At 35.4% G+C, this 144,179-nt stretch overlaps 11 protein-coding genes and 5 pseudogenes across 11 annotated transcripts; 12 read left to right on the forward strand and 4 right to left on the reverse strand.

The window, feature by feature from the left end:
• Positions 1-14,577: 14,577 nt before the first annotated feature.
• On the forward strand, positions 14,578-15,510 carry LOC130870074 (olfactory receptor 1086). Its single transcript, XM_057762645.1, has one exon. The coding sequence runs from the start codon at positions 14,578-14,580 to the stop codon at positions 15,508-15,510; it is 933 nt and encodes a 310-aa protein (XP_057618628.1).
• Positions 15,511-22,474: 6,964 nt separating this feature from the next.
• LOC130869671 (olfactory receptor 8K3-like) lies at positions 22,475-23,410 on the forward strand. The gene has a single exon (XM_057762028.1). The coding sequence runs from the start codon at positions 22,475-22,477 to the stop codon at positions 23,408-23,410; it is 936 nt and encodes a 311-aa protein (XP_057618011.1).
• Positions 23,411-29,333: 5,923 nt separating this feature from the next.
• LOC130869667 (olfactory receptor 8K3-like) lies at positions 29,334-30,275 on the forward strand. Its single transcript, XM_057762022.1, has one exon. The coding sequence runs from the start codon at positions 29,334-29,336 to the stop codon at positions 30,273-30,275; it is 942 nt and encodes a 313-aa protein (XP_057618005.1).
• A 5,007-nt stretch (positions 30,276-35,282) lies between these two features.
• On the forward strand, positions 35,283-36,224 carry LOC130869643 (olfactory receptor 8K3-like). The gene has a single exon (XM_057761948.1). The coding sequence runs from the start codon at positions 35,283-35,285 to the stop codon at positions 36,222-36,224; it is 942 nt and encodes a 313-aa protein (XP_057617931.1).
• Positions 36,225-45,538: 9,314 nt separating this feature from the next.
• LOC130869495 (olfactory receptor 8K3-like) lies at positions 45,539-46,480 on the forward strand. The gene has a single exon (XM_057761705.1). The coding sequence runs from the start codon at positions 45,539-45,541 to the stop codon at positions 46,478-46,480; it is 942 nt and encodes a 313-aa protein (XP_057617688.1).
• An 8,953-nt stretch (positions 46,481-55,433) lies between these two features.
• LOC130869655 (olfactory receptor 8K3-like) lies at positions 55,434-56,378 on the forward strand. The gene has a single exon (XM_057761981.1). The coding sequence runs from the start codon at positions 55,434-55,436 to the stop codon at positions 56,376-56,378; it is 945 nt and encodes a 314-aa protein (XP_057617964.1).
• Positions 56,379-60,374: 3,996 nt separating this feature from the next.
• Positions 60,375-62,763, forward strand: LOC130869681 (olfactory receptor 8K3-like; annotated as a pseudogene).
• Positions 62,764-70,855: 8,092 nt separating this feature from the next.
• Positions 70,856-76,860, forward strand: LOC130863016 (olfactory receptor 8K3-like). Its single transcript, XM_057752889.1, has 3 exons — positions 70,856-71,763; positions 72,642-72,666; positions 76,852-76,860. The coding sequence occupies exons 1-3, from the start codon at positions 70,856-70,858 to the stop codon at positions 76,858-76,860; spliced, it is 942 nt and encodes a 313-aa protein (XP_057608872.1).
• A 3,441-nt stretch (positions 76,861-80,301) lies between these two features.
• Positions 80,302-81,249, forward strand: LOC130870127 (olfactory receptor 8J3-like). Its single transcript, XM_057762713.1, has one exon. The coding sequence runs from the start codon at positions 80,302-80,304 to the stop codon at positions 81,247-81,249; it is 948 nt and encodes a 315-aa protein (XP_057618696.1).
• Positions 81,250-88,832: 7,583 nt separating this feature from the next.
• LOC130863022 (olfactory receptor 8J3-like) lies at positions 88,833-89,950 on the forward strand (annotated as a pseudogene).
• Positions 89,951-100,368: 10,418 nt separating this feature from the next.
• Positions 100,369-101,298, forward strand: LOC130863030 (olfactory receptor 8K3-like). The gene has a single exon (XM_057752912.1). The coding sequence runs from the start codon at positions 100,369-100,371 to the stop codon at positions 101,296-101,298; it is 930 nt and encodes a 309-aa protein (XP_057608895.1).
• Positions 101,299-107,989: 6,691 nt separating this feature from the next.
• Positions 107,990-108,938, forward strand: LOC130869795 (olfactory receptor 8K3-like; annotated as a pseudogene).
• An 8,470-nt stretch (positions 108,939-117,408) lies between these two features.
• LOC130870280 (olfactory receptor 8J3-like) lies at positions 117,409-118,358 on the reverse strand (annotated as a pseudogene).
• Positions 118,359-129,157: 10,799 nt separating this feature from the next.
• LOC130869755 (olfactory receptor 8K1-like) lies at positions 129,158-130,111 on the reverse strand. The gene is given in 1 exon segment (XM_057762169.1): positions 129,158-130,111. A coding segment is annotated over 1 exon segment (951 nt). The 5' UTR covers positions 130,109-130,111.
• A 1,887-nt stretch (positions 130,112-131,998) lies between these two features.
• On the reverse strand, positions 131,999-132,958 carry LOC130869460 (olfactory receptor 8K3-like). The gene has a single exon (XM_057761654.1). The coding sequence runs from the start codon at positions 132,956-132,958 to the stop codon at positions 131,999-132,001; it is 960 nt and encodes a 319-aa protein (XP_057617637.1).
• A 6,259-nt stretch (positions 132,959-139,217) lies between these two features.
• On the reverse strand, positions 139,218-140,158 carry LOC130869895 (olfactory receptor 8K5-like; annotated as a pseudogene).
• Positions 140,159-144,179: the final 4,021 nt, after the last annotated feature.

Below are 144,179 nucleotides of genomic sequence, written 5' to 3' on the forward strand. Positions count from 1 at the left end.
CAGTTGTTTCTGTGAGTATCCCCATTATGATAATGATCCTTGCTCATATTATCCCTCTGTTAGTAGAATTGTAAATTTCCCCAGCTGCTGTGGGACAATGGTCTTGTACCCTGTAAAGATTTGTCAGTTTTATTGGTTTAATAAAACACTGATGGGCCAGTAGCCAGACAGGAAATATTGGCAGGACAGTGAGAACAGGAGAATTCTGGGAAGAGGAAAGACTCAGTCTGTAGTCGTCACCCAGACACAGAGGAAACAAGATGAGGATGCCTCTCTGATAAAAGTTACCAAACCATATGGTTAACACAGACAATGGTGGTATGTGCCTTTAATCTTAGCACTCCAGAGGGAGAGGCAGGCAGAGCCAGGCCCATCTCTATGAGCTCAAACCTAGCCAGGTCTACAGAATAAGTATCAGGACAATCAAGCTTAGGCAGTGAAAGACATAAATTTAGTAAAGATTCTGAAAGACTCTAAATTCATTTCTGAGGCCCCTCATCACTAAAGACATTTTTTGAAGCCTCATCATTTGGAAATGGGACAGTCACCCACACACAAATGCTGGACTGCTCATCCTCCTGTGTCCTTGTAAATAATCTTCAAACATAACTCCATTCTGGGAATTGAGGCAAAGACAATCCACAGGTGTTGACTTAGTTCCTGATGTATTGATTCAGTCACTAGAACAAGGTCGAGATGGCCCACAGATGCTCCACCTTACTTCACCAAGCTATTCTCCCGCCCTGGCACAGACGAATCACTACTAGTAACCCTTTAAATAAGCCAATCCAATTAGTTGGAAAACAACCCTCGAGATCCCCCCCCCTTATTTCTGTGGCTTTTTGCTTTAGAAGACAGCTATTGGATGTCCTTCATATCCTGAACCTGAAGGGCCCTGTCATGACAGAATAAAATTCCTCTTGCTTTTTCATCAATAGTGGTAGTGTGAGTGGTATCTGGAGTAACTCCTCCCTGATGTTTGGACTTTGAGTCCAACAACTTAATTAATCAGGGAGACCATGTTCTAGTCCCAGCAAGCAGCAGAACTTGGCAGCATTGGCTGTTGTGCGAGGTCCTTCCGCTCCTACAGCCAATAGCCTCTGAGATACCAACCCATTGGGGCATGGTCTCTCTCCCTTTAAAAAATCGAACACTTTCCTCCTCGTTTTCTCTTCCTTCCTGCTCCGCTTCCGGTGACTAGACTCCCTTCCTGATTGCACAGAGGGCTGTTGTCTGTGACGGTGATCTGTAAGTTTTTTCCCTTTTAAATAAATAACCATTTTATTAATCATAATTCCATACTGGTGTTTGTGACTTACGCCTTCGCCTTCATCTGGCGCCAATGTTTGGTTTTAGGACCCCTCCTTCCCCTGCTCGGCTGCCTGCCGCCAGTTCAGCCGCGGACTGTGCCTTGCGGCCTGTGCCTTGTGCGTGGAGCCAGCAGTTTAATATAAATTATCACACAGTGGCTTTTCTTTCTGCAGTTCTTTTTTTTTTTTTTTTTTTTTTTTCGAGACAGGGTTTCTCTGTGGTTTTGGAGCCTGTCCTGGAACTAGCTCTTGTAGAACAGGCTGGTCTCGAACTTACAGAGATCCGCCTGCCTCTGCCTCCCGAGTGCTGGGATTAAAGGCGTGCGCCACCACCACCCAGCATTGCTGCAGTTCTTTATATTTTCCCTTTAGACACCTCAGATTGACTTCAAGTCCCCACGCAGCCAATCATTTGCCTTCCCACGTGGATTTAAACTCCACAGACCCACGTATTCTCTGCCTGCGTGGTTTGCTCTTTTCCGAGTCGTTTTTAAATCTCCTTTGCAAGCGCGACGCTTGAGTGGCGGGAAACAGAGAACGTGGTTGCCAGTTGCCGAAAGCTGCAACCCCTTGGGGCAACTCTGTCACATGGAGGCATACACAGCTTCCGGGTTACTCTTCTCTACCCCTGGATTCTGGGTTTATGGTTCCGTGTACGGAATTGATTTAATTACATTTACTTTGTTGAGCAACTTGCATTTCCCAGTTTTTTTTTTTTTTACTTATTTATTTATTTTTATTCTTTTTTAATTAAAATTTCCACCTCCTCCCCATTTCCCATTTCCCTCCCCTTCTCCCAAATATTGCCCTCCCCCCACTTCCCTCCCCCTATCCCCACTCCTCTTCTCCTCCCCCCACTCCATTCCCCCTCCCTCTCGATACTGAAGAGCAGTCCAAATTCCCTGCCCTGCAGGAAGACCAAGGTCCTTCTATCTACGTCCAGAAAGGTGAGCGTCCAAACAGGCTAAGCTCCCACAAAGCCAGTTCATGTATTAGGATCGAAACCTAGTGCCATTGTCCTTGGCTTCTCATCAGTCTTCATTGACCGCCATGCTCAGAGAGTCCGGAATCAACCCATGCTTATTCAGTCCCAGACCAGCTGGCCTTGGTGGGCTCTCAATAAATCAGTTCCACTGTCACAGTGGGTGGGTGCATCCCTCGTGGTCCTGATTTTTTGCTCATGTTCTCCCTCCTTCTGCTCCTCATTTGGACCTTAAGAGCTCAGACCGTTGCTCCAAATTGAGACTCTGTCTCTACCTCGATCCATCGCCAGATGAAGGTTCTAAGGTGATACGCAAGATATTCATCAGTATAGGATAGGGTCATTTCAGGTTCCCTCTCCTTAGTTGCCCAAGGTACCAGCTGGGGACATATTCCTGGACACCTGCGAACCCCTCAAGAGTCAAGTCTCTTGCCAACCCTAAGATGGCTCCCTTAGATAGGATATATACTTCGCTGCTCCCGTATCCATCCTTCCTATATCCCAACCATCCCAATCCTCCGAGCTCTTCCCATCCTCCCCTTCTCATATTTCTCATCCCATTTCCCCTTTGCCCCATGCCACCTCACCCGCAAGTTCCCAGTTTTTGCCCTGGAATCTTGTCTACTTCCCCCTCTCCATGTGGATGACTATATGATTTTCTTTGGGTTCACTTTCTTATTTAGCTTCTATAGGATCACACATTATATGCTTAATGTCTTTTATTTTATGGCTAGAAACCGATTATGAGTGAGTACAGCCCATGTTCCTCTTTTTGAGTCTGGGATACCTCACTCAGGATAGTGTTTTCTATTTCCATCCACTTGCATGCAAAATTCGAGAAGTCATTGTTTTTTACTGCTGAGTAGTACTCTAATATGTATATATTCATTTCCCAGTTTTTAACAAATACTCTGCGGACACTAAAACAGGACCCCATTTTCGCCGCAACTTGGTAACAGTGCCACCTGCTGGATAATAGGTAATATGGCAGTTTTCGTTTCCAACACGAATTTTACTGTTTTGGTTTATATCATGCAAGGTTTATATGACTATAGGGATAACTTAATTTACTGGTTACTAGGTTTCAGTATTCTTTTGCATTTTCTATCATTTAGGAAGAATATGGCACTCCTAAGAACCATAATTTTTTACTAGAAACTCATGCAGGTCTGGAGATTCAAGATTCAAAAGCTTTGGAATCACAGGTTCAGAATGGGGACCAAAAAATTGATACCTCAGTGAAATCACTAGAAACACATGCAGGTCAGGAGATTCAGGATTTAAGAGAGACAATAATAAAAAGACTTGAAATGACTGAAGAAATTATTGGAGCTGGTGAACAGAGTAAGAAGGCACAAGGACAGGATACAATGCCACCACCAGCTATTAGAACTGGCTTACCCAGGGTTTTAGCGACATTCCCTATACTTAATTCTGACAAAGCATCAATTTCTAAAGGCTCAAAGGGAGTCAAAGAAGTTAGATGGACGCCAATAGCAATGAATTATCTGAAAGAAATTAAGCAAGCTATTGTTAATTTTGGCTTGCACTCTGCATATGTAAAGGAAATGATAAGGACTTGGGCTTCTAATGCTAGAGCTGACCCCTATGATTTCCATCAGTCAGTGTCTGCAGTTTTAGATAATGGACCTTCCTTGATGTTTAGAATTTATTTCAGAGAAGAATCCAAACATATGGAACAGCAAGGGAGAGCAAAAGTTGTGGAGGTTTCCCAAGATCAAATTCTTGGTGCAGGAGAATATGCTGATCCACAGGTCCAAGCTCTTTATGATGATGAAGTACTGTGTCTATGTCACCAAGCAGTTTTAAATGCTTGGAATAGGCTACAAGATCCAACAAAACGTGTTGCATCATATACCAGAATTAGGCAGGGACAGAGAGAACCCTTTATAGACTTTTTGCAAAGATTAATTAAGGCTCTGGACATAGGGGTAACAGACCCAGAATCTAGACAAATACTTCTTGAATCTCTAGCTTTTGAGAATGCAAACATATAATGCAAAAAGATAATTGGTCCTTTAAAGTTTAGATCAGCACCTATGGATGAATGGATTCAGCATACAATGAATGTTGAGACGTTTAGCTATAATGATGAATCTTAGGTAGGAGAAGCGATTTCCAAAGCAATGAGGAGACATCAAACTGCCAGGTGTTTTAATTGTGGTAAATTAGGACATCTGAAAAGGGATTGCAGGCAAAGAATTTCTAGGAATAAAATCTCTTCTGGGAATGAAAAAATAGGAGACCTTGGCCTTCAGGTATATGTAGGAGATTTGGTAAAGGCCCGCATTGGTCCAGCGAATCCAAGTCAACAACAGACAGACAGGGCAACCTGATACCATTGGGACTCCTTTAGGGGCCTCTCGCAGGCCCCCAAGCCAACAGTGGCCCAGTCATTCCCAGTCACATTGGAGAACGTGCCTCACCAAGAAAATTAAAAGCTCCAATTTCTGCTGTAAAAAGTAATACTGGTCTAAATCATGAATTACGCATGGAGGTGAGTCAAAAAAACCCAGTAGGACAGAGTAAACGTATATTTTGGCAAACTTCTATTAACGATCAAAGACCAAAGCTAAGAGTCTGAATAAATGGCACTTTTATTGAAGGCTTATTAGACACAGGTGCGGATGTAAGTATCATTACTCCAGAATCTTGGCATCCGAATTGGCCTCTTCAAGAGGTAGATGTTAAGTTCCTGGGAATTGGAACCCTATCTCGTGTAAAACGAAGCACAAGATGGGTCGAATGCATAGGGCCCGAAGGGCAAATAGGAAGACTAAGGCCATATACAGCCAATATTGCAATAAATTTATGGGGTCGTGACCTGCTACAGCAATGGAATACCCAGATTAACATTCCTGTAGTTCCAGGAACTCATAATTCTGGGAAAGATATGATGAGGTATTATGGGAAAAGGTCACCAGCCATTCAGACTGTACAAGAACATACAGCAAATACCAAACTTTTAGAGGTACTAACAGCCCTACCTTTAAAATGGCTAACTGAGAAGCCAATATGAATCAAGCAGTGGCCTCTAGCTGAAGATAAATTACAGGCATTGGAACAGCTGGTGCAAGAGCAACTAGATGCTCACCATATTGAAGAATCAACCAGCCCTTGGAATTCTCCTGAGTTTGTTGTAAAAAAAGAAATCTGGTAAATGGAGAATGGTGAAAGATTTAAGAGCTGTCAACAAGGTAATTCAACCTATGGGCCCACTACAATCTGGAATTCCTTTGCCTTCTCTATTACCAAAAGGATGGCTTCTTATAGTTATTGATTTGAAAGATTGTTTTTTCACTATACCGTTAGAAGAAAAGGATAGAGAAAAATTTGCCTTCACAGTGCCTACTTCTAATAATTCTCAGCCTAATAGGAGATATCAATGGAATATCTTCCCACAGGGTATGCTCAATAGTCCTACATTGTGCCAATATTTTGTATACTAGCCATTGGAAATAATTTGTAAACAATTCCCCAAGTCCATAATTTATCATTACATGGATGACATCTTGTTATCTGATTCAAATAAAGATACTTTAGAAAGGATGTTTGAAGAAGTAAAGAAAGTCTTGCCTAGGTGGGGATTATAAATTGCCCCGGAAAAGATTCAAAGAGGAAATTCTATTAATTACCTAGGTTACAGAATAGGGTTAGAGAAAATTAAAATGCTAAAGGCACAAATTAGGAGAGACCAGTTAAAGACTCTTAATGACTTCCAAAGATTGTTAGGAGACATTTCCAGTCTACGACCAGCTCTTGGGATAACACCTGATCTAATAGTTCATTTAAACAAAACCTTAGATGGTGATAAAGATTTGAATAGTTCATGAAAACTACAGCTGAAGCAGAAAAGGAACTGAAAATGATTGAGAAAAAATTACAGAAGGCACATGTGGATAGGGTAAACCCAAATCTTAGCTACATCCTAGTCATATTGCCTTCCAGAATTTCTCCTACAGGGATTCTAATGCAGAGGGAAGATATTATTTTAGAGTGGATATTTATACCTAATAAACCAAGTAAAAAATTAAAAACTTATGTGGAAAAAGTCTCTGAATTAATTATAAAAGGTAAGCTGAGACTACATCAACTAGCAGGTATAGACCCAGCAGAAATTATAGTGCCTTTTACTACTGAAGAAATAAAAAAGTTATGGGAAGACAATAAACCATGGAAAAGAGCTTGTGCTAATTTTTTTGGAGAAATTAATAGCAACTATCCCAGAAGTGGTAGACTTAACCTCATAAAGAGAGCTTCTTGGATACTTCCTAGAATTGTAGGTGATGCTCCAATAACTGGAGCCTGTATGTTCTATACTGATGCAAATAAATCAGGGAAAGCAGGTTATAAGTCAGATGAATTGAGTAAGGTGGAACAAAGGCCTTATAATTCTGTCCAGAAGGCAGAATTATTTGCCATTCTTAAGTGCTAAGGAATTTTAAAGAACCTCTTAATATAGCTACAGATTCACAATATGCAGAAAGAGTTATCTTGCATATTGAAACTGCTGAATTTATACCAGATGACACAGAGTGGACTTCATTGTTTATCCAGGTACAAGAGATAATCAGGAACAGGCTTTGTCAGATGTACATAACACATATCCAGTCCCATACAGGTCTGCCTCATCCTCTAGCACAAGGCAACACTGAGATTGATCAATTATTGATTGGAAGCACGTTTCAGTCCTCAGAATTTTATAAAAAGCATCATGTCAATAGTAAAGGCCTAAAGAAAGAATTTTCCATTACATGGCAACAAGCTAAGGACATTGTAAAGAGATGTCCTAGTTGTTCTTTCTATAATCAAACACCGTTGCCTGCAGGGAGTAACCCAAAGGGTACTAAATGAACTGAAATCTGGCAGATGGATATGTTCCATTTTATGGAATTTGGTAAATTAAAATATGTACACCACACCATAGACACGTATTCAGGTTTCCAATTGGCTACTGCCCTGAGCTCAGAAAAGGCTGATTCAGTAATCACACATCTATTGGAAGTTATGGCCATCATGGGTATACATGCACAAATAAAGACAGACAATGGTCCAGCATATGTATCTAAGAAAATGAAATGCTTTTTTTTATTATTATAATATAAAACATATTACAGGTATACCAAATAATCCTACAGGTCAGGCAGTAATAGAAAGATCAAATCGTACTATAAAGGACATGCTGAACAAACAGAAAGGGACCGAAAATACCCCCAGAAATAGATTACATAATGTTTTATTAACCTTAAATTTTCTTAATGCTAATGAGAAAGGAATGACAGCCCAGAAAGACATTGGATAATGGAAAAGTCTGCTGAACTAAATCAACCGATTTATTTCAAAGATGTTCTGACCTCTCAATTGAAGCCAGGAGATGTGCTACGTTGGGGAAGGGGTTTTGCTCTTGTTTCCACAGGAGAAGAAAAATTGTGGATACCATCAAAATTAGTAAAGGTTCGATTTGAAGAGGAGAAACCTCTTGGAAAGGAGAAATGACAACTCATCCACAATGATGATATTCATACAGGTGGTAAGAAAAACATATAGAATGGGGGCAGGGTTCTGTTCTTATCTCCACAGGAAAACACTCATCTTGTAAAATTCAAGGGATCCTGGATGTTTGGATACTGACAGATGGAAAAATACCTTCCCAATAGGAACTATCAAGAAAACTGAATAAGTTGTGTAAGTAAAATATACTAAACCATATTTCTAAATTTATAGAGCTGGTTTTGAAGTTGGACTCTGGCTCAGTCCCTCTCCAATTCCAAGCCTGTTGGTAAGATAAAAACCCAGAGTTTCTGGAGTTTCTGTCTCATGTCAAGAGCCATGATAGGGGACAGAAAGAAATATGAGTTTAGAAAACATCTTTGCTTTTCTTCATATCTATCATACTTTTCATTGAATATATGTATCATGCCTTTCATTGAATATATATATATATATATATATATATGTGTGTGTGTGTATATATGTCTATATGATAAATGTTTAAGTTTTTCACAATGAACAATGAGTTTTTCATCAAGTGACATTTAAAGTTTCCAGGAAGAAGATGGGGCCCCATAACAACGACTCCACCTGGTTGATATGACGTCATGATACTGATAGCGCTACTACAAGACCTGTTTTGGGTACCAGCTGCACAAGACGATCCCAACTAGGTTAGCTGAAATGGTTTTCATCTTATACAACATTCTGGCCAGACCTGCACAAAATACTCAGAGACTATTTGCAATTTTAAAAGACATTGATCTTGAAATTTAACCATCATTTTACTTTCACAGGATCCCCCAGAAAGAACGTTGCCCCCATGACAGCTGGAAGTAACTCTAGAGGACGACGTCCCCTCTCCCAGTAAAGTTTGCCCTTGGGTTTAGGGACATCATTTAGGGGTTGATTATAATTGGTATACGGTTGAGGGTTGGGGAAGGAATTTTATAAGGTCAGGGATCATTTGAAAAAAAAAAGAGGGATAATAGATTGGTACTTGTTGGTACTTGTGAGTTATTGTTTTGAGACAAAGGTATTGGTATTGATTCTTATATATTGATACAAAGTGAAATTATATTGACTATTGTATGCATGCATGTTTCTACCTCTGTTTAAAAACATTTTTTATGTATTGACATACATTGTATTGATATATATATATTGTATATATTTACCATATTGCAGTGTACATTTCTACCTCTGATCAAGATACTTACATATTGCTTGTGTATTGATATATATTTACCATACTGCAATGTATATTTGTACATTGTTTATATTTGGAGGTCATTGTCCTCATTTGTTTCACAGTTGTTTATTGTCTTGGTCTTTAAGTTAGATAGGTATTGAGAATTATATAGATCAATAGTATTCTCAGTTTGTCATTTATAATTAGACTAATCAGGTTCTTTGGATACATAGAGGTTATACTCAGTATAGATAGATAATCTTCAAACTCTACAAAGAGCTTTAGAAAATGGCCTTGAATCTAACTCAGAGTTTTGTGGTAGTGAGACACAATTGCTCCTGGCAACACCGCTCTATTCCCGAGAGAATGTTGAGCACCAAAGACACTCCACCTGGAGCATTTCTTTTTCAATGAACTGGCCTTTGGGCAAAGAAATGCCCATACCTCAACCACTGACAGAAATACAGAGTATCTGTGAATGGAAAAAAAGGACTGTCATATCCTGCCAAGACAGGGTAAGATAGTTTTGACAAATTTCTTGCCTTTGAAAATGGTATGTCAGTTATGTAGGCCTTAGCCAAAGTTGGTTGCTTCAACGCTGCAAACATGACCTTGGGTGATTGCCCAGGTAGCTAGTTGTCTCTGTGATTTGTTACATGTTTGGGAAGTTGTTTGATTGCACTTCCTAATTACTCAGGTAACATTATTTCCCTTCTCAGATCTTCGATGGGGTTGAAGACTACATAAATGTAGTTACTTTCGACTCATGACTTAGCCAAGCTATTTATTATATAAGACCTAAGCTAGTTAGAATAGGATATTTGTACTTATTGTATATAATTTCATAGTAGGTTTAGAACTCTCTTACTTAAACAAAAGGGGTAGGTGTTGCGGGAGTTCCTTCCGCTCCTTCAGCTAATAGCCGCTGAAATACCAGCCCATTGGGGCGTGGTCTCTTTCCCTTTAAAAAAGCGGCTACTTCCTTCCTCACTCTCTTTACTTCCTGCTCCGGTTCCGGCAACTAGACTTCTTCCTAATTGTGCAGAGGGCTGTTGTCTGGGACGGTGATCTGTAATTTTATTCCCCTTTAAATAAATACCACCCTATTAATCACAATTTCAAACTGGTGTGGGATTGTTTATGACTTGCGTCTTCAACTGTACAACAGACAGCAGGAACAAGCATACAAAACTTCAACACAGAGCAGTGGAGGCTTGGAACAGTGAGAGGCTACGAAATTTCATTGGTGAAGGTGCAGTCATAGTGACAGTGCAAGTCCTAGAGCTGATGGGCTCATGCAGAGAAATTGAAGCTTAGTACTATGAAGAGAGCCTGATGAGAAGCTGTTGGAGAAAGTCAAGACATGTTGCAACAGAAGATCCCATTGTGTTGGACAAGCCAGTACCATAATATGACCACCAAAAGAGCAATAGTAGCTGAGTCAAACTAGCAGTTACCCAGATAAGCTGTGTGTACTTCAGAGGGCAGAGCTATAGAGGTGACTCAAACCATCTGGAAGATTTCAGAAGATCATGAGTAGATCCCCAATATTGACCATTTGGAATGTTGTGGATAACGAAGATGTTAGAGATGCCAGAATCACAGAATACCTGCCGAGGAGAGATGCTAACAAGGAGTGGAACCAGGCAAAGAGAAAGAGCTGTGTTGCAGTCTGCACAGGTGAATGGAGTTGGAGATGTGGAGAGCATTTGTTATCAGGCATGAAGATGCAGAGTTTGAAGTTTGTCCAGCTGTTTCCCTGTCCTTTTTGGTTCTACATATCCTTGCTTGGTTCCCTTTCCTGAATTTTGGAATGGTTATGTTTCCCCTCTACCTTTATTTATTGTAAGTGTGTGATCTGCTTTTTTACTTTGATTCTTACAGGTAATTACAGTAAGAAATTGTCATGTGTCTCAGAAAAGATTTGGATTTCCAACTTTGAATCATTGTTGAGACTGTGATAGACTATGGGGACTTTTGAAGTTTGACAAAATGTGTTTTGCATTATGATATTGTTACAAGTTTATGGGCTCCAGGGAGTATCATGTGGTAGTTGGAATGTAATTGACCCCCATAATTCCATAACCCCCAAGTCTCAAAGGTAGAGGCACAATTAGGTAGTGTGGCTTTGCTTGAATGGGTAAGACAGTATGGTCTTTTTCGAAAAAGGATGTCACTGTGGTGGCAGGATTTGAGGATTCAAATACTGATGATATTGCCCAATGTGTCAGTTGATTATCTGTTGTCTGCAAGGTGTAGTAGTCTGAGTTTCAGGACCACCTCTGCCTGCATGCCACCTTACTCCCCGCCATGATGAAATGAACCTTTGAACTGTAAGCCAGCAAACACATAAATGCTTCCTTTGTAAAAGTTGCTGTGGTCATGATGTCTCTTCACAGAAATAGTAAACACAAGCTGAGACAATGACTTAAAAATCCTAGAAGCAATGGGATGTTAAAAGCCAGCCCCAGGTGTACCATATCTCCTTATGAATTATTGACAGGAAGACTCCACAGGACCACAAAGCAATACAGACTCTTGCCATTCCTGCATGCTGCCCAGTACAACTAGATTCTATTGTTGAAGTCATCACACACCTTAATTGTATAAATAAACCTAAACCATTGGCAGTTTCCTCCATGATGTCCAGCTTTTATAGTGCCATTGTGTGCTATGCAGATTGTCTTTGAGAAAGGGCTTCTAATCATGTGTCTTATGATCTATGATAACAGCATGCCGGGAAATATGTGGCTACTTGTAATATTGTGATAGCACTGATATGGAAGTAGCACAGGACTCTCTGACTGGATTTGGGCCACATTGCACAGGAAGTAAGGCAATGCCTCATACCATAAACTGGCTCAAATCCCATGCTCAGGAAAATCATAGGCCTTGGGGCCTATGTGTGAATAATTCTATTCTTTAGCTAAATTGACAAAAAGTTCAATTACTTTGCAAGTATGCATATTAATAACCAGGATATAAGACATAGGATAGGACAATGGAGATAAGAATATGTGAGAAGGGGAATATGATTAGCAGGCGATGTGAAAACCATGGAGATATTAGAGATGAAAATGATCAAAGTATGTGATGTGCATGTATTAAAATATCAGAATACAGTCTCCTATCTTGTACAATACAAATTACACTTTTAGGAAAGAAAGGAAAATGTCAGCAGATATATGATTATTTTAAAAGGTTATATTATTTGATCATTATTTTTTAATTGAATTTAGTTCATTAACTTGTTATTTTCAACCAGGATACAATTGGAGCCTATTCCCCCAGGGTTGTCTCCTCTGGGCTTCATCACAGATGAATAAGCACATAAAAACTGTTTAACTTATCAATATCCACAGCAAACTCAAACCTTCATTTTCTGTTCTTTGGGTAAGAAGAAATTTCATTCTACTTGAAGAATTATTGAGTCTAGAACCTAACATTTCAAATATAACTATGTCATTCTACAATAAGTGATTTCATATGAAAAACCAAACATTAGATAACTGAAGCTTGTACTCATTTCATGTTCTCTTAAGAATAATTTTCTAACAGGTCTGTCTATGAATTAAAATCAAGCTTCCTGGACCAGTGAGAGTAATGAGAAAATACTGAAATTAAATTGACTTAGAGTTTTCACTATCAGTATCTTGATACATAAGTTACACTAAAGAAAAAAGAATCATTAATCTCTTAATAGATAATATAAAAATACTGATGTTTTAATATTAAAACTCTTCATTTTATATGATTGAGAAAACAAAGAAATTTTAAAAATTGCACCTTCTTTTGCAATCCAGTAAACAACTGAACGAATTACTTTTTATAATTTAGGATGTCCAGATTTAGTTATTTGAAAATAATCAAACATATAGGTTTTACTTAAATTCCTTGGGGTTTTTAATTGAGTTTTACAGTGAAGTAGCATGACAGAAGGTAATGTTTTCATCACAAACGTTAGAGCACATACATGGTGAAGAAGACTTGATAGTGAGTCATGGTTCTGGTAATAACAAAATACAAAACTTAGCATAAGGTAAGTCATGAGATGTGCACAGATGCTGGGTTTTCCAGCAGATGTTCAATGAAAGCAAACTGTAATCCTTGCCCTTTTTCAAGAGTGTTATTTAAGTACTGAGCTTTGGATATATAAATTTCTGCATTGCATAAAAATGTGTACAAGTTACATTTACATTATTTAAGATAAGGACATAGTTCAGCAAACTAATATAAAGACACGTAATTAGTTTGGCCATTAACTTGAAATGTGTTTTAGTTCTATCTTCTGCAAACTGGCATCTTTTCATTGTGCATCTAGGACAAAAGCATAACTCATGAGAAATGAAGTTCCAATTTCTCATTTACTACAAAAATAAATAAGTATATTATTTTTGAAAGATTATTAATCATCAGATTCTTTACAGGATATGGAGGAGTGGACAGGGTACACATATAAGTAACTAAAGCTACTGGAAATTGAAGTAGGGTAATTACAATGAGAGCAATGCCATATTGGAATATAAAGTGAGATGGAATTTTACCTCTACTCTGCAAAAACCATAATTCTTACATATAATTTGATAACAATTAAAAATGTTCAAAAATATTTTATAGAATATAGCACATGCATAACACATTAGAGAATCATTATATATACCAATGTATTCTATAATTTGTGTTTTTAAAAATTTTCTTTTTAAATATTTTTCTCATAAAACATTCTACCATGTTATTAATGAGTATTAATATTCATTGGTCACTTTTATACCAAATTTAGCAAATTATTCTGTAGGATTTCTTACATAGGAGTGGATCTGATGATGAATCGAGATGGGGGCAGGGACTAGGAGGAGTGGAAACTGAGGTCTGGATTTAATATATGAGAAAATAATATTTTTTAAAATAAGGAATATTAAAAATAAGTCACTGGATAAATATGCACTGCCATGGGAAATGTTCTTGCATCCTATAAAGATTTGTTATTTGTATTGGTTTAGTAAAATGCTGATTGTCCAGTAGCCAGGTAGAAAGTGTAGGCAGGGTAACTAGACTAGGAGAATTCTGAGAACAGGAAAGGTTTCATCTGTGCTCACTAGCCAGATGTAGAGAAAGTAAGATGAGACTACGCCATTGAGGAAAAACACCAAGCAACATGGGTAAACAGATAAGAATTATGGGTTAATTTAAGTTGTAAGAGCTAGTTAATAGTAACCCTGACCTAATAGGCCAACCAGTTTATAAGTAATATAAAGCTCAATGTGTCTTGTTGTGACTGAATGGCTTCAGGACCAGGCAGGAGAGAAACTCTATCTACAATACACACCATCCATGTCATTCTACAATTTTAGTATATTGAAATTTAAATCACCACCATGTTCTTATCCTCTTCTGTAGTTCTTAAATTAACATGATATGTGTGCCTAGGTGTATGTTCCCATGCATCTTTCAGTCTGAAAGTGTTTCTGCATAAATGCACATGTAAAACTCACCTAGCTTATAGCCAAACTACACTAGACTCTATACAGTGATGTAAATTAAGATGTGCTGATTATTTTCAATTCCTTCTATGAGATTTCAACATGAAGAACATCACGGAAGTCACTGAATTTGTACTGAAGGGTTTCACAGACAATGTTGACCTGGAGATCCTTTGCTTCTTCCTCTTTCTAGCAATTTACCTCTTCACACTCATGGGAAATTTAGGACTGATTGCTCTTGTCATTGGAGATTCCCACCTACACAACCCCATGTACTATTTTCTGAGTGTGTTGTCCTCAGTAGATGCCTGCTACTCCTCGGTTATCACTCCACAAATGGTAGTTGACTTTATGTCGGAGAAGAAAGTTATTTCATTCATTGGCTGTGCTGCCCAGATGTTTCTGGCAGTTACTTTTGGTACAACAGAATGCTTTCTTTTGGCAGCAATGGCTTATGACCGCTATGTGGCCATCCACAACCCACTTTTGTATGTAGTGATCATGTCACCCAGAGTCTATGTGCCACTCATCATTGCCTCCTATGCTGGTGGAATTTTACACGCTGTTATCCACACTGCTGCCACTTTCAGATTGTCTTTTTGTGGATCCAATGAAATCAGTCATGTTTTCTGTGACATTCCTCCTCTCCTGGCAATTTCTTGTTCTGATACCCACATAAGCCAGCTTCTCCTCTTCTACTGTGCTGGGTCTATTGAGGTTGTTACTATCCTCATTGTCCTGATCTCCTATGGTTTCATTCTGTTTGCTATTCTGAGGACTCGCTCTGCAGAAGGTAAAAGAAAAGTCTTCTCTACGTGTGGCTCTCATCTAACAGGAGTGTTCATTTTTCATGGTACTGTTCTTTTCATGTATGTGAGACCGAGTTCCACGTATGCCTTGGAGCATGACATGATAGTGTCAATATTTTACAGCATTGTAATTCCCATGCTAAATCCTCTCATTTACAGTTTGAGGAACAAAGATGTAAAAGAGGCAATGAAAAAAGTGTTTAGTAAAAGACAAATTTGTGGATAAATCATATTTCCAATAAACATTATATAAAGATTATATAAGTCTTATTCTATAAGTAAATATGAAGATTTACATTTAAAATGTTCCTTTTTATTCATTAATATATTCCAATCGTCAGAAAACATGGAAATAAAGGCATTGGTTAATGCATCTCTCATATGCTTTTCAAAACAGAAAGACTATACCATTCATTTCCTTTCTAATGTTCAGAATCATATATGTTTATATGTATATTATGCATAATGTTGATACTAGGTAAAATGCTTAGTGTAAAAATAAATATATATGTGTGCTTATATTTATTCATATATGCATATTTATACATTTTAACATAATTTAGATGGTTTCATGTATTTATAAATAATATTTTAAATTCTCTCACATTTATAATTTTAAACCATTTTATTTTTCTATCATAATGGCTAAATAAAATTTTATTGTCCTTGTTCAGTTTACTTTTTGGCAGTAAGATTGTTTAGATCTTTAGAATGTACCTTTCTGACATTACTAGGAAACACAATCTTGCACAAACTTCTTGATCCTCTGGTGTTACACAATTTTTGCTCCCTCTTCTACAATGTTCCATGAGACTTATGTGCAGCACCAGAATTCTGCAACTCAATTGATTATAGTTGTCTGTAATGGTCTTCTGTTGCAAAGATCCATTTTCTGGATGAATAGTAAGGACTACCCTGGAAACACAGATATGTACTGGGTATGTGGTGTTGGGATATACGTATATGCGTATCCAGAAATATTAAAGAGGAGGCCATGAATTAGAAAGAGAGCGAGGAGTATGTTGGTATGTGGGAATGTTTGATACAGGGCAAGGAGGTGAGAAAGGAGGAAATGTCAGGTCACTGGGATAATTTCAGGAAGAGTGATAAGAATGATACTAACCAAACCGCAGTCCTTTGTGAGAGCAGCAATTCCACCTAACCTTTGATTAATCTCTCCATCTCTAATAAGTTTTATTTCTCTTAATGTAAAATTCCATGCAAATTTAGTATCATTTTTATATATGTAAGAAAGTGTTCTGCTTTCTAACTCAGTATAATTTGAACAAAGATTTCCACTGTTCTATAGTCAATCTTTTCATTTTCCCAAGTCTCCTCTCTCTCCCTCCTAGCAATTTATCTACTATGTGGTGCTGAATACTGAGTCTCTGAAAGCCAAGCCAAGTTGGATCACCCTACAGAGGGGCCACTGCATCCATATCTATTACAAACATCTGTTCTTACTCAATTTGGGCTTTATTTTAACTAGGATTATTACCCTTCCTCTACCAGAGCTCCTGAGTCACCAGTGCTTCCACTCTTCCCTCACTGGGCATTTTGCCCTTCCCCTGTCTTTGTCTTCAGCTGACTAATATTCCTGCATCACACTCAGACCCAGTACCCAACATACTTACCACAAAGTTGGGTGCCCCAAGTTGCAACATATCAATTTGTCATTCCATACCAAAAAATCAACCCTTAAAACAAACGTACACATGGCACAAATGACATGGTGACCATTGCTGCTTGACACATTTACAGCATTTTGACAATGCAGACCATACTTTCCCAGAAGTTTCCAACTTTCATTTTTAATGATTCTCACTAGTAATGTCTTTCTCTTTTGTAAATTTGTACAGGCTTTAATAAAGAATGAAAATGGCAGCCTGTTTAAATAAAATAACTCCTTGGCAAGAAATCCCAGCCACTGAGAAACAAGCCATCCCATTGTGCAGTACTAATTACACCAAGAATGGGAAAGTTATTGGTTTAGTAGACACATCTGATCCTGAAGATGAAATGACTATGGTTCAGATCCAGTTCCTAGGCTATATATAGCTCAGTTGGTAAACATGGAGAAATTAGAATTGTATGATATAATGAGAAGAGAGTAATGATATGGGATATCTTTCTGTATATGTGTTGCTTTTATTGGTTAATTAATAAAGCTGTTTTGACCAAAGACTTAGAAGAGTAAAGTAAGGTGGAAAATCTGAACAGAGATATATAGGGAGAGTAGGCAGAGTCAGAGAGACACCTTGAAGCTGCCAAAGGAGAAGGATGTTGGATCATTACAAACAAGACACAGCCTTGTGGTGATACACAGATCTAGAGATTAATGATAATGGGCTAATTAAGATATAAGAGCTAGTTAGAAATATGTCTGAGTCATCAGACAAACAGAGTTTTAATTAACATAGTTTCTGTGTGATTATTTGAGTCTGGGAAATAAATGAGCAGTCTCTCTTTACAAAGTAAGATATCAGGATCTCGCCTTTCAGGAGTTTTACAAGGGGAACAGGCCCACACAGTAATATCAAAAAAACTGTAATACTGTTTCTGGTCCCCCGGAGAAGTCCTTTAGCCAAGATCAGGCATTTGGATAAGGGCCATCATTTCCTCAGGGCTAAGAAAAGTTTCTGCTTACTAAAGCAGTCATTCTCTTTATCTCTGGAAAAAAAAAAAACTTGTGGCCTTTCTATTAAGGTACAGTTGATACCTATTGTCAAGGTCAATGTTAGATTCCTCAACACCTGATCTCAGTCCACATGCCAGCTTAAATACCCCTTTTCTTCCATTCAGTGCTATACGCAATAAAAGGTATAGCTTTTTTCAACAAATGCTGCTGGCATCTTCATCCACCCTCAGGTCGTGTCCATCTCCTCCTCTCTGTGTTGACTCCACATTACCAGCTGCCCAAGCAGGTCTTCAGCATACAAGTAACATTATGCAGCAACTGATGAAAACCGAGGCAGAGACCCACACCAGAGAATTGGATTGAGCTCCCAAAGTTCAGTGGAAGAGTGGGAGGAGTTAGAATATGAGCAAAGAGTTCAAGTCCATGATGGGGACACCCACTGAAATAATCTTCCTGAGCTAAGGGAAGTTTACCAACACTAGCCGGACTGGAAAGGCAGAATCATAGGACATAACCAGTCCCTCCGAATGTGGGTGACAGACTGAGGGGCCACTGACAGTGGCACCAGGATTTATCCCTACTGTTTGTACTGGATATTTGGGAACCCATGTTCTTTGGATGGATTTCTTGCTCAGCCTAGATATAGTAGGGAGGACCTGGGGCCTTCCCAAAAGCAATGTGCTGTACCCTCTCTGAAGAGTGGATGGGGTGGGGTGGGAGGTATATGGAGAAAATGGAAGGAGTGGAGGAAGTAGGAACTTGGATTGTTATATACAACGAGAAGAGATAGTTTGTTTTCTTTTAAAAAATAACAAAACAATCTTTTCTCATTTTACATACCTATTTCTTTTCCCACTTCCTCCCCTCCTTCCACTTTACTCACCCTCCCCCCACCTGCCCCTCATCCAACCCTCGGAGAGAATAGAGTCCCATGGGGAGCCAACAAAATCTGACACATCAGCCGGGCGGTGGTGACGCACGCCTTTAATCCCAGCACTTGGGAGGCAGAGGCAGGCAGATCTCTGTGAGTTCGAGGCCAGCCTGGTCTAGAAGAGCTAGTTCCAGGACAGGAACCAAAAAAACTACGGAGAAACCCTGTCTCGAAAAATCAAAAAAAAAAAAAAAATCTGACACATCTTTCTGAGGCAAGACCAAGGCCCTCCCCCTCTATATCTAGACTGAGCAAGGTATCCCAGCAAAAAGAATAGACTCCAAAGAGCCAGGTCAAGCACTAGGGATAAATCCTGGTACCATTGCCAGTGGCTCCACTGACTGCCCAAGTCATGTAACTGTCACCCACTTCCAGCAATCCTAGCTTGGTGCTAAGCAGATTGCCCTGCTGTCAGTTTGGAGACAGTGAGCTCCCTCTAGCTCCGGTCAGCTGTTTCCATGTGTATCCCCATCATGGTCTTGATCCCTTTACCTCTTGTACTTTTATTAACCACATCTCATTTCCCTAGCCTCATTTTTTACAAAGGTTATATTAATAACCAATTACACAGGTCTATGTATGTCAAATGTATTGGTACCTGTGTAGTATTATCCTGTTGCTGGTTCATGTAATTTGAATGAATAAATAAAATTTATGCCCTGGCAATGCTGAAGCATGCATGGGCAGCTTATATATGATAGTTCTGTTGAACGTGTCCATACTGGGTTTTATGGTCTAAGCCATTGAGGATGACTGACCAGGGCACCATCTTTTACAATTTCATGGTACCCTTGCATTTACTGCACATAGTACATGTTATGTGTTCACCCACTTAAAAAAGTTATTTGTTTCCACTTTCAGCAATTTAGAATCCTGCTACAGGAAAGTTCAGAGTGGGCTAATATCTCTTTGAGAGTATAACATTCATATTTTAATTTCCAATCCAGAAGCAATTTCACCAATTTCTCTACACAATACAAAATTCAAAGTTAGATATACATTTTTCCTGATAATTAGTGAACAACCTCCTATTATGTTAGTAGGCATGCCAATGCTTTAGGGATAGTCAACAATAGCTTACAACTCCACAGGGATTATTTTTGAAATCAAAACATAATACATAAATAATCCTAGAAAATACAATGCTAAGAAGTACATAGGAGAAAAAAAAGAAAATGTTTTATTACAGGTAAGAAAGATAGACGACTATGCAAGCTGCTCCTTGCTATCAAAATGCATAGGAATCATGACATTCTGATCTCATTTTGTCCTCCACTACAAGAGAATATTTTTGGTTTATTTTTCCATAACTCTTTTACTATCATGGCTGAATGACAATAGCAATAGGCACTCTCCTTTCCTCATAAACTCTCCATGGGTTAGAGATTACATGTTCATATGTATATTTGCAACGCCAAATTTATTAGAAAAATTTACTTAGGAAATATTTTATGTACATTAAACTGTATAATTAACACATTCTAAAATAAGGGGGGAGATGAAATATGAGTAAAGGAAGCCCACAATTTTTTGTTCAGAAATGGAAATATAAAAATATTAATGAATAATTTCATATGCTTCCAAATGTTTAGGGTATCAAGCTTCTTTGTGACGTTGCCATTTATTTTGCTATTATGTGAGTGAAATTCATTTTTTTAATTGTTAAGATAAAAATTAATTGTTAAATTAATTAAATTGTTAATTAAATTTGTTGTTAAGGCAAAAGAGTTTGACAAAATAATCAATACATCTTATTGATTGTGTGTGAACATGTGTGTGTGAATTGACATTAATGACCTCCTTTTTATGGTTATATTAAAATTGCCATTTAATATTTGATATCTGAAGGAAATATTCCATAGTAAGTATTAAATATAACAAATATTTATTAATGGTATTGCACAATATCAAAACAAAGTGCTTTCATATTTAAACTGAAAAATCTTGTCAGGAAATACCTGCTTGTGATTACAATTACTGAATATAAAACCTAATGCATTAAGCTTATGTATTTTAAATTCGTGACTAGAAATATGTCATACTGAAACATCAGCTGGATAATCACTTACCAAATTGAAGTGTAGTTTACATGTAGCAAGCTTTGTATCTACATTAAATGTATATGTATATATATATAAAATTATATTGCTCATTTAGTCATTAAATTGCCTTGTTTAGTTATAGTGAAGTTATGTCAGTAGAATGAGCTAGAAATTGAAAGAATCTGCATGCAATATCACCTTTTGGACCCAATATTTATTTAACTCTCATGCCATTATTTAAAATACATATAATCTGGCAAAGGAAACTTATTTCATGTAAGTACTGTGATGGTTAAATAATAAAAATTGTAGCACTGTACAAATAGAGAGAAGGAAGTCTATGATTTCTGGATCACTTTGTCCTGTACAGGAAGACCCTGTACCAAAAACTTCAAGGTCTAGTGCTGCTATTCAATAGCAAAACTCATGATATCATGTGTAAAATCCAGAATGCTGTTCACAACCCCCCTCTCTGTCTTTCTCTTTTTTCTTAAAATCTCTTTTTTAAATACCTGGAGACATCAAACCATTCAAGTATCTTTCATCTTTAAACAGCACTGCTATGAATATTGATTTAAATGATAATACAAAGTTTTAGATTACTATTTGTCAAATATAGCTTTTGTGAATATGAAGTAACATATTAGTTATCATACAAGCTGTAAAATATGCTTGCATATTTATTTATTTAGGGATAGACAATTTCCCTAGTGGTCAGTTATAATTATTTTATCTAATCATCTGACAATATTAATCAAGATTTTTATTGACACTTTAAACTGCACCACCTATAGGCATAAGGACTTTAAAGAGCTTAATTTTCATTGTATTTTTTCTTCTTTTGATACAAAGTCTCCTATATTTCAGGGTAGTTTTAAACTTGTTTTATAGCTGAAGATGTCCTCGATCTTCTGAATTTTCTCTGTTGCCACAGCCATAATAACAGAATTACAGGAGTGTACTACACATTTTAGGAAATGTTATGACACTATTTTAGGTATTGATGAATGTTACTGAGTAATATATCACCCTAAACTTCCTATTTAAAGTGTTGAATTATGAAGCTATAGGGATGACTCAGCAGGTAAAAGCACTTACTGTCCTAAAAGAAGGCAGTATATCTATATCTTTAGTTCTCTCTTGTGTTTTTATATCATATGTCCATCAGTAATTTATCTCTATTATTTATTTGTATTAGGATTTACCAAATAAGGGAAAAGTTATTTATATAACCATTGTTTGAAGCTGGAGGTTTTGTAGAGTGGGTCATATCCAAGCTTACCTGTCTTATCAAATCATTGTCTATAGCAGTTCTTCTCCATATTGAGACAAATTATCTCTCAATTATGTTTTGTGTCAGTGAAATCACCTTACATAAGATTCATAGCCTACTGTTCTCATATATAAGTTTGCATCTTTAGGCATATAAGATGTACTTATTTTGAAATAGTCATTATTACGAAATTTCATTATATCTTATGCATAACAATATTGTATAAGTGATCATCTTATTATGAAATTAAAAATATATTGAATATTTAATTGTTCCTATCCAGAATAGATTCAGTACTATGACTGCATGGGGAAACAGAACTTCACAGTCATGACTGATTTCATTCTGATGGGCATCACTGACTGCCCCGAACTACAGGTTCCACTATTTGGACTCTTCCTCATCATCTATCTGATCTCACTGCTGGGCAATTTGGGCATGATCCTTCTCACTATGGTGGATTCCAGACTGAAAACACCGATGTACTTCTTTCTCAAACACTTGGCTATCACAGATCTAGGATACTCTACAGCTGTGGGACCTAAAATGTTAGAAAATTTTGTTGTGACCCAAAACACAATATCATATTATCTTTGTGCTGCACAGCTTGCTTGCTTTCTTCTGTTCATTACTTGTGAACTGTTTATCTTGTCTGCCATGTCCTATGACCGCTTTGTGGCTATCTGTAACCCACTGCTCTACCCTGCCATCATGTCACAGAGGACATGTTGGGTCCTGGTGGCAATCCCATATCTGTATGGTTTATTTCTGTCTCTTATTATTACTTTAAAGATATTCACTTCATCATTCTGTGGTTACAATGTAATCAATCACTTTTTCTGTGACTGTATTCCTTTGATACCTTTGCTCTGTTCCAACACTCATGACCTTGAGCTGATGATTCTAATCTTTGCTACTTTTGATTTGATTTCTTCACTTCTAGTTGTTCTTGTGTCTTACCTGCTAATCCTTATAGCCATTCTCAGAATGAACTCTGCTGAGGGAAGGCACAAGGCTTTTGCAACTTGTGGATCACACCTGACTGTGGTCATCATTTTCTATGGGACTTTGATATCTATGTATTTGCAGCCAAATTATAGTCACTCATTAGATACCGACAAGTCGGCATCCATTTTTTATACAATGATTATTCCCATGTTGAATCCCTTGATCTACAGTTTGAGGAACAAAGATGTAAAAGATGCTGGACAGAGGATATGGAGGAAGATGTGCAAGATTTGACCTTAAAGGTTGCCTATGAAATAAACCATATAATTTCGCATTAGAATTGGGTCTGTTGTGTTCTTTCAGATTATTTAAAGAGCAAATATAGGCCGGGCGATGGTGGCGCATGCCTTTAATCCCAGCACTCGGGAGGCAGAGGCAGGCGGATCTCTGTGAGTTCGAGACCAGCCTGGTCTACAGAGCTAGTTCCAGGACAGGCTTCAAAGCCACAGAGAAACCCTGTCTCGAAAAACCAAAAAACCAAAAAAAAAAAGAAAGAGCAAATATAGGCTTGAATTTACCAGCAGATCATTCTCCTGTGACAGACTTTCAAGGTGGAAGTGGACAACATCTTATTGATGTAGTTAGAACATACTTTATGAGTCAAAAATTGGCCAACATCTGCAGAAAATTAATTCAAATGCTGCTGCCAATAAGAACACAGGATACCTCAGACACAGTTGTCTTAGACTGATAACTACAAATATAGAGCAAAGAAAATCATACTTCTAGGAACCAAAACTGTCCTTCAAGGCCCCACACCCAGAGCACTTATTCGTGGACTAATAAAACTATCATTTTATTTCCATCTTCATCAGGGTATCAGAGAAGCCTACAATTGGTCTGACTTCCATTAGTTTCAGGGTTAGAATGAAAGAGGTGAAAATTTCTGGGACACTAGTATGTATACAAAAGACAGTCTGCTGATCAGGGGATGCTGATATATTATATTGATGGCTGACTTGGCTTGATCTAGAGTCAATGAGAAAAAATAGCTATGCATGGATGTCTGTGAGCTGGATTCTTTGTTGGAGTTGTTTGTTTTATTAAGTTACCTTAGGCAGGAAGACCATATTAAATATGGAGACACTATTTATGAACTTTTCATAGACTCAATAAAACTGAGAATGGGAGCTGTGCACTGCCATTAATCACCATCTGCCACTGTTACCAGGACTCTCAATCTCCTGTTGCCATGAGTGTATTCCCTGCAACTGAAACTGAGCTCAAGCAAACTATTTCTCTCTAATTTGCATTTGTCAAGATACCTTTCCAAGAAACCGGAAAAGTACAGAAAATAAAGGACATTTTAGCTTTCATTTAGAGAGAGACAAAGAAATCCAATTAAAATGTCCTGGATGTGGGAAAAGGGAACACTTCTTCATTGCTAGTGAGAATGCAAGCTGGTACAGCCCCTTTGGATGTCAGTGTGGCGATTTCTCAGAAAATTATGAAAACAACCTTCCTCAAGACCCAGTAATACTACTTTTGTGTATATATCCAAAGGATACTCAATTGTGCCACAAGGACATGTGCTCAACTATGTTCATAGCAGCATTATTTGTCATCGCCAGAACCTGGAAACAACCTAAATGTCCCTCGACTGAATAATGGATAAGGAAAATGTGGTACATTTAAACAATGGAGTACTACACAGCAGAAAAAAAATAACGACATCTTGAATTTTGTAGGAAAGTGAATGGAGCTAGAAAACATAATTTTGAGTGAGGTAACCCAGACACAGAAAAATAAGTGGTTTTTAAACATAAAGCAAAGAAAACCAACCTACAAACCACAATCCCAGAGAACTTAGACAATAATGAGAAACCTAAGAGAGACATACATAGATCTAATCTACATGGGAAGGAGAAAAAGACAAGATCTCCTGAGTAAATTGGGAGCATGGGGACCTTGGGAGAAGGTTGAAAGGGAGGGGAGAGGTAGGGAGAGGAGAAGAGAAAAATGTACAGCTCAATAAAAATCAATAAAAAAGTTTTAAAAAAGAAAGGAAAGCTGCAAAAAATGTGATTCATGGCAACATCCCAAATGGGCATCTGTACTTGATAGCATCACCCACGTGGTTCTAGATTTACAGGCATGAAGGCTACACCAAAAACGGGTTATGAAATATTCCTCTGAAGCTGGGGAAAGAAACTCAGGTTGGGTAATATGTTCCAGAAAAGTCTCTGCATTAAGGAACTAAGAGAACAAAATTTGTGTGGCCAATGTTTGAAGCTATGAAAATAAAACAAGAGTTGTTTTGGAATCCAAGGTACTTGAGGTACAGAGCTATGAAACATAGAACAAGAACTGTCCACAGAAAGCATTACTATCCTCAGACGGAGAAACTTGTACATTCATTTATCTGTTAGGTTCCTGATCATATCTTAATTCAACTTTCTACTAGTCAAATTTCAGTTTTCCTTATTATTTTTCATAGTCTCATTTAAGTTCCAAATTCCAAAATCCACTTTCTCATCTGCAAGACATCTTTTAAGTATAATAGCATTGCTTCACATTTGAGTTTAACTTATCCTCAATGTGTGTGTGAACTCACATCTTCAGGCTTCTCTGGCAAGTGGATTTATACAATAAGAGATCTTCCCCATCCAATTTCAACAATTTAAAAAGAAAAGATATAAATTATTACGATGGTTAGTATAATAAGCAAATCTAAAGTCAACTGCAAGTTCTCTATGTGAGTTGGTGCACAACCTCTAGGCAATTCATTAGTTATTCAAATGCTTTAGGGATAGTCATCAAATTGCTTGCCACCCCATGGGGAGAATATTGAAAATCACGTAGAAATCTATAAATTGTCCTACAAAGTACAGTTTTAAGAAATGCAAGGGAGAGTAAAGGTGGAATGTTTGATGAGATACTCTGTGATGCTATTATCTGCAGGAGTGTTCACATGTGCTCTGGATTTTACATCTAATATAAGAGTTCCGTTCTGGTTAATTTTTGATATACGATCCCACTGTACCATAATGCCTGAGGGTCATAGATTCTTCATTTATTCGTGTTTATTTTCCAGCACTTAGAGATTAATATTTAAACTGTGCATTAGTACTTAAAAAGCATATTTTGTAGAAGTATAATTTTATCAACAGATTTCAAAAGGTAGTAGAAACTAAAGTTGAGTAAATCGAAATTAATATGTTAGAGAGAAAAAAATGAAACAATTTTTACCTTCTTCCAAATATTTAGGCATATGAATGACTCAGAATCTTCTTGTTCTGTTAATGAGAAGCTAAAAGAAATTCGCTATCATTTTCTTATGAGGCAAAGAAATGTTCTGCTTTGCCAGCAGATACTGAAATCTTTTTTGTTTTTGGATTCTAGGGTCACTTTTAAGCACCACTTTTGCGCTGATGACCAAACTGACTGTACTGTGGAACCTGAGTGATTTTATAAAGTACAATAATAAGTACAATAATAAGTAATAGTCACTCTGTAATGCTAAAAAAATTTGAAAGTGCAGCACGTTCCTAAGCATTGAATTAAAAAAACTTGTTGAGAAGAGATATTTTTTTTATTTGCCATATAAGAACATTTATGTTTTCAATACTTCGTGACTACATCTCACACATCAAAAAATCCATGATTTTAAAATGTTTCTAAATATCATGTTTTAAAGATATCTAATTCTGTAATATGATCTAGTTTGTCATAATTAACAATAGAAAGCTGTTTGTGTGAGGCAGAGAATAAGTATTAGGCCATCATACAGATAATATTTCAGATGAGGTAAGTGTGTTTTCCTATGATGATATTCATATATATTTTATTATATAATATACTAATATACACTATGCACATTAATATATTATATATCAAACTTGTATTATCTTATTTATTTGCATATAGAGCACACATAAATGATAATCACAACACCTTTTACTATCATTTATGTTTTTTTTCATTTCTTAACTTTTTTTGACAATTGCTCTTCACAATCAGTATTCTAGATAAATATCCAAAACTAAAATCATTTATCTGTAGTTGTGATATGCTGCTTTATTTCCAGGTTGCTAAAATCATTGTGCTATTTGTACTTGGTTGTATGCTTGCTTGTTTGCAAATTATGCTGTAACGTCTTCAGTGAAAATTCTTGTGGTAAAGTACACAGATAAACACATATCAGTACATAATTTATATAGTTAATTCAATCACTGTAATATTGTACTCATTAATACCAATTTTACATACTGTATAAATTAATTAATTTTCTTATAAAATGTTTCAACCTATGCAGTTTCTCACATGTATTATTATTTTGTTCAAAGAAATTTGTATAAGACATAATTGCATAAAACCAATTCAAATGAACTCTTTCCTCAGTTTTCTCAAATTTCCACACATTTTCCAGGTTTCTCAAGAGTAGATTAAATAAAATTTGTGATATTCAAATATATATATTTGAAATATATATATATATTTCAGTTGCAATGTAAATATCCACAATAGATCTGCAATAGTGCTACTAAATTTATACAAATATAAGTAACATCAAAATGGAATTAAAATTATGACTATTATAAGAAAAACTGCAAAAAAAAACAGAATTTTACTTCTCTAATTTTAGTAAGACAATGAGAATCAGTGGGGAGAGCTCTGGAAAAATTTGAATGTTTGTATATTAACATTTTATCACAGTACCAGAATATATGTCCTACAGAAGAATGTACATGTAAATAAACTGCTTACTTTCAAATTTATCTGTGACTAAAGAGTAAAAGCTAGACAATTCTAAAGGAAGAAACAAGAAGTTAGCCGGGGCCACAGGTGAGGTTTTATTTCAAAATAGTCCTAAGAAGCTTGTGATATTCACTAGTAGAATTCTTGCTTAGCATGATGAAAGTCCCAGGTATGATTTCCATAACATGCAAGCACAAAGATTTCTATATCTAAATACAGTGAAAAAGCAGAATTCCTTCATCTTTCGTCATCTTTCCAGCATGTTAAAGACTTCATTACTTTCAGCGTAGGCATAGAGCTGTATTCATATAGAGCTTGTGAAGGTATCTGCTCTATACATCCCACGTTCTTTGAAGGTGTCGTATACATAACAAGTTCTTGTTAAGGTGTCTGTTGTCTATGTCACACGTTCTTGTGAAGGTATCTGTTGTGTACAACACACGTTCTTGTGAAGGTATCTGTTGTGTACACCACACATTGCATGCTATCATGTACACTGTATCTACATAAATAGAGCTTATTTTCATTTATTCATAAAACCATTTCAATTGTTTTCTGTTTTCATATTTTAAGTTTTCAAATATATTTAAAATTTACAAATGTTTTAAAAGGCATAAAATTTATAGCTTATAATTACAAGAAGTGTTCCTTGAAATTATGATTTATATACTCATTCCTGGAATTTGACATTAAGAAATCAGAGTCTAAAATTGTAGTGTACTGGATGTATTAATTGTCAATGTTTAATGATTGTGTAGAAGTATGAAAAATGTTCTTACAGTAATAATTCACTATCATCTGTCTAAACCCCAAGAGTCTCATGCTTATTTTAAATTAGTTTTTGTTATTCTATCAGCCACATCTGCATTTCCATCATATTATCTCTCTATTATACTAATCTATCATCTATTTTTATCTATCATCTCCTTCTTTCATTTTGTCCCTCTTTCCTTTTTCTCCTTTTCCTTCATTCTTTTCTTCCTCTTTTCCCTTATTTATCCCTTACTTCCTTCTGATTTCCTTCCTTCCTTCCTTCCTTTCCCCTTTCCTTCCTTCCTCACATTTTCTTTCTTTCATTGAATTCTTAATTTAAAAACAATGTATATTGCTTGTGACTGTGAGTTGCACAGTCTGGCGTGTTTAAGTTTAGGCAGTTTTTAAACAATTTATGGCCAATAGTATTTCAACTCTAAACTTATATAAATGAGATATTTGAGACGCTGTATGAGTTTTAATTAGAAAAACTGCCGTATGAGAGAAACAAAGCACTATTTGTCACGTGTACTTTGCTGCATGTAAATAGGATATGATTTCATTTAAAAGTGTTCTATATTAAATTTTCAATAACTCACATTTAGAAGATATTTACTTAGTAAATGGCTCTAAGGTGACAATGTCTCAAGTGTTTTTTTTTCTAAAAATGTTTTTTTATCCAGAATAGAATATGAAATACACCTGCATGGAGAAAGGAAATCTCACAGTACTGACTGAATTCATTCTTAAAGGCATCACTGACCGCCCTGAGCTGCAGACCCCGCTCTTTGTGTTGCTCCTAGTTATTTATCTGATCTGTGCAGTAGGCAATTTGGGCATCATCATCCTCACCAAGGTGGACTCCAGGCTGCAAACACCCATGTACTTTTTTCTGAGACACCTGGCTGTCACTGATCTTGGATATTCTACAGCTGTGGGACCCAAAATGTTAGCGAGTTTTGTTGCAGAACATAGTTCAGTCTCCTATTATCTTTGTGCTACACAGCTAGCCTGCTTTCTTCTTTTTATTACTTGTGAACTCTTTATTCTGTCTGCCATGTCTTATGATCGCTATGTGGCTATATGTAATCCTCTGCTCTATACGACTATCATGTCCCAAACAAGATGTTGGATACTAGTGGCAATGCCGTATCTCTACAGTGTGTTTGTATCTCTACTAGTCACCCTAAGGATATTCACATTATCCTTTTGTAGCTACAATATCATCAATCATTTTTTCTGTGATTGTATTCCCTTGATATCACTGCTCTGTTCAAAAACACTTGAGGTTGAATTCATCGTTAGGTTCTTTGCAACTTTTGATTTGATTTCCTCTCTTCTGGTTGTCCTTGTGTCTTACCTGTTCATCATCATAGCCATTCTCAGGATGAAATCTCCAGAGGGCAGGCGCAAGGCTTTTTCAACCTGTGGGTCCCACCTAACGGTGGTCACTGTCTTTTACGGGACTTTGATATTTATGTATGTGCAACCCAAGTCCAGTCAATCATTTGAGACTGATAAAGTGTCTTCCATATTTTACACTCTTGTTATCCCAATGTTGAATCCCTTGATATATAGCTTGAGGAATAAAGATGTAAAAGATGGCATAGGAAGAACCTGGGAAAAGATAGTCAACATCTTTTCCTAAAAGTTGAATACAATATTAGCCGTAAAAGTCTGCTTTGAATGTAAACCTACTTTGCTCTCTTCATAGCAAACACGAATAGGCTCAAGATATATTTCATCTACTTGAATACTGGTACAAATCCATAAAAAAAAATATTTGCTTTACCTCAAGGGAAAGTAATAATTGCAATAGTAGAACTTAAGTACAGTCTGTAGACAATAATACTGGGTTGAGGATCACTTGATCAAAAATATGTGTTAGTGAGTCCTAATTGCTTAGGAAAGCCAAAGAGGCCATGGATTGTGTGGCTTTTTATCCTTACAGTGAAATTTGCAATGTCCATTGTAAGCTCCTATTTAGGTTTCTGCTTTGTGGAAAGGCAGACTTTCTGTTTTAGGCTATACTTCATTTATATGGGTATCTTAAAATCAAATTTGATTGTGACTCAGAATTACTACTTGCAGCTCATGTTGAGAGTTATTCATGAGAATATGTTCAAGTACTCCTTCTCCAAGGTAAATTGAAATGTGTTTCCTTTTCCCTCAAGTGTTCTGTCTTTCATATATGAAACTGCTCACTCTATATTTGCTCACTCAGCAACTAGGAGATAATGCAAGTTGTTGAATAACTACTCATTGTGTATCTGTACACAAGGAACTCTATTGGTTGCTAGGTCTATATAATGTATCACTTTCTGCCTTAGGATGGATTTTGATTTGGTACCAGTTTAAACTAGATTCTTACTGACTATTCAGCACTATTGTTACTTGATCTCTGTAAATTCAAGTGATTCTTATTTAAAACTCATTGTCTTTCTGTCATTCAGTTTTTTTTATAAGACGTCTCTCAGCAAGTGTGTGTGGCTCATTTTAATGCTGATATGTTCTGTTTCATTCATAAATTGCATTATGTTTTTGTACTGGGTTTTGCATTATTTTTTATTCAGTAATTAAATCTGGACAAGACTAACAGAAATACTCTTTTGTTTTAACAATGCTATGTTTAAAGAACATATGGAAGATTAAATATTCATATATAACAAAAAAAATAGTGAATTAGCTTCCGTAGATAACTTTAATTTTTGGTTTTTAAAGAGTATAGATTGTATAACTTTATAAAATAATAAAATACATACAATAAAAATAGCCCCCAATTCTACCTCTTTAATAAGTACTGATTTACAAACTATGACAGTGGGAGCTATATTGAAAATTGTTTCCACAAACCCTCCTCAGAAAATAGAATGTCTCCATTCATGTAAATGAAAGTAGGGTACCGTGTTTTACTAACAACAAAAAAAATGAACTCAGAATTGTATAAAACTCACACAGAAAAAGCTGCTCAATCTAGGAAATGCCAAGAGTAACTTGTACTGGAGAACAATCAAAGAAGCATGGAGACATTTCAGCATCAAATATTAAGCACAAATATGTGAATGAGATAAATCAAACTAAAATGCTCATAATAGCTAAAAGAAAAAAATTCAGATTGTAATGTAAATCCAAGGCAGAGTTTCTCAAACTCCCTAATGCTGTGGCCTTCTGATACATTTCCTCATGTGTGGTGACCCTAACCATAATACTATTTCTGTTACCATTTCATAACCATAATTTTTCTGCTGTTATAAATCATAATGTAAGTATCTGTGTTTTCTGATGGTCTTGAGCAACTCCTATAAAAGCATCATTTGACCCAAAGAGGTTGCAACCCACATTTTGAGAACTGTTGATCTAAAATGTGGGGTGTGTTGGGAACAATGAGACCCCAGTTCCTGAATTTCTTGTAATCCCCTGATCTGAGTGCCTACAGCTGCTCTGAGCACAAGACCTTCAGGAGTTCCTGATGGCAGGAGAGTGGTTTCTGGTGGATTTGGTTGGGGCGTGGCAATCTCTATATAATCTGCCCCTGAACACAATAAAGGGGGCATTCTTGGGGAATTCAAGGATGACCCGTGTCTGTGTGTGTCTGTGTATTTTAACCTCCAGCCCCTTGCCCGAAGCTCGGGAACTGGGTGCCAGCGCACAGAGCACAGACACGGGGGCGCGGTGCGCAGCAGGATGAAGTATTTGAGAGCTATAAAATTTAGAAAGAGGTATAGTCTGTGAAAGAACTCTAAAAGGCCGTGTTTCAAAACAAGTCATTTAAATAATGAACAGTAAATCTAAATGGAAATTACCTTAAATAAAACAAACTGAAAAAAGATATATTTTAAAATATACAATAGCATTCAAAATAGAAATCATAATATTTGCACTACCAATATTTATTTATTTCAATTAATTTATATGTGTATGTGTGAGTGCGTGTGCACAAACATACAAGACTTTATGTGCATTATGTGTATATCAGTGTGACCATGAATGCGGATAATCCTAGAACTGAAGTCACAGGCTGTTTTGAGCCACTATTGATTTTGGGGGATTGAACTCAGGACTTCTATAAGAGCAGTCTTGAACTTTCAACTGCTCAGCTACCTCTCCTTGTTCCACACCTCCTCATATTTAGAATGACCATTATTCAAATGCATATCAGTAATTTCCTATAATAGTAAGGCAACTAATGAATGTATAAATAATGAGGGACCTTTACAAAATGGTTGGACTTTAATAATATCTCTTGTTATTAAAGTTTAAATTTCAGCCTTCTATTGACTATGGCTTATATGGATCCTATGTAGCCATCTACAATTTTCTGTAATTTAGCATTATGCTCAGATTCATCTACATTATCACATATTACAGAATATAATTTTTAAGGTGGATGATATTCCAGTGACTGCATCACATTTTATATACCAATTCATTTATTAATGGATATTTAAATTGTTTTATTTCATAACTTGTTAAAATTAAGCTAAAATTAATTATATGTTATGAATAGTTCTTTGAGCTTATAATGCAAATAATTTTGGATAAAACCAGACATATGTTGATTGGTCTTAAAATTTAGTTATTAAAAGTGTAACACAAATGTTTCATGACAATTAATGGACAGTCTCCAGACATTTCATTAAGCATTCTGACATTGTGGACTAATCAAGGAATTTCTTGTCACATCCATGGGGAGAGTCTAGAGTTTGAATAAATATTCAAAAGCTACCACACAACACTCTGCATTAACTTATGCATGGGAGAAACGTTGAGGTACTTTCATCATAGGTAAGGGATGCAAGATGGTTTATGATATCAGTAACTACACACAAGAACACAATGTGCTCTAACTTTGTTATCAAATGTTGCTGTCCACTTTTATTTCATTTGTGTCTTTTCTCCTACTCCCTGGTGGCTGAACAAGAAGATGCTCCCATCACTTTAAGTTATTGGAAAACTTGATAAGCAACCTAAAGTATAAAAATTTTACCTGTTCTTAGAAAATATTTAATTTTCTATATCTGTGATATACATTCTGATACATGCAAATGAGAAAAGAGATTGTTTAATATTAAATCATATGAATATTTCCAAGGCAGAAATTCTGTCATTTTAATGTGCTTTTAAAGAGCTAAGCTTTGTGATTACAATGTTTTCTATAATCAGCTCAAAAATATCTTAACACTTAAACTATGTAGGTAATTGCACTGATGAGTTGATGCATGATACATTTATGTTAAACAAGTGTTCTACATTATATAGACATAAGAAAACAATTATTTGTATTAAGAGAATTTTAAATAATCACTTAGTGTCACTGATAAAATATTGTTCATTTTATACAGTCATCTGTCTATACATTTCTAGGACTGTAGCTTTAAAAGTTAAATTTGATTAATTAGAAAATAATTTTTAAAGTATATTGTAGTCCATTAAATCTAAAATTACTAGGGTGAAGAATATGGGCATTCCTTTAACATACAGGATTACTGGTTCATGCAAGTGATGTATTTTTATTTTTAATATATTATTATTACTAGATGATAAAACAAAATAAAAGAACAAAATAAGATTTAAAGACTTTCTCATTGCAATTTTGGAAGATACTTCTATAATATTGTAAAAGTATATCCTTGCTGTATTTATATAGCAAAGGCTTTCACCTGCAATAGTGTGGACTTTCTCTATACCAACATACTTTTGTGCAAAAGACAATGTGGGTACATACATATTTGTAGGAAATACCTCTTTCAGATACAGTGACTAACTATAAAGAAATATTACATCTTCAGTTGTATCACCTGCTATAAACTATAGGCAACTATACTATAAAAAGTTATTTATGTGTTTCATAAATATAAATGTAAATATAAATATTTATAAAATACAGACTGTGTATTAGTGCTGGAACCTATCTTGAATATGCTATAACAGCAGTCTGTGTTTTTACTTATAATACATTGCTACAGGCAGATGTGTGCAATTTTTTTACCTATCATAGAAAATATAATGTAGAAAAAATATCATAGAAAAATATCTGTATTATTGATGTTATTGAGTTAATTATTGTTACTAAATGAAATGGAAGCATATGAAAAAACAGTGCAATGAAAACCATTAGATATATATTTAATAATTGAAGTCTTAATAATATTACATCATAATTTTATTTACCTGTATCTTCATAGCTTCATTTATTTTCTGTATATGTGTGCACATTTGTATATTGCTTGGGTAAGCTATCATCATCTATCATTTATTAAGAACATAACTATAGAAGTTTGTAAAATTAGATATGGATTATTGGTATAGATATTATTTGGAGATGATTAAGAACTACATATGGTGTTTACCAGACTAAACATCTGCAAAACCTTAGAGGACAGTTACCATTCTTACTGACATTGGAATTATCCAACAATATATTGAAGTAGTATTTTTCATTAAAATCACAATGAATGAGAAATACAAATTATTTTTTTCTGTCTCTTTATCTATAAATTCCTACGAGCAAATGTGTTTATTTCAAATAGTGACTTAGAAATGTTAGATGTTTCTTACTTTCAATCTTAAACACTAAATATTTTTCAGGTAATCAATACTGAAAGACATTTAATATTCTATTGCTTCTATTATAGCAATTTTTATGATAAGAAGAATGGAGAAACACAACCTCTCAGTGGTGACTGAATTCATCCTAATGGGCATCACAGACAACCCTGGGCTCCAGGCCCCATTGTTTGGTTTATTCCTTATTATCTATCTGATCTCAGTGATTGGCAACTTGGGGATCATCATCCTCACCAATATAGATGCCAAACTGCAGACACCAATGTACTTCTTCCTTAAACATTTGGCTTTTACTGATTTTGTCTATTCAACAACTGTGGGACCAAAAATGTTGGTAAACTTCATTGTAGATCAAAATGCAATCTCCTATTATCTTTGTGCTACACAGCTAGCTTTTTTCCTTCTGTTTATTGGCAGTGAGCTTTTTATTTTGTCCGCAATGTCATATGACCGGTATGTGGCCATATGTAAGCCTCTGCTCTACACTGTCATCATGTCTCATAAAGTATGTTGGGTCCTAGTCACAATTACCTATCTTTACTGTACATTTATGTCTCTTGTTGTCACCATAAATATCTTCTCCTTATCTTTCTGTGGCTACAATGTCATTAATCATTTCTTTTGTGACTGTATCCCCTTGATATCTTTGCTTTGCTCAAATACCCATGAAGTTGAACTGATAGTCATGATCTTTGCAGCTTTTGATTTGATTTCTTCCCTTATGGTTGTTCTTATGTCCTACCTGCTTATTCTCATTGCCATTCTCAGGATGAACTCTGCTGAGGGCAGACGGAAAGCTTTTTCCACCTGTGGGTCCCACCTGACAGTGGTGACAGTGTTCTATGGGACATTGATATTTATGTATGTACAACCTGAATCTAGTCATTCCATTGATAGTGACAAAATATCATCCATATTTTATACTCTTATCATCCCTTTATTGAATCCCCTGATCTATAGTCTGAGGAACAAAGATGTTAAAGATGCCCTCCAAAGAACATGGCAAAAATTATTTAGCACATTTTCTTAAAATTTACATGTAAAATTAATCCTTCAAACCAGATTTGAATATGGGTCCATTCTGTTTTCCTACATAATGTACAAGAAACAAGAGTGTGCTCAACGTGTACTTAACTACCTCAATTCTGGTGATAATCAAATTCTCATATGTAATACTTGCATTAGCAGAAAATGACTTCCTTCAGGGCATTTTGTATTTCAAATCTAACAGCCAAGTCTATTGCAAAATACAAGCAAACTTGGTGTGTATAGAACTGAAGTTTTATATCTAAAGAGACATATGATGCATGAGAGAGATAAAGTACACTGTGTACAAAAGAGGATTTTAAACATTCTTGTGGAATTCCCTATTTAAATAAACATTCTGACATTTGAAAGTATTTGCATGTAGTTATGTTTTTTTAATTAAGATTTTTTAATTTATCTTTGTTTTGTGTATTTGACAGTTTCATACATTTATATAATTCACTTTAATTATTGTCACTTCCATTCTTGATTCCCTCATCACCCTCCTTCTCTACCTGAAACCCTTCCTTTCAAACATCCCCCCTTCTACTTTCTTCTTTATCATGTGTTATTCATTGAGTTTAATAAGAATTGCTTGCTCAAGGTTGGGTGAGAGATTGTTTAGTAGAATTTGGGTAAGCTATTTATAGCTGCACCACCCAAGAAAATGACAGTCAATTTCTTTTCTTTAGGAAATAATGAAGTCTCAGAGTCTCTCACAATATACACTGGAATGTTGGCGAGCCTAGTCTTGTGCATTTTAATACAGACAACCATAGTTCATGTCATATTCAAAGGACATGATTTACTCACCCCAACTCTTGATTTCTTTCTACTCCCTCCTCTGTAATAATATATATATATATATATATATATATATATATATATATATATATATATAGAGAGAGAGAGAGAGAGAGAGCTGTCTCATTCAAGGGCAAGCACACTATCACCCCTTATTATCAGGTTTTTTTTAATCAGTATGTTTTCCTGAATTAAGTGCATCCATCTAGTAAGAAACATAATTTTATTAGGTATAAAGAGGATATTTATTGCATACGTATTTTATCAGCTAACTAAAATCATGATATTCTAAGGCTTAATTGTAAAAAATACTGAAGGATAAAAATTGAGTAGAATTTCATATTGAAAGGCTTATTTTAGTAATCTGAAATTTACAACTTTTTGCTAGCTCATCAGTTCAAGTTAATTTTAATGTTTCTATTTTATATAAAATATTACAATAAATAGTTGACATGAGACTTCATTGTTAAAAATAATTTGATTAAAAAGAATTGTATGTGTTCTAAAATTATCTTCAACATAATTTAAAAAGAGAAAACAAAAAAAAAATAGGGTTATCTAGAATGTTTGTAAACAGTCTGAGGTTTAAGATTGTACCAATCAAAGTACTGTGTTGCAATTTATCTTTTACACAAAAGCTAAGAAATGTGAAAATATCATTACCAAATAGCCTCAGATGAAATCATTTAGTGGAATTAATTTATTACCTTATACAAACACCAGATGCTTCTGAGTTAATTCTAATGAATGTTCATGAAACTGGAAGAACTGTTCTCTAAAAGTCCTTCCAGACACCTAAGAATAAGCTTATCTGTTTTATTTTTTGTAGAACTATTGCCTTAAATAAAATCAAGTCATTGTATGTGTACAATTCAAGAGTGTCTTCAGTACTGTATGTGTAAGTGTGTATGAGACAGATTAAATGAACTGAACTGCCTTTACGTGGACTTTGATATGATTTGAAATATTCCAATACAACAATAACAGAAAAAAATTTCCCCACATATAATGGGGAACATTTTATAGTAATATTTTACAAAATAAATTGTATGTACTTAATAACCAATAAGTTTAAAATATAGAAAACTGGACATTATCAATTTTGGTGAGTATCTTGAGTATTGGCATAGACTGAATAAGAAAAGAATAAAATAAGCCCCAAAGATTTACAGCATTCTGTGTAATTTGTGTCCATTTACTTGTCACTATATTTACTTAAATGCTACATAGAGGTTAAACTGTTTGATACCTTCTCTTGTCATATACCAACATTTTCACTTAGGACAGTGCATGCAAGATTATAAAATTATAGAAATGCCTTCAACAGATGCAATAGAACCACTTAAGTTTTGTTTCTGTTTTTATCAAGCTGGTTTGAAATTATAAAAATAACATAGGACTAATATCAGTTTTCCTGGGAAAGATGAAAGAATGATGAAGAAAGGAAGGTAAAGGAAAAGTAAGAAAAGATAAACCTTTTTCTTGTCTATAATTTTGCAATTAAAAGGCAAGGAAAAAATTTTCAGTGTTACTATCTCTACCAAATATTGTAATATATTGTTATAATATTTGTCAAGATTTTGTTAGATATTGCTAAGAAATAAAGGATATTCTTTTCATTACCATGGAACTGGATAACTCAAGGTGAGGCAGGTTTCATTTCCTTAATCAATAATGTAGAAATTAATCAAGCCATGTATTTATTTACAAAGTTATAAAATAGTAGTTAGAAGAGGGCCTGGAACAAAAAAAAAAATAGCTAATAGGAAACACATGAGAACTGGATGGATGGTTCAGCTGATAGGAGCATTGAATTCTCTTGTAAAGGCTCACATCACCTACATCACAGCTACAACTGTCCTCAATTCCAGCTTGAGGAGATCAGAAGCACTTCATGAGCATAGGGCAAGCATGTGGTCCACATACATACATGCAGACAAGCGCTGACACATAAAATAAAAATATACATATGTAAGATATTTTTTAAAAAAATAGAAATGGAACGCATAATTTTAAAATTCTATCATTTTTCTCTTATTGTACTCCAGCACATACTTAATTACATCAGCTTCATATAATTATATTATAAGTGGTTTGCCTGAGCACAGTGTATATATAACGAATTTTGCAAATCATTTGTTTAAAGGTCTTATTAGCACATATAAAAGCTAATGTGCTTTGCATAGTTTTTTGGAAATAAAAGAAACAATAAGTGTACTCTCTGGGGACTTGTCTGGTGAGTTTCTCTAAACCTCTTCATACAAACCTTCTGCCCAGATTTGAAAGTCTTGGTCCTACCCTGACTGATCCAGCCTAGTCTTGACTCTCCTACCTGTATGTCATATCCTCTAGCCCAATAAATAATCCTATTCCATATCCAAACTTTCAACCCAGCCAGTTCTACCCCATCCCTGCACAATTTAACCAGGAAATATATCTAATATATAAACCCAGACATTTTTTTCTGCGTAACTCCATGTAAGCCAAGACATTTTGAACTGTTAGACCCAATCCTATCACAATTCTCACTTTTGCCCCAAATTGTTTTGTTCATATCATGCTTGAAACCAACAAAGAATTCTACAATCCCAAATCTCATCACAAAATATACCAACAATATGAAATTTCAAAACGTAATATTTGCCAGAAGCAAAAATTATAAGCTGGATAAAAGAAAGAACTTTCAATATTGATGCAAGGAACACGGATATTCACATGCTAAAGAGTGAAAACAAACTCAGACATGTCACCTTAAATATAACCTAATCCAAAACAGATTAAAGAAACTTTAAACATAAAATAATGAAACCGCTACAAGAAAAAAATATACTTTATCATATGCTAGGTAGGTATAAGGAAGTACTTTTTCAATAGTACTCCATTTGTCCTAGAATTAAGGCAAAGAATTGACAAGTGGAGCTTTATAAAACAACCAGAGGAAGATAAAACTCACAGAAGTAGAAAGAATATTTGCTAGCCTTTATACCTGACAGAGTATCAATATCTAAAATATATAAAAAAACACAAAAGAATAATATACAAATCAATTAAGTGACTCATTAAAATATGGGTCTTATATAGTTGGGCTCTGGTGCTACACGCCTTCAATCCCAACATTCAGGAGGCAGAAGGAGGCAGATCTCTGTGAGCTTGAGAACAGTCTGGTCTAAAAGAACTAGGTCCAGAACAGGCTCCAAAGCTACAGAGAAACTCTGTCTTGAAAAAAAAAATGGATCTTGGACCTGAATAAAAAGCATTTGCCAAAGAAGAAAAAATATAGCTAAAAATTATTTCAGAAACAACAACAACAAAAAACCCAATGTTCATCATCCCTAGCAATTAGGTAAATGCAAATCAAAACACTTCAACCAAGTCAGAATAGCAAAGATCAAAAAACAAAAATCAACAGGAATATTGAAGGAGATGTGAAAAGGGGCTAATCCTCATTAACTTTTGACAGGAATCCTAACTGGACCTAATACTTTAGAAATCAGTGTGGAGAACTCTCAAAAAGATAAAAGTAAATCTACCAGCTATAACACTCCTTGGTGTACACACAAGAACTTGATGTACTCCACAGATATTTGCTATCCTTGTTCATTGCTTCTCTGCTCAAAGTATCTAGGAAACAGAAGCAACCTAAATGAACTTAAACTGATGGATGAATAATGATAATGTGGTACATATGCACAATAGTACACTATTCAGTTGTAAAGATAAATGAAATCATCAACACTATCTGTTAATGGATGGATACTAGAAAGGATCACATTGAATGGGATAACCCATATCCAAAGGGATAAATATCACACATTCTCTCTATTATTGAAGGCATATTGCCCCACTTTTTCAGATTTGAGCAGATATACTGAATAGGTAGCTGGGAAAGAAATAGAGAGTGGAATAGGAAGGTATAAGTTGGAAATGAAAAAAAAAATGGGAGGCTTTAGGGTGGAGATTAGTACATACAAGATGGAGAAGAGGGAGTGAAATAAGAGCAAGGATGCCATCTGGATTTATATTATCAACTCTGGTTTGAAAGCAAATGGCACCAAAGGGATTAGCACTATTAGGAGCTATGGCTTTGTTAGAATGGTATTGTCTTATTAGAAGACTCGCTGAACATAGCGGACAATGAGGGCTGCTGAGAAATCAAAAACTATGGCACTGGGTTTTGATCCTACTGCACGTACTGGCTTTGTGGGAGCCTAGACTGTTTGGATGCTCACCTTACTAGACCTAGAAGGAGGTGGGAGGTCCTTGGACTTCCCACAATCAGGGAACCCTGACTGCTCTTTGGGCTGCTGAGGTAGGGGGAGTTGATTGGGGGAGGGGGAGGGAAATGGGAGGCAGTGGCGGGGAGTAGGCAGAAAAATATAATAAATAAATAAATTAATTAATTAAAAAAAAGAAGTGTGTCACTGTGGAGGCAAGCCTTGAGGTCTCTTATATGCTCCATACCACCAGCATCTTGGATCACTTACTGTTGTCTGACCAATATAGAATTCTCCAGTACCATGATTGCCTGCATACCACTATATTCCCAGGCATCACGATAATGGACTAAACATCTGAAACTACTACTGCTACCACAACTTAATTTCTTTCCTTCATAAAAGTTGCCATGATCATGTTGCTTCATTTGAGTGATAGAAGCCCTAACTAAGACAGAAGTTTATACCATGGACTGGGTTATTGCTGGGATAAACCTGACCATGCTTTTGTTTGAAGGATATGGACCTAGGGACTGTGGATTAGAAAAGCATTTGATGCTTTAAGTGATGAATAATGGGCCATCCTAGCAGTTATATGGAAGAAAGTGATGCTAACTCCAATTTGAACTGTGGTTACCTGGCTCAAGAACTTTTAGAGGAGAAGAACTTTAGTATGTTGCCTAGAAAGGTGATGTTTTGTTGTAGAGTGTGCTTGCTTTTTTGCTATTGTCTGAAAAGTTTGCCTGAGATTAAAGTGAAGAGTTTTGGATTATTTCCTTTGGCAGAAGAAATCTCAAAACACTATATTATAGACTCTTTTTTATGGTTACTAGTGTTAACTCTAATGAAGACTTATAATGAAAAGGAACATGCTGAGCAAGGAAAATTATTTGAGGAGAAAATGAGCTCCAAAAAGAGAAAAGGAGCTAAATCTTGTATTCAATGAGATAAACAAAATTTTATTTGTTCAAACTGAATCTTTATAATTGTTTATGGTTTCCACAGATTTTCTTTTCCAATGTAAACAAAAGCAAAACCCATTCCCCAATGTACCACATGTCTTGGTTTCCATTATGAGGTAAATGCATCTTTAAAGTATACCTGATGATTTAGTTCCATAGTTTTTCTATTACTTAATGCCTCTTGGTGGTTGTTCTTTTATTATTAGCATTTAGAAAATTTTCTGGGGTATTTATTACCCCTTTTGTTTATTTAACATATCCTTTCGAGTTTGATTTGAACTTTCTATAGCTTCCTGCCAAGTAGGGTTGTGTGGCATACCTGTAACATGCTTCATATTATAATAAGAAAAAAACTATTTTATTTTTTAGAGACAAATGTTGCAGCATTCTTCAACTTGATTTGTACAGGTACATCCAAGATGGCCATAACTTCTAGCAAATGTGTGATTCCCAAATCAGACACTTCTGCCCTCAAAGCAGTTACCCATTGAAACTTGAATAGGTATCGATGGTGTGTTGTACATATTTTAATTTTCCAAATTCTACAAGATGGAACACAACCATTCTGTCAGACTTTATTGCTCTGAGTACCGTTTGGATTAATTCCTGTGAGCAGTGGAGTTTGGTTTTATAAAGAACTAGCAGGACAGTTCCTTGTAATATTTTTTGATTGTTGCCATGTAATGGTAAGTCTTTTATTAAAACTTTTTCATAAAATTCTGAGACCTCCTGCACATTTCTAATCAATAGTTGATCAATTTATGTATTACTTTGTAATAGAGGACCTGGAAGACAATATGAGATTGGAAGTGTGCTATAATCCTCTTCATTGATTTCTTCTTGCAACTTAATTAATAATGAAGTCAATCCTGTGTTGTATGGCATAAATTTGGTGGATTTAATATGTAAAACATCTTTCTGCATATTGGGAATCAATAACTATGCTGAGAGGTTCTATAAAATTCATTAATACTATGGAAATGGTATATAATTTTAGCCTATTGCCAGAATCATAAGATCTTAAATCCACTTTACTTGAATTTCAGGGTTTTTTTTACCTGCCTTAATTTCATCAGTCCAAAATGTAGGGGATCCAGATATAGGTGTTTCCCATACTATGCAAGAAAGAACCAAGTTAGTTCCTGTATAAGTTTAATTATCTTGCTTTGGGGATATTTGCCCCCACTCTTCCCCAAAATACTGCAAACTCTTTGCTAGGATCACTTTCTGCCCATAATTTGTCAATTTCATCATTATTAAAAGGTATTATAATTTTAGCTGGGTTTCTTCCAGCTAATCAATGAAATATTAATTTTCCTTTTAGAATCAACTCTGAGACCATTTCCACATAAGTTTTCAATTTTTTGCAGTTTATGTGGTAAAACTATCTATTTAAGATAATATCTTCCCCCTGCATTAAAATTAATTCAGGGAAATTATTGGAGTATAATATGATCACAATGCAGTTAAGATTCGGATCCACATGATTCACATTTAATTTCTGTATTTTCTATTTCTGCTAATTCTCTCTCAGTTTCAGCTGACAGTATCCTGGGACTTTTTAAGTCCTTCTCACCCTCTAAGGTTTTCAAAAATTATTCAGTTTATTAGGACTTATCCATATAGTGGGCCATAGGTAAGAAATGTCTTCTAGCAATCTTTCAATGTCATTAAGAATCTGTAATCAACCTCTCCTAATTTGCACCTTTTGGGATCTAATTTTTTGTAAGCCTTTTTTATAACCTATATAATTAATAAAATCTCATTTTGTATTTTTTCAGGAGCAAGTTATATTCCCCAACAAGGAAAATTTTTCTTTGCCTCTTCAAAGATTATTTCTAATGTATCTAAATTTGAATCACCTAAAGAGACTCAGATATAATTGTCTCAGGAAAAGATTATATTAGATTATAAAATGAATCCTAATATAAAAAGCTCCTGCCCCCAAGTATGCATCAAGCAGTGGTCAAAACCAAAAGTGAGAGATAGGATGACAGGCATGGCAACTTTTAGTTTAGCGTTGCGGGAACTGTGCCAACAGCTGTGTGGCTTCATGACTCCAGTGGAGAGCATTGCCAATTAGAGTTTCAAAAATATTGCTTGTAATTATTTCTTGGTATCTCCTCAGGGAGAGTATCTATTCTTTAAAAAACACACAAAAATGTATCTCAGAAAATCACCCAGGCTGAGAATCACAGTGGGAAATGAAGACAGGAATTTCACAGCAGGTAACAAAATGTCATGTAGAAACCTGTAGTGTCGGCATAAGGAGAGGTGGCGTCCTTTGCGGAGCTCTCACGGTCTGGAGATACTAATATCTGATTCATTGTCTATTCTTTTCTACAATCAATGATGTCTGAGCAGTTTTAGAATATCTTCATTTCTCTATTTCATGTTAGTTTTTAAAACATTTTTACTGAGGTTTAAAGGGCTAATGGTATTAATTGCCTTTGAAGTATACTCAGAAATATTTTTGATATTTTATTCTTAGAAAGCATCTCTCTCAGTTACGCAGTCACTCTCGTTCTAGTTCTCCACCTCTTTCTCTTACACACACTCTCTCTCACACACACACTTATAACTAATGAACATCCCAGATAAGAATGATTTTATTTACAGAAAAGAATTTGAGAAAACAAATGTTCGGTGTGTCATTATGTTGTCTTTCTAATCCTTAGTTGTATTTACAGATCTAACAAAGAAACTAAGGCCCAACCCTGAAGGATGTACACGCAGAGATTTATAAGGAAAAAATCTTTCATGTAAGTTAGTGTAACTAGTGACTGTTTAAAATCCATGTGTTCATCATTTGGGGGTGCTATGGCTGGAGAGCACAGACTCTTTGGTTCACACACCTAGTCATACTTCAGGTTTTGAATAGACCATCCAGAGTTCTCTTTGTAATATATATGTGGAAATATTTTACACATACCACCTTATTTTCCCAAAAGACTGTGGTACATCATAGGTCAGTGTGTAAGAGGGTTGCACAGATACACTTACTTACATACCCTTTAGTTAATTCAGAAAAAAACAATTATTGATTGCATCTGACTATTATAGATTGTTATTAATAACTCTGGATGTTCTACCTCTATGTCTAAAGAATCTCTCGATCTACACGCATAACTAGAGTTGAGTGCATTTTAAAAGTTTTCAGCATTATGTGTATTATTATTGGCATGCACATTAAATGGTATTACATTTGTACATGTTTTTTAAAAATATACTTATTTTCAAAAATTAAATTAAAATGTTTGAACACAATAAAATACTAATAAAAATCCACAAATATGATAATATTTGAAATCTCTTGACAGGTTTTCCAATGAACACGGATGGAGACCCACAACCTTACAGTGGTGACTGAGTTCATCCTGATGGGCATCACTGACCGCCCTGAGCTGCAGGCCCCATTGTTTGGACTCTTCCTCATCATCTATCTGATTTCACTGGTGGGAAACTTGGGCATGATCGTCCTCACCATGGTGGATTCCAGGCTAAAAACTCCTATGTACTTCTTTCTCAGACACCTTGCTATCACAGATTTTGGTTATTCAACTGCTATTGGACCTAAAATGTTAGCAAATTTTGTTGTCATTCAAAATACAATATCATTCAATCTTTGTGCTACACAATTATCCTTCTTTCTTCTGTTCATTGCTTGTGAACTTTTCATCCTCTCTGTGATGTCCTATGACCGCTATGTAGCCATCTGTAACCCTCTGCTATACAATGTCATCATGTCACAAACTATATGTTGGGTGATGGTGGCAGTCCCATATATTTACAGTGTATTTGTTTCCCTCATAGTTACTATAAATATTTTCTCTTCATCCTTCTGTGGCTACAATGTTATCCATCATTTCTACTGTGACGGTCTGCCCTTGATATCTCTGCTCTGCTCAAATACAGATAAAGCTGAAATGATAATTTTAGTTTTATCTGCTATCAACTTGATATCCTCCCTTTTGGTGATCCTTGTCTCCTACCTTCTCATTCTTAGAGCTATTCTCAGGATGAACTCAGCTGAGGGAAGGAAGAAGGCTTTCTCCACCTGTGGATCTCACCTGACAGTAGTCACTGTCTTCTATGGGACTTTGATATTTATGTATGTGCAGCCCAAGTCCAGTCACTCCTTCAACACTGACAAAATAGCTTCCATCTTTTATACCCTGGTCATCCCTATGTTGAATCCCTTGATCTACAGCTTGAGGAATAAAGATGTAAAACATGCTCTTAGAAAGACAGGGAAAACTATATGCAATTACTTCTCATAGAAGTCACAGGAATTAAAGGTTATCTTATACCACCTCAAATAAATTTAAGTGTTTTATATGTTTCAGTGAAGAACATACTAAAACACTACCCTTCTCAGAAGAGGAGAAAGGTTATAAACAAAACTTTTAAGAAAGGAGGTAGCACAGAAAATTGTTTTAAAGACTGCAGACCTAAAAACGGTAACAATATGGTTTTATTAATGTATGAAGGAAGTTAAGGAAAGGTGTCTTGTAGGGTTTAAATAAGATTTGTCAACTGAACTTTACAGTGAACTGTCTGGTGTTCACGTGTATCTTTGCATTTATTTATATTAAAACGACAGTTATTATTTTAGTAATTGTATTTATTGCTTTTCATATACATTTGTATAAACTGTGTTAAAATATCTTGATCACAATATCGAGTAAGTGATGTCTATCACTTTGATATTATGGTCGCAGTAATATCAGAGCACACAGGTGCTTTCCTGTCACCGAGAATCCTACCTCTTGATTCTATTTTATTTCTTTTTCACATCACTTCAGATATGACTGCAGCTGCAGTAATTAACACTGTATATTTAGTGTTTAATAGTTCATAACTACAATGTATCATTTAATGCTGTGCAGTGTTTAAATAGCTCATACTTACAATGTATCACTAATGCTGTATAATTCCAAGTGCACATGTGCATATATATATGTGTACGTTTGTGTGTGTTTGTGTGTGTGTGTGTGTATGTGTGTGTGTGTAATATGGCTGGAGTTTTCCATGGGAACTCCTATTACTTTATTTTGTCTTGCTATTGTATATATCTTAATTCCTTACCTCTCATTTCTCTTTACTAAATTATTTGGCATTTACTTTTTAGATGAGATTTATATTTCTTATAAGTCATAAGCTAAGTTTTGATAATTAAATAAAAAGCCAGTGCTGTAATTAATTGGAATGTGGAGGCAGGTTGATCAGGATGCTAGGGTCAGCCAAGGCTACATAGTTAGTCTGAAGTCAATCTGAACTATGTAGAGTGATTTGAGAAACGAAAAAGCACAAAAACACCAATAAGGAAATAACTTTAGGTTTTGTTTGACATTTTGTGGGTTTGACACAAAAGCCAATCTTATACATTATCAGATGTGTAGAACAAAATATAACTTTAAAAAATGTTTGTGGCAAAGAATATCATTGCCAGTAATAAGGCTGTTATTAAAACTATGAAAATGTAATATTTACAATAAGTATAAATTATCAAACTTTTCCATTCTTGCACTAGAGACTGCGTATTGGGCAATCTTTGATAAACAACATAATTGTGTCTATCATCTAAATATACATTACAATATTTATATAAACACCATGTAGTAAACTATTGAAATTTAATAATAGTTTAATTTCATAAACTTGCCAATTAGTTTGAACACTGTAATGTCTTAAAGAAGAAAACTACGAACCAGATGGGAAAAGCAATTCTACATCATAAATCCTCTTTGATCTAAAGTGTTGTAAATAGCGCTCAAAACATTTCTCTGAGAAGCTAAATAAGAAAGTGAACCCAAAGAAAAACATATAGGCATCCGCCTGGATAGGGGAAGTAGACAAGATTGCCGGGCAAAAACTGGGAACTAGCGGGTGAGGTGGCATGGGGCTAAGGGGAAATGGGGTGAGAAACGTGAGAAGGGGAGGATGGGAGGAGCTTGGGGGAATGGGATGGTTGGGATATAGGAAGGATGGATACGGGAGCAGCAAAGTATATATCCTAACTAAAGGAGCCATCTTAGGGTTGGCAAGAGACTTGATTCTAGAGGGGGTCGCAGGTGTCCAGGGAGATGTCCCCAGCTGGTACCTTGGGCAACTGAGGAGAGGGAACCTGAAATGACCCTATTCTATACTGATGAATATCTTACATATCACCTGAGAACCTTCATCTGGCGATTGATCGAGGTAGAGACAGAGACTCAATTTGGAGCAACGGTCTGAGCTCTTAAGGTCCAAATGAGGAGCAGAAGGAGCGAGAACATGAGCAAGGAAGTCAGGACCACGAGGAGTGCACCCACCCACTGTGACAGTGGAACTGATCTATTTTGAGCCCACCAAGGCCAGCTGGACTGGGACTGAATAAGCATGGGTTGAAACCGGACTCTCTGAACATGGCGAACAATGAAGGCTGATGAGAAGCCAAGGACAATGGCACTAGGTTTCGATCCTAATACATGAACTGGCTTTGTGGGAGCTTAGCCTGTTTGGATGCTCACCTTCCTGGACCTAGATAGAAGTGGGAGAACCTTGGTCTTCCTGCAGGGCAGGGAATTTGGACTGCTCTTCAGTATCAAGAGGGAGGGGGAATGGAGTGGGGGGAGGAGAAGAGGAGTGGAGATAGGGGGAAGGGAGCGGGGGGAGGGGGCAATATGTGGGAGGAGGGGGAGAGAAAAGGGAAACTGGGAGCAGGTGGAAATTTTAATTAAAAAAGAATTAAAAAAAAAAGAAAAAAAATTCTCTGAGTAAACAGCAACAGTAAAGGCTTTATTCCAGAATTATTGTTTGGTTGTTTGTTTGTTTAGTTTTTATTTTGATTCAGCACATTTTCACTTTGTTAATTTCTAACTAGAAGATAATGAAGTACAATCCCTCTGGGACTTTTCCTGTAGGTTTTATCACTAATGGTTAAGTGGATATAAACTACTGAATTAGGGGCATTCGTAGTGAATTCAATCCTTCATGTGCTGTTTTTTTTGTTGTTGTTGTTGTTGTTAGAGTGAACATCAAAATATTTGAACAATCTAAAATTTCAAGATTAAATGTACCTCTTTGTTAGATATTTCATTTGTCCAGTAGAATTTCTGGATTACAAAATAGAAAGATAAATAAATAAATTTAATTTAAGAGCAGTATTCTTTGATAATTAGTTTCTATCTTCTAGGCATTCCATTAGACTCATACTATTCATGTGCAATCACTGATTTACTTAATAGATCCATAGTGAGAAGAGTTTCTATACTTTCATATACTGCATAAATTGACAACCCCCCTAAGAAAATGTCATGTTAAGCACCACAAAAAGGATTTTAACTGTAGTTACTGATAGAAAGACGCGTGACCTAGCCCTTATTGTCAGCAGTGTGTTCAAAGATGATCATAATCACTACATTCAGCAATTTCTTAATGGTCCAGTTCTAATACTAATTCTATGATTTCTTATACTTGATGCTGCTCAAGCTGAAATCATTTCAGTAATAATTTTCTTTATGTTAATGAATACTACAGAAATACTGTTAATTATCATGAGCATCTAGAAAATCACTCAGATTGGTTATTATATAAAGATTTAATAGATGTATATGTTATAGACTATCTTATTCCTTTAAAATTCCTTTATCTCTCACAAATCATTTTTAAGACATATTTATTTCATATATGCTAATAAGAACTTTAGATGAATTATTGCCATTGTAAATGTTATATACAGTTCATTGAGTATACCATCTATATATAAATTAATATAAGATGGATTTTTATATCTAAATTTGCAAACACTATCCTGTTTTTTTCTGACAAAATTTAAGATTCTAGGATTACATTTCTCTATGTATCTTTCTAATTCCTGGTTATTTTCTGCTCCAGGAATTTTTAAAAATTACATTCATTTCTATGAATATGTTGATATAATTCATTTCTAAGTTACTCAAGAGGGAAATGAATTATCTATAAAACCAGAAGTGTGTGTAGCACTATTTTACTGTAAGAATATTATTATCTAGATTTATATTTTGACAAAGTTGTTTTACATTTTGATTAAGATCTGAAAAGATGTTCCGTTTAGAATTTATGAACATCATTCCAGTATTCAGTAAAAATAATAACTCTGAAAAAGATATTTGGCTCTTGCCATTTATTTTTAATACTTTAGATAGAAAACAACTTTGTCTTTACATTTAGAAAACATGATCTTAGCCAGGCGTTGGTGGCGCACGCCTTTAATCCCAGCACTCGGGAGGCAGAGGCAGGCGAATCTCTGTGAGTTCAAGTCCAGCCTGGTCTACAAGAGCTAGTTCCAGGACAGGCTCCAAAACCACAGAGAAACCCTGTCTCGAAAAACCACAAAAAAAAAAAAAAAAGAAAACATGATCTTTAGGTTCTTTTTTGAGTTTTCAGCATAGCAATCTAAAGCAATACAATAGAAACAAAGCATCTGTTGAAGAATTTCCCAAGTTATATCTGTTAATACTTTCATATTCATATATAAAATATATTGGGGGCCATAATCTATAATAAAAATTTAATTGAGTATTCCAAATTAATTGTAATATTCTCACAGAAGACTGAGAGCATTTTTAAGATACTGTTTATTTGTAGATTAAACAGTTTTTTTTCCAGCATTCTCACTATGAGCTCTTTTATTTGCCATCGCTTTTTAGTCACTAAATGTTGGCATTGAAAATATTCAGCAAAATGATAATGTCTATTCCACTATATTTTAATCTATGAGATAATGGATGTGTTCACATATTAACTTTGGTTTTAGAAGTTACCTACAAAGTGTTCTAAATTAGATTTGCCAAACAAATGTTTTGTACATAATATACAGAAAGACTTCAAATTACACCAAATTACCCATGAAATTACAACTTTAATTTTATCTGTATATTGTCACAACAAATATCTGAATGGACATTGATCCTGAGAGTTTGGAACCTCCAGGCGTCACCTCATTACACACTCAAAAGTTTGCTCATAATTAAGAATTTTTGGCATCTCATCAGGGAGAATCTCTAGGGTTTAAAACACACATAAATAGATCTCAGAAGCATATTCTAAGAACCACAGTGGGAAACGAAGGCTGGAGTCTCACAGAAGGTAACAAAATGTCTCACAGAGCTCTGGAGTTTGAGCATAAGGAGTTATGGGAATCTTTTGCTAGACTTTCCCCATCTAGAGATTCTAATTCTGGTTCAGTGTCTGTTCTTTCAAATATTCCACAATGCCTAGAAAGCAATAGTAATTCATGTATTTCATGTTGTTTCTGTACACTTTCACTGAGATTGAGATAGCAAATACTATCCTTTAATCATACACAGAAATATTTTTATAAAATATTTCCTCTCTCTATCTATCTCTATCTCTCATACACACACACACACAAACACACACACACACACAATTTTAAAACTAGTGTGTTGGGAGCAGTGAGACCCCAGATCCTGATTTTCTTGTAATGCCCTGATCTGAGTGCCTACAGCTGCTCTGAGCACAAGACCTTCAGGAGTTCCTGATGGCAGGAGAGTGGTTTCTGGTGGGTTTGGCTGGGGCGTGGCTATCTCTATATAATCTGCCCCTGAACACAATAAAGGGGACATTCTTGGGGAATTCAAGGATGACCCGTGTCGCTGTCTCTCAGTCTGTGTGTGTCTGTGTATTTTAACTTCCAGCCTCCTTGTCTGAAGCTCGGGAACTGGGTGCCAGCGCGCAGAGCGCAGACACGGGGATGCGGTGCGCGGCACTAGTGAATGGCCTATATTAGAAGAGATAGAAAATGAAAATAATGAGATATTTTTATTTGAGCAAATAATTTGAGAGCAGCAGTTTTAAGTACATCATTATGTGTTCTATCCCTTCCTAATTTATAGTTGTCCCAAACCTTAGTAAGGATTCCCTACAAAAATTGTAGTAACCCAGAGTGACAGAGCATCTAGGATGAGGAGAAGAGCTATCCAGAGACTGGAAGAAGAGACAGAGAAATTATAACAACGTTTGATGATACACATGAATGAAATGCCATAAGAAAACCTATTATATTAAACTAAAACAAGTAATTGAAACTTTTACAAGTAATTTTCATAGAGTAAGGGTATACATTTGACTACTTTCAATCTTTTAACTTTTTATAATATTTATTTCTTCATTATTTACTTATTTTTGATTGATATCTGTAAGTACACAGTCGGAGCCCATGTGAGTCCAACATAGATTCCCTAACCCGGCTGAAACGGAGTCGCGAGGAATGAAACTGACACAGTTTACAAGGTCATCTTGGAAAAGGCCAGCCTTCCTCTTTATTCTCAGAACATCTTATATCTCAATTCAGTGGGGGAAAACACATTAGGCTGTCTCCTAGGCAACCAGGTGCCTGGGCTTAGGTCATGTCCGCATCTAGCATCTCTATAAGACATCCTCTTAGTAACAAAAAGAAGAAAGCACCAAAACTCTAGACTCTTGAGTCATCAGCTTTAGCCATCATCTCTTCTCAGGTAATCCACATTCTAACAAAAGAAACTAGGAGCAGCACATCCTGGCTTTTGTTAAGGAAGCAACAGCTTGTCTGCAGAGCTATGTGACTAGCTCAGACCAGGCTAATGGCTACTCTACCGAAATATGGGCCCACAGTACACTTTTGCAGGAATAGAGGACGAGTGCTTGAGACTGTTTACCCCTTCCATTCTTGTGTCTGCAAGCTCACATCCAGCTCCCCACACTCCGTGGTTTTCTCTCTGGACAGATCGCTCTGACAGATATCCTGAAGCTTTGATGAGGAATTGGAGTTTGTGTTTCACAACAGGTGTAAAAACCATTTCTTGAGTGTCAAGAGACACCCATAATACCTTCACGACATAGGGAAAGTTTATTTTGTACTGAATACTATTAATTTTACTGAGATTATAGCTCAGAAAATAACATCAAGTAATCAGTGAACAAAATAATCTATAATAAAGTATGTTTTTACTTTCACTGAGTACTAAATCTATTTTTCTTTTCCCTGAACTAAATCTATTCAGAGGAAACCATTTTTGTCTTTCCTTACCTGTAATAAAATTGACAGCCTGTACCGGTACATAACTCTGTATGTTTATATCACTGTATATTAAATCAATATGAAAGGGACAGAGATTGGGTGATTTTCAGTTCTTCAATAATTGATATATTTAAAATTTTTATTTGAAGCATTTTAAGTGAGTGATGTGCAAATTAAATGCAATCACCTGTAACCAGAATGGTAAGATTTGGGGAATTTCACAGCCGTTTTCCTCCGAGACTGCCGCTTCTACCATGATTACTATTGCAAATCATTTTATTTCTGGTTTTACCGAGAAAACATCGACATATACATATTTTACAAAAGTAATAATTGTTACCTTCTCTCTGGTGTATTGAAAGTATTCAGACGTGCCTTTCTGGAGTAGAGAAATTGATTGCATGGTGTTCTATGTCATATTTGGAAGACGGTCCTGCGAACTAACCACACAGAAAGATGTTTCTATTCCTCACTTGCATCATGCAAATGACATCATACTTTACCGTGGTTTCTTTTAGGAATACCAGCACCACTACCCAGTATCAAGCATTTAACATCTATGACAACACTGGGCAGCCATATTCAGAAGTGCAATTACTAAAAGTTATATTATTGTAATATAGTACGTCTTAAACAACAGGAACCATCCAGAGTTTGCTAATAAGTCAAATTTAATAAACTTTCTTAATTTTTTTCCAGACTCCCTCATACTTTTGTAAGTTATTAGGTATATCTTGTGTCTGACTCATGACATAAAAACAACTTAAGTTATAATAAAAAGTGTTGCTATAACAAAAGACTAATTTATATAAAGGAATCTACTTTTTAGTTTTTAGTAATTTTTAGTGCTCATATGCTTTATTTTTGTTTTATTGAAAATAGAACTCTTTCTTACATAATATATCCTTATTATATTTATTAACATAGTAATGAACAAAACGTTAATGAGAGCAAACTATGAAATTTGCATTTTGTCTCTTAGAGCAACAGACTGTGACATCTTGTGTACACCCTGTTTTCATGACCAACTCCTTGCTCATCTTGGCAGATCTAACAAAGTAGTAAAATCCTATCGCGCATGATAAACATATACATTTATAAGGGAAATACGTGCAGGTAGGTTTGTGTGTCCAGTGACTGTTTAAAATCCAAGTTTATTATTTTGTGACTAAGGCCAGAAAGTACAATCTTTTTGGATCATTTATTGTACTTCAGGTTTTCAGAGGTCCAAACAGAGACCTCTTGAATTTTTATAAGAAAAAAAAAGTGTTTTATGCATCTCACTTTATTTTCCCAAGGAATATTTGTGTATAATAGGTAGTATGAAAAAGGATGGCAAAGACATTCTTACATGCTGTTTGGTTTCTTCATATCAAGATATTTCTAAATGAAGTCTTCAATGCTACTCTTATTCATAGCTTTGATCAAAATGAGTTGGGAAAACAACTGAAGATGTTCGATTTTACATCCTAAAATTCCATAGATCTACACAGAAATTTAGCAGTATGTGCATTTTAAAAATTTTAGTAGGTTTATGTATGGCATGCATACATATTACATGTTACTACAACTATATAATTATCAAGTATTAGACCATGGTACTAATCATATCAGAAATAAAAATAAAATAAGAATAAATTTAATCAATGTGTGCATAAATCCAAGTACCTACAATTCCAATTATTCACATTTTGAAGACTTAATCTTATTTTCTAAATATATATTTAGATATGTACATATATGAAATACACACACATATATATGTGTATACATATCTGCATATTCAGCTTAATTTATACCAAGAGTTTGAGATTGTATACTGTCAGGGTTGAATATTTGATATAGAAAAATTCTTTCAAGATTAACTAATGTCTAATATTTGACTAAAGGTATAATTTTCATCGATGTTGGGGAAAGCAAGCGTTGTTGGCAATGAATTTTGTCAATCCTGATGAATTTACCATTGGTTGAGGATCAAAGACACATATCTGTGTCTTTGTTTATTTAAAGTCACATGTTTGCAATTATGTATAGATGTGCATGAATGTTTGTATATCATGGTAAATAGTTTATTTTAAAAGAATAAGTCCACACTTTTGCAAATATTTCATTTAAGATAGTCTTAGTAATATGATATTTGAAATCTATTGACTGTGTAATGGTCTCTACTCAGAATAGATTTTCCCATGATGCAGACCCACAACCTCACAGTGATGACTGAGTTCATCCTGATGGGCATCACTGACCGTCCTGAGCTGCAGGCACCATTGTTCGGACTTTTCCTCATCATCTATCTGATCACATTGATTGGCAACTTGGGCATGATCGTCCTCACCATGGTGGATTCCAGGCTGCAAACACCCATGTACATCTTTCTCAGACACCTCGCTACTGTAGATCTTGGTTATTCAACTTCTGTGGGGCCCAAAATGTTAAGAAATTTTATTGTAGATCAGAATACAATACCATTTTATTTTTGTGCTACCCAAATGTGTTTCTTTGATATGTTCATCATTGTTGCTGAATTTTTTATTCTCTCTGCAATGTCTTATGACCGTTATGTGGCCATTTGCAAACCACTCCTCTACACTGTCATTATGTCACAAAGAGTATGCTGGACACTGGTCACCATTCCCTACCTCTATGGTATATTTGTCTCACTTCTGCTTACCATAAAGATTTTCACTGTGTCCTTCTGCGGCCCCAATGTTATCAGACATTTCTACTGTGATGGTCTCCCCTTGTTGTCTTTGGCCTGCTTAAATACTCATGAAATTGAGGTGATAATTTTAATATTATCAGCTTTTAATTTGCTTTCTTCTGTTCTGGTGGTCATTGTGTCCTATGTATTCATCCTTGCAGCTATTCTCAGGATGAACTCAGCTGAGGGCAAAAGTAAGGTTTTCTCTACCTGTGGGTCCCACCTGACAGTAGTCGCTGTCTTCTATGGGACTTTGATATTCATGTATTTGCAGCCTATGTCCATTCATTCCTTTGACACTGATAAAGTGACTTCCATATTTTACAGTCAAGTTATACCTATGCTGAATCCCTTAATCTATAGCTTGAGGAACAAAGATGTAAAAGATTCCCTTAAAAAAACAGTGGAAAAACTATGCAATATTGTGTGGTAGATTTCCTATATTGTTAAAAATTATCCAAATAATTCACAATAGCGAAGTAAACATCAACAATGGGAAAGTAGAAGATAATCTCTCTCTCTCTCTCTCTCTCTCTCTCTCTATATATATATATATATATATATGTGTGTGTGTGTGTGTGTGTGTGTGTGTGTATTCATGTATTACACATACATATGTGTGTGTTTGTGAAAAAAATAAACATAACAGCACAAAAGCTTTGCTTCAGAAGAAAAGTACAACAGAAGAGCTAGCAGCATTAAAGCCTATGTGTAAATGAAGGAATAAGATTTCTCAGGAGGGTTTAAATGGATATTGTATTTTGGATTTTATAATAAATCACTCAATATTAGTATGTGTCTTGGTTTTACTTCCTGCAAGTGCACTCTTTATATGTTAGTGCTTTTACACATTTGTAAGTAGATATAAAATCAAACTTCATCAGTCTATCAAGAGGTAATATGGGTTGCTTAGATAATAAGTTCTCATTCATATCAATGTGTTCAACTATTCGCATCCACTGAGATACAATGTTCTGATCTCTCATTGTTCCCTTACTTTTCTTAATTCATCCACAATTGGTTATTTCTTATATTTTACATACTGGCAATTACACATTATGTCTCAGTAAGCAGGACAACACACATTTACCTCTGAGAACCTAGCTTCAATAATTTTTCATAAGTATAAGCTGAAATACTGGCTTATACAACAAAAATCTAAACCATAGTTTAATACAAATTGATCCTGGTAGTTTATATAACCATCAAACATCACCTCACTAGACTCCCAACAGTTACCTGGTAATAATAACTTCTCCTCAGGGAGAATCTCTATGGTTTAGAAACACAGATAAATAGATCTCAGAAGCCCATGCTAAGAACCGCAGTGGGAAATGAAAGCAGGAGTCTCACAGAAGGTAACAAACTGTCACACAGAGCTATCTACTTTAATCATAAGGAGATATTGGCATCCTTTGCTACGCTTTCCCCAGCTAGAGTTTCTCATTTGTGATTTGGTGTCTGTTCTTCTAATATTTCTCAATGTCTGCGAAACAATAATACCTCTTAATTTCTCTATTTAATATTCTTTTTGAACATATTAACTGAAGTTGAGAGGACTAATGCTATTATCTATCTTTTAATCATACAAAGAAAATTTTTCTGAGATATTTTTCTTATATAACATCTCATCTCTGTCTTGCTTTCTCTGTGTCTTTCTCTAACTCTCTCCCTCTCTGTGTGTCTGTTTCTCTCTCTCTCTTTCTCTCTCTCTCTCTTCTTCGCTGCCACATACATATATAAAGAGATTTATAACGAGTAAAGGGCCTAAAAGAAAAAAAGATAGTAAATAGCAAAGTAATTCCAATAAAGAGAAGAATTTGAGAACACAAGTGTTAAGTTTATTTTATGTTGTCTTTAAAACTTCAGTTATATTTGACTCGAGATTTCCCTGAGTATTTAAAAAAATATTCTAATCCAGATTGGTTGAGCATTTAGGATAAAGAAAAGAACTATCCAGATACTGAAAGGAGAGAGAGGGGGCAATTAGAACAATGTGTGATGACAAATATGAATGGAAACGCCTTAAATAAGTGAATTATGTTAAACTAATTTAAATAATTGAATCTTCAACAAGTAATTTTTATGGATAAACTGTATAGTTGTGATTGCTTTTCATTCTTTAAAGTTTTTACATTTATTTAATATTTTTATGTGTGAGTGCCCATGAGCAGAGATCAGAGAAATAGTGCATTAGTCAGTTTTCCCTTCTGTGTTTGTGTCCTCAGGATCACACTCAGGTTCACACACTCAGATGTTTACCCCTGGACATATCTCTCTGACCTGTTTCCTGAACCTTTGATGAAGGAAGTGGATTTGTATCTCAACACGGTTGTATTGCATTACTTTCTTCATTGTTTTTGCTAGAAACTATTCATTTTCCTGAGATTTTAGATTTGAAAAATAACATTTAAGTAATCAGTGAAGAAAATAATCTACAATAAAGTATTCTTTTCTTTTCATTGAGTCCTAAATGTATTCAGAGGAGAACCTTCTTGTCATTACCTAACATTTAAGTAATCAGTGAACAAAATAATCTACAATAAAGTATTCTTTTCTTTTCATTGAGTCCTAAATGTATTCAGAGGAGAACCTTCTTGTCATTACCTATAAGAAAGTTCACAGTCAGTGATTGAAAATCAAACCAATACAAAAAGAACAAAGAGGGGGTGTTTCAATTATACAACAATTGATAGTTTTACATGTTTACTATATGAAGGGTATATATTGAGCATGGAATAATATAGTTAGCCAAACTTTAAAACAGCCTTGTAAGTGACTGAGGTATAAATCAAATGCAGTCACCTGTACACACAACAGTGAGCTCCGTAGTATACCACTCCCAACTTTCACTGTGATTGCCACTGTAAGTCATCTTATTTCTGGTTTTACCCAGCAAACCTTGACACGTATACATGTTTACAAAACTAATAAATGTTTTCTTCCTTCTGTCTGTGGTGTTGGAAGCATTCAGATAAGCCTCCTTGAAGTGTAGAAATTTAATGAATTGTGTTCTATGTGATATTTGGAAGACTTTCTGTCCCTTTCTTTTATTCAAGCAAATGCCATCATACTACACTTTGATTGCTTTATATCTATACCACAGTTAAAGTTTAATCCAGTATCAAGCATTGAACATGTATCACAGCATTGGCACCCATATTTAGAAATGCTACTACTAAAAATTATATTATTGAAATACAGGACCTGTTAGTCAATGAAAGATATTGAGAGGTCATTAATTAGACAATTTTAATAAAACTGCTCACTTATATTTCAGATTTCTTCATGGTTTGTGGGTTCTAAGGAATATAGGAATTGTGTTATAAGGAAAGGTGTTCTTTCAAGAAGAGAATAATTTATATAAAAGGGACTATTTAATTTTTATTCCGTTTTTTTAAGTTTCATATGCGTTGTTTTTTCCTTTATTGAAAATAGATTATTTTCTCACATACTATATCCTTATTAAGTTTATTGACAATATAATGAATAAAATAGTAATACAAAATGATAACAAACTATGAATATTTCCTCTTGTCTACTCAAGCTACATACTGTGGTAGTTGATGTACATTCTGTTTTCTCGACCAACTCTTTATTTGTTCACCTAAGTAGAATCCTTGTGTGTATGATATTCACATACATTTATACGAAAAATATTTAAGGTAGGTTTGTGTGTCCAGTGACTGTTTAAAATTCATGTTCTTTGTGACTATAGCCAAAGTGCACAGATTTGTTGAATCATTTACTTCTGCTTCAAGTTTTCAATAGTCCATAGAGAGAGAGAGACCTGTTGATTTTTTTATATGCCAGAAAAGTATTTTATACAACTCAACTAATCTTCTTGGGAATACTTGTATATATAGATAGTCTTTAAGAGGATGGCAATGTTTGTGAAAATACAACTACTTACAATTTGAAGATTTTATGTAGTTTTTCCACATATATATGGAATATATATATATCCATTTATACATGTACATATCTCTGTATACCAATATTTTCAGATGCAGAGGGTATTAGTGTTTGAGGCTGGATGATTCCTGGGGTACACTTTTGATATTTAATGATGGCTCTTAGATTAACTAATGTCTAATATTGGATAAAAGGAATAGTTCCCATCACAGTTGGGAAAAGCATGCATCTTTGCAAAGATGTTATTCTGTTTAAAACTTTTATTTATAGAGATCCAAAGATTCATAAATATGTTTTTCTTTGTTTCAAATCATGTATTTGCATATGTATGTGTATAGATGTGTTTAAGATTGTATGTACACATTCAAAAGTAGATTTGTTTTAAGACTAAATTAAAATATTTGGAGATATTTCATTAAAACTTATAAGAAAAATAAAAACCCACAAAATGATATTTGAAATAAATTGACTGTGCAATGATCTCTACTCAGAACAGATTTTTCCATAAACCTGGATGGAGACCCACAACCTCACAGTGGTGACTGAGTTCATCCTGATGGGCATCACTGACCGCCCTAAGCTGCAGGCACCATTGTTTGGACTTTTCCTCATCATCTATCTGATCACATTGGTTGGCAACCTGGGCATGATCGTCCTCACCATGGTGGATTCCAGACTGCAAACACCCATGTACTTCTTTCTCAGACATCTTTCTATCACTGATCTTGGTTATTCAACTTCGGTGGAACCCAAAATGTTAAGAAATTTTATTGTAGATCAGAATACAATACCATTTTTTTTTATTCTTTTTTACTTAAAATTTCCAACTGCTCCCCGTTTCCCATTTCCCTCCCCCTCCTCCCACATATTGCCCCCTCCCCCCGCTCCCCTCCCCCTATCCCCACTCCACTTCTCCTCCCCCTAGTCCACTCCCCCTCCCTCTCGATACTGAAGAGCAGTCCAAATTCCCTGCTCTACATGAAGACCAAGGTCCTCCCACTTCTATCTAGGTCCAGGAAGGTGAGCATCCAAACAGGCTTAGCTCCCACAAAGCCAGTTCATGTATTAGGATCGAAACCTAGTGCCATTGTCCTTGGCTTCTCATCAGCCTTCATTGTTCGCCATGTTCAGAGAGTCCGGTTTCAACCCATGCTTATTCAGTCCCAGTCCAGCTGGCCTTGGTGGGCTCACAATAGATCAGTTCCACAGTCACAGTGGGTGGGTGCACCCCTCGTGGTCCTGATTTCCTTGCTCATGTTCTCCCTCCTTCTGCTCCTCATTTGGACCTTAAGAGCTCAGACGGTTGATCCAAATTGGGTCTCTGTCTCTCTCTCGATCCATCGCCAGATGAAAGTTCCTGTGCCATTCTCCTTGGCCTCTCGTCAGCTCTCATTGTCCACCACATTAAGAGAGTCCGGTTTTATCCCATGTTTTTTTCAGTAGCAGTCCAGCTGGCCTTGGTGAGCTCCCAATAGATCGGCCCCCCTGTCTCAGTGGTTGGGTGCACCCCTCATGGTCCTGACTTCCTTGTTCATGTTCTCTCTCCTTCTGCTCCTCATTATAACCTTGGGAGCTCAGTCCGGTGCTCCAGTGTGGGTCTCTGTCTCTATCTCCATCCATCGCTAGATGAAGGTTCTATGGCGATATGCAAGATATTCATCAGTATGATTATAGGATAGGTTCATTTCAGGTTCCCTATCCTCAGGTGCCCCAATGAACTAACTGGGGACATTGCCCTGGGCTTCTGGTAGCCATTCCAGGTTCAAGTCTCTTGCCAACCCTTAGGTGGCTCCCTTAACTAAGGTATGAGTTTCCCTGCTCCCCCATCCAACCTTCCTTTACCCCCAATCACCCCGATTCCCCCAGTTCCCCTCATCCTCTCCTTCACACTTTTCTCTCCCCATCTCCCCTCATCCCCATCCCACCCCACCCCCCAAGATTCCCCTTTTTTGCCCGGCAATCTTGTCTATTTCCCATAGCTGGGAGGATATCTATATGTTTTTCCTTGGGTTTACCCTCTTGTTTAGCTTCTTTAGGATCACAAATTATAGACTCAGTGGCCCCTATCCATGGCTAGAAACCAATTATGAGTGAGTACATCCCATGATCTTCTTTTTGGGTCTGGGTTACCTCACTCAGGATCGTATTTTCTATTTCCATCCATTTGCATGCAAAATTCGAGAAGTCATTGTTTTTTACCGCAGAGTAGTACTCTAATGTATATATATTCCACACTTTCTTCATCCTTTGTGCTACCCAGTTGTCTTTCTGTAGTATGTTCATTGTTAGTGAATTTTTTTATTCTCTCTGCAATGTCTTATGACCGTTATGTGGCCATCTGCAAACCACTCCTATACAATGTCATTATGTCACGAAGAGTATGTTGGGTCCTGGTGGCAATCCCATATCTTTATAGTATATTTGATGCTCTCATTGTCACCATAAATATTTTCTCTTCATCATTCTGTGGTCACAATGTCATCAGTCATTTCTACTGTGATGGTCTCCTGTTAACATCTTTGCTGTGCACAAATAAAGAGGAAAGTGAAATGATAATTTTAATCTTATCAACTGTTGACTTGATTTCTTCTCCAGTTGTGATCCTTGTCTCCTATCTGCTCATTCTCAGAGCTATTCTCAGGATGAACACTGCTGAGGGCAGACGCAAGGCTTTTTCCACCTGTGGGACCCACCTGACAGTAGTCACTGTCTTCTATGGGACTTTGATATTTATGCATGTGCAGCCTAAGTCCAGTCACTACATCAACACTGACAAGGTAGCTTCCATCTTTTACACCATGGTCATCCCAACGTTAAATCCCTTGATCTGTAGTTTGAGGAACAAAGATGCCAAGAAGGCCCTAAGAAGGACAGGGAAAAAAATACAAAGTATCTTCTCCTAAAAATCAAAGGTAGAAAATGCCATACTTCACCAGAAATAAATTTACATGAGTTATACGTTTCAGAGAAGAAAACATTAAAACCTAATGCTTCTCTGAAGAGGAGACAGATTATAAACAAAGCATTTGAAATAAATGAAATAGCAGAAAGAATATATTTTAAAGTGTATAATCCTAAACAGGGTAACAATGTGTTTGCTGTATGTGATGAGACAGTTGTCTCAGATAATTTAAATTTATTTTGTGAATTAAACTTTACAATAAATTGTCTGGTGTTCACAAGTATCTGACTTTTTGCTTTACCTGCACTGTTATTATTTACATACAGTTGGTATTCATATGTATTTCTATAAACTCTTAAAAATCTTGGTCACAGTGTTAGGAAACCACTTTGAGATGGAGATCCCTGTAAATAGTAGCACTCAGAAGATTTCTTTTCAAATGGAAACTTATGCCCTGATTGTACATCACTTTTCTTTCACTCACATCCTATATAATGCAACAGCAATATTTAATGTCATGCGTTAGTAGTTCATAAGTTAAATGTATCATCTAATATTGTATAAGTCCAAGCACACGTGTGTGTTTCTGTGTGTGTGTTTATGCTGACTTAAAATTTTTATGGCAGGTTTTACCCCCTTTGTCTTGTAACTGAATAAATCTTAATACCTTAGTTTATATTTTTCTTTACTGAATGATTTAATGTTTCCTTTCTACATGAAAAGTACAACAGTTATAAGACAGATACTAAGTTTTGATTATTGGATAAAATGCCACCCTTATAATTGTCTGGAATGTGGATTCAAGTGGAATGAAGGTCAGTCCTAAGTATATAGTTAGGCTGGGGTCAATCAGAGCTACATCTTAAAATAGAAATAAAGACCAGAATCACTCATAAAACAATATTTTAAGTTTTGTTTGAAAATCACTTTGTGGATTTGACAACAAATCCAAGTTTTATGATATCATTTAAAAAATTTCTAGTTTTTGCCCGGCAATCTTGTCTACTTCCCCTATCCAGGCGAATGACTATACGTTTTTCTTTGTGTTCACTTTCTTATTTACCTTCTATAGAATCACAAATTATATGCTCAATGTCCTTTATTTATGGCTAGAAACCAATTATGAGTGAGTACATCCATGTTCCTCTTTTTGGGTCTGGGATACCTCACTCAGGATAGTGTTTTCTATTTCCATCCATTTGCATGCAAAATTCGAGAAGTCATTGTTTTTTTACCGCTGAGTAGTACTCTAATATGTATATATTCCACACTTTGTTCATCCATTCTTCCATTGAAGGGCATGTAGGTTGTTTCCAGGTTCTGGCTATTACAAACAATGCTGCTATGAACATAGTTGAACAGATACTTTTGTCATATGATAGGGCATCTCTTGGGTATATTCCCAAGAGTGGTATTACTGGATCTTGGGGTAGGTTGATCCCAAATTTCCCGAGAAATCGCCACACTATACTGATGAATATCTTGCATATCACCTTAGAACCTTCATCTGGCGATGGATCGAGATAGAGACAGAGACCCAATTTGGAGCAACAGACTGAGCTCTTAAGGTCCAAATGAGGAGCAGAAGGAGCGAGAACATGAGCAAGGAAGTCAGGACCACGAGGAGTGCACCCACCCACTGTGACAGTGGAACTGATCTATTGTGAGCCCACCAAGGCCAGCTGGACTGGGACTGAATAAGCATGGGTTGAAACCGGACTCTCTGAACATGGCGAACAATGAAGGCTGATGAGAAGCCAAGGACAATGGCACTAGGTTTCGATCCTAATATATGAACTGGCTTTGTGGGAGCCTAGCTTGTTTGAATGCTCACCTTCCTGGACCTAGATAGAAGTGGGAGGATCTTGGTCTTCTTTCAGGGCAGGGAATTTGGACTGCTCTTCAGTATGGAGAGGGAGGAGGAATGGAGTGGGGGGAGGGGGAGAGGAGTAGGGATAGGGGGAGGGGAGTGGGGGGAGGGGGCAATATGTGGGAGGAGGGAGAGAGAAATGGGAAACGGAGAGGAGGCGGAAATTTTAATTAAAAAAGAATAAAATAAAATAAAAAAATTTCTAAAGCCCTCTTTATATAAATTATTATTTTGTTAAAAATATTTTTTTCAATGAGTATATGGGTTTTGATTTTTCTTTAATTTTTATTGGCTTTTTTTTCATTATACATATCAATCCAAGTTCTCACTCTCTCCTCTCCTCCCATTCCCTCTATGTACCTTCCAACACAACCCCCATCCAATCCTCAGAGAGGGTAAAGCACAGTGCTTTGGGGAAGGTCCAAAGCCATTCTTACTATATCTAAGCTGAGCAAGGTATCATCCAAAGAGAACAGCTTCCAAAAAGAGCCGGTACATGCAATAGGGTTAAATTCTGGTGCCACTGCCAGGGCCACTTCCCCCAGGCTGTCCCAGTCATGCAACTGCCAACCACAATCAGAAGGCTAGTGTGATCCTATGCTTGTTCCTTCCCAGTCCAGCTGGAGTTGATGAGCTCCCATTAGCTCAGGCAGACTGTTTCAGTGGATAAGCACATCATGGTTTTGACCTCTTTGTTCATATTCTCATTCTTCCCACTCTGATGGTGTCTGCCTCTGTTTCCATCAGCTGCTGGAGGAAGGTTCTATGGTGATATTTAAGATAGTCATCAGTCTGACTATAGGGCTAGTCAAGATCAGCCCCCCTCTTCTCTACTGCTTAGGGTCTTAGCAGGGGTCATCCTTGTGGACTCCTGTGAATTTCTCTAGAGCCAGGTTTTTTACGAACCCTATAATGGCTCCATCAATCAAGATTTCTCTTTCCTTGCTCTCCTCTCTGCCCTTCCTCCTTTTTGGCTATCCCCTTCCTTCAAGTTCTCTTCACCCTTCTCCCTGCCTCCACCTTCCACCCTCCCCTCTACTCCCATACTCCCATATATGATAAAGGACTGATATCCAAAATATATAAAGAACTCAAGAAATTAGATATCGAATTTCTAAATAACCCAATTGAAAAAATGGGGTACAGCCGGGCGGTGGTGGCACACGCCTTTAATCCCAGCACTCGGGAGGCAGAGGCAGGCGGATCTCTGTGAGTTGGAGACCAGCCTGGTCTACAAGAGCTAGTTCCAGGACAGGCTCCAAAACCACAGAGAAACCCTGTCTCGAAAAACCAAAGGAAACAAAAAAAAAAAGAAAAAGAAAAAGAAAAAAGAAAAATGGGGTACATAACTGAACAGAGAACTCTCAACATAAGAATCTCAAATGGCCAAGAGATACTAAAGGAAATGTTCAACATCATTAGCCATCAGGGAAATGCAGGCACCATTGTTCAGACTGTTCCTCATCATCTCTCTGATATCACTAGTTGGCAACTTAGGTGTGATCTTCCTCACCATGGAGGATTTCAAGCTGAAAACATCTAAGTACTTTTTTCTCAGATAACTCACAATGTCAGATATGGTTATTGAACTGCTATGGGGTCAAAACTGTCAAGGGATTTTCTTGTGGATCAAAATACAATATCATTTTATTTTGTGCTCTCCAGGTGACAGTAGTAGCTATTTTCTACAGGACTTTAATATTTATATATTTGCCTCCTAAGTAAATTCATTCCTTTGACATTGATAAAGTGACTTCCATCTTTTACACCCAGGTATCTCCATGTTAATTCCCTTAATCTATAGCTTGAAGAACAATGTTATACATGATGCCCTTAAAAAAAAGTTGAAAAGCTATGCAATATTGCCTTATAGAGTTTGTATATTGTTGAAAGCTATCTATATAATTCACAATAGTAAATAAGTATTCATAACAGGAAACGAAGAAGATATGCTCTTTAAAGAGAAATCAGATGTCAAAGACCAGCCTTGATGAAATCTGTACATTCCAGGGTAGGAGGGCAAGGATTAGAATTATTAAGGAAAAGGTACAGAAATATATGAGAAATAAGAGACAGGAACACTCAACATTCAGTGAATACTGAATGCTGAATCCTCCAGGTTTATTTTCCATATGCTTATATACTTCACTTCAAAAGGGGAGGGGGAGATGTAACAGACTTCATTAACAGGATAGAAGGAGTAGATTTAAATTCCCTGACCTTTGATCCAGGTGGAGCAGATCCACCTCTATACACGAAATACTAATTAACCACACCCTAGGTCAGAATCTCTCCTTGTAGCCACACCTGTTGTCAACAACTATGAGCAAGCAAAAGTAAGCTCAAACTCTCTGACCTCCAGTCGAGGTGGAACAGGCTCACCTATATTGGTCTCCACAGTCAGATTATTTGTGTATGTATGTATGTATGTGTACATGTAATACATATGTATGGAAGAATAAACATGGCACAGAAGCATTGCTTTAGTATGAAAGGACAAAAGAAGAGCTACTAGTGTAAAAGTGTGAATGTGTGGGAGGAGAATATGAGTTGCTGGAGGATTTTATTGGATATTATATATTGGATATTGTAATAAATCATTCAATGTTCACATGCAACTGTCTTACTTCCTATAAGTGAATTCTCTCTCTCTCTTCTCTCTCTTCTCTCTCTCTCTCTCTCTCTCTCTCTTTCTCTCTCTGTCTCTCTCCCTCCTTCTCTTCTCTTCTCTCTCTCTCTCTCTCTCTCTCTCTCTCTCATTACTTTTTCAAGACAGGGTTTCTCTGTATAACAGTTGTAGCTTTCCTGGAACTAGCTCTTGTAGAGTAGGCTGACCTCAAACTCATGGACATCCAAATGTCTCTGCCTCCCAATTGCTAGGATCAAAGATGGTGGCACATGCCTTTAATCCCTGCATGTGGGAGGCAAAAGCAGGCAGATCTCTGTGAGTTTGAGACCAACCTGGTCTACAAGAGCAAGCTCCTGGACAGGCTCCAAAGCTACAGAGAAACCCAGTCTTGAAAAATAAATATGAGTTGATTGAAAAAAGTCAAACTTCATCAGTTTATCAGGAGGTGAAATATATTGCTTAGATATTAAGGCCTCATTTATCTGACTGTAATATGAAAGATGAGTACCCACTCAGGAATCTAGGTTCCCCTCTCCCTGCCTCTCTGCTTATCCCTCCCTCCTTCCCTTCTTCCCTCCCTCCCTCCCTCCCCTTCTTCTCAAAAATAAAAACAAAGACAAACCAAGAAAACAATAGAAACTAAGTAGTAGGACAAACAAGAAAAAAAAAAAAAGACAAAAATGCCAAACAAAAGAAGCTTTCCCACTGCAAAGCTATTTGGTAATTTCTCTTCTCCAACTCCTAACTTTCTCTGGTAACTAGAAATAATTTTTCTAACCCTGTTTATTCTTGTTGTGTTTATTTTTTTGTGAATAATTCACGGTAAAGGTGACCTTAGTTTCTCGACTACATTTAAATAGTACAATATTTTCAACACCTGTACCTAATGAACCATATGTTCATTCAAACAAATATTGAGAAATGTACATAAGTAGATTTTTGGATTATAGAATAGATAGATGTATAAATAAATGAATTAAGTCATAGTTGAATAATAGCATTCCCTGATAATTAGTTAGTAACCTCTAGACATCTAATTAGACTCTCAAATTATTTAAATGTGATCACTGATCTCCTTAGAAGATCCATAGGGAGAAAGAATTCTGTGCTTTCAAATAAAGCATAAATTGACCTAAAAACCCATTTTAAGAACCACATTAGACATTCAAGACAGTGGTTTCATACAGGTAACAGAGTGTGATCTAGCCATTTATGTCAGCAAGGATTTGGCATATTTTCAAATTTTAGTCTTTCCCAGCAGTCTCTAAGTGTCCATTTCTACCATGAGTTATGTGCTTTCTAAATTCTCTAGGGTGCTCTCAGTTTCTCTTCATGATAATTTTAAATACTTGTATCTAAAGAATGTCAATTCATTTAAGCATACTTGAAAATTACTCAGTAATATATCAAGAGCTTTAATGTGTGTATATGTCATAGGCATATTATTCATTTATCTTTCACAAATCAAGTATAAGACATGCTGGTTTTGTATATGCTAATCATAGATTTTGGTGAATTGTTTGTCAAATTTATGATTATATACAGTATATGAAAATATGCCATATATATAATTTATGTATACATAATATGCCATATATAATGATGAATTGGATTTTTATATGATCTAAATATGAATTTACTATCTTGATATTTTAATGAAAAATTTGAAAAACTAGGAGTTCATATCACATTCTGTGTCTTTCTAAATTTCAGTAATTTTTGCTACAGGACCTCTGAAGCAATACTTGTTAGTAAATATATGCATGTACTCAGAGTCTAAATTATTCAAGAGGTAAATGAAACGTTCAGGTCATCAAAGGTGTGCCTATCATTTTTGAGCATGAGATGATGTTTTTCCAGTTTTATGATTATGAAAACTTTGTTTTACATTTTAATTCTGATTTGTTTAGAGTTTTAAAAGCAATCTTACAGTACTCAGTAAAGATAGTCACTCTTAAAAAGATATTTGGTTCTTGTGTTGAGTCTTTAATTTACAAAGAGGAAACAGTTTTAACTATTTAAAATGTGTTGTGTTTTATAGCTCCTTTTTTTAAGTTTAATTATTGCTGTAAAAGTACCAAAATAAAACAATAAAATGGAAACAAACCTTTTGTTTAAGGTGTTTGCTTGTTATAATGTATTGTATGTTTTTATATATGGAAGGTATCTGGGGCTATAAAATACAACCAAAAATTAAGTGAGGAGAGAAAATTAAATATGTTTTTATATAACACTGTAAAATATTTGTCCTTACTGCTAATTTAGAGATTACATAGTTATACCCAGCGTCTTCACTAAGAACTACATCAATTGTAATCTCTTCTTATTCAGTAAATGCTGATGTTTGAAATATTCAACAAAATTGATAATTTCTACTCCTATGTATTTTTAATCTATGAACCATGAGATGTGGGATGTAGTCTTATATATACATACACACATTCTTATATATGCATTCTTATATATACATTCATTATATATACATATATAATTATATATATATATGTGTGTGTGTGATTTTTAGAAATTACCTTCTATGTGTTCTGAATTAAGGTTGCCAAAAAATGTGTACATAATACACAAGAAGATTTCCAGGAAGATTTCAAATCATATCAAATTATTTGTTCAATTAATTAAAGCTTTATTTAATTTTATAAAATATGTGTAACATGAAGTATTAAATACTATTATTATAGACCATAAGCTTCTTTTTTTTGTAAAAGGAAAATTTTGAGTCTTCGCTATAAAATCAACACTAAAACCCATTCTTCCTAATTTGCTCAGACATCTTTAAATGTTTGTAAGTTCTTTACTGTAATATACAAATAAATTTATCAAAATTATATTGAAACATATATAAAAAATTTTATACGCCACATATTTATATCATGTACACATTATTTAATTAAGGATTTTACAAATACGCAGGAAGCAATTGAAACGCAGCACACAATTCCATATTATTTAATTTTGGCATAGTGAAGACAAAGCCCAAAATAGGTCCAGTAAAAAGCAAGAAGTTTGACCTAATTACCCAAATAATTATCATTTCAGATCCATAAAGAGTTCAGTATTGGCCAGTGGGATGTGCAACAAATCTAGGGAACACAATCTATTTTTGGTAAGTTACGCCTGGTTAAAAATGCCAAACAGGACCCACATGTAACTTTTGAGAGTTTCTTAGGGAAGAATAGATTTTGTTTGCCCCTGCAAAAGCACGTGAAGGGAAGCCCTACAAATTTAAATAATGATGGAACCATTTTAGATTTCACACTGGTCTTCAATTAAATATCTAATCCAGCTGTAAAAGTTTAAAAAGGGACACCTAAATATTTGTATACATTGAATTATATTATTTAATAACACAAATGTTCTTTAGAACCATTCTTGAAATCTGCATCTCTTTCTTTTTTCAAAGGAATATGGGAGTATGTTATATGTGCATATTAAAGATGTGATTTTAGATACTAAAAATCGAAAGAATTAGGTTTATTTGCCCTATGTTAGTTTTTAAAAGTTCCTCCAATTAACAATAAAATACAGTACTTATAATGCTGATTTCTCTAATCAGAACAGGCTTTCTTATAAGCTAGGATGAAGACCCACAACCTCACAGTGGTGACTGAGTTTATCCTGATGGGAGTCACTGACCGCCCTGAACTTCAGGGCCCATTGTTTGGACTCTTCCTCATCATCTATCTGATATCACTGGTTGGCAACCTGGGCATGATCATCCTCACCATGGTGGATTCCAGGCTACAAACACCTATGTACTTCTTTCTCAGACACCTGGCTACTACAGATCTTGGCTATTCAATAGCTGTGGGGCCAAAAATGTTATCAAATTTTATTGTCGATCAAAACAAAATATCCTTTAACCTTTGTGCTACACAGTTAGCCTTCTTTCTTGTGTTCATCGCTTGTGAACTCTTTATTCTGTCTGCAATGTCCTATGACCGCTATGTGGCCATCTGTAAGCCTCTGCTTTATGTGGTCATCATGTCAAAAAGAGTTTGCTGGGTGCTGGTAGTAATTCCTTATGTTTACTGTACAATTGTGTCTCTACTGATTACAATTAAGATTTTCACTATGTCTTTCTGTGGCTACAATGTCATCAGCCATTTTTACTGTGACAGTCTCCCCTTGTTATCCTTGGTCTGCTCAAATACACAGGAAATTGAAGTGATAATGTTGTTCTTGGCAGCTTTTAATTTGATTTCTTCTCTTCTGGTTGTCCTTGTGTCCTACCTGCTCATCCTGATAGCCATTCTCAGGATGAACTCTGCTGAGAGCAGACGCAAGGCTTTCTCCACGTGTGGGTCCCACCTGACTGTGGTCACTGTCTTCTATGGGACTTTGATATTTATGTACGTGCAGCCCAAATCCAGTCACTCCTTTGACACTGACAAAGTGGCTTCAGTCTTTTACACCCTCATCATCCCTATGTTGAATCCCTTGATCTACAGTTTGAGGAACAAAGATGTAAAAGATGCCCTTTATAGGACAGGGGAAAAAATACACAGTGCTTTCCTTTGAAACACACTTAGGAGTGGAGTCTTTCCATCTTTGTTTTCCACAAAAATGCTTAGCAGGTACAAAGGATCAGCATAAAATTAAATGTTAACTTTCGTCCATGTAGTCAAATATCTAAATGTTATAAATGAATTCATGAGGAATACAATAAATTTTATCCCATTTTACTGAAGAGAGCTGGATTCTAATTCTAATAATGGGATAAATGGGATCACGCTAAGTAGTTTTAGAATATAAAGATCACATTTTTTTTTTTTGGTTCTTTTTTCGAGACAGGGTTTCTCTGTAGCTTTGGTGCCTGTCCTGGAACTAGCTCTTGTAGACCAGGCTGGCCTCGAACTCACAGAGATCCGCCTGCCTCTGCCTCCTGAATGCTGGGATTAAAGGCATGCGCCACCACTGCCCGTCAAGATCACATGATTTTATGGTAGCACTTTATTCAACTTAGAAACAAAAGGAGCATGTTCGGTAGAGCAGGGTTAAATGCTGGTTGTAGTATTGATACATTCATCAAGTTTTGTAGTGTATTGTAGTTTCTATGGAAACATATTTACCTTTTGGGATTTATTCATTTTTATGAGTTGTGTGAAAATCTAAATTTATCTAAAGCGTGTTCCCTCACTTGGTTTGTAAATCACCATAAACGTTATTTAATTACCCGATCCTGAGAAGAGCATCTATGACTCATTTCCTTTTCTCATAATAATATTAATTTCATTTATGATGCCCATAGTTCTGGTTAATTTGGTGTATTCTGCCTCTCAAATAACCTGTAGCTTTTTAGTGCTGTCATTTTTTTTATAATTCAGTGTATATACGCCTTTAAGTGAATGTACCACTTCAGATAAATGTTTAAGTTCTGCTGCAAATTGGTACAAATGTTCCTTTTATTTATTTTTCACTGGCTCAGTCTTTATTTTTTGCCTGTTCTTTGTACGTTATTTAGTTCTCTAAATCAAAATAATAAAATTACTATAAATGTCATATTGTCTCATTCTTGCATTTAATACGTGAATGTATGAATGTATTTCTTGTTCTTCTCTGATGAGAGGACATCCTTTTATTTGACCCATGCAACATTGAGTGTACTATTGGATTTAGTGTGTTTGCTGATGGCAACAAACATAACATAATATAACTATTATATTAATTATAATAATTTATATATAGCTAATAACATGATAGTAATATTTGTTAGAACAAGCACATTATCAAAAACAAAAATGTGCTATATTTCTTACAATAGTTCAGCAATAACTTTTTAGAAATACATTTTTATGTACTGTTTCAATTTCTCATATATATTCTTCCTAATCCCTCAAGGCTCACAAAAGTATTTCCTCCTTAGGTTTCATGTCATTTTGTTTGCATAATGTACCAAATCTATCTGTGCCACCAATAAATTGCTAAGTAAGAGCTCTTTGGGTTAGTAAATGGGTATGAATAGCAAGATGGAGATCTGTAAATGAAGAGTTAAGAAAGGTCAATCACGCAGTTGAATTTCTTAGCATAAAATTATATAGTTAAATCATAGAAATACATAAGTTTTATATTTTGAAAATACCGTAATTTAATAATAGAAAGTTCAATATGAAAAGGTAAAGAAACACTATTTGTCATTGGTATCCATCAAGTAATAAAATGTTTAAATTACTGCCGCTTTAACATATTTTCTCTCCCTCAATCAATTTCAGTGAATAGGTATAAATTATATTCCAGAGAAAGATAAAAAAAATCACTGACATCCACATTTGAGGACACATTCTGAAATGAGTAAGCCTATAGTACATTTCTTTTATTTATTTATTTATTTATTTATTTATTTATTTATTTATTTATTTAAGATTTCTGCCTCCTCCCCGCCACCGCCTCCCATTTCCCCCCCCCCAATCAAATCCCCTTTCCTCAGCAGCCCAAAGAGCAGTCAGGGTTCCCTGGCCTGTGTGAAGTCCAAGGACCACCCACCTCCATCCAGGTCTAGTAAGGGGAGCATCCAAACTGCCTAGGCTCCCACAAAGCCAGTACATGCAGGAGGATCAAAACCCAGTGCCATTGTTTTTGACTTCTCAGCAGTCCTCATTGTCCCCTATGTTCAGCGAGTCCGGTTTTATTCCATGCTTTTTCAGACCCAGTCCAGCTGGCCTTGATGAGTTCCTGATAGATCATCCCCATTGTCTCAGTATGTGGGTGCACCCCTCGCGGTCCTGAGTTTCTTGCTGGTCCTCTCTCTCCTTCTGCTCCTGATTTGGACCTTGAGATTTCAGTCCGTTGCTCCAATGTGGGTCACTGTGTCTGTCTCCTTTCATTGCCTGATGAAGGTTAATATCCAGGAGGATGCCTATATGTTTTTCTTTGGGTTCACCTTCTTATTTAGCTTCTCTAGGATCACGAATTATAGGCTCAATGTCCTTTATTTACGGCTAGAAACCAAATATGTGTGAGTACATCCCATGTTCGTCTTTTTGGGTCAGGCTTACCTCATATGATCATTTCATTAGATGCTGAGAAAGCATTCGCCAAAATTCAACACCCCTTTATGATAAAGGTCTTGGAGAGATTAAGGATACAAGGGTCATACCTAAATATAATAAAAGCTATTTACAGCAAGCCGACAGCTAACATTAAATTAAACGGAGAAAAACTCAAAGCCATCCCACTAAAATCAGGAACACAACAAGAATGTCCACTCTCTCCATACCTCTTCAATATAGTGCTTGAAGTTCTAGCAATAGCAATAAGACAACATAAGGGGATCAAGACGATTCGTATTGGAAAGGAAGAAATTAAGCTTTCGTTATTTGCAGATGATATGATAGTATACATAAGCGACCCCAAAAACTCTACCAAGGAACTCCTACAGCTGATAAACACCTTTAGTAATGTGGCAGGATACAAGATCAACTCCAAAAAATCAGTTGCCTTCCTATACAATAAGGATAAGGAAGCAGAGAGGGAAATCAGAGAATCATCACCTTTCATGATAGCCACAAATAGCATAAAATATTTTGGGGTAACTCTGACCAAGAAAGTGAAAGATCTATTTGACAAGAACTTTAAGTCTTTGAAGAAAGAAATTGAAGAGGACACCAGAAAATGGAAGGATCTCCCTTGCTCTTGGATTGGGAGGATCAACATAGTAAAAATGGCAATTCTACCAAAAGCAATCTATAGATTCAATGCAATCCCCATCAAAATCCCATCAAAATTCTTCACAGATCTGGAGAAGACAATAATCAACTTTATATGGAAAGTACATTTCTAATATAAACAACAGCAGTTTTGATTACACATCAAATGACAGATCATAAAGAATAAAGTGTGATGACATTTGCAATTGTTTATATCAATTACGTTGAAATTCATTTTGCATTTCATTATTATGCAAAGTCACTAGAATTTCAACATGTTTCATATATTTTCCTATACCATACAATTTTTATAAAAAATAGAATTGGATAAAACAATTACCAAGAAAATTTGTTTCACTGAATCTAATATTCTTTACAATGGTCATCAAAAGTATAAAATGGTGGTTAGAACAAGAACTTTAAAATAAGTTAGAAAAACAGAATATCCATGAAAACATAACCTGAGTTGAGGACATAGTAGTGATGCAATAGGTTTTCATTCCTAGAGATTATAACATTTGGAACAGATTACATGTAAGGTGGCTCAGTGATTAAATGAACTTGCCACACGTGACAACACTCAACAAAGCTTGAAGGAAAGCGCTGATTCCAGAAAGGTGTGTTCTAACCTTTGTGTATTCATACTGGCACATATGTAGACATAATCATACATAGTGATGCTGAATAAAAGAAAATATTAGCAAAATATTTGTAAAAATAATTTTAGGGACTGGCAAGATGGTTCAGTAGTTAAAATACTTAATGTTCTAACCTAGGTTCTGAGTTCTGCTTCAAGCACCCATATCAGGTTGATTACAACTGGATCTAATTGTAGTTTCTTGGGAGCAAGTGCCACTCTCCTTTCTCTGCAGATGCCTGCACTCGTGCACATATCTACTCACAGGTGCATGTATCCACATAAATAAAAATTCAATTATATTTAATATATATTAATTTAAATTAAATATATTAAAATATATTTTTGGTTGTGGGAGTATTCGACATCACAATTTTATTGTGCACTTTTATTTCATTACAGTTCAGTGGGGTTTTGTTGTTGCTTTTTCTTTTGATGTTTGGTTTTATTGTGTTGGCTTTGTTTTATTAAAATACTGTTCTTTTTTTTGAGCACCGGACTGAAATTCCAATGCCCAAATGAGGAGCAGAAGGAGAGAGAACATGAGCGAGAAACTCAGGACCGCGAGGGGTGCACCCACACACTGAGACAATGGGGATGGTTTTTCGGGAACTCACCAAGGCCAGCTGGACTGGGTCTAAAAAAAGCATGGGATAAAACTGGACTCACTGAACATAGCGGACAATGAGGGCTGCTGAGAAGTCAAAAACAATGGTACTGGGTTTTGATCCTCCTGCATGTACTGGCTTTGTGGGAGCCTAGGCTGTTTGGATGCTCACCTTACTAGACCTGGAAGGAGGTGAGAGATACTTGGACTTCTCACAAGACAGGGAACCCTGACTGCTCTTTGGGCTGCTGAGGGAGGGGGAGTTGATTGGAGGAGGGGGAGGGAAATGGGAGGCAGTGGCGGGGAGGAGGCAGAAATCTATAATAAATAAATAAATAATAAATAAATAAAATAAAATACTGTTCCTGTTTCAAGGAGTTAAATTTCAGTGGGTAGGGAGGAGGAAAGGATCTCGAAGAACTTGGGGGAGCAGGAAAATATGATCAATATATTTAAATTTAAAATTCTTTTCAGAAATGACAAAAACAAAAAGATCTTAAAATATATTTATAATAGAAAAATTATAAATCAAGTTTTCCTCAATAAAAATCACTCCACCTCTGCCCAAATGAAGTGTATGTGACCTGACTGGCAGGGAAAATATACTAATTGATTTAGAAAATGAAATAATCTAGCCCTATAATTTTTTGCTGAACTAAAATTTGTGTACTTTTTGAACTTTTAGAAGAATTAAACAAATTACTACTGCATGGTACAACTATACAATTCCTTAGTAAATATATACTATATAATAAATGGGTTTAAAGTCTCATATCATCTTGAAGGAAAATATTAAGTTTACATTCATTTTATAGCTATATTTAAAATTAAATCCCTATGCCACTTTCTATGGTTTTACTAATTGGATCTTGTTGTAGGTTAATTGTATTTGGTCCCCTTAAGCTCACAGAGAGGGACACCATTAGGAGGTGTGGTTTTGTTGGAGTGGATATGGCCTCCTTAAAGGAAGTGATTCTGGGGGCAGGTTTTAAGGTTGTCCATGTTCTGGAAACTTCTCAGTGTGTCAGTCCACTTCCTGTGGCCACATATCAAGATATAGCCAGCACTACATTTGCCTGAATGCCACTAATGCTCCCCCACATTGTGATAATAGAATGAGCCTCTGCAAATCTAAGTGAGTCACCTCAATTACATGTTTTCTTTATGAGTTGTCATGGTCATGGTGTCTCTTCACATTAATAAAAACAATCGCTAAGACAGATCTCCTTCCCAGGGAGATTCTCACTATGCTCTACTTAATATGTTGTACAGAGAAACACCACAAAAGAAACAAAGAAGAAATAAGCTGATGAAATCATTGCATCCATCTACTAATGTGAACATTCAGACGAAGCAGTGGGCAGCATTCATGTTTCACCGTCTGTGAAAAGTTGACTGGGGACTTAACTAATGATCTCGCCATTTGTCTTTCTTTCCCTCTGGAATTAACCATTTACATAGAAAATTTGTTTCTCATGTTCAGAGACTTAAACAAACAAGCAAATACAGCTTAATGAGGAAATCTTTAGGGACAGACGTATTTAAAACTTTTCACTTGTCTTCATGAGGTCATACTGGTGATAGGTTATAGTAGATGGTTTTTATAGGTAAGTTGTGCCAAATGTTTCATTGATCTGAATTCAGAGTTCATGTGTCTTTTAAATCAATTTATCAAAATTTTGGTCAAGATTGAAATTCTTTTTCTAGATTCAGCTTCTGATCTATGATTGTTGTATCAAGGTGCAAAATTTGTGCTTAATTATATCCAGCATCTCTCCTGATTAATTAGTCTGAGCTCTTTATTCAGAGGAAGTAACAGTCAGTAAAGAGGTGTATTTCCCATACTGTATAGATAGGCTTTTAATCTGCTTTAGAACTGGCACAACACAGGAACACCTGTTGAAACTTTAACATACATAATTCTGTGCTTTCTTATACAATAAAAATTTCTTATACAATTACTAAAAGTAAAAGGTGACTTTTTCCTCCTTTTTTATTTTTTGTCTAACAGAAGGAAGAGAGTTACTGATGCTCAAAGTTGAGTGTTTTTGTTCACAATTGAGTAGAGAGACATCCAAAAAAATTCAGGTTCTGTCCTAAAGATAATATGTTTGAAAAGCGTGAAGCCAAATATTAAAAGATGAAAAGATAAATGATTTCAATAAGATTTTAACAAAAATAAAAGCTAGCATTCAATCGGTTCTACAGCATTGCTATTTCAGTGATATTAAATAACGTAAGATGTAATGTCATTGGCTTTATTGTAATATTTTAGTGCATGAATTATTTACCTAGATAAATATAAAATATATTAAGAAACCCTCACTTCCAAAGCGATTTCCACAAATCTTTAGCCAAAAATTTGCTGATGGCATTGATTCTTAAGCTAATAATACATTTATAGAAAACACTATGTTAGGCCGGGCGGTGGTGGCGCACGCCTTTATTCCCAGCACTTGGGAGGCAGAGGCAGGCGAATCTTTGTGAGTTCGAGGCCAGCCTAGTCTTCAAAGGGAGTTCCAGGACAGGCTCCAAAGCTACAGAGAAACCCTGTCTCGAAAAACCGAAAAAAAAAAAAAAAAAGAAAACACTATGTCAAAGTCCATGATACCCAGAATTTTATATGTAACAATTAGAGAGGAAATAGTTACATTAAAATCAATTTTATCACAGTGCTATATACCATAAGCTGGCCTTCTAATAAAACAAGCATTTCTGTCAAAGCATGACACAAAATATAAGTGGGAATTGATAAGAGAAAGATACATCAACCCTACAAATTCACATTTGATGCATTGTATAAACGTTTTACATTCAATCAATCACATCAGATTTAGATTATGGTTTGTTACTGCATGTATTGTTTGATATACATGCCCTAATTCTAAAAACACTTACTTTTTACTGACGTGTAATCTTCGTACATATTAATGTAGTACAGTGTGAAATAGTGTGCATATGATTTGTATTCAATTGAAGCAGCATATTCTACATATTTATTTCTATATATTACAATATTTTCTACTTAACCTTTTCAATTATTAAGCAATCTACTCTATTTCCCCAAAGTTTACATTACACAAAATTATAATATATTTGCTATATGTATTTCAAAGTTGAAAGTTTTAGTAAGATAAAAAGATGGAATTAATTAAGAATTAATTCATAAAATTCAACAAGATATTCAAAGCAGGAGAATAGTTCTAACTACTAATTGCTACTGAAATCAGTTGTAGATTCAACTGTTGTATTTGAATCACAACACAATTACAAAATATAAAAACACAGTTATCTTAAAAACTCACAAAAATTGACTAAACAACTAACAACCAAACATGTCAGTTACAGTTAGCAAAATCACAAACTGTTTAAGAATGACATTAATATATTGCAAAGATTTCAGATAAATTTACTTCATTAACCACTAGATATAAAAATATTTCAGATAAATTTCCACATGCTGGTAATCAAGTATAAAGACAGTAGTTGGAAAGACATTTCTGAGTTATTGGGCAGAATGAGATATACAATGAGAGCCAGTCTTAAAAACATTGTTGATGATGTATTAAAATACATTAAGATCCTTAAAAACAATGTAACGATAATGTGATTAAGCTATAATGTAATTTCCAGCATGGGCTGCAAGAATAAAATGATAGAATTTTAATAACTAGAAGTCGGAAGAACATAGAAGGACTGGATAAATTGGGAGAATAAATGAATTATGACTAAAGAAGATTGAAATTTGTAGTAAGACACTAAGATGGAGTTTATCAAAGAGGAGAAGTGTTTGTGGGAAACTGAGTCAGAAAAGTAAGAGGAATGAAAGTTAATAACCAAATGATCAAAAGATACTAGCTCAAGTCCTCACAGGTGGCTTGTTGTGATTTATATAATAATATCAATGTGAACAAAGAGTTGTGTAAGAATCTTTCAAGACAATGTAGTCTCTGATATTTTTTTTAATATTTATGCACAGTTAAGGAAAAAGTAACTACAATTTAACATGCTTAAAAGATTGTCATTCTAAATAAAATAACTATGAATGAGATATATAGCAATTTATTATTTAAAGCAGAAAAATGATAAACTGTTAATATTCTTTTTCACATTGAAAGATGAAATAACAATATAAATGGCTCCTGGGAATCTCACTCAGGTCACAGAGTTCATACTCATGGGGGTATCTGATCGTCCAGACCTGCAGGTCCCACTTTTCTTTGTCTTCCTGGCCATCTACACACTGACAGCAGCAGGAAACCTGGGCATCATCACCCTCACCACCGTGAACTCACGACTTCAAACTCCCATGTACTTCTTCCTCAGACACCTGGCTGTCATCAACCTTGGCAACTCCACTGTCATTGCTCCTAAAATGCTGGTCAATTTCTTAGTCAGTAAGAAAACCACCTTGTACTATGAATGTGCCACCCAGCTGGGTGGATTCCTGGTTTTCATTGTAGCAGAGATCTTCATGCTGGCTGTGACGGCCTATGACCGCTATGTGGCCATCTGCAACCCCCTGCTCTACATGGTGGTGGTGTCTCGGCACGTGTGCTTTCTGCTGGTCTCCCTCACATACTTCTTCAGCTTTTTCACAGCCATCATTGTGACTCCTTGTGTCTTCTCTGTGAGTTATTGCTCTTCCAATGTAATCAACCACTTTTACTGTGACAATGTCCCTCTGTTAGCACTGTCCTGTTCTGACACCTACCTCCCAGAAACTGTAGTATTTTTCTTCTCGGGGACAAACTTATTTTTCTCTATGACTATTGTTCTTATATCCTACTTCAACACCATCCTTGCAATTTTGAGGATCCATTCCTCTGAAGGAAGGAAGAAAGCCTTCTCCACCTGTGCTTCCCACATGATGGCCGTCACGGTGTTCTATGGCACACTTCTCTTCATGTACCTGCAACCACGGACCAACCACTCGCTAGACACTGACAAGATGGCTTCTGTGTTTTACACCCTAGTGATACCAATGCTGAACCCTGTCATCTACAGCTTTAGAAATAAAGATGTAAAGTGTGCCTTGAAAGAATTTCTGAAAAATCCATGCCAAAGGTTTAATCTTTTATGAATTTGTAATTATAATTTTGCTTAAAGATTTTGATTACCCCTTAACAAATCATTTTTCAAAGATATTGTTAAATGTTAGAACATAAAATTTCAGATGCAATAGGATTTGCTTATGTTATTTATTGTTTAATCCCATCTTTATGTGCCTAAATAAGGAAACCATGCAGGTAATTAATAAATTATAAAAATGCACATTTTAGTTGGAATATCATTTACCCAAAGGGCAACCAAGGGGCATAAATTTTTGCTTACTTGTTGAATTATTGCTTACAATCACAAATTCCTGGGTTCAATCCTAGTATGAAAATGTCACAGTTCACAGAAGGAAAAGAGTACACCATAGCACAGAAACTGGAGGGCATTGAAAATCCTACCTTAGAGGCTATCATTACTCATGATTTCCAGAAACATTGGGGATCTGAGCGAATATTATGTATAATTATATCTTTTGTTTTTACAGCAGGTTATGCATTCACCAAAATGTTATCATTGGAGTTTGCATTTATTTTATTCTTTGTAAAATTTGTTCGTATATTTTATACCCTGACTACAGTTTTATTTTATTCTTAATTATAAAGTATGTAACAAAAAGCATGATTTTCAGAAGAAGAAAAATAGTGAAAGAAGTGTTCTGTTCATGCAGATATTTGATATGTGAAAAGCCAAATGAAATAGACCTCCCCTCAAAAAAACAAGTCCCCTCCTTTTCCATACCTCTCCTTAGCAAATACATCAGAAAATTTTGATTTTTATCCTAACACCAATCTGGCAAGTTTTCATTTCAAATTAATAGACCTATTTTTGTAATATTATCTGAAGTTTAAGAATTTTATATGAACTTTTAAATAATGAATTGGAGTGAACATTCACTCACCAAAATGTTGTCTTCCTGTATTCAGAAACCATAATATACTCACAAAGTTACTTATGGCAGAAAGGCAGAAAGTTAATAGCTAATCCAAAATGTGCATATGTGCATTGACCAGTCATAGTGAAGGGAGATTGAAAATGAAGTGAAATACGAGTTCAGGGATGAGTCGCGAAGGAAAATACGTTCAGAGGGATGTAGGAAATCAAAAGAATCCAGAAAACACGAATCTATTAGATCAGTGTGTGATCACTTCATTAAAAATATTATGTTGTCCCCAAACCAATGGGGATTTTCCTGGATCAGAGTGACTTTGACTGTAGTCTGGCAGTTTAAGCACTGTAGGTATTGTTTTTATATATATCCTTTGTGTCTGCACTCTATATTCCTCGTGGGAGCTCAATAGTATTTTCTATTCCTGGCAGATCATGCTTATAGTCTTTAGCATTGCTCTATTTCCAGACTGAAAATTGATCACTGTAAGTTTTACATTTACTATGGTGTGTCTAATACATATCCATTCTCATTTCCATTTATTTGTGATTATTATTGATCAAAGTAAAATCATATTTGAGTTTCCTCATCTCAAAACAATTATAATCACAGCAGCATGCTTTATTTTCCATAAAAAGTAACATTGTAATAAATACTATTCAGCAGTAAAAAACAATGACATCTTGAATTTTGCATGCAAATGGATGGAAATAGAAAACTATTCCAAGTGAGGTAACCCAGACCCAAAAAGATGAATATGGTATGTACTAACTCATTATTGGATTCTAGCCATAAATAAAGGACATTGAGCCTATAATTTGGGATCATATAGAAGCTAAATAAGAAAGTTAACCCAAAGAAAAACATATAGTTATCCTGCTGGATATTGGAAGTAGACAAGATCACCAGGCAAAAGTTGGGACCATGGGGTAGGGGTAGGGGTAGGGATAGGGTTGGGGGAAGGGGAGGAGGGAGAGAGAAGGGAAAAGGGAAAGACTGGGGAGAGCTTGGGGGAGTGGGAGGGTAGAGATGGAGGAAGGACGGATATAGGAGCAGGGAAGAAGATATCTACATTAAGGGAGCCATTTCAGAGTTGGCAAGAGACTTGGCTCTAGAGGAGATCTCAGGTGTCCCCAGGGATTTCCCTAGCTAGGTCCTTGGACAGCAGAGGAGAGGGTGCCTGAACTGGCCATCTTGCCCCACTATCACACTGAAGATTATTTCGAATATCACCATAGAATCTTCGTTCTGAGAAGGATGGAGATAGAGACAGGGACCCTCATCAGAGCAATAGACTAAGCTCCCAAGGTCCAGTTGAAGAGCAGAAGGAGGGAGATGATGAGCAAGGAAGTCAGGACCATGAGGTGTTGGTCCACCCACTGAGACTGAGTGACTGATCTAATGGGAGCTCACCAAATCCAGCTGGACCGAGATTGAATGAGCATGTGTTCAAACCGAACTCTGAATATGGCTGACAATGGGGGCTGACTGAGAAGCCATTGATAAAAGCACTGGGACTTGTTTCTACTGCATGTACTGGCTTTTTGGGATCCTAGTCTATTTGTATGCAAAGCTTCCTAGGCCTGGAGGTAGTGGGGAGGGCCTTGGACTTCCCACAGGGCAGGGTACCCTGTCCTAAGCAGGGAGGGTGAAGGAGGAGGGGGAGTGGGGGAGGGGGAGGGTAATGAGAGGAGGGGAGGAAATGTAAATTTTTGAATAGAAAAATAAAGAAAAAGTAAAATATAAAGAAAAAATCTTCAAATTTTTAAAACTAAGTAACATTCTAAATATATATTTCTCAAAATGTGACCTATGGATGACAACTAATTATATAAAAATCTCAATACTATCTATTAGAGAAATATAAACAGTAATCCTGAGTTATAATCTTAGTGCAATAACCATGGCTATAATCAAACATGCACACACACAATCATTTTGATGAGAATAATCATTAAGAAAAATGCAAAGACATTCCATAGAATATAACTTAGTACAGGCTTTGTGGATAATTATATATTTCCTCAAAATATTTTGAGTGAGAGTATTGTCATGAATCTCAATGACAGAACGCTTGTTCTGCATGCACAATCTCACTGCTTAAGCTTTAAAATAATTTCCATTTCATGTGATTAGCCAAAGAAGAAAATTCACTACCATTTTCTTTATAAAATAAACAAGTAAAACTGCCTCGTACATATTTATATTTATATCCAAAGACAATTATAACTTTGAGCTTGGAGCAGAAACATCTGCTTTTTTTCAGTGAGTAACAATGAACAGACTCATGGTCATAGTGCTGAGAAAAAGTTACTGATTCCTTTATGTGGTAGAAACGTGGCACATTTCTCTAATAAATATTCCAGAGAATGTTATTCAGATTTTCACAATTTCTTTTTCAATATTAAAATATCATTAAGGATTGATCATGCCATTTGTAATAAACCATTAGCATTTTATATCTATTACACATTTATTCATTAATTTCTTCAGTATTTGGGGTAACATTTAAATTTTAACATCATTTCTTTCTTTTGAATTATATTAGAAATTAATATTAGAAAGATTAGTACTTATACTTGTGAATAGAAAAGGCTTAGGAGGAGAGTGAAAAAAAACAAGAGAGTGTAATAGAAAAAAATGACAAGATACTGCACATTTTTCTTACATAGAGACTAGAGATTTTACCTAATATATATTTATGTATGCATGCACATGCATAATATTTGATCGCACTGTGTGAAGATGTGCCACTGTTTTACCTCATCTGCTAAAATATCTTCTGATTGGCTTAATAAAGAGACCAATGGACAGTAGCTAGGGAGAAGAGAATGGGCAGGATGTCCCAGGAGAGAGAGGAGCTTGGGGGAAGAAACTGAGGCAGGCAATTTGCTTACAAGATGTGTAGGAAGTCAGACTTAATGGACAGAGGAGAGGTATCATGCTATTGTCAGAATGTAGATTATTTTATACAGGTTAAAGTTAAAAGAGCTAATTGAAAACAAGCCTAAACAAACACCAAGATTTCATGTTTAAGAAGAATTTTCATGTCATTCAGGAGCTGGAAGTCCAAGAAACTCCACCTACATACACACATACATATTTGCATATCTTGAAATGAGAATTATTTTGTTAATAGAAGAATATCAACAAAAATAGACTTAAAAGTAGTGGAAAGGTAAATCATGTACATGTATGAATATGCCACAATAAAACCTTTGTTTGGTATACTTAATGAAAATAATTTGGAAAAGATGAAAAGGCAAAATTGAACTATTTTCATCATCTTATTTTATATTATTTGTAAAATAAAATTTCAAAACAAAAATGTTGCCTTAATTACATTTCTATTATTGTGATGAGACACTGTCCAAGGCAACTTGTATAACAAACCTAAATATGAAACAATTTTATACAGTCATCTTTTCCCTGTGGAAACGTCAGTATTTCTTAATTAATTTGTTATACTGAGTTATAGCATTGAAGACACAAGAAAAAGTAAGTAGCCACAATCATTTAATCCACCTTATAGCACAATCATTCAGGAACAGTTATACACAAACTTTCTGTGGAAACTTGAATGGGGACTTGACTAATTGAGCTTACCGTTTGCCTATCCCTCTGGAATCAATGTTTTATTGGGAAATTTATTTTTTGTGTTCAGGGACTTTAGGAAACAAGTATTTACATTTCAGTCAGAAGTCTTCGGGGACAGGACAAATGCAAAACCTTTCATTTATCTTAAAATGGAAACACTGGTGGTAGGTCTTGATGGTTGCTCCATGCAGGTTGGTTGTACCAAATATTCTATTTATTATTAGTATAGACGCAGAGTCCAAGTGTCTTCCAAAACAACTAATTTAAAATATATTCAAGCTGGAATTTTCATTTACCTTGCAACTTCAGCATCAGTTCTGATTTCCCCTTTCAGTGATGTTAACAGACATTAATAATATCCAATAGATTTATTGATAAATTAAATAGAGATGTTTATTCTCAGGAAGAAATGATGATTAAAGAGGCATATTTTTCATAGGTACAGAGAGCTCTCATCTGTCTTAGAACTTGTGGATAGGATGTGTCTAAACTATCTCTGCATGTAGTTCTACTTTTCTAGAGAATAATTGCAAAATTACTGATCTTGTTCTTCTCTTTTTTTAACTTTGCATAATCAAGTGTAAGAAACCATAAAACTTAAAGATACTCTAGTGCTAATAGTCTTTTTGTTATAAAGAACTTTTGGAAGATGTACAAAGACATTCAGTTTTTTTTTTTTTTTTTCAAATGGTAGTGTTTGAGTCTTTCGCTCACCAAGACTTACATCTTGTTTCTAGAATACTGTTAATTGAGTGAAAAGACAAAATACATGTTGAGGACCCAATAAAATAAATTCTCAAATTCTCAAAAATAAATTATGAACATTTTAAGTTTTATTTTTTAATCAACCCTGACACTTTCAGAGTTAATATGGGACAGTAACATGATTAACATTGTTTTTAAATGTTGAACTATTGAGGTTTTGTGTAGTTTTGCTCATTAAATATTTCTAACTACAACTTAATTTGTATAAATATAAAAATTCAAAATATAAAAATAAAAATTCTGGGAGAAATGTTTAAGTAAACAAGATACTGTTTAAAGCAAAAAGAAAGCCTTATTCTCTTCTACCAGATACTCATTTCAACAGTATATATTTATAACAATGATGTTGTTTTTGGATATGTCTTTAGTCATTTTTCAGTACTTGGAGAAATTTGTAGTAATTAAAGATATTAGACATATATAAGTAGTCAAACTCCAGGAAGGAAATTGTACAAATTCTTATAAAAATTCAATTAACTATTGCTTATTCTATCCTCAGTTCTTATTGTTAAAATAAGAATACATATATCCTCTGCATTGTTTGTCAAAATAATGTCTTGAGTTTCATGTGGACAACTAGACAGGAAATAGTCTCCTTAATGTAAGTAAGTCACAAGACATCAAGTGTCAGCTAGCCTCCTATCAAAACAAATGTGTATGAAGGCAGAGTGATATGTCACAGGAAATATGGGAGAAACAGGGAATCACAGACATATCAACTTTTCAGATATAGGATATAGAGAGTGAATAAATTGTATCTATATTATAAAAATATTCCAGATTTATATTGTGTTTTGTATTATTAAATACATTGTTTGGTATTATGTGACATAGCATTAAAAACACAATGTTTATTGACACATGATATTTGTGCATAGTTATTGTATGGTACAATAGGAAATTTTAATGCATGTATAAGGTCATTGTACAACACTGTAATCACATTTCCACCTACTCAAACATTTACCACTTCTCTGATCTGGAACATGTTCTATTCATTTTTTATGTTATTTTGTAACCTGCTCTAAAATTTTTTCAGTATACAATTCCATGATTTATTTATCATATAAATTTCAGGCTCAAAGATCCTTCAAAGGAACAATTGATTAATGATCATTAATAGAGGAATATTTAAATGTAGAATAATTACAAATAAGATTTCTTTAGGATATAACCACATACATTTAAATAATATTATTTATTTTTAAATGTATCATATGTATTTATGAATGTACTAAAAGAAGTGGATAAAAAACAAATAGTTCACAAAGCAATAAAAACCACAAACTCATAATGCAAAGGCTATAACATTAGTACCTGTTTTACCCAGATCCTCAAATGAGATTACTCATTTGTCTCATTATATGTTAAAATACTTGGAAATGTATTGCAACATGATCCTGTGGAATAGTAACATACATAAATTTTCTTGATATAATTTTATTGGTAGAGTATGTGCTTTACAAAAAAAAGAAATATCTTATGCTTCATATTTTGCCTAATTGAAACAATTAAAACAGATTTATATAAATAATATTATGCATGATTAATATTATATAAAATAATAATATATTTTATATATGTAATATAAAATTATTAAGGGTGGTTATACATGTCAGTAATCCTGCACCAGGATTGGGAGAAGGTAGGGTTGAAGATTTCATTTTAGAAGTCAGACTGGAATGTTAAGTCAGATCCAGTACCAAAAAAATATGCAAAACATTTTAAGTGAAATAAAAACAATTTAAAGAGAATATGAGTAAGCTGAAATCGAATATAGAAATAGATTCCAGAAGCAAATGATAAAAATTGATAATTAGAATTTACAATAGTATAGAATCTAACATAAAGATGATTAAATCTAGAGTTGAGTTGGGGCAACTGAAACAGAAAACCGGAGGAGAAATCAGTGAAGGATACTCTGAGCATTGGATTCTAAGAAACACATGCTCTGAAGTCAGTCTACAATCTATTCAAACCTTTGACTGCTTGTCTAGTAAGGCAATGTGTGTAAAGTGTGTGTGTGTGTGTGTGTGTGAGTGTGTATGCATTTTTTCATATGAAAACATACATAGCTTAGACTAAAGTAACCCTTGGAGTCTTATAGCAAGCAAATAAAGTATGTAAATAAATAATGCAAACCTTTCTAAACACTCATTATTCTCTGATGAAGTTTTAGTTCTGGTTAAAACAAATGAGGCAAGAAATGAGTAAAATTTATTATAAATAACTGTTTTGATTTTAAATACATTGATCCACAATAAAACATTTAACTACATATTATCTAGTAGAGATAATAATTTTAACAATTTCTTAATACTTTTGTTTTCTATTGATTAGAAGATGTGCATAGCAGATAAATGGCTTCTGAGAATCTCACTCATGTCACTGGGTTCATACTCATGGGGTTATCCCAACGTCCAGAAATGCAGGTACCACTTTTCTTTGTCTTCCTGCTCATCTACACACTGACAGTAGCAGGGAACGTGGGCATCATCATCTTCACCACCGTGAACTCACGACTTCAAACTCCCATGTACTTCTTCCTCAGACACCTGGCTATCATCAACCTTGGAGATGCTACTGTCATTGCACCAAAAATGCTGGTCAATTTCTTAGTCAGTAAGAAAACCACCTTATACTATGAATGTGCCACCCAACTGGGAGGATTCCTGCTTCTCATGGTTGCAGACATCTTCATCCTAGTTGTGATGGCCTATGACCTCTATGTGGCCATCTGCAACCCCCTGCTCTACATTGTGGTGGTGTCTCGGCACGTGTGCTTTCTGCTGGTCTCCCTCACATACTTCTTCAGCTTTTTCACAGCCATCGTTGTGACTCCTTGTGTCTTCTCTGTAGTTATTGCTCTCCCAATGTAATCAACCACTTTTACTGTGACAATGTCCCTCTGTTAGCACTGTCTTGTTCTGACACCTACCTCCCAGAAACTGTAGTATTTTTCTTCTCGGGGACAAACTTGTTTTTCTCTATGACTATTGTTCTTATATCCTACTTCAACACCATCCTTGCAATTTTGAGGATCCGTTCCTCTGAAGGAAGGAAGAAAGCCTTCTCCACCTGTGCTTCCCACATGATGGCTGTCACAGTGTTCTATGGCACACTTCTCTTCATGTATCTGCAACCACGGACCAACCACTCGCTAGACACTGACAAGATGGCTTCTGTGTTTTACACCCTAGTGATACCAATGCTGAACCCTGTCATCTACAGCTTTAGGAATAAAGATGTAAAGTGCCGGGCGGTGGTGGCGCACGCCTTTAATCCCAGCACTCGGGAGGCAGAGGCAGGCGGATCTCTGTGAGTTCGAGACCAGCCTGGTCTACAAGAGCTAGTTCCAGGACAGGCTCCAAAACCACAGAGAAACCCTGTCTCGAAAAACCAAAAAAAAAAAAAAGATGTAAAGTGTGCCTTGAAGGAATTCCTGAAAAATCCATACCAATGGTTCAATCTAACATAAGCGTATAACTACAAATCTGAATAAAATATTACATATGGTTACTTTTGTGATGATAGAATTGCGTGAAATATCACTTCAATTTAATTTTTCAGTACCATTCAGAGTAATGACAAATTTCATTTTCATCAAAAACTCTCGAATATTCTTAAAACCAAAAGTACTCTAAAAGTTAATAGATGCTATGTTCTGAATGTGAATGAATGCATTGGTACAAAGACATATTGGAACACATGAGAAGTATAGCCAGCATCTAGAAAGAAACCATATATCCAGGAACATCAGAAATCAAAGAGTTAAGAATATACAGAATATGTAGGTCAGCAATCTGCAGTCTTGGTTAGAACTAAATAAGAACCCATGAAAGGAAAGTTCACTACACACCATATGAATTTCTTGTTTACAGGACAATTTCTGTAGTCTATGATATTTATATTTTTATATTATCTTATTTATTCATGTCTCCTTACTATTCCTTCTGGAAACTCAACACCATCATCTCCTTCTTTTAATTTCTCAACTCCTGGAACTCATTCATAATTGTTCACTTTGATTCTCCTCAAGATTGTAAATTTGAATTCTAAGCACTGTTTCTATTGCCAAGGCTTTTCTGATCCAGACTCTCTTTCTTCTCCTTTTTCTTTGTGATTACTATTGAAAAAAATTAGTCATCCACAGAACCTCCTCATATAAAGGTACTTATACCAATAGATTTTTTTCCATGTAAAGTAACATTTATAATGGTTATTCTTTTAGCAAAGTAATAGTCTAATAGATAATCTTGATTCTTCACTTGAGTGAACCAGTTTCCCATTATTAGTAAAAAGAAACTTTTATGTTTTTCTATGAAATGATTGAAATGTAACACAGCAACTACTCAGAACACTATACATTTAATGTAAGCATTCCATGAAGTAATGAAGACCACCTTAAAATGAAACTGGGAAAAGAGGAAACAAACACTGTATTCATGGTCCATTCACCCAAATGTGCCCCCATTGTGTTTCAACATCGGATTCCAACTTCTCTTTACCTTTTCAATATTGGGTCACACCAGCTGCTTTACAGAGCTTCCAGACCCTTACTGTACTATTGATTTTTGCCCTGTTGTTTGTGGACTCATTTCCTTGGGTAGAGAGGCTCTCTCCTTAGTATACATTGTTCTTTGCTTGTAGAGATGGATGTAATTGTTTAATTATAAAACAGCTAATCATATAAGCCAATATCATCTTGTCAATTCCTTTCTTTAAGTATATATATTAGATTTTGAACCATACAAAGTTGTACAACAAAATGTGTATGTGTGTGTTTATATGACTCTGCTTTCATTTTCATAACTGAAATCAATTAGCCTCAATAATTTTATCACACTAACAAAATAATTATCTAATTAATTTTAAATTAGAAACTTAAGACTTGTAATTGTTTTATTGCCATTTAATATGTGAATATTGTTAATTTGAGAAACTAATGTCAATGTCATCTTTGTAAAATCAAAGCCTTTTCTGCTAGTTGAGTACAGTGAAAGTAATAAAAACTTTGAGAAATTGCTGAAGTACTTCAGAAATTAAATAGAAAATTCAGAAATGAACTCAAACACATAGACAATAAAATTGACCTTGAAATTAATGATCTCATTATGAATATATAAACAAAATACATAGGAGAGAAACCACAAAGAAACGCATGAAATATTGCAGAAACATACATGTAACAAGGATTCAATGTTGATAATGTGTAAGGAAATCAAAGCTAACTATAGTAAGAAAGAAAAGCTCAAAATATTTAGACCTTCATTAGTGTTCTGAATACTCACTCTCAAAATTTAGCTTACAAACTGAAAATAATATATGTAAAATACTCTCAATATTCTTAATTCTTTAAAAAATGGACATCCAGCCAGCAGTAAAATGCAATTAATTGCAGTGATAATGACTATTTTCAAAAGGACAAACTTCTCATGATACTCTAGAGAATTCAAACACTGTAATCATCAATGTCAAATAGTGTATAATACATTAATACAATGTATTAATTTTGACAATGTAATGGTTCCTCAAATATTGAAGAAAGGCTTGGAATAGAGCTTAGCAGTATAGCCATTGTATACCATGCATACTAATCTGAGTTAAACCCATAGTGATGCAAATATAAATGAGAAATAAAGAGAACCATTACCAACTCTGTAATTCCACTACTGTATATTCAAGCAAACAATAGTTTGCCAATTTGTTGGAAACTTTCTTACATTCCCATGAATGTAGAAATATTTGCCACAGCAGTAATCATATGAACAGCTTAAACGTTTATCTGCAGATTAGTAGATGGAAAATTCATAGTTATATATTAAATATCATTAGCCACTAAAAACATGAGATCATATCATTTGTAATTATTCAAATGATCATTGCAGATAGTAAGAGAAATAATCAAGGTACAGACAGACAAATATTGTACTTTAACATTCAAAAGAAAAATTGAAAAAATTCATTTAACTAGGAATTGGGGAGAATAATTAAGGTGGTAAGAGAAAATACAAGTCACAATAATAGCACAAGGATATTCTTCGGTAACAGTAATATCCTGTTTCATATGAGACCAGGATACAATCAATGTAATGAATATGTCACCATGATGGAGGTTTACGGTAACAGCTATTACAATTAATATCAGCTAATATAATAATCAATATCAGTGTAGCATGTATGAGAACACTACATAAAGCCTGATGAATATGTAGCAATCTTGAAAATCTGCTGGCATTAAACTAATAGCAATGGAGTCTCTCTCTAACCCCTCTTTTCCTGCTGCCTATGCATTTTTCTTTTCTGAGATTAAAGAGGACTATTATTTTATGAAAGTCAATATCCTTAAAGAATATTTTTTGCATAAATTAGGTATGGTGTATTATAAATATCTGTATAGATAAATAATAGGCATATTAAGGAAATCTAAGGAATATGTGGATAGACTTTTTAGAGGATCTTTTTATCATTTTTCTCTCCTGTTTTAAAACTTTATTGAATGCATTCTTTACAATTTCAAGTGAATCCAGGAAGCTATTCTTACCACTAGTCCATTTTCCCTCACTCTTGTCAGTACCAACCTTTCCTGACACTTCCCATTTTCTCATTCAATTCAAAACAACATTTTATCAGCTAAGGGATAATGAACTACAGTGGTCAAATGGGATTTTCTAGTGCTTAAAGATACTTCAAACTATGGATATAGTGTGCATAGTAAGGCAAAATCAAATTAACTGAAAATAAAGTAATTGTTATTTGTACAAAAGAAATGATAATTCATTATGTAAGTTAAGTGATTTTTGAGTCATAAAACTGAGAAAATTTCTTGTAAGATACGAAAATATTGTTCCTTCTGTGTAATATTTTTTCTGCATGTGTCATCATTTTTCTGATTGATTACTTCCCATATCAATTTTTTTCACATTTATTTAACTGAAAAATTTGAGCTTCCAAACTGAAAATAACCCATAGAACCATTGAGCACAAAACCAGCTGATGGAGAAAATACATACTGTGAGACAGATGCTATAGGACTTTGACAGCTTAAGGATAAAATGGTACATTTCACCCATGGTATTGTGAATCTTAAACAGCATGTGAGACTTCCCCTCAATTTCTTCTCAGTCAATTCTATGGGACATACTTCATAAATATTAAAACTGAAGAATCCAAACAATCATATTAGGTACTAAATTTTTAGATGAGATATTATGGAGGACCCTAATACATTACATGTGTGCTTCATTAGATAGAGGAGACCCACAACCCATCTAAATTATAATTTTGTCAAAATAAAGTTCTCTTAAACATGTTTTAAAATATTAAATGCAAAGTAAAATAAGAATATAATTTTTAAAATTCAAAGGAATAAGAGAAAGTCATTGCCATTTGATATATAATGCTACAGTGATAATTACAACCACAACTTTTAACTGAAATGAAGACCGACTTTCTGGATTAGAACTAAAGCTTTAAGTCTGAGAAACAATTGGATGATATATTTCATTATAATATGTTCTTTCATAAGAAGTATATTTCAAAAACTGTATTTTCTGGTGAAAATAACCTGTTTTAATTTTTATTTTTATGCACATTGATGCTTTTCTGCATGTATGTCAGTGTAAGCTGCCATGTGAGTGCTGGGAATTGAACTCTGGTTATTTGGGAGAGCAGTCAGTGCTCTTAACCACTGAGAAATCATTTTAGCCCTTTGAAAATAATCTTAGAAGATCAGTATTTTTACTCTAGGCTAAGTATTTACCTCTAATGGATGTTTTAAATGAAATTAAACACATGATATTAGTTTTTCATTTGCAGTCAGTACATGACCGAAACCTTAGAAATTAGAAGCCAAAATTGGTCTCTTCTCCATTCCTTTTTCTCTGTTTAATTTATGATGGTTTAAAACAAACACACAAGAAAACAAATAAACAAAACAACAAAAAACTTGACCCACAGCATATGGGCATAAATACTGTATTGTAGAATATCAGTATTTGGAAAAAGAACTGTTCTGCCACATCTCTTTGATTTATTGTATGACAAATAAATATATAAGAATCTACCTTTCTTTATCCATTAGTATTCAATATCACAATCTCACAGAAAATCTAGACACTGTGTACCTTGTATCCTAGGTACAATGATTTTGATAAATATAAACACACAGAAGCTTTATTACTTGCAATATAAATAAATTTAAGTTAAAGGTTTGACAATGTTTTACATAGTTATTGTCACTTTTTTCTTCCATTTATTAAACACAGATTATTTGTTCATGCAATGTAATATGAATACAATTTTTTCTCCTTCTAGTTCTTCCCAACCTCCTCTTCTATTTGTATCTACTCCCTTTCTGTCTCTCATTAGATAAGAAAAAGCTTCTAGAAGATAACAACAAAACATGATAATATAAAATACATTAAGATAAAATAAACTATCAATTCAAAATTGAACAACCCAAGCCAAAATAAAATAAAAAAAAATCCCTAGGAAAAGGTTGAAGAATCAGAGACTCAACTCTTTACAAGTGCATGAGCTTCATTAAAAGAATAAATAGAAAACTATACTCTATATACAGAGGACCTGATAATGACTAAAGTAGGCCCATTGCATGTTACTTCATTTTCTGTGAGTTCCTAATAGGTTTGCTCTGTGGTATTAAAAAGCCTTTTTTCTGCTGGTATTTTTAGTCTTCTCTGTCTCTCCCACTCATTCTGCCTCCTCTACTTTAGTGTTTCCTGATTGGAGGAATTTAATGAAGAAACCTTATTTACAGTTGTGTGTTTGAAGGTGTGTGTGTCTCTTATCTGTCTATGTCTCTGTGTGTAATGTATTGCTTTGGGTCTCTGTATTTGTTCCCATTGAATATAGGGAAATCTTCTCTGATGATGACTGAATTTGGCAACAATTTATGACTATAATAGAATAATCATAATGAGTCATTTATTTTTACCAGACATATTTGTTTTTACCTTAGGACTCTATGCTATCTAGACTAGGGATTTTGGTCACCCATGCAGTATCAGGTATGGGTTCCATCATATGGTGTTGGTCTTGAGTCAAATCAAACTTTGCTTGGTTACTCCACAATCTTGGTGCCAAATTGCCCTAGCATAATTTACAGGAAAAAATAAATTGTGGATAAAATGTCATAAGGTTGGGTTGGTGTTCACTCTTTTCTTCTGGTAACCTGCAGAGTACTTTTCCATGCCATAGACACAAGAACATGAGGGTGAAGGTTCTTTGTACGCACCATCTTGACCTCCATTTTCAGTTAGTTGTGTGGGTTTTGTCTTTATCAATGTGGCCTTGCTGTTTTTGTGGGAAAAGAACTATTGTCTTAGTAACAGCATAGGTCATTTGGGGATTTCCATGAAACTCTTTGACCGACATCTCAATTATAGAAACATAGAGTAGTGGAAATTTCATTCACTATATGAAGACAATCTTAATGAAATCTCCAAATAATGAGAGGGGTGTATCCTTTCCTTGTCATTAAAGAAAATTTAAGAACAGCGGGGAATGGGTTTCATCCTTGCCATTTCTTAATGATGTAAATGTGTTGAATCACATCCCAGATACAAGGAGTACAATAGGAAATGCAACTGATAGATCAGACCACCTGTTAGTCAAGAGAAAGGAAGTCATCAGTCAATAGAGGATCAACTCTCCTGATGGAGGAGTTACTTTCATTTAATAAAGAAACTGCCTTGGCCCATTTATAGGCCAGCCCTTAGGTGGGTGGAGTAAACAGACAGAATGCTGGGAGAAAGAAGCCTAGTGAGTGAGTCGCCATGATTCTCCCACTCCAGACAGACGCAGGTTAAGATCTTCCCTGGTAAGCCAACTCGTTGTGCTACACAGAATATTAGAAATGGGTTAGATCAATATGTAAGAGCTAGCCAATAAGAGGCTGGAACTAATGGGCCAGGCAGTGATTAAAAGAATACAATTCCGGTGTAATTATTTCGGGTAAAGCTAGCCGGGTGGCGGTGGGAAGCAGCCCTGCTGCTCCTATTACAACACTCTCCAGATGTAGATTCTGTCATATTTCCACAAATTCCAAGAATATTTAATATTGGAGTAGAAAGAACAAAGAATTAAAGAAACCTCTCAAAAGGAGATATCAGGAACTTCTAACTAACAGAATATCCATTGCTGTAAAATAAATATATGGTTTCTGATAGATTATCATAATTTTGTTCAATGAAATTAAATAAAATATTGAAAATAAATAATTCATAAATTCTACTTAAGCAAAAGTTTATTTATTCAAAAGATATTAAATGACTGAAAATTAAAATACATACTGTATCTACTTCATGAAGACACTTTTATTTCAAGTACTTTTGTCAATTTTACAGTTGAGGTATTTCTCTATAAGGAAGAGATGAGTCATGAGAACTGATGAATTCTTGATAATTATAGATATACCATTAACCTGTCATTTACTGTCGTTTTGTTTAAAAAGTTCATAATACTAAACTCTTTTATCTTTAAATGTAAACGTTAGGCATATGTAAATTGTTCTTTAACCAAAAACATGCAGCTTGCTTCAACACACGGTGGGAATCACTGAAAGTTATGTGGTTACACTGAGATGTGAATAAATGAATTACCAAAATATAAAAAGCTTACATATTGGTATATGAATATTTCAAGTTAAACATAATAACGGAGGAAATAAACTGAATGCTGTGTAAGATAATTTCTCAGCAGGGAAATCAATCGGTCCCTGGATCATTAACAAATACCCAGTGACATTGCTCTCAGCTCGAAGATGTTTTGGGAATAATCAAGAAATTGCATTCAAGTTCTGAGATGCATAGTTTAAAAGTAAGAGCCATGTTGAAGTGCACTTGATTGCAGTTTAGTGGTTAACCCAACAGAAGAACACGAACCCTTTTATCATTCTAGGTGAGTGGTTTTAACCAGTCTTCACAGTATCAAATTAGATTGGCAGATTATTCGTGATGTCTTCAGTTTCGGATACAGCCACAATTAGGGTCATCATATTTAAACATGTATGTGCAATTTTTTACTTCCTAATCAGTCCTGCTTCTATTTGTTATTTTCACACTAATGAGGAGTCTAAGAAAAATTGAGCATTTTTTTAATTTATCAAGTAGAATGCTATTGCAGAAAATATGTTGTTATCCATGTGCGTGTTTTAATCAGAGGGAGTATAATCTTTCCAATAAAAAGAGCTTTTCAAAGGAGTTTCCAGTTGTTCAGTGAAGTCATGTCACTTTCCCTAGTTTTTATGCGGTTGTATTTTCATTTTTTTCTTAAAATGTTTGTTTTACTAGTATTATACAAGCCTAGATTTGTACCACTGTGATTCCATCGAAGAGCTGACATAGAAACAAATTATAATGGTTTTGATTTGTGGTTGTAGAAAACACACCACTTAACAAAGAGAGCAACGGAGAGAGAGAGAGAGAGAGAGAGAGAGAGAGAGAGAGAGAGAGAAACAAGTGGGAAGAAAGCTCAAAACATCTCAACATATCATAGCATCTTTAAGGAAACTTCTAAGTTGTTGTTACAGAGAACCTTGAGTCTTGACTTATTCATTCCAGTCCTTTATGACTTACATATTATTCTTTATCACCTTAAATCCCACCCTTTTCTCAGCTACTTTTTACACTCTTAGCATTTTAGGGGGAAACACAATTCTCATACACACAAACATTTCTGTAGGGCAAGTGCAAAATGGCTCAACATAATAAGTGCAGAAAGTAAAGACAGTTATTCACAGCCATACCTACAGGAGGAAGAGACAGAAAGTCTCAAATGTAAGAATAAATTTGTATTTAGATTAACACAGATCATAATAACAGATGATAGATATATGGCAGGGTACCAAAAAGTCATTCATCTGAACACACAGAAGCTTAACGAAGCAGTTGAGAATCATAAATAATGAGGTATAATGGATAATTGAAATCTTAAAATAACTAATTTTGTGCATAACATAAAATGTTTAAAGAGAAATTATAAATAATTTTGGAAATATAAGTAATTTTCCCTGAAAGGAATAAGGAATATACTTAATAGCATTAACTATATCTGTGTGTGTGTGTGTTTGTATGTGTATATATACATATACATATATATATATATATATATAGTGACAATTGGTAAAACTTATCCCACATAATTTTATCCTAAAGTTATGAATTACAGTAGCACAGATAAAATAGAACTTTTAATAAATTTATTTATTTATTTTACATCCCACCCAGTTTTCCTTCCCACCTATTCTCCCATTCCACCTCCTTCCCCTCTGCCCTCTTCCAATCCACTCCTCTTCCTCTGTATCTGTTCAGAAAGAATAAAATACATATTAAGATGGCAAAAAATCTTAAGAAATCTAGTTTACTGGTGGAGATTGATCCTATCATCTGGGCTTACTACTCAGTAGTAGAGGAAATACCTACAGGAATCATCAGAAGGTACACAATATTGATTTGTAGGTTGACGTTTAAATATAAGACTCACAGATTCCCACTGCATTAGATGAATTCATGAGATATAGAATTTGTACATTTTCACATTTTCGAAATTTGAAAGCTGAGACAATTTATACTGGTTTTTGTAATTCACAAATATGTACTGCAATTGGTATTTATCTATAAGATAAAGTTGTAGAAATTGGTATATATATACTGGGGGATGGGGCGGCAATCTCCTCTGAGTTTTTCAGATATATTCAGTGAAATGTATTTCAGAAACAGGAATGTTTTTATTTCTGGCATTTTAAACAATGTTTACACACCTAGGCTGCTGAGTCTGATGCAGATTTTAAGTAACTGATTATTTTTCCTTCTCTTGCACCTTTCTTTCTTTTCTTTGGCTACAATGTTATTGGTTTTTCTCACTTGTTCACCTCAGTTACTCTACTTACTTAATTTTATAGTCTAGTTTAGTGGGATTGGTTGTTACTACCTACATAATGGGGAACTCACATACTTCAAATCCTTTACCCAACCCTTGCTGTCTCCTTGGAATCAGTGCTTCTGTCAGGTATGAGTGAGGCTGGTTAAGGATCCTTATCTTATTCCAGTCAGAACTGAAGGACAAAGGAGTAAGAAAGAAGCATAGGAGTGACATATTAGACCCTGCATATTCTAGCTACTCTGGAGGCTGAGGCAAAGGCATCATTATTTTCACAACTAAGTGAAACTCTGTCAACGATAAATAAGCAAAAGACTAGGGATATAGTTACATTTTTCTAGATAAATATCACGTTCATTAGGAAATTCTACAAAGTAAGCATATTAAGATCTTGTTAGGAAGGGAATAGATTTATCATTTTTTTGTATTGATTACAGCAGCATGGAGGAAAATAGAGGTCAATATGTCGAATGACATACACAAGAAATAAAAAATAAATTTTGCATTTTCAGATTGGTAAAAAACAAAAGAACAGATGTTACAACAGAACCAATCTTCATGACAGAACTGAAAGAGAAGAAAGTTAATTAGGGACTCGGTAGGGTAAAAAGGATGAAAGATGGGGAAAATAGAGATGGACTCCAAAGCAGAGTAGAGGAAATTGCCATGAACTTAAATGCAGTTGGGTAGCTATTGTCTAAAAGAATCCCTTACTTCTATGCATGCAATAACAATTTGTGGAAATGAGACCACAAGTTTAAAGGGGAAGGTGGTGGTTACATGGTACAATTTGAAGGGAGGAAAAGAAAGAAAGAAATATGTCATGTCCAAAAGGCATAACACTATTACTTTCTGTTAAAATCAAACAAAATAAGAACATAAAAACACAGTATTCTCTTATGCAATGTGACAAATTCTGAATTTTTAACAGGTGTCTTCCTGAATCTCAATGGTCTTTGAAGATCCCTCCAAGTAAACATTTCCCTAACAGTCTAGATGGAGAAGCAGAACCTCTCTGTGCTGAGTGAGTTCATTCTCATGGGTGTCACAGACCTCCCTGAACTACAGGCTCCTTTTTTTGTACTATTCTTTCTCATCTACATTGCCTCCATGGTGGGAAATTTGGGCATGATCATCCTCACCAAGTTGGATAACAGGCTACAAACACCTATGTACTTTTTTCTCAGACATCTGGCTTTCATTGATTTTGGTTATTCAACAGCTGTGGGACCCAAAATGTTGATAAACTTTGTAACAAGAGAAAATACTATCCCCTACAACTGGTGTGCCTTTCAGCTATCTTTGTTCATCTTCTTCATCATTAGTGAATTATTCGTTCTGGCTGCAATGGCCTATGACCGCTATGTGGCCATCTGCAGCCCCCTGCTCTATACAGTCATTATGTCTCAGAGAGTGTGCTGGATTTTGGTGATAATTCCCTATCTCTTCAGTGCCTTTCTCTCTCTGATCACCACCATCAAAATTTTCATTTCATCTTTCTGTGGCCATAATGTTGTCAGTCACTTCTACTGCGACAGTCTTCCTTTGTTAACCTTGATCTGTTCAGGCACACAGGACATTGAACTCATAATATTGATCTTCTCAGCATTTAATTTGGTTTCATCCCTTTCTGTGGTACTTGTGTCCTACATATTGATTCTGGTGGCAATCATCAGGATGAACTCCGCAGAGGGCAGACACAAGGCTTTCTCTACCTGTGGCTCTCACCTGACAGTGGTAGTTATTTTATATAGTACTTTGTTTTTCATGTATGTACAGCCCAAATCTAATCACTCTTTTGAGACTGATAAAATGGCCTCTGTGTTCTACACCTTGGTAATCCCCATGCTGAATCCCATTATCTACAGCTTGAGAAACAAAGAGGTAAAAAATGCCCTTCAGAAGCTATGGAAAAAACGTGTGTAAACCTTGTGCTTGAAATGCAATAGAAAGGGGAGGCAGCTTACATAAGAAAGCTTGCCTAACATGTGCACATCCATGCTTAATATCCTGAGTCCTACAAGAATTAAATAAATGAAACAAAATTAGACCCAAACTGTGTATCTAATAAATTCGATTCTTTACAAGTACATATAATATGTGTTAGACTTGTAAATGCACTGGACTGTAAAAGCTTAGTGAATTGAAATGCTTTTCTTGTCTTCAACATGCAGTTTATAAATACTGGCTCTCATTTGGTATTAATCTTGTTTTCACAAGTTCTATGCTAGTACCTGAATTCTGTCATTCTCCTTACATTGACTATGCCCCTGGTGAAATGGAAAGGACATATTCACATATGTACCCTAACTTAGACTTTCATTTGGCCAAAGACATCTTAATGTATTGAAATGTGCAGTTTTTCTTTCCTATGTGACATCCATATCATGTACTGACATGCTGATATGTAAAAATATTATCCCTGTTCTATGTTCTATACATATGCTTTGCAAAGAGTATTGATATAATACTAAATAATCAAAGTATAAACAAGATCTGATCCATTTATATGATTTTTGAATATCTGCGCAGAGAAATCAAAACACAAGCTAAAACAGAGGCATCTAAATATCAGTGTTTGCGCTCACATTTTTACAGCAGCCAGAACAAGAAATCAGTGTCACTTTCAACAGCAGCTGGATGGATAAAGACATGTGATCCATATACACAATTATCTTGGGCATGAAGAAGAGGGAGATTATGTCAGAAATGAGCATTTACAGCACTGGAGATCATTGTTTTAAGCAATATAAGCCAAACTCATAAAGATGAGTATTTATAATTCATGTTATGTGAATCTTTTAAAATTTATAAAAGTAGAAATGAGATCATTAGGAAATAGAAAGTTGAACAGCGAGCAGGGGAGGTAGATGAGGGTGTGTTATATGATAGTAAGTAAATAAAATCAAAGGATTATATATATAAAATATACATATATGTACATGTATGTGTGTGTATGTGTGTGTACGGCACACTCACATAGAGTGTGTAGTGTGTGTGAAAAATAATGAAAAATATTGTTTTGTAAAAATTCACATGTATTAACAAAATCAATAAATGTATTAATAATTAGTAGACTTGATGGCCTATTATGTCTCTTATGAATAATTGCCGCCTTTATTTACATTAAGTTTAGTAGTTACAATTTAAACAAAGACATATATGATTTGATTCAGGAAGCAAAACTTCAAGTGCAAACAGATACTGATTAAACATGAGTTGAACAAAGATAACAATAGACATGCCAAAGAGAACAGGGGAAAACCCCAAGTTCTCAAGATTAGGAAAAGAGAAGTTCTCAGGGAAGATCATAGCAATTGGTTGTCTAACACCAAGTGGTCAGCCCTGAAAACATACATAAAAATATTATTTTTATGGACTGAGGTTCTTTTTAGAAATTTGTATGTATATACATAAACATGTATGCATGAAATGATTAATAAAAAGAAGCAATGAATTAGAAAGAGAAAAATGGGAATATATGAGAAGCTTTAGAGGGTGGAAGGAAAATGAGAAATGCTCTATATTAAAATTTCTAAAATAAAAGAAAAATGAATGATATAAAAACAAGATTTCTCATAAGCTATCAAAGAAATTATGAGCTAAAATTTTAAATGTAAATAAAGTTTATTACACAAATAGAATATGTTCATAATAGCAAAGATAAATTATCCACACAGGTCATAGATAGACTTTATTTTTGTTCTGGAAACCACTGTATCGGCCATGGTGAGAGCCTCAAGCACAACTTTGTTCCCCAATGTTTGCTGAAGGCAAGCCAGCTTCGGATGGCTGCCATATGAACCTAACATATTGACATTCTCTATATCTCCCACATCCATGATAGCTAGCACTCATGAGTGATTTTTCATATAAACAAAGCTCTTTGTACTCTGATTATCATTGAAGAGCCCACCTTACTATGTAGCCATTAAAATGTCAGGTATACCTCAATAAAGCCAACCTGTGAAGTTATATTCCTTCTTACTTTTGAGTTTTCTTTCTTGATGACAAGAAGAGTGTGCTGAATTTGTTCAGGTGACCATTCATGTGTGTTAGCCCCGAACACAGTTGAAGATATTCAGATGGTAGGTGAAGAATTCAAAAAGAGCACTGAGTTGGAGAAGATCTGAGAGTGACAAAACAAATTTAATCAGAATACATTGTATTGAAATCTCAAAGAACTAATTCTTTTGATCAACAAGAAACCCGAGCCAAAGTGTGAGGACTTCATATAAGTGTGGAGAGTTGAGAATATAAACAACTATAAACATGCCATGAATGCAAGAGACATGGCCTTGGGGCTGAAGAATGATAATCATGAGACATGAGAAAAGTGCCATGTCTCACAAGAATTATCACAGAAATTATATGAGACTTAATAGATGAGGACTGAATACTGAAGATGCCACATTGTAAGTTTAGAACTATGGACTCGCTGCTGACACACAGGGCCCACACTTGTAATGTTGACAATAGAGAGGCTATCTACCCCCAAGAGTTACATTTTTCTTATAAGCAAATTTATTCTGAACTGAACAAAAACATAAAAAGAAACACCTCAGACAGCTGCTAATACAATCATCATGGAGAACAGTTTGGATCCCCTACCATCAAAACAAAATATGGTGGAATAGGTTAAGCATTGTATGACCCAGTTATTTCAGTTCAGGTTGTATATACAAAGGAAATAAAAAATAAGCATATCCAAGAAATACTGGTATACCCATGATAATGAAGATTTTTGTAATCTAATGCACATAAATAGATGAATGGTTAAACAATATATGTATGCATGTATGTGTGTACATGTATAATGTTTTGTTATTTGTTGCAAAATAAATAGATCTGGACCATGTTTTGTAATATGATACAACTCAAACACTCAAAGACAAATAAGAAAGTCCCTTCACATATAACAAAACAGAAAAGTGAATCAACATAAATTACTAGATTGTGTGAAGGACAGAAGTGGAAGATAGTAACTAAAATGAGTTCAAAACTTCTAAATCTCTAGATCACAAAGCTAGATGTCTCAATGACCTACTAAAATCTATATTAATTACTTTTCTTCTGCTACGATAAAAATCTACAATCAAAGTGATAACAGTCCATCATGGTGGAGAAGTGGGAGGCAAGATGGTTAGAAAAGAAGCTGAACTCTCACATCTCAAACACCAGGACCAAGGAGAGAGAGAGAGACAGAGACAGAGACAGAAAGAGAGACAGAGAGAGAGACTGATAACTGAGCAAAGTTTTTGAAATTTCAAAACGTACCCCCAGGGTTGTACTTCTTCCAGCAAGTCAATGTGTCTAAGATTCTTAGACGTACTGATACAGTGCCACTAACTAGGAACTCCATGTTAGATGCCAGAGCCCACAGAGGAAATTACCCTCCAAACCACTTGCCGGAACTTTGCTGGTAGTCCACGATCTTGTGGTGATGCACAAATTAATGAAGATGGGTTAAACTAAGTTATAATAGTTAGACAATAAGAAGCTAGTGCTAATGGACCAAGCAGTGTTTTAAATAATACAGTTTCTTTGTAATTTTTTTCAGGGCTTAGCAGCCAGGAACCAGCAAGCATCTCCTACAACAAAATAGAATATATTTTACAGGTGAAGTGGTGGTGGGTGATATTAGGAACAGGAGGGATCAGCTGTGTGCAGAGAAAATATTGGAGGAAACAATTGGGGCAGGCATTTCTAGCATGATGTAGAAACCTAAGGCAATGGAAACTCCATGGAATCGATCCGTGTAACCCTAGCAAAGAGTAATAAACATGGAGCCTGAATTGGCCATCTTCTATAACCAGGCAAGATCTCAAATGGAAAGATTAAGCTACCAACCTAGCCCCAAAATCTGTAGGTTTTCCTGCTTGCAGAGAGATCTGGAACAGGAGCCTAAGAAAATTCTTATCAAAAAGGCCAGAAAGACCTCATCCAGCAACTGCTGGGGAGCAGATGCAGAGTCTCACAGCAAAACCTTAGGGGAAGCTTCAGCTCTTATGAATATGAGGAGGAAGAAGGATAGGAAGAATCAGGGGGCTCACAAACACCAAGAGAACATAGCTCATAGAATAGGTTAACTGGGATTCACAGAGGCTCCAAGACACAAAATCATTTTAAAATAAAATTTATAAAAATGAATCAAACTATGAAGTTCAACTAAGAATATGAAAATCTTAATTAACTACACTTTATCAACACATATTTTACTCATGTCATTTGTGGAAAATTCATATTTTTATCTTACAACAATTGGCACAGATATACATTAAAATTTAAAGATAAGCAAAGACATATTGGAATGTATATTTACTGTAAAGTATTTGTAAAAGTGAGACATGGAAAGAATGGCTAAAATCAAAAACACCAATGATAACCTATGCTGGAGAGGATGTGGAGGAAGGGGAAATCTCAACCATTGCTGGTGGGAATGCAAACTTGTGCAACCACTTTGGAAACCAGTGTGGCGGTTTCTCAAAAAATTGGGAGTCAACCTACCTCAGAATCCAGCAATACCACTCTTGGGTATATACCCAAGAGATGCCCAATCATACTACAAAAGCATCTGGTCAACTATGTTCATAGCAGCATTATTTGTAATAGCCAGAACCTGGAAAACCCTCAATGAAAGAATGGACAAACAAAGTGTGGCACATCTACACATTAGAGTACTATTCAGCAGTAAAAAACAATGACATCTTTAATTTTGCATGTAAATGGATGGAAAGAGAAAATACTATCCTGAGTGAGATAACCCAAACCCAAAAAGATGAATATGGTATGTACTCACTCATTAGTGGATTCTAGCCACAAACAAAGGACTTTGAGCGTATAGTTCATGATCCTAGAGAAGCTAAGTAATAAGGTGAACCCAAAGAAAAACATATACAGAGCCTCCTAGAATTTGGAAGCAGACAAGATCACCTGGCAAAAGTTTTCTAATTGTTGCCATATAATCTTCATTATTGTTATACAGAACTGTTTTTGTGTGTAAAAATGTAAGTAATGGTGTGTGGATTTGTATACCTGTCTTTTACTTTTGTAACTAATTTAAAGTATCTCAAATATAAAAAAAAATAAACACTTTTTAAAAATAATTTTTATAAGAGTAATCTTTATTACTAGCTGTATTACTAGCAGCTTGCAACTGCTGTTGCTAGCATAGGCATAAAAATGCATCTTCCTTAGGATACCATCAATATATCTTGCGCATACAGCAATTTGGTTATAAATATCTGAGTTATTGTTGAGTAGAGTTAATGAAGAACAGTGGTAGAGAGAAGTCTCCTACAACTCTCCTTACATGGGAAAATAAGTCTCTATTACATAATTATCAAACGTCTTATGGGATTTGCTTGAAGGTTTCCAATGCCCAGACAGAATTAGCAAATCACTTGCATTTGCCTCAGGAAGATTCCCAAGAGGGGATCAAAACTCATAAAATCATTCTAATGGAGCTGAGAACACATCAGGAGAATGTAAAAAAGAGTCTTCATTAGAGGTGAGTGGCCTATATTTGCTTCTGAAAATCCTCCTGGAGTTCAAGTGACAACCTGTTAGAGGTTTCAGAAATCTGGAATTTATGGTGTTTCAACAATCTACTTTGAAAAGTAAAGTAAGAAACAACAATTTTGGATAAATTCTGCACAAGGTATAGACAGAAAGGAGCCCATCTTTATTACTCTTTTATAACTACTTCACAGAATCATTTGTTGAAGGGACTAGTCTTTCTATACTGGGTGGCTTTGGCATAACTTAGACATGCATGTATAGACTTAGCCCATGTACTTACTGTAGTCTGTAATTTAAGTCTCTACTCTGGGAAACACTATGCTTGCTTTATTAAGGTGTTAAAAATTAAGTGCTTAATTCAGAATATGTGAGTGTTCTAACTCCTTATTTTTCCTATTTGCTTATTTTGACTACTTTGGAGACTTCTTTTATTCCATGTAAATTTTATTATTGACTCTTTTGCTCCTTTTATATCTGCCATAGAGAACTGATAAGCTGGTTAGATTTCTAGATAAACTTCATATTAACATCAGTTAAAATAGTTCTCCAATAAATAAATAACATTATCACTCATTAAATAATTTTCTTTATTTCATCAATGTTTAATACTTCATTATAGATCTCCACGTGAAGCTTTAAAGTATGTCTGTTTCCTAATTAATAAAATAAGTAGCACACCTGTCAGCTTAATATTCATGAAACAGTTTAAGCAAATTTTCTCCCATTGATAGAAGATTGTTCACTGAAGTATATACTTTTGTGCTGGTCTTTTAGTTATATTTTGCAGTTATCTTATATGACAATGAAATGACCTATGTCAGAAGTTTCATAATTTATATCTGTGTTATTAACTTATAAAACAATTCTTTCATTGATTTGGCTTTCAAGACTTCTGTTAAAATATGAATGATCAAAACATACAGTAATATTATGCATATGCTTTAATATTTAACCATAATATAATGCACGTTCATTCTATATAGTATAAAATATACTGAATATAAACATAAAATACAAAGTTATTACTGTTGGAGTCTAATGTATTTAATGGTTGTCTTTATATTTCTTACCAGTATCAGTTTCCTGAGTAGTCAACATGGATACATACAATCTTACAGTGCTGAAGTATTTTATTCTAACTGGAATCACAGATCTCCCAGAGTGGAGGCCCCCTTATTTGGACTCTTCCTCATTGTATATGTGATCTCTGTGGTGGGTAATTTGGGCTTGATCATCCTCACCAAAATAGACTCCAGGCTTCAGACACCTATGTACTTCTTCCTCAGACAGCTGTCTTTCACCGATCTTGGATACTCAACTGCCGTGGGGCCCAAAATGTTAATAACTTTGTTGTTGATCAACCAACCATTTCCTATAATTGCTGTTCAATCCAGCTGACCTTCTTCAGTATTTTTATCACTACTGAGGTGTTTGTTCTGTCAGTCATGGCTTATGACCGCTATGTAGCCATTTGTCATCCGCTGCTGTACACAATCATCATGTCACCAAGATTATGCCATGTGCTGGTGGTGGCAATACCTTACCTCTATAGTATTTTTATAACTTTGTTGACAGTTATCAAGATTTTCATTTCATCATTTTGTGGCCAAAATATCATCAGACATTTCTACTGTGACAGTCTGCCATTGATATCATTGCTGTGCTCAGATACACACGAAATTAAACTGATAATTTTAATCTTTGCAACTTTTAACTTGGTTTCTTCTCTTTTAGTGGTCTCCATATTCTATATCCTGATACTTGTAGCTATTATCAGAATGAACTCTCCAGAAGGCAGACACAAGGCCTTCTCTACCTGTGGCTCACATCTGACTGTGATAGTTATATTCTACGGGACTCTATTTTTTATGTATGCGCAGCCAAAATCCACTCACTCCTTTGAAACTGGTCAAATGGCCGCTGTGTTATATACACTAGTGAGCCCCATGCTCAATCCCATTATCTACAGTTTGAGGAACAAAGAGGTGAAGGAGGCCAATCACAGGAAATGGGAAATGTGTTTGAATATCCTACTTAAACTGTAAATATGTAGAATATAGGAAAAAAAATACATGGTAGTTTATATGTAGTATGACTAATATTTCTTTATCTGCGTAATAGTCTCTTGTGGAATAGTCAAGGCTCTACATAATAAGCCCAGGTATAGAGAAAAACATTGATTAATTCATATTGATCACTTTTATGTGACATATATTTGTACAGTTTGCAATGTAAAGTTTTATTTGAATTCCACTTCCAAAAATCATGCAATATACTCTGTTTCTTGTTCCCTTCCAATAAACCAGTTAAGCGAAAAGTACAATCCCTTCATTGTACACTTCATCCCCATTGCTCTAAAACCTAACACTGTAAAATATGAAGCTTGCATATTTACATAATCACAAGTTCATGTAGAATTCTGATAGAGATCTCAGATAATGAAAGACAAGAGGAGCAAAGGCAACGATTTCTGTCCCTGAGACATAAAAAAGAAAAATAATGGGACAATTTTTCTGTGTGGAATCTGAATACTCTCAACAGGTGCTGACTGTCTTCTATGGGAGTTTAATATTTGTGTCACACTCACAGTCTCATTCCTATGCAATGAGAAAGTAGCTTCTCTGTTTTACACCTTGGCATCCCATTGCTGAATGCCTTGATCTACAGGTTGAGAAACCAAGATGTAAAATAATCCCTACAAAGGACAAAAAAAATATTTGTCCAATATATTTCTTAAAGTTAGTGAGCAATGTGATTCTATTAAGTCATCATGTGGATGTCACTGTTTTGTTTATGAGTATTATAAAGAGCAGGAAGCCCATGAGGCCTCTACACATATTTAAAATTTCCATGGTATGTGTTATCACAATCAAATTGTCATAAATATAATCAGGGATAGAAAAGAAAAATACTTCCTTAAGAAAGAAAAGAATCTGCCTTACAGAAGCTTCTCAGTTTCAGGAGGTCCCATTTATTTCTTCTCTCAGTGTCTATGCTACTGGTGTTATATTTAAGAAGTGATCTCCTGTTCCCAGCTGTTCAAGGTTACTCCTCACTTTCTCTTCTATGAGGTTCAGTGTGGCTAGATTTATGTTGAGGTCTTTGATTTATTAACACAATGGAGTACTACTCATGGTAAAAACCAATGGCATCTTGAAATTTGCAGGCAAATGGATAGAACTAGCAAAAAAAAAAAAAATACCCCGAGTAAGGTAACCTAGACCCAGAAAGGCAAACACAGTATCTACTCACTCATAAGTGGATTTTAGACACTTAAGGTCTTCCTTTTCAACTGTAAAAGAAGCAGTGTGTTTCCAATCATTCATTGGATTAATTATAAGAGCCAGAACTATAACCTTATATTACCTACATTTGTAATAAAAAAACATAGTTTAAGAATTTGGATACAATTCCTAGCTGGTAATAGTTTAATTTGTAAGGTTTAATTTTATATATAAACTTAACAGATCTAAAGAATGTCTTAATAGTCAATAACTGTTATTTCTTTGTTCATGTTCTGGATTGGTAGAAGATATTAGTGCTCGAATAGGTTGATTGATGAGGGTTTGTAAAAATCAAATAGGCTTAGAGAAATCTCAACCATGTACACAGAGCTATAGGCAACTAAGGGATTCTGAGAGCTGAAGAGACAGTTCTCACAGGATAGACCTCCCAGATTGGTTTTCCAATAACAAATGGCCAGTCCTTCAATCGCATGTGTACAAGAAACATCATTTGCATTGAGTATATTGTAATACTGTAGTTACACACACACACACACACACAGTGTTGGGAGACTAACTCCAAATTCCCAGCACAACCAATGACCTGGGACAGATGTGTGAAGTCAGCTCAATGAGGAAACTCTGACCACCTGTTTCAGATAAGTGGCCCAGGATAGCCTGAACTGTTTCTATTCATATAAATACAACAGTTTTCATGAATAGTTTAACAATAAAATTTGTTTTCTTAAGTTTCTAGCAATAATTGCCAGTTTGTTTGTTTATTTCATTTTCCTTCCATCCCCCAATTTCCCCACTGGTAGCATAGTTAGCAAACTTTCTTTGTTGCTTGCAATACTGCTTATGATTTTCACATTAAACTACGAATCAAGTAGGTAATGGCTACCAGTGGGGCACTTATCTAAAACAGGTGGTCTGAGTTTCCTCATTGTGCTTACTTCACACACCATTTGCAGTTTATAGTGTCATGCAAAGTGAAAGAAAGTTTCACCCCTAATGGTTAATCTTTACCTCTGGTGAAGTTAGTTTTCACAATCAGCTCATCAGCCAAAGCTGAATCAATCTATTCTTCATTTTATATTACTCTAACCTCTATAGGCGATATATCAGTTTTTTTCCTATCATCCTGCAAATTATATAACTTAAAAGCTTCTCTTCATAGTTGGCAATGTTTATTCCTTGTTCTCATATCTCCTTCCTCTTAGCTTCCTACAGTATTGACTCTGCTATTAGAAATGAGAGTATTGTGGGTTTCTATGATTCTGCTTCATTCCCTATTGCTAGACTGTGCCCATTGACTCTAATAGTAATATTAGATGGTATCTACTATAGTGTTTCTCCTAGACTCTTGTGATTAAAACCATTCTCTCCAAAGCAGTTATCCAGATTTGTAATGTCACAAATACTGTGACTCTTTCAGTATAGTCAAAAGATGTGAGAAAGGCAACATCCAGTTCTTGAGAAGGCTGAGTTCATGGTCGCATCTGAAACAGGAAAAGCTTTAGGGGCTGAATCATATTCACTGTATACTTTCACCAACATGCTCTCTGGCTCACCCAGAGGAGAATTATTAGGGGAAAGTTGTCCTAATTCAGTAGTGACCTCATATATGGCCCTAAGAAAGTGAAACTATAGGCAACCAGCGATATGGTTTGTGTAAGGAAAGCAAGGAGAGCAAGTAGTAAATATGCTCCTTTAGTCATTCCCAGAATTATACAGCAAACTATCCATCAGCCTTGTCAAAAACGGGTTAAATTCTCCCTGTCTTTGCCACAAGGAGAACTTGTTCATGCTATTCTCAGGCCTTGTCCTCAAAAAAAGTTACATGGCTCCTGGCACACACACGCAAACACTTGCATGCACGCGCGAGCACACACACGCACACAAATACACATCCACACATGCCCACACATATGATACTGTGGAACCTCTTGACTTGCCATCAAACTGTGACATCAAGGTTGTCAAATCTTCAGTCTAAGACTGGACACACTTGTACTCTACAATCATCCTATGGAAATTTTTAGACTCCTTACGACACACATATAAAAAAAATGGACATAGAAACAGAGACTCAGAGAGATAGACACATAAGGAGAGAGTTAGTTTAAATTTTATTTGCTGAAGAGCTTTTAACGATTCACTTGTAATTAATGTTCCTAATTGACAATTATTGAGCAAAACAAGCATTGTCAAACTCTCAAATACTTTAGGAACAAGCAGCTAATTGCATGGCATTTCCTTCGTAAGTTTCCTCACGTCTCCAAAGATTAAAATAAAGGGAAATATACGTTAAAACTTCATGTTAGAGCAATTTAAGTAATTATGTTAAGTAATTTGGAAACTTTATAACTGTAGAAAATCATGATACTATTAATTAACTATTATTTGCTATAATTCCAAATCTATTTGTGTTGATAAAAGTAAATATCAGGTAAATCACAGTAAAATAAAAAAATAAAAACAAAATGATATCTAGAAATAAAAACACATATCAACATAGCTAAGAAATGTGAACTGTGTATTATTAAATTTCTGACATAAAACTATCCAATTTTTTAGTGATATTATTTACAATTTGAGATCTCATGAGTTATTCTAGTCAATAAATGTCCACAAATTTGACATATAAACAGATTTTATTTTTTTTCTTATACAAAGCCTGTTGAAACTTTTGGTCTTCCTCATCAGATCTCCAATTCTAAGGACTGCTCATGTGTTCTGTCACAAACAGGAGAGCTGAAATTTTAGTGAAGTGTCGGTCATGTGTAAGGTACAATAGCTAAGATTTTTATTTTGTGTGGGTGTGTATGTACATGTAATAGGGGTCATATACACAACGTATGCAGTGCTATGTGACTTTGCATTACTTGCCTCATTTTTCCTTTTTGTTTTTAAAGATGTTGTGTTATCAGCAGACTCATATGACAAAAAAGAACACATCCTGAATCCAAGTTTCATTTCATGAACTATGCTTCACATCCAAAACTGTGCTGGGATCAAACCTAGGGCTCCATACATAATCAATAAGTACTTCACCTGCTCAGTGACATCCTCAGCCCTAGATTTTATTTTAAAATAAAAGCCCATATGATGACAGGAGAAATAGGAGACGCCACATTATGTCTCAATAGTATGCTTGATGAATATCAAATATTTTATTATCATTCATAGAACATATTTTACTCAGAATTTAGTTTTATATCCACTAGGTTCAGATGTCCCATCCAAAATAGACATGTAGTTAGTAGTCTGTCTCATTAATGTCTTCTATGCTGTCATAGTTTCTCTATATGTTATGGTGATTTGGGGCAATATACTGGCCAGTATTTTCTGTATTGCTACTCTGCTTGGTTTCTTCTCAGTTTTTCTCATACTTGGATTAAAGTTATAGGTATAGGTAAAGAAATAAAAACAGTAGATTGCTATCTTGTTCACGTCATGATGAAGGACCCCTTTGTTGCGGGAGGGCCATCATGGGAATACCTGCACAAATAAAGACAGACAATGGTCCAGCATATGTATCTAAGAAAATGAAATGCTTTTTTGCTTATTATAATATAAAACACATTACAGGTATACCACATAATCCCACAGGTCAGGCAGTTGTAGAAAGATCAAATCGTACTATAAAGGATATGCTGAACAAACAGAAAGGGACCGAAAATACCCCCAGAAATAGATTACATAATGCTTTATTGACCTTGAATTTTCTTAACGCTAATGAGAAAGGAACGACAGCAGCAGAAAGACATTGGATAATGGAAAAGTCTGCTGAACTAAATCAACCAATTTATTTCAAAGATCTGCTGACCTCTCAATGGAAGCCAGGAGATGTGCTACGTTGGGGAAGGGGTTTTGCTCTTGTTTCCACAGGAGAAGAAAAATTGTGGATACCATCAAAATTAATAAAGGTTCGATTTGAAGAGGAGAAACCTCTTGGAAAGGAGAAATGACAACTCATCCACAATGATGATATTCCTACAGGTGGTAAGAAAAACATATAGAATGGGGGCAGGGTTCTGTTTTTATCTCCACAGGAAAACACTCATCTTTGAAAAATTCAAGGGATCCTGGATGTTTGGATACTGACAGATGGAAAAATACCTGCCCAATAGGAACTATCAAGAAAACTGAATAAGTTGTGTAAATAAAATATACTAAACCATATTTCTAAATTTATAGAGCTGGTTTTGAAGTTGGACTCTGGCTCAGTCCCTCCTCAATTCCAAGCCTGTTGGTAAGATAAAAACCCAGAGTTTCTGGAGTTTCTGTCTCATGTCAAGAGCCATGATAGGGGACAGAAAGAAATATGAGTTTAGAAAACATTTTTGCTTTTCTTCATATCTATCATACTTTTCATTGAATATATCTATCATTCCTTTCATTGAATATATATATATATATATATGTGTGTGTGTGTCTGTGTGTGTGTGTGTGTATATGTCTATATGATTAATGTTTAAGTTTTTCACAATGAACAATGAGTTTTTCCTGAAGTGATATTTAAAGTTTCCAGGAAGAAGATGGGGCCCCATAACAACAACTTCACCTGGTTGATATGATGTCATGATACTGATAGCGCTACTACAAGACCTGTTTTGGGTACCAGCTGCACAAGACAATCCCAACTTGGTTAGCTGAAATGGTGCACATCTTATACAACATTCTGGCCAGACCTGCAGAAAATACTCAGAGACTATTTGCAATTTTAAAAGAGATTGATCTTGAAATTTAACCATCATTTTACTTTCACAGGATTCCCCAGAAAGAACGTCGCCCCCATGACAGCTGGAAGTAACTCTAGAGGACGACGTCCCCTCTCCCAGTAAAGTTTGCCGTTGGGTTAAAGGACATCATTTAGGGGTTGATTATAATTGGTATACGGTTGAGGGTTGGGGAAGGAATTTTATAAGCTCAGGGATCATTTGAAAAAAAAAGAGGGATAATAGATTGGTACTTGTTGGTACTTGTGAGTTATTGTTTTGAGACAAATGTATTGGTATTGATTCTTATATATTGATCCAAAGTGAAATTATATTGACTATTGTATGCATGCGTGTTTCTACCTCTGTTTAAAAACATTTTTTATGTATTGACATATATTGTATTGATATATATTGTATATATTTACCATATTGCAGTGTACATTTCTACCTCTGATTAAGATACTTACATATTACTTGTGTATTGATATATATTTACCATACTGCAATGTATATTTGTACATTGTTTATATTTGGAGGTCATTGTCCTCATTTGTTTCACAGTTGTTTATTGTCTTAGTCTTTAAGTTAGATAGGTATTGAGAATTATATAGATCAATAGTATTCTAAGTTTGTCATTTATAATTAGACTAATCAGGTTCTTTGGATGCATAGAGATTATACTCACTATAGATAGATAATATTCAACCTCTTCAAAGAGCTGTAGAAAATGGCCTTTAATCTAACTCAGAGTTTTGTGGTAGTGAGACACAATTGCTCCTGGCAACACCGCTCTATTCCTGAGAGAATGTTGAGCACCAAAGACACTCCACCTGGAGCCTTTCTTCTTGGCTGAACTGGCCTTTGGGTAAAGAAATGTCCATACCTCAACCCCTGACAGAAATACAGAGTATCTGTGAATGGAAAAAAAAGGACTGTCATATCCTGCCAAGACAGGGTAAGATAGTTTTGACAAGTTTCTTGCCTTTGAAAATGTTGTGTCAGTTATGTTAGGCCTTAGCCAAAGTTGGTTGCTTCAACGCTGCAAACGTGACCTTGGGTGATTGCCCAGGTAGCTAGTTGTCTCTGTGATTTGTTGCATGTTTTGGAAGTTGTTTGATTGCACTTCCTAATTACTCAGGTAACATTATTTCCCTTCTCAGATCTTCGATGGGGTTGAAGACTATATAAATGTAGTTACTTTCGACTCATGACTTAGCCAAGCTATTTATTATATAAGACCTAAGCTAGTTAAAATAGGATATTTGTACTTATTGTATATAATTTCATAGTAAGTTTAGAACTCTCTTACTTAAAAAAAAAGGGGGAGGTGTTGCGGGAGGTCCTTCCGCTCCTCCAACCAATAGCCGCCGAGATACCAGCCCATTGGGGCGTGGTCTCTTTCCCCTTAAAAAAAAGCGGCTACTTCCCTCCTCACTCTCTTTACTTCCTGCTCCGGTTCTGGCGACTAGACTTCTTCCTAATTGCGCGCGCAGAGGGCTCTTGTCTGGGACGGTGATCTGTAAGTTTATTCCCCTTTAAATAAATACCACCCTATTAATCACAATTCCAAACTGGTGTGGGATTGTTTATGACTTGCGCCTTCACCCCTTTGTAGACTTGACTTATCACTGGTCGTGTCAATCTACTTTCCTAGTCAAGTTAGTTTTTGTCATTTTTCTTCATTGTCATGTGACACCTTTACTTTGCATATTGCACTATTTGGAAGGAAACCATCAAGATAAAGTAACATAAAATGACATATCAGTCCATTCCCTAAGGGCAGAATATAGACACAAATCAACATATTCTCCTGTTTGGAAAAATTGTTTCTCATTACTTATAAAGTATGTAAACGTTTTAAACATAGTATACAATCTTATCTTCTAGGTAAGAAAATGCTTTAATGGAAATCTACATATTTACATTTCAGCTGAGATTGCTTTGGCTTTATCTGTTGAAAATACAGTGGGGGTCCTCCTATACTATTTTGATCCTTTGACCTCACAATCATATATTCTCTCATATTTTCTCTTTCTCCTTGCTTCTCCCCATCTTTACTTTCCTTATTTTTATCTTCCTTTTTCCCTTCTTTCTTTATTATATTCCCTTCCCCCTTTCTCCTTTTTTCCCCACTTGATCTCCAACGTTTAAGTTTGTTAACATAAAATTCAAAATATTCAGTAGATTATAAACATTAATTAATTGGAAGAGGAAGATAGAGTGCAAGACATTTAATAAGCTGTTAGAGAGAATAAGAGTAAATTTAATACAATGGAAATTTTCAAAGAATGAATAAAAAGAACAAAAGACCCATATCTTTGTGTTCTTGGATACATTTCTTCCAAATTAGTTACCAGATGCCAGTGGGCAGTTATTCACATGTATGTGTGTAGGTTACTATTATAACCAGAAAAAATTACTTATTTTGTATCTGAGTTCTGCTTTTCTCCTTGACTTTTGTTGCTCAGGATTGATTTCAAACCAGTAAGTCAGCCATGTTGCTTTTTATTTCACAACCGTGAGTGATCATATCCATGTCTTTATTGACCAAAGGTGTTTTAAAGTTACATTGATTTGAAAGAATTACATGGATTTGTTACAAATCTCTTTAGTGCAGCCTTCACATCCTTGTTCTGCAGGCTGTAGATCATGGGGTTCAGCACTGGGATGATCAGTGTATAAAAGACAGAGGCCGTCTTATCAGTATCCATTGAGTGATTAGTTTGAGGCTGCAAATACATGAATATCAGTGTTCCATAGAAAACTGTGACAGCCACCATATGTGAAGCACAGGTCGAAAAGGCTTTCTTCCGTAGCTTCAGAGGAACAGATCCTTAGGATAGATAACACAATGTTGAAATAAGATACTAGCACTATACTCATGGGAAAAAAATAGGTTTGTAGCTGCAGATATAAAGACTACAGTTTCTGGGAGGTAGGTGTCAGAACAGGACAGTGCCAACAGAGGGACATTGTCACAGTAAAAGTGGTTGATCTTATTGGAGGAGCAATAAGATACAGAAAACACACAAGATGAAACAACAGTGGCCATGCAAAAGCCATAGACATATGTGAGGGATACCAGCAGAAGGCAAACATACCGAAACACCACCACCATGTAGAGCAGGGGGTTGCAGATGGCCACATAGCGGTCATAGGCCATCACAGCCAGCATAAAGATCTCTGCTACAATGAAAACCAGGAATCCTCCCAGCTGGGTGGCACATTCATAGTACAAGGTGGTTTTCTTGCTGACTAGGTAGTTGACCAGCATTTTAGGAGCAATGACAGTGGAGTTGCCAAGGTTGATGACAGCCAGGTGTCTGAGGAAGAAGTACATGGGAGTTTGAAGTTGTGAGTTCACAGAGGTGAGGGTGATGATGCTCAGGTTTCCTGCTGCTGTCAGCATGTAGATGAACAGAAAAACAAAGAAAAGTGGGACCTGCAGGTCTGGACGGTCTGAAACACCCACAAGAATAAACTCAATGACATGAGATGTATTTATAGGAGCCATGTAAAAGCTGTGCATTCATCTGTTTTGGGAAGAAAGGAATTGCATAAGAAGTTAAGGAAGCATTTTCTAAATTGTCATTAGATATGATGCTCCTTGGTAGAGAGTTATATTTCAAAATGGACTTCCTACTTGCTATTCTCAGTTGTGAATTATGGAGACATTTTAGAGAAATAAATATTTTGATTACTTGATTTGAGCCACAGATTGTTCATTTTTTGCTGTTGTGATGATTATGAATTGTTTGGTTTGGAAAAAGTCTAGAGGTTGGACCAAAAAGAAAATTTAAAGAATATAAAATGCACTTAGTAATTTTTATGGGCTTTTTTTGGTAGTGAGATAACAATGGGTAGGCCAATATGCAAAAGATGGAGATTGAAAGAAAAATTTGACAGCTAGAAGTTGAATAAGATGGTGTCTTCTATATATTATATGAATTTGATCATGTGAAGTGGGGCATGACAGATTATCCCTATAGTGGTGATTTTATGGAGATCCTTGAGAATCTGGTCAATATTCATGGATTTGAGTTGTCATAGGAAATGATTTTAAGATATATGATGGAGGAGTTACTTTCATTTAATAAAGAAACTGCCTTGGCCCATTTATAGGCCAGCCCTTAGGTGGGTGGAGTAAACAGAGAGAATGCTGGGAGAAAGAAGCTGAGTCAGAAGTCGCCATGATTCTCCCACTCCAGACAGACGCAGGTTAAGATCTTTCCTGGTAAGCCAGCTCGTGGTACTACACAGAATATTAGAGATGGGTTAGATCAATATGTAAGAGCTAGCCAATAAGAGGCTGGAACTAATGGGCCAGGCAGTGATTAAAAGAATACAGTTTCCGTGTAATTATTTCGGGGCATAAGCCATGCGGGCGGCCGGGTGCTGGGGACGCAGCCCCGCCGCTCCTATTACAACAGAGTGGCGCCCAACATGTTAATGAACTCCACGTAAAACCTGAGAGGAGAAAGAGAGAATTTAAGACAGCTTTTTGCTGTTTGTGGTTGCGTGCGGCAAAGAAATTGTCCTGACTCAGCAACAGGAAAAAACTGGCTGTTTTAAAATACCGGCTTTCTGGGCTGTGCCGCCATTGCGATCTCTGTCTGGCTCCTGTGGGAGACAGAGCTTTTGAATGGAGCATTTGGAGTAAAGTGCTACGGCTTGCTTGATGGCAATGTGGACTGCTGTGTGCCTGGAACTGTGTGTGGCTCAGGGGCACCAAATGGCTCTGAGGCAGGAGCGGCTCAACTCTGCCATGCTGAACTGTGCTGGTCTCAGGCAGGAACTACCATAATTACCATAATAACAGCACAGTTAAGGTTTAAACTGAGCAGGACACAGACAGTACCGTATTATCTATATATGGTGCAACTTAAGTTTTTAAGAACTGCTTAACATTTTAAGAAATGCTCCTGGAAAAAAAAATTACAGATTCACAATAGAACTGATTCAGACACTGTTGGATGAATGTACGTAGGCTTGAGAGAGAGAAAAATATATATATAAAGAATAAAGTTAATGTCTTAAAAAAAAGGGTAAAGTCTTTAAAGAGACAGAGTACAGATAGTTATAGATTAAAAGAAATAAAGAAAAATAAGCCATGTAAAAATGGAAAATTCACAGAGAGTCTGGATACTTTGTATTATTGTGTTTTCTTTAAAATTTTTGACTGTAAAGGAGCTAACTGCAGAGAGACATTTCATTATATGGGCTGCCAAGCTAAACCAGAATGGATATAAGGGTATTATGATTTCAGAATATGGGTCTAAGGATATGATGCTTTGGAGAGGGTCTTCTTTTGTTTTCACAGAGGATGAGACTCTGTGGATTGCGTCTTTCCCAATATGGTATGATAGACCATGCCCTCCTGAAAGGTTGCTGTGAACACCTTTAGAAAATTACTTCATTCAACTGCCGACTGAGATGACCCTGGCACACAGGTTATACCATGAAAGACCTAGTTAACGACGCCCCCATTCAGCAGGAAGCAGTTTGGAGAGAAATAACTGTGCCCATATTCCCAAATATTGTTTATAAATGTTCTTTTACATTTAAAGGGGGATATGATATAGATATGAATAATTTGCATTGGTATGATTTTTAAGGTCAATTTTGTTATATGTATTTCTAATCTTGATTAAGGTATTGTGATTGTATAGTTCATTAAAAAATGTAATGTATATAGGTTGTTAATGGATAATCATCGATAATTGTCAAGCTTTTAGTCATGTTAGTTAGATTTTCTAGATGTGCATAGATATATTTCAGCTAGATAGGCATTCTTCATATCTTTCAAAGACTGCAGAATATGATATTTAATGTTTTAATAACTTAGGGCTTTTTATGAAAATGAAACACATCCGCTCCTGACAGCACCAATCTACTTCAAGAGGAAGATGGGCATCGAAGAGGCTCCTTATGGAGTTTGATAGACATTTGGGCAAGAAACTGCTCTTTCCTGGACTGATGCATAAACGACACAGAGAACCCGCAGAGAGAGGACTGCTGAACTTGCCTAAAGGTGAGATGATCTTTCGGGGTTCCTGATTTATAAAAGAGTCTATGAGACATTCTGCAGGACACAGCAGATAGTGACTGAACTGTCTTTGAAATTTCCTGCTTGATGAAAATGTCTGCTGGATACTATGAGCCTGTAGGCCGAAGATGGATGCCCCAACGGTACAGAAGAAATTTGGGTGACTGTACAGGTAGCGAGATGTCTCTGTCATTTCTAGAGTTTTGGATCTCTTGTTTACTTAGGAAATATTATATCCTCCTGGAGTCTTTGATGGAGCTGAAGAATGGATAGATAGTTATAGTTTTCCTTAGTTATGATAAAATAGATATAAATATTATAACTGTAATTCTTGCTTGATAACTGTTTTGCTATATGTAATCTTACTATGTTAAAGTGAAAGCCTTTCTTTTTTGTTTAAACAGAAAAAGGGGAAATGATGGAGGAGTTACTTTCATTTAATAAAGAAACTGCCTTGGCCCATTTATAGGCCAGCCCTTAGGTGGGTGGAGTAAACAGAGAGAATGCTGGGAGAAAGAAGCTGAGTCAGGAGTCGCCATGATTCTCCCACTCCAGACAGACGCAGGTTCAGATTTTTCCTGGTAAGCCAGCTCATGGTACTGCACAGAATATTAGAGATGGGTTAGATCAATATGTAAGAGCTAGCCAATAAGAGGCTGGAACTAATGGGCCAGGCAGTGATTAAAATAATACAGTTTCCGTGTAATTATTTCGGGGCATAAGCCATGCGGGCGGCCGGGTGCTGGGGACGCAGCCCCGCTGCTCTTAGTACAACAGATATAGCAATTCAAGCTCTGTTTTTAGTATACTGTACATTTCAAGCTTGAAAATGTATACTAGGCATTTAGGGAATCAAGTGTTAGTGGTGTCTGTGTTACAGGTACTCGTGAGGCTATGAAGTATTAAGTCCTGTATCACAAGACATTTCTGTTTTTACTTTAAAACAAAATGTAATGTGCTGTCCACAAAATTCATCACTGATAACTGAAAATCAATGCTTTGAGTTTAGAAAAATGCTTAATATCAAATGAAAATGTAGGTCTGGTGGTTGTCACTGATAATCACAGTATTGATGAAGCTGAGACAGGGGATGATTAATTTTTTGCCAGTTTCCAGCCTAGTTTCAGTCACACAGTAAGAGACTACCTTTAAAAGGGAAAATAGGAAAGAAAAAGCAAAAAGAAGAAAAATAGGTGTGGTAGTGCTGGTCTGTACCCCCAGGACTCAAGAAAATGTGGAGGCAGGATGATGGGCTGTCCAAGATCATCCAGAGTCTTGCTCTGGGAACATGCTGGAAGGAGGCAGAGAAGTTTATCCTGAACTCTCTGTACTAAGTAAATGAGCTAAGTGCAAATTTCAGAAAGCATGTTGCTTCCTGGGAATGTTACCCATAAAGATGAAACAGGCTTCATCATAGTAAATTAGAGTTCTACTGTTTTAGCGGATGCCCCTTTTAAATGTGGCCCAGTTTTCTGATACCTCTTCAAAGTGTTTCCTTTCAACAGACCCCTTGCTAAATTGTAGACAGACTCATTTAATGTCTGATAGATGGCTTTTATAAATGTGTTCCACTACTTAGTTTATTGCATATGTTAAAACCCTATATTTATTTGTATATATGCCATCTAATATTTTAATGTCTTCTTGAGGCTATCTCACTTTGTAGTGCTGACTGATATGTAAGTGACCTCCATTTTTTCCCATGTTCTATTTGTTTCAAACTTCTAGAAGCTTGGTTTCTGAGCATGTACCATGATGCAGGAATAGCATTCCCATTAAACATATTTTTCCAAAGAAATTTGCATTCTCAAGGAGGGATGTAATTTGTTTGGAGCCAGTTATTTCTACTTTTCTTTTATAAATGCAATCATCAAAACATAAATTTTTCCTTTTAGAGAATATAACAATGATAAAATAACAAAAACTATTCACTAAGAAAACTGCATTGTTTAATGAAATTATTTACTTAATCCATAAGACACAGGGATAATTTAATTTAAAAACAAGGATGGGTGATCATTATGCCACCCTCTATTGACCACTATAGTTACAGTCTCCAAAAAATAGGTAGTTTAAATATTTTGCTACTTGATTATCAGCAGTTCATACTTCCAAAATAAAGGGAAAATGGTTTTGTTTAAAACATTATATGGATATTCAAAGTCCTTATATAAAAATAGGAAATATTCTAAACCAACCTGGAGTAGACATTGGACTTCATGCTCTTAATTAAAATCTCTACATGGCTGCATTCATGAGTTGATTCAGCTCTATAAGACTTTGAGATCAAAATGTGAAGTCCAGTGACGCTAGGATCCATAAGAAGTCTGTAGCGTCCTTGGGGAAGATGTTCTCAGAACTGGTTTCACAACAAGACTCTCCTCTAGGAATTAATCTACTCATAAATAGATACTTTCTCTCTCTTTTAAGACAAGGTCTCACAGTGTATACCCAGGACAGATGGGAACTCCCTATCCTCCCACCTTTTGGGTACTCAGTTTTCTTTGTACTTGTCTGCTTTACTCTGAGCTTGTATTACTGAATTGTATAGAGCTCAAATCCATGGTATCTAAAGGGTGTACGAATTAAATTATATTAGTTTGGGGCCTACACTGGTCTTGTACATTTTATAATAACTGCTATAGGTATCCAGGAAATGTCTGACAATGATTTGTGTCAACTTCTAGGCCCCTGTATAAATGACATGTGTTTTCTCTAGTAAAAATTAAAAATAAATACAAGAAAAACTTAAAAGCAAAATAATAAACCATGGTATATGTTTATAATTTAGTCCAAAATGTCAAGAACGAAGGATGTCTAAAACTGTCATAAGGAAATGTACTATCTAAAGGTAATTATAATACAAGTAATTACTAACTAATGTAAATTACAGTGAGAGAGGTAAAACTGTAATCAGGATATAGTGTAAGAGAAAATAATCTATTATTAATAAAAGGGAGAAATAACTAAAAAAATAAAAAATAATTTTTTTAAAAAAGCCTATCAGACATTTAATAATCTTGTTGCCTTTGCTTTGAATTTTTGCACATTTACTTTGATTCAAATGTCTCCTATATATTTAGCTTCAACGTTCTGTTGAGAAAAATCATCTACATCTACAGGTCCACAAAGAATGGCAATGTTAATGTTTTCAAAGCAGTTGTTTGACAAGAATATGCACTGTGCTTTTCCTACATCTATTCCTAAGCAAAACTAGATCTCATCACTTAGAAATAACAACAGCAGCAACAATGAAAATATTTGCATCTACTTTTATTAGGGAATGCAATTTCAATGAGAATTAAAAAGAAAGTTGTTAGAATATTTATTATTCAGTCAAAGTCAAACCACACTTCTTTGTATGCTTGTTGGTTTTTAATTAAAACATTGTTAAATTATAAAAAAGAAGAGGGAGTTAGGACAGAGGCAGGAAACAAACCCAACACGTAATTAGTCCACATAAGAGGATATGAGTATTGTCATTGGCAACTCTATGCATGACTCAGAAGAAAGCAAAACTGAGGGGATCTACCTGGGGCCTAGGTCTTTGAAGTTGAACAGCATGAAGGAATGTAAAATTCTCATAATACAAGTCAAAATTCTAGCACGAAGCAGGGAGCTGAGCACCAACTTTTACCTCTAACAGAGGAGCTCTTGGAAATTGTTAGCTTCTGTTATAGCAAAGGCCAGTTTTCTAAAAAGTGTAGCCCCCCAAAAGTCAACAATGATCCAGTATAAAGATACATACATATCCAGGAATATTTAGACAGCATTAACTCCATTGAAGTGAGAAAAAAAAAAAAGACACAAACTTGTTGGAAAAGCAATGTGGGTAGATATGGAAAGAGTTAAAGGAAGAGGGCATGTACACAATTAACAAAGAACAAATGAAAATAGTTTAAAAATTAGAAACCATATATAAAAATGCCTATTGTACATAGATGGCATTTGAAATTATTTACCAAGAAACAGAATATTGCATCACCTTAAAATGACCCCCAGCGTTTCTTCAAAACAAATTACCAATGTGTAGTTCATTCATTTTATGTGATTTCTGATTACTTGCATTTGGAATATTATTTGCCATTCTTTTTTTTTTTTTTAAGAGTTACAATACTTTATTTTTTTTTTATTTTTATTCTTTTTTAATTAAAATTTCCACCTGCTCCCCATTTCCCATTTCCCTCCCCTCCTCCCAAATATTGCCCTCCCCCCACTTCCCTCCCCCTATCCCCACTCCTCTTCTCCTCCCCCCACTCCATTCCCCCTCCCTCTCGTTACTGAAGAGCAGTCCAAATTCCCTGCCCTGCGGGAAGACCAAGGTCCTTCTATCTACGTCCAGAAAGGTGAACGTCCAAACAGGCTAAGCTCCCACAAAGCCAGTTCATGTATTAGGATCGAAACCTAGTGCCATTGTCCTTGGCTTCTCATCAGTCTTCATTGACCGCCATGCTCAGAGAGTCCGGAATCAACCCATGCTTATTCAGTCCCAGACCAGCTGGCCTTGGTGGGCTCCCAATAAATCAGTTCCACTGTCACAGTGGGTGGGTGCATCCCTCGTGGTCCTGATTTTTTGCTCATGTTCTCCCTCCTTCTGCTCCTCATTTGGACCTTAAGAGCTCAGACCGTTGCTCCAAATTGAGACTCTGTCTCTACCTCGATCCATCGCCAGATGAAGGTTCTAAGGTGATATGCAAGATATTCATCAGTATAGGATAGGGTCATTTCAGGTTCCCTCTCCTTAGTTGCCCAAGGTACCAGCTGGGGACATATTCCTGGACACCTGCGAACCCCTCAAGAGTCAAGTCTCTTGCCAACCCTAAGATGGCTCCCTTAGATAGGATATATACTTCGCTGCTCCCGTATCCATCCTTCCTATATCCCAACCATCCCAATCCTCCGAGCTCCTCCCATCCTCCCCTTCTCATATTTCTCATCCCATTTCCCCTTTGCCCCATGCCACCTCACCCGCAAGTTCCCAGTTTTTGCCCTGGAATCTTGTCTACTTCCCCCTCTCCATGCGGATGACTATATGATTTTCTTTGGGTTCACTTTCTTATTTAGCTTCTATAGGATCACACATTATATGCTTACTCAAAAAGAGGAACATGGGATGTACTCACTCATAATCGGTTTCTAACCATAAAATATTTGCCATTCTTGTACTGAAGTTTTTGTATATGTGTGAGTCGTTCGAATTTGCTCTTAATTAGTACTGTTTTACACATTGTGAATCTTTTCTGCCTCAGTTTTGCCACATCTGGGCTCAGGTCCTGAGACAAAGAAGGGACATCGGCGCAAAGAAATGCCCTGTCTGACCACCGGATGACTTTCACATAAGTGGCCAGTCCCGGATAGCTCCAACCATCTTCATTTATACAACCAAAACAAGCATGTTTCTCCATACTAACAAACAAGTCTTTCCCATCCTCTGATGGGACCTCCAGCAAAACCAAATATGTCAAATATGCAAATATGCTTTTTTTTTTTCTAAAACATTTTTAAACAAAAAGCAGCACTTATTTGCTCGTTTGACCAAATATCGAGCCAGGTGCATCCTGTTTTTACTAAACTAACATGGGCACATTGTCATAGGCACATGTTTTTAAGACCAACAATCCTGATCAAAACATATTTACAGAAATTTGGGTGATCTGTCTGCGATCCTGTCAGCACTGAATCAGAACAGTTCCCACGATCTGAAGTGGCAACTGGCATTCCCAGATGAGCAAAGATTTTGTTTCCAAGATTATGATGCTTGATCACAGAAACAGAAACAGCTGACTCTAGCTAGTGGGAGCTCACTGACCCTGGACTGAGAGCTGCGGAACCTGTGTAGGACTGAACCAGGCCCTCTGAATGAGGGTGACAGTTGTGTGACTCGGGCAGTTTGTGGGGTCACTGACAGTGGAACAAGTATTCATCCCTAGTGCGTGAACTGACTCTTTGGAGCCCATTCCCTATGGAGGAATATCTTGCTCAGCCTAGATACAGGGGGCAGGGAAGGGCTCTTGGTCCTGCCTAAAGTGATGTGCCAGACTTTGTTGACTCCCCATGGGAGACATCACCCTGTCTGAGGAGTGGATGGGGGTGGGGTGGGAAGAAGGTGAAGGGAGTGAGAAGACAGGAAGGAGAGGGAACAAAAAAAAACCTGAGAGGCATCAGTTCCCAAAGAATTTTAGGGGAATGTACTTGAGGGAAAAAAATGGGGTTTCCACGAATGATCACATCTGTCCACTGCATGATTGACAAAATGACAATAAAGCCTCCGAGATAACCATCAATATTATAAGAGAGAAGAGAGCATGCAGGCCATGGGGTCCCAGCAATATTCTGTGCTGTCCCGGAGTCCACTTGTTCCTGCCAAGTGAGATTGTCTCCGCAGAATGTGAGTCATTGAGCAAGCATTCATATCCTGGTCAGATACTAGGCCAAACATGTCACCTTTCTCTAATCCAGAGAAGCAGCATAAACCATACATGAAACGTTTTGATTTTTATTCCTTGTTGACACCTGTGGTAGTAACTTGTTTAAAAAAAAAATGAAAACTGATTTATAAATGAAAACAATCCTTTGAAACTGCACTTTGATTTCAAAGAAGGTTTATTGAATTAAGGGGTGAACTGGTTCAATACTTAGGATAAAGTCTTAACAGAATTTTCTTTGCCTGTTTGTGCTTCACAACTTCATGCCTGAATTAAGATATTTATTCCATGCAGAAAGTTAGACATCTTTGATAAGAATGCATCAAGGAAGAGTTTATAGTAAAGAAATTGTGAAATAAGAGCTGAGGCTGTTTGATTTTTGGGGAAACAGGAAAGAACCAGTGTTTTAGAATCTACACAATTTCATGTAAGCTTTCAATGGAGCAAGACTCCTAGAATGGTTTCACAATGACCTCTGAAGTAACAGTTATCGTTCCTACATAATCACCATTACATATTTAAAAAAATGTCTATCATGAAGCAGTATGTGGTCAGATGACCATAATTCATTTGAGGTTTCCAGTCATAAACCATTGCAACATGAGACTATAAACCCAAACTTTATTCATGAGAACTCTTCATGGTGTCTAATTAAAAAAATTCTTCCTTGATGTACAATTCCTTCTTAATATATAAAATATTATTTTATGTTCATTGACACTTCATTATGAGGTCTGATCCTTTGTTTGACATTTAGAGCTTAGTATTTTATTTAAAAAATGATTTTCTGTTGTAATTACATTTTTTCTTGACTCCTCTTTAGCTGGCATATTCTTCATGACACAATCTTATTTAACCTTAATGCTCAATGACAACTGTAAAATATATATCACTAAGTCTATAGTTTGCATTGATTCATTTTAATTAGGAATGATTTTTTCTTTTTTATTATTAAGCTCCAAGCTGAGCTGGGCAGTGGCGGTGTATGCCTTTAATCCCAGCATCCAGGAGGCAGAGACAAGAGGATCTCTGTGAATTTGAGGTCTTCCTAGTCAATAGAGTGAATTTCAAGACAGACTCTAAAGCTACACAGAGAAACCCTCTTTCAAAAACCCATAACCAAAACAAAGTAAAGCAAAACAAAACAACAAAAAAAGCAAAGACTAGGCCGAAACAACAAAAACTACATTTTCCATATTTGTAAACCATAGCAAGCATAATAAAAACTCAAGAGACAAATATTGGGGTTCAAGCTAAAGATCATAAAAGCAAAAGTCAAGTCACTAGAGAAGTTTTACCTCTTCTAAGGCTGGGCAACTGAAGACTGAGCCCTGAGCCTCTATCTCCTCCTGTTTTACAATCCCTTTATTGCTGGGATTAAAGGTTTATAGCTCCCTAGTACTAGGAATAAAGGTGTAAACTACCACCACCTGGATCTGTTTCTGCATTGATCTTGTGTAGCCCAGGGTGGCCTTGAACTCACAGAGATCCATCTGCATCTGTCTCCCAAATACTGGGATTAAAGAAGTGTGACACCACTACCTGGCCTCTAATGGCTTAGTTTTACCCTCTGACCTTCAGACAGGTTTTATTTATTAAACATAAATGAAATATCACTATAATAAGCTTTAATTTCCAGTGTGACCTTGAATAGCATTTAAAGATTTTAATTAATTAGTACTGAATGTTTTATTCTTTTGAGTTGGAAAAGAAGCAGGAGCTTGCATAGAGGGAATTCTTTATGAAGAGATTTAAACTTGCTGTTTACTTTTACTATTAAATGATCTCATGTGTATCAAGGTCTGACAAAGTATGAAAACTGTGTGACTGAATATTGAGGTACTAAGTGTGGATTCTGAATCCATGAGTAAAAGTTCTCTTAAGGGCCTCTTTTACTTCTTTGTTTCTTAGACTGTAAATCAATGGATTAAGCATAGGAATGACTAATGTAGAAAACACAGAGGCCATTTTATCAATATCAAAAGCATGACTGGATTTGGGTTGCAGGTAAATAAACAGCAGCATTCCATAGAATACAACCACCACTGTCAGATGACAGCTACACGTGGAGAAGGCTTTGGACCTTCCCTCCTTTGAGTTCATCCTGAGAATTGCCACAAAAATAAACATGTAAGATATGAGAACAATCAAGAGGGAGGAGAGTAAATTACAACCTGAGAAAATTAATATGATCAGCTCTAATTCATGTGTGTCAGAACAGAGCAGAGATATCAGAGGGACACAGTCACAATAAAAATAACTGATTACATTAGAGTCACAAAAGGACAGTGTAAATAGCTTAACTGTGAGAAGTAGTGACACAAATATGCTGTACACATAGGGTACCAGTACCAGCGCCCAGCGCACTTTCCCTGACATAATAATCACATAGAGAAGAGGTTTACAGATGGCAACGTAACGATCATAGGCCATGGCTGAAAGAACAAATAGTTCAGTAATGATGAAAATCTCAAAGAATGTCAGCTGCATAGCACACCCAGTGTAGGAAATGGTGTTTTGCTGCATAACAGAGTTTACCATTATTTTTGGACCGATAACTGTGGAGTAACCAAGATCAGTGATCGATAAATGTCTCAGGAAAAATTACATAGGAGTATGTAGTTTAGAGTCCAAATGAGTCAGAATAACCATGCCCAGATTGCCCACCAGGGTGACCAAGTATATGATTAAAAATATTCCAAAGAGTGGTGCCTTAAGGACGGGGCTGGAGGTGAGTCTCAGGAGAGTAAACTCTGTAACTTGGAGCTTTGCAGTGTGGTTGAGTTTCCCCATTGGGCTTAACAGTGACAACCTGTGTAGGGAGTAAGTTTAATATAAGTTACTTTTGAAATAGTATGTCAAGAACATGCATATATTTTTTATATGAAATCACCAGTTCTGCTGCAGCTCAGAAATATATAAAACAATATTTATATTCCACAAAAAATATGATACAGTGGACTTTAACAGAGCAGAATAATAAAAATATTAGAATGGTCTTCATTTTGTTTTCTCATTTCATTCTCTGTTATTTATTTATTTATTAGATTTTTAAAACATACCAATCCAAGTTCGACCCCCTCCCTCCTCCCATTCCTTCCACATACCCCACTCCCATCCAATCCTCAGAGATGGTAAGGTGCAATGCTTTGGGTATGGTCCAAGGCCCTCCCTACTATATCTAGGCTGAGCTGGTATATATCCAAAAAGAACAGGATCCCCAAAACCTGAACCTGAAGTAGGAATAAATCCTGGTGCCACAGTCGATCATCAGTCTGCCTCAACAAGTCAATTGTCAACCACATGATTTTTGACAAAGAAGCTAAAATTGTACAATGGAAAAAAGAAAGTATCTTCAACAAACGGTGCTTGCATAACTAGATATCACCATGTAGAACAATGAATTAGATACATATTTATTGCCATGCACAAAACTCAAATCCAAATGGATTAAAGACATGAATATAAATCTGACCATATTGAATCTGATAGAAGAAAAAGTGGGATGTATTCTTCAATGCATGGACACAGGAGACCATTTCCTAAATATAACCCCAGTATCACAGACACTGAGAACAACAATAAATAAATGGAACATCCTGAATCTGAGAATCTTCTGTAAAGCAAAGGACATGTTCAATAAGACAAAAAGGCAGCATACTGAATGGGAAAAGATCTTCACCAATCCCCCATCAGACAAAGGACTGATCTCCAAAATATATAAAGAAGTCAAGAAATTAGACATTAAAATTCTAAATAATGCAAATAAAAATTGGAGTACAGAATTAAACAGAGAATTCTCAAAAGAAGAATCTCAAATGGCCAAAAGATACTTAAGGAAATATTCAACATCCTTAGCCATCAGGAAAATGCAAATTAAAACAACTCTGAGATACAATCTTACACCTATCAGAATGGCTAAGATGAAAAACACCAATGACAGCTTACGGTGGAGAGGATGTGGTTCTTGATGATAGAGAAAATTGGTTGAGTGAGACAAGATCTTGGGAAAGTAATGATATTTACTTTACTTACTGAGTTACAGGTGGCAGAATTATATGTTGAAATGAAAGTATTGACAAAGAACTAATGCAATAATGTTTAGGGTAGTCATTATTTCAGCAATGTAATGAGAATTTTATTTCATGTAAGCAATTGGCAGAGGTTTCTGGCTCAGGCTCCTCCAGCAGAGGTAACATTATGCAATATAAATGAAAACTATTATATTAAGAAGTAAAGGTTAAGTCTGAGATAAAGCAATTACATGGGCAAAATGATCAAATAGATCGGCTACTTTGGGCTTTAATTCAAGAAATGATAAACACACAAGGAACTTAGTCATTTTTTTTTTCTGAAATTGTCATTATCTCCCATGTTGCCTTACCATGTCTCTCTCCTTATTGCTGGTGTATATATGTATGTGTGTTTATGTGTGTGTGTGTGTGCATGCACATGCGTGAGTAAACACATGTGCATGTACATCTGTTTAGGGGAGAGGTTTCTGGTGTGTATTCTCTCCACTTTTGTATAAAACCAACTTATTGTAAAAAGTTTTATTTAATTCTTTCAATTTTATTATTAATCTAATATAACAGCTAAAATAATATAAAATAAGACATTTACAAATTAACATTGCAGCAATTATGTTTTTAATGTTTTCTGAATGTATTTGATTAGGAAAATTTATATTTTATGAAAACCAAAAGAAAATAATTTGCACAAATTATTCAATGTCCTTTGCAGGGCATATTTTACATCTTTGTTCCTCAAGCTGTAGATCAAGGGATTCAACATGGGAATGACCATGGTATAAAATATGGAAGCCACTTTATCTGTGTCAAAGGAGTGGCTAGAATTGGGCTGCACATACATAAATATCAAAGTTCCATAGAAGACGATGACCACTGTCAGGTGTGACCCACAGGTGGAGAAAGCCTTCTGCCTGCCCTCGGCAGAGTTCATTCTCAGAATAGTTATGAGGATTAGCAGGTAGGACACAAGGACAACCAGAAGAGAAGAAATCAAATCAAAGGCTGCTAAAATTAGAATGATCAGTTCAACTTCATGTGTTTCTGAGCACAGCAGAGGTAACAAAGGAAGACTGTCACAGTAGAAATGACTGATGATATTGTAGCCACAGAAAGGCAAAGTGAAAATCTTAATTGTGACTAGAAGAGAAACAAATGAACAATAGAGATAAGGAACGGCCACTAGTACCCAACATACCCTTTGTGACATGATGACAGTGTAGAGCAGAGGCTTACAGATGGCCACGTAGCGGTCATAGGACATTGCAGACAGAATAAAAAGTTCACTAACAATGAACACAAGAAAAAAAGCAAGTTGTGTAGCACAAAGGTTAAATGATATTGTATTTTGATCCACAACAAAATTTACCAACATTTTGGGTCCGACAGATGTAGAATAACCCAGATCTGTGATAGCCAGGTGTTTGAGGAAGAAGTACATGGGTGTTTGTAGCCTTGGGTCCACTGTGGTGAGGATGATCATGGTCAGGTTGCCCATCAGTGAGATCAGATAGATGATGAGGAAGAGTCCAAACAATGGGGCCTGAAGTTTAGCGTGGTCTGTGATACCCATCAGGATGAATTCTGTCACCACTGTAAGGTTGTGATTCCCCATTCTGGCTTATCAGAAAACCTGCTCAGAGCAGAGACACCAATGTTAACAATAGCTGCCCTGTACTATCAACTGACAGATATTTCATATACAACACTAATATAATTAACATAATTTCAAATTAAAAAAATTGATTTGTGAGTATAAACTCACTGTTCTTAAATGACAATATGTGTCATAGAGTTAGTTAGAGATGGAAAGATAGGCTGGGTATTTTAATTGTGCTTGATTGCATTACTCAAACATTTATACACTGCATATATATTTCATATTTGTAATCAAAAAGCAAGCTTCTTTTGCTGTTAATGGATTAAAGACAGAAAAAACGTCAATATATCTCACTATATCCAATATCCCTTTTCTCAATAATATCACATAATATCTCCTTGATATTATAAAACATGACACATTCTATATATATATAGACAGAGAGATAGACCATAGTTAGATAGTAGATAAATAGTAGATATATGGATTGATTTATGATAGCTCTATGGTAGATATGGCAACCATGGAAATATAAGGCAGTTTTACAAAATTCATAATAACACCAAACGTTCAATAGGGCCGACACACATGCCTGTAACTTCAGAATACCAGAAGATGACAGAAAGAGATTGTTTGAGATCAGTGTGGGACCCATAGGGGGATCTTGTCAAAATACTCAGATTTAAACTAAAAGAAAACAGAACAAAAATGTTTGTTTTCAATATATAGAGAATGATTATCCTCTTTAATGTTTGGTGTGTAATTGTAATCAAATAGAAAGCCTAGTTTGGATAGAGATTGCATTGAATTAGAAAGATTACATAAACTAAAATTTATCACTGTTTCAGTCATGAAATTTTTCAACGGAAAAAATTTATGTGTCTTGTTTTTACATGGCAAACTTCAACACACTGGACAGAAGTTGAAAATATGTATAAATGAGCCAATAAACCATGTCGTCCTATTAATCATTTATATGAAGTGAAGAAAAAAAACAGAAGATATTTTTAAGGAGATATTCTTTATATTGTTCTCCTTCCCCTCTTCGATGAGCCAGGATCTCATTATATACTTCAATTGCACTCAGACATTTACAGACCTCTTACTTCATGCATCCTAGTGCTGTGTGGCCAACACCTGACTTTATACTGCCCTTAGGGGGTAATGATACATTCAATCTTATTCTGGGAAAACACCAGAAGCACTAAATAAAATATACTATAGAAAAGATGCACAAACCCTCTGGAAATTATTGAAATCCTTTTGTTATTATAGACAATAAGAATCACTTCACATTATTTTTTAGTGTGTGATAAGAAAAACCTATAGTTAATCAAATAGATATTAGGTGAATGCCATAATGGTAAAAAAAATTGAACAGAGCTTGAAGTAGAATGTATATTGATGGATGTGAGCTATTATCAAGTTAGTAAAATAATGAGATCCAATGCTTTAAATGAGATATAAAAGAGATGCCTATGGTGAAAATTATAGTAAATGTCATGTCTAAATAAGACATGGACAAAAATTAAAACACATAAATTAACATAATTAGTAATGTAATTTGAATTAAATTCTTTAAATTTTTTTTTCTCAGTTTATAAAACTACTATGTCTCTAGTATGACCTATCTATTTTGTAGACATATATTCCAGGAAGCATTCTGAGATCAAAATACTCAAGCAACATGAACCTTTATTCTGTTTGCTTATATCTTTTATATTTGTTTGTAGCAAATATAAGTAAATCACCTTTTGTAAGACTCTGCTCATTTGCACATTTTTCTTCATTAAGTTTTTTAAGTTAGCATATCAATCGATGTATGATGTATTTCATTTGGGAATGTTCATGCATATAAGTAATTATTCTTTTTTTCTCCTTTGTCATTATTTTCTAGCTATCCTTTCTTCATCTCCATGCTTACTTCAGAAGGATCTCAAGTTTTTTCTCCAATTTGTTCCCCCTCCTGATCTGAGAGCAAGAGAGTGTATTTGTTTTCTTGTTAAGTCTGAAGATAGTATTGCCTTCCTTTCTCCAGCTTTGTAGTTCTATGGGAAGAATCTGATTACTTTTTCAGTTTTCACTATCAGTTGGGTTATTTTAATGATTTAGCCCTGTATCAGTACTTTGTAAGGAAACTGTATCTATATCTGTCAGATTTCATTGAGCATCAAAAGAACATTTGAATATTCTATTTTGCCATGAGACTGACTTTTTAAGTATCTACTATCTATTTAAATAATGATTGAGAATAATAAGATCCTTGTTTTCTAACAAAAAACTGCCATTTTTAGTGTCACCAAAGCATAGACACCCAGAAAGTGTTTGTAGGGAAATCAACGTGAACTATCAATGCTGCCAAAAACTTCACCGTGCCATTTAGACATTCATATCTATAGAGTTATCCATTACTTACTCTCAGTTCTTGTTTCAGTTTAAAATCAACATGTAAATATACACATTTATATAATCAACAGAATAATGATTTTAAGGAATATATTTTAATTTGTTCTTTAAAAGTATAGGGAATATAAAAATGCTCACATGAATTTAGAGAAAAAAAGTCTTATCGTACCTCAGTTACATTTGGTGGCAAGAATCACTGAATACTGAATAATAAATGTTGACAGTTTTCTGTGTCTCCACTATTTAAGTGGTGATATGTTACCCAAACATTGCAGGTGTTTGTGACACATAATATCACATGACAATACCCTTTCTTACCTGTGATGAAGCCTCTATCTTGCCTTTCATGCATTTCTCACATGGAAAAAAACGAGCATAACTTATATTTTTCCTCACCTTTCGAGGTTGTCTCTTGGGAGATACCAAGCAAATTTTGAATAATCCCAAAGCATTTCTGAGTATAACTAAATTCCTAGCGGATCCCCATTAACAAAGGGAAATAGTGTGTAGTAGTGTGTAATGATTCATTATAATAATATAATATATGCAGGTCTATAATATATATTGTGCATATATTTATTTAAAATTATATACAACAATATATAGTTATATAGCAAGCATAAATACTATATATATATATGAAACAATTGTGAAACTTGAAAATCCATCTCCAGATAATTATAGAGAATTTAGCCCAGTAATCATTCTAGGAATTTGAGTAAATAAAATTAAAAATGTTAGTCACTTCCAAACTAGAAGTCTGAGAATGTTTATAAATTCATCTCCCTACAAAATAAACAGAAAATTATGTTAAGTACTTTAAGTTTTTTCTTTTTTAATTAAGATTTTTTTTAATGTAATCCTCTTATTTTATATAGCTATGCCTGCTTCTACTCCCTCCTCCCCTCCTCTCATTCCACTCTTTACCCCACACCTCCACTCCTTAGAAAGGGTAAGACTTCCCATGTGGAGTAAATAAAGCCTGACATTTCACTTTGAGGCAAGATCAAGGCCTTCCCCCGTATACACACACACACACACACACACACACACACTTGCTGATCAAGGTATCACTTCAAAGAGAATGTGTTTCTAGGTGCCAGTTAAAGCACCAGGGATAACTTACAAAATTACCACCATTTAGCAACAATCTGGACTGCTTATTTAAAACACCTGTCAATCTTTTAAGGATAGTAAAATTTATAGCAATGTTATTTATCTTATTTACATTTAATGAGAGATGCAATGGGTTGAAGACAGACACTAGTCAATAGTAGTGACAAACTAATGAACTTCTAGCAGCTAACTGAGATAGAAGGTCAGTTATTACCAGTTTGAAGAAGTCATTTTTATGGTCCTTGTCATCAACTGACTTAACTAATTCAATGAAAATACTTTTATGCCGGAGATAAAGGAAAGGAACACTATGCAAATTTTATTTAGGTTATATATGCACACATGTACAAATATGTGTTACAATAATAATTAAAGAAGACGTCATGAATTTGAGAGGGTGACAGGGCAGTGGCAGGATTTGCAGGAGAGGGAGGAGTGAGAAAATGTTGAAATAGGAGTGGCGGGCTGCTTCCCGCCACCCAGCTCCCGCACGACTAGCTTTACCTGAAATAACAACACACAAACTGTATTCTTTTAAACACTGCTAAAATATTGTAAGAGCTAGCCAATAAGAGGCTGGAACTAATGGGCCAGGCAGTGCTTAAAACGGTGTAATTATTTCTGGGCATAAGCTAGCTGGCGGCCAGGAGCTAGGCGGCAGGAACGCGGCCCGCTCATCACTACAAGAAAATAATACAAATGCAGTGCAATCATATTAAGTTCTCAAAAAATAATTAGAAAATATTGTCATAAAAACATTTATAATCATAAACTGTCTTTACGATAAAAATTTGGATCAATAACGAAAGAGAAATTTTATGGAGTTGTTCAAAGGGGGCTTTAAGAATTTTTTTTTATTTTGAGAAAGGATAGTACGTACACTTACTTATAAATATTAAGATTTAGAATATAGTGAGATGTTAAGATGCAGTAGCACAGTAGCAATAGAACATTTTTAGTAAGGTTCATGAGAGCACTAACCCTGAGAAGTTATGTTTCCAGTACCAAGACTAGTTTACCTTTTGTTGAGTGAGCCTTAAATCTAATTGGACAGCTGTTGGTTGCCACCAACATATGAGTGGCTTCAATGTTCAGTTTTAACATTGAAGATATGATTTTCCCGAGCTTAGAACATTGGGTCTAGTTTCTTAGTGGGGCTGACTAGAATACCCAGAAAAGCAGAACGTGAAAGCTTAAATAGAAATTTCAGCCTCTGAGCATTTGTCTATATTTTCTGAGCAGTAAAAAAATACCCACCACAGGACCTTGACTCCTAAAGTGCTCTTCCTACAGGACTTAATTGAATAATTAAGGGCCCACCTCTATATTATCACTTTATCTATTGTCTTAGTTACTTTTCTATTGTAATAAATAAAACAACCAAAAATACTTATGCAAAAAGAGTTTATTGGGGACTTAAAATCCATGACTATTTATGGTAAGGTGCATGACAATAGGCAGACAGGCACAGTGCTAGACCTGTAGCAGAGAGCTTATATTTTGATGTACAATAGGCAAGGAAAGCTAACTTGGAATCACGTGAGGATTTGCAACCTCAAAGTGACCCCTAGTGACACATCTCCTTCAATAAGGACACACCTCCTTATCCTTCCCAAATAGTTCTACCAACTGGGGACTAACCTTTGAAATATATTAGCTCATAAGATTATTCCCATTAAAAGCACTATACTTACTAATTGCAAGCACATGAATTTGTGGGACAGATTAGACCTCAGTAGTGTTATAGTGTGATCTACAAACAGATACATCACAGGCAGCAGAGTTAATTCATGGTTAGTGAAACTTAGAAATAATTTTGACTAATTATTATCTTATGTTCAAAATAAATACATAAATATTACTATTGAGCACACAAGACAAAATGTATACATTGTGTCACAAAATTCACTAAGAAAATCAAAAATTGGAATACAAACAATACTAAAAACATAAACCCTAGTGGGTGTGGATGATGATTCAACAGTGTGTGTGTATGTGTATGTTTGTGTATTATTTCTGAAAACTGTTTATTATAATCCTCTTGTAATTCTCCTGAAAGTATTACGAACACTCAGTATAGAAAAATAAAATTCAGAATGTAACCACAGATTTCTGGAGATCTTCTCTCTGGAGATCTTTTAAAGAAGAAAATAAGACCAGTAATAATGAAAATTCATGGTATTCAGAAAAAACAGCAATGAATAATAAATGTCATCTGTCATCTAGAATTGCTTTACAAATAATTAAATAATATTGTACCTAATTATATAAGTTATATAGAATAGAATATCAGAAATATTAAAGTTTATAGTGTTAAAAGACATCATGTCTACACTTTATCAATTTTGTTTACCACAATTTTAGGTTTGAAACACAAAATGAAAACAAGACTAAGTAGACATGTGTTCAAACACATAAAAGAATAAGACAAGAAATTTATGCAAACCTAAAAAAAAAAAACAACATGTTACAGAAATATATTTAAACATGTGTTCCCATTTCTATAATATTAGTTCAGTGGAAATACTAAAACATATTGAATCAAAAGTTAAAGATGTTAAAAGAAAAATGACATTTATTGGAGTTCTGTAGCTATCTAATGAATATTTTACATGACTACATGGAATGCACTATAATATTGTTTATTATTGTGAGTTTTTCATTTTGTTAATCAAAAGAAATTACTTATATAGATATAGGTGTGACATATACTTCCTTTATCAAATTTTGTTTTAGCATTGTGCATTTTATATTAAGTACAAAGTTTACATTGGTCCGTAAAGACTCTTAGAAAAGCATTTTTCACTTCTTTGTTTCTAAAGCTGTAAATCAAGCGATTCAGCATGGGAATCACTAAAGTGTAAAACACAGACGTTATTTTATCAGTTTCAAATGAGTGTGTGGATTTGGGCTGTAAGTACATGAAGAGTAGAGTCCCATAAAATACCACCACCACTGTCAGATGAGACCCGCAAGTGGAGAAGGCCTTTTTCCTGCCTTCTGAAGAATGCATTCCATATATGGCTAACAGAATCAGAAGGTAAGATGCTAAGACTACGAAGAGGGAGGAGATCAAATTAAGTGCCGAAAATAATATGATCACCAATTCTATATCCCGTGCATTTGAACAGAGCAAAAGTAACGTGGGGATGCTGTCACAGTAAAAATGGCTAATGACATTAGAGCCACAGAAAGTCAATGTAAAAATCTTACTAGTTATTAACACAGCCTGGAAGATACTGTAGAGATATGGAATGCCCACCAGCACATGACAACGTCTCTGAGACATGATGGCACTGTAGAGCAAAGAGTTGCAGATGGCCACATAGTGGTCATAGGCCATTGCAGATAAGATAAAAAGTTCACTGATAATAAAAGCGATGTAGAAAGCCATCTGTATGGCACAGGCATAATAAGAAATGACATTTTGATCCAATACAAAATTCACCATCATCTTTGGGTAAATGACAGTACAGTTGCCAAGATCAATGAAGCCAGGTGTCTGATAAAATAATACATAGGTGTGTGAAGGTGAGAATCCAATTTGGTCAGAATGATCATGATCAGGTTGCCTATCACGGAGACTCCGTAAATGACCAGGAAGACACCCAAAAGAGGAAGCTGCAGATCTGGCCTGTGTGTGATTCTTGTCAGAATGAATTCAGCTGGCACTGTTGAATTCCCGGGACTCATTTCTTTCAATCATCTGAGAAGATACACAAGTGTCATCAAGTTTTGCATTAACTCCCCAAGCAAATTCAAAGACAAGACAAAAAGTAGCGTTTAATGACTCAATTTCCACTCTTGGGAAACTTCTAAGAAAGAAGAGCTTACTCTAATTCTTGCAGAGCATATTTCTATGCCTTATATTTTTCCTTTCTACCCAAAAAGAGTATTAAGACTTTTCTTATCTAAATTCACGTGAGAATTTTTTATATTTTATATACTTTTATAGAACAAATTAAAATATATTCTTTAAATATTATTATTCTGTTGATTATATAATGTGTGTATTTGCATATTGAATTCTCCAAGGATTCAAGTAAGTTCAATCAGTGAGAAAGTCTTCTTCATAATATTTTCTACTTGAACTTGAGTAGTTTTATGTGAGCTTCAGCTACCCAGGAAATTATTTAGCAGTGAGAATCACAATAACACATTTCTGGGAGTGCTGGCCTATACTGCATTCCAAGCACTCTGCAGCCTGTTGCAGGAGGACTTCAAACATTATAAAATCAAATGTAGGTGACCTGTGAGGTCTTAGTAAGACTGTTACCAGATGAAAGTTCTATGGTGACAATTAAGGTAGTCACTAATCTGATTGCAGGAGAAGAACAATCCATGCATGTTCTTCACTATTGCTAGGAGTCTTATTTGGGGTCATCTGTATGGATTCCTAGAAATTTCCCTTGTACCAGGTTTCACCCTGACCCCATAATGGCCCCCTCTATCAAGATTATCTCTTTTCATTGTTTGCCCTCTACACTCATCCCCAACCTGAACACCCACATCCCTCACAAATTTTTTATAAGAAATATAATTCTATTGACCAGCAAAGCTAAAAAATTCCAATGAAACTTATATAATTAAAAATATATGGAGGTGCTAACAAATCAGTTTTTTTCTGAAAATCAACCATATATTAAATGTTGTAAAGATGTGTCGTGATTCACCAATATTTACTATGGATATCTTATACTCTGAGAAGCTTCTATAAAGCAAAGAACATGTTCAATAAGACAAAAAGGCAGCCTAATGAGTTGGAAAAGATCTTCACCAACCCTACATCAGACAAAGGACGGGTCTCCAAAATATATAAAAAACTCAAGAAATTAGACATTAAAATTCTAATTAATGCAAATAAAAATTGGAGTACAGAATTAAACAGAGAATTCTCAAAAGAAGAATCTCAAATGGCCAAAAGATACTTAAAGAAATATTCAACATCCTTAGCAATCAGGGAAATGCAAATTAAAACAACTCTGAAATACAATCTTATACCTGTCAGAATGGCTAAAATCAAAAATACCAATGACAGCTTATGGTGGAGAGGATGTGGAGTAAGGCAAACACTCATCCATTGCTGGTGGGAATGCAAACGTGTGCAAATGCTTTGGAAATCAGTACGGTGGTTTCTCAGAAAATTGGGAATCAACCTACCTCAGGATCTAGCAATACCACTATTGGGCATATACCCAAAAAATGCTTTATCATACTACAAAAGCATTTGTTCAACTATGTACATAGCAGCATTATTTGTAATAGCCAGAATCTGGAAACAACTTAGATGCCCCTCAAACAAACCAAATGGCTCTGAGGCAGGAGCGGCTCAACTCCGCCATGCTGAACTGTGATGGTCTCAGGCAGGAACTACCGTAATTACCATAATAACAACACAGTTAAGGTTTAAACTGAGCAGGACATAGGCGGTACCGTATTACCCCTACATGGTACAACTTAAGTTTTTAAGAACTGCTTAACATTTTAAAAAATACTCCTGGAAAAAAAAAATTACAGATTCACAATAAAACAGATTCAGACATAAAAGACCTCTATGGGTCACACTGTTGGATAAATGTACGTAGACTTGAGAAAAAAAAAAATATATATATATAGAAAAAATAAAGTTAATGCCCTTAAAAAAAGGGGGATAAAGTCTTTAAAAAGACAAAATACAGATAGTTATAGATTTAAAAAAAATAAAAAAAAATAAGCCACGTAAAAATAAAAAATTCACAGAGAGTCTGGATTCTTTGTATTATTATGTTTTCTTTAAAATTTTTGACTGTAAAGGAGCTAAATACAATGAGACATTTCATTATATGGGCTGCCAAGCTAAACCAAAATGGATATAAGGGTATTATGATTTCAAAATATGGGTCTAAGGATATGATGCTTTGGAGAGGGTCTTCTTTTGTTTTCACAGAGGATGAGACTCTATGGATTATGTCTACCCCAATATGGTATGATAGACCACGCCCTCCTAAAAGGTTGCTGTGAACACCTTCAGAAAATTACTTCACTCAACTGCCGACTGAGATGACCCTGACACACAGGTTACATCATGAAAGATCTAAATACAGCGCCCCCATTCAGCAGAAAGCAGTTTGGAGAGAAAAACTGCACCCATGTTCCCAAATATGGTTTATAAATGTTCTTTTACATTTAAAGGGGGATATGATATAGATATAAATAATTTGCTTTGGTATGGATTTGAAGGTCAATTTTGTTATATGTATATACATATTTCTAATCTTGATTAAGGTATTGTGACTGTATAGTTCATTTAAAAATGTAATGTATATAGGTTGTTAATGGATAATCATCGATAATTGTCAAGCTTTTAGTCATGTTAGTTAGATTTTCTAGATGTGCATAGATATATTTCAGCTAGATAGGCATTCTTAATGTCTTTCAAAGACTACAAAATATGACATTTAATGTTTTAATAACTTAGGGCTTTTCATGATAATGAGACACGTCTGCTCCTGGCAGCACCAATCTACTTCAAGAGGAAGATGGGCACCGAAGAGGCTCCTTAAGGAGTTTGATAGCCATTTGGGCAAGAAACTGCTCTTGCCTGGACTGTTGCATAAACAGGACACAGAGAACCTGCAGAAAGAGGACTGCAGAACTTGCCTAAAGGTGAGATGGCTTTTCGGGGTTCCTGACTCCTAAAAGAGTCTGTGAGACATTCTGCAGGACACAGCAAAAAGTGACTGAACTGTCTTTGGAATTTCCTGCTTGATGAAAATGTCTGCTGGATACTATGGGTCTGAAGGTTGAAGATGGATGCCCCAACAGTACAAAAGAACTTTGGGTGACTGTCCAGGCAGTGAGATGTCTCTGTCATTTCTAGAGTTTTGGATCTCTTGTTTGCTTAGGTAATATTATATCCTTCTGGAGTCTTTGATGGAGTTAAAAAATGGATAGATAGTTATAGTTTTCCTTAGTTATGATAAAATAGATATAAATATTATAACTGTAATTCTTGCTTGATAACTGTTTTGCTATATGTAATCTTACTATGTTAAAATGAAAGCCTTTCTTTTTTGTTTAAACAGAAAAAGGGGAAATGATGGAGGTGGTTCTTGTATTTTATCTGTTGCTTTCATTGGTTAACTAATAAAGAAAACTGCCTTAGCCCATTTGATAGGCCAAACCTTAGGTGGGTGGAGTAAACAGAAGAGAATGCTGGGAGAAAGAAGCTGAGTCAGTGAGTCGCCATGATTCTCCCACTCCAGACTGACCCAGGTTAAGATCTTTCCTGGTAAGCCAGCTGGTGATACTACACAGAATATTAGAAATGGGTTAGAGCAATATGTAAGAGCTAGCCAATAAGAGGCTGGAACTAATGGGCCAGACAGTGATTAAAAGAATACAGTTTCCGTGTAATTATTTCGGGGCATAAGCTAGCCATGCGGGCGGCTGGGTGCTGGGGATGCAGACCCGCCGCTTATATTTCAACAGATAAAGAAAATGTGGCACATTTACACATTAGACTACTATTCAGTGGAAAAACAAAAAAACAAACAAACAAGGACATCTTGACTTTTGCATGCAAATGGATGGAATTAGAATACACTGTCCTGAGTGAGGTACCCAGACCCAAAAGGATGAATATGGTATGTTCTCACTCATAAGTGGATACTAGTTATAAACAAAGGACATTGAATGTATAAGTCTTGATCCCAGAGAAGCTACGAAATAAGGT

Source organism: Chionomys nivalis, chromosome 2, assembly GCF_950005125.1.
Source record: "Chionomys nivalis chromosome 2, mChiNiv1.1, whole genome shotgun sequence".
Classification (NCBI taxonomy): Eukaryota; Metazoa; Chordata; class Mammalia; order Rodentia; family Cricetidae; genus Chionomys; species Chionomys nivalis.

What these genes read in the sequence shown, in the direction of transcription:
- LOC130870127 (XM_057762713.1), top strand. Translation starts at nt 80,302, where the DNA reads ATGGCTCCTGGGAATCTCACTCAGGTCACAGAGTTCATACTCATGGGG.
- LOC130863030 (XM_057752912.1), top strand. Translation starts at nt 100,369, where the DNA reads ATGGAGAAGCAGAACCTCTCTGTGCTGAGTGAGTTCATTCTCATGGGT.
- LOC130869655 (XM_057761981.1), top strand. Translation starts at nt 55,434, where the DNA reads ATGCAGACCCACAACCTCACAGTGATGACTGAGTTCATCCTGATGGGC.
- LOC130869643 (XM_057761948.1), top strand. Translation starts at nt 35,283, where the DNA reads ATGGAGAAACACAACCTCTCAGTGGTGACTGAATTCATCCTAATGGGC.
- LOC130870074 (XM_057762645.1), top strand. Translation starts at nt 14,578, where the DNA reads ATGAAGAACATCACGGAAGTCACTGAATTTGTACTGAAGGGTTTCACA.
- LOC130863016 (XM_057752889.1), top strand. Translation starts at nt 70,856, where the DNA reads ATGAAGACCCACAACCTCACAGTGGTGACTGAGTTTATCCTGATGGGA. An exon ending in GTAAAAGATGCCCTTTATAG is followed by an intron (nt 71,764 to 72,641) that starts GACAGGGGAAAA and finishes CCACTTCAGATA; the next exon opens with AATGTTTAAGTTCTGCTGCA.
- LOC130869495 (XM_057761705.1), top strand. Translation starts at nt 45,539, where the DNA reads ATGGAGACCCACAACCTTACAGTGGTGACTGAGTTCATCCTGATGGGC.
- LOC130869667 (XM_057762022.1), top strand. Translation starts at nt 29,334, where the DNA reads ATGGAGAAAGGAAATCTCACAGTACTGACTGAATTCATTCTTAAAGGC.
- LOC130869671 (XM_057762028.1), top strand. Translation starts at nt 22,475, where the DNA reads ATGGGGAAACAGAACTTCACAGTCATGACTGATTTCATTCTGATGGGC.
- LOC130869460 (XM_057761654.1), bottom strand. Translation starts at nt 132,958, where the DNA reads ATGGGGAATCACAACCTTACAGTGGTGACAGAATTCATCCTGATGGGT.